At 43.5% G+C, this 117456-nt stretch overlaps 14 protein-coding genes across 19 annotated transcripts; 8 read left to right on the forward strand and 6 right to left on the reverse strand.

Moving 5' to 3' along the window:
* Positions 1-2061: 2061 nt before the first annotated feature.
* Positions 2062-28359, reverse strand: gabrb2a (gamma-aminobutyric acid type A receptor subunit beta2a). Of its 2 annotated transcripts, XM_040172698.2 has the most exons (10): positions 28096-28359; positions 27883-27983; positions 27392-27459; positions 16462-16682; positions 10722-10804; positions 7861-7998; positions 7447-7599; positions 5854-6098; positions 5255-5395; positions 2062-4119 (listed from the first exon to the last, which is right to left on the reverse strand). In XM_040172698.2, the coding sequence occupies exons 1-10, from the start codon at positions 28167-28169 to the stop codon at positions 3763-3765; spliced, it is 1581 nt and encodes a 526-aa protein (XP_040028632.2). In that variant the 5' UTR covers positions 28170-28359; the 3' UTR covers positions 2062-3762. The 2 variants fall into 2 exon arrangements, with proteins under 2 accessions (XP_040028632.2, XP_040028633.2); XM_040172699.2 differs by lacking the exon at positions 5255-5395 and having other exon boundaries at positions 28096-28257.
* A 634-nt stretch (positions 28360-28993) lies between these two features.
* gabra6a (gamma-aminobutyric acid type A receptor subunit alpha6a) lies at positions 28994-35795 on the reverse strand. Of its 2 annotated transcripts, none has more exons than XM_078102249.1 (10): positions 35613-35795; positions 35430-35536; positions 35232-35299; positions 34617-34837; positions 34432-34514; positions 34178-34321; positions 33287-33439; positions 32944-33191; positions 30734-30978; positions 28994-29419 (listed from the first exon to the last, which is right to left on the reverse strand). In XM_078102249.1, exons 1-10 carry the CDS (start codon positions 35669-35671, stop codon positions 29398-29400), a joined length of 1350 nt encoding a protein of 449 aa, XP_077958375.1. In that variant the 5' UTR covers positions 35672-35795; the 3' UTR covers positions 28994-29397. The 2 variants fall into 2 exon arrangements, with proteins under 2 accessions (XP_077958375.1, XP_077958374.1); XM_078102248.1 differs by having other exon boundaries at positions 30734-30981.
* A 272-nt stretch (positions 35796-36067) lies between these two features.
* nudcd2 (NudC domain containing 2) lies at positions 36068-38591 on the forward strand. The gene is made up of 4 exons (XM_040172705.2): positions 36068-36561; positions 37268-37316; positions 37406-37557; positions 38179-38591. Exons 1-4 carry the CDS (start codon positions 36373-36375, stop codon positions 38260-38262), a joined length of 474 nt encoding a protein of 157 aa, XP_040028639.1. The 5' UTR covers positions 36068-36372; the 3' UTR covers positions 38263-38591.
* Positions 38551-42520, reverse strand: ccng1 (cyclin G1). Its single transcript, XM_040172704.2, has 6 exons — positions 42116-42520; positions 40723-40986; positions 40369-40622; positions 39988-40066; positions 39739-39849; positions 38551-39615 (listed from the first exon to the last, which is right to left on the reverse strand). Exons 2-6 carry the CDS (start codon positions 40984-40986, stop codon positions 39424-39426), a joined length of 900 nt encoding a protein of 299 aa, XP_040028638.2. The 5' UTR covers positions 42116-42520; the 3' UTR covers positions 38551-39423.
* Positions 42521-42808: 288 nt separating this feature from the next.
* LOC120816989 (septin-8-A) lies at positions 42809-50257 on the reverse strand. Of its 3 annotated transcripts, XR_013467601.1 has the most exons (11): positions 49871-50257; positions 48265-48379; positions 47657-47852; positions 46914-47100; positions 46677-46838; positions 46411-46507; positions 46090-46258; positions 45509-45641; positions 45218-45408; positions 44401-44474; positions 42809-43513 (listed from the first exon to the last, which is right to left on the reverse strand). XR_013467601.1 is itself a non-coding variant. In XM_040172701.2 (10 exons), the coding sequence occupies exons 1-10, from the start codon at positions 49898-49900 to the stop codon at positions 43459-43461; spliced, it is 1335 nt and encodes a 444-aa protein (XP_040028635.1). In that variant the 5' UTR covers positions 49901-50255; the 3' UTR covers positions 42809-43458. The 3 variants fall into 3 exon arrangements, 2 of the variants coding, with proteins under 2 accessions (XP_040028635.1, XP_077958376.1); XM_040172701.2 differs by lacking the exon at positions 44401-44474 and having other exon boundaries at positions 49871-50255; XM_078102250.1 differs by having other exon boundaries at positions 42809-44474; positions 49871-50255.
* A 396-nt stretch (positions 50258-50653) lies between these two features.
* sowahab (sosondowah ankyrin repeat domain family member Ab) lies at positions 50654-52980 on the forward strand. Its single transcript, XM_040172709.2, has one exon. It carries the CDS (start codon positions 51231-51233, stop codon positions 52482-52484), a length of 1254 nt encoding a protein of 417 aa, XP_040028643.2. The 5' UTR covers positions 50654-51230; the 3' UTR covers positions 52485-52980.
* Positions 52981-55681: 2701 nt separating this feature from the next.
* On the forward strand, positions 55682-58388 carry gdf9 (growth differentiation factor 9). Its single transcript, XM_040172708.2, has 2 exons — positions 55682-56197; positions 56680-58388. The coding sequence occupies exons 1-2, from the start codon at positions 55822-55824 to the stop codon at positions 57609-57611; spliced, it is 1308 nt and encodes a 435-aa protein (XP_040028642.2). The 5' UTR covers positions 55682-55821; the 3' UTR covers positions 57612-58388.
* Positions 58389-58719: 331 nt separating this feature from the next.
* uqcrq (ubiquinol-cytochrome c reductase, complex III subunit VII) lies at positions 58720-60858 on the forward strand. Its single transcript, XM_040172714.2, has 3 exons — positions 58720-58814; positions 59628-59798; positions 60677-60858. Exons 2-3 carry the CDS (start codon positions 59645-59647, stop codon positions 60769-60771), a joined length of 249 nt encoding a protein of 82 aa, XP_040028648.1. The 5' UTR covers positions 58720-58814; positions 59628-59644; the 3' UTR covers positions 60772-60858.
* Positions 60859-61406: 548 nt separating this feature from the next.
* On the forward strand, positions 61407-67810 carry hspa4b (heat shock protein 4b). Its single transcript, XM_040172706.2, has 19 exons — positions 61407-61899; positions 62515-62572; positions 62774-62914; positions 63155-63277; positions 63479-63578; positions 63706-63839; positions 63932-64176; positions 64289-64365; positions 64478-64629; positions 64749-64855; positions 64968-65101; positions 65320-65504; positions 65609-65704; positions 65965-66120; positions 66229-66354; positions 66468-66575; positions 66669-66788; positions 66909-67070; positions 67280-67810. The coding sequence occupies exons 1-19, from the start codon at positions 61793-61795 to the stop codon at positions 67466-67468; spliced, it is 2520 nt and encodes an 839-aa protein (XP_040028640.2). The 5' UTR covers positions 61407-61792; the 3' UTR covers positions 67469-67810.
* A 163-nt stretch (positions 67811-67973) lies between these two features.
* On the forward strand, positions 67974-70532 carry gnpda1 (glucosamine-6-phosphate deaminase 1). 2 transcript variants are annotated; one of them, XM_040172710.2, is made up of 7 exons: positions 67974-68423; positions 68720-68847; positions 69206-69307; positions 69419-69601; positions 69741-69925; positions 70076-70250; positions 70371-70532. In XM_040172710.2, the coding sequence occupies exons 2-7, from the start codon at positions 68724-68726 to the stop codon at positions 70430-70432; spliced, it is 831 nt and encodes a 276-aa protein (XP_040028644.2). In that variant the 5' UTR covers positions 67974-68423; positions 68720-68723; the 3' UTR covers positions 70433-70532. The 2 variants fall into 2 exon arrangements, with proteins under 2 accessions (XP_040028644.2, XP_077958377.1); XM_078102251.1 differs by having other exon boundaries at positions 68376-68622.
* Positions 70533-71183: 651 nt separating this feature from the next.
* On the forward strand, positions 71184-76782 carry LOC120816998 (NEDD4 family-interacting protein 1-like). The gene is made up of 8 exons (XM_040172713.2): positions 71184-71477; positions 72244-72334; positions 73585-73724; positions 73833-73920; positions 74348-74472; positions 74635-74701; positions 74781-74889; positions 75196-76782. Exons 1-7 carry the CDS (start codon positions 71442-71444, stop codon positions 74885-74887), a joined length of 654 nt encoding a protein of 217 aa, XP_040028647.2. The 5' UTR covers positions 71184-71441; the 3' UTR covers positions 74888-74889; positions 75196-76782.
* On the reverse strand, positions 76752-79314 carry LOC120816997 (putative fibroblast growth factor 1). The gene is made up of 3 exons (XM_040172712.2): positions 78916-79314; positions 77898-78001; positions 76752-77697 (listed from the first exon to the last, which is right to left on the reverse strand). Exons 1-3 carry the CDS (start codon positions 79277-79279, stop codon positions 77497-77499), a joined length of 669 nt encoding a protein of 222 aa, XP_040028646.2. The 5' UTR covers positions 79280-79314; the 3' UTR covers positions 76752-77496.
* A 45-nt stretch (positions 79315-79359) lies between these two features.
* Positions 79360-98781, reverse strand: nr3c1 (nuclear receptor subfamily 3, group C, member 1 (glucocorticoid receptor)). The gene is made up of 9 exons (XM_040172707.2): positions 98357-98781; positions 96487-97691; positions 86107-86267; positions 85745-85861; positions 85362-85634; positions 84960-85104; positions 84139-84269; positions 83401-83558; positions 79360-83122 (listed from the first exon to the last, which is right to left on the reverse strand). Exons 2-9 carry the CDS (start codon positions 97689-97691, stop codon positions 82970-82972), a joined length of 2343 nt encoding a protein of 780 aa, XP_040028641.2. The 5' UTR covers positions 98357-98781; the 3' UTR covers positions 79360-82969.
* Positions 98782-101437: 2656 nt separating this feature from the next.
* Positions 101438-112759, forward strand: LOC120818199 (BTB/POZ domain-containing protein KCTD16). Its single transcript, XM_040175084.2, has 2 exons — positions 101438-103228; positions 111541-112759. The coding sequence occupies exons 1-2, from the start codon at positions 102406-102408 to the stop codon at positions 111990-111992; spliced, it is 1275 nt and encodes a 424-aa protein (XP_040031018.2). The 5' UTR covers positions 101438-102405; the 3' UTR covers positions 111993-112759.
* The last annotated feature ends 4697 nt before the right edge of the window (positions 112760-117456 follow it).

The raw sequence follows: 117456 nt of genomic DNA on the forward strand, positions 1-117456 counted from the left end.
TCGCGATGATCCAAGATGATGTATGTGAGCGAGACTCTCTCAAATGAATGACTAAGACAAAGTATGTTCCTGCACAGATGGCATGCATGTAGGATGCCTGCCACTTCCTCATGTTGACATATGTTGTCTTTTCCAGAGCACGCTCCAGAACCTCTTTAATCGGGCCAAATTTCCACTAGTTCACTCATCTATTGTACTCATTTCTAAAATCCAGACACAGTCAGTAGCGGTCACAATCAAAGTTGATGTAACCGGTTAATTATTTGATACACAGCATATCAAGACGGTATATAAAATTTGCCTCAAAATAGAGATAGTGATCTATTTATGTCATTTTTAACCGGTGCCATGTGGACCTTGCAGGTGATTTATTACCAATCAAAAAATGTAAATGGCTTCCGGTTTTGTCCTTGACCAACTGACACGCGCGGGTTCATCTCTGCTAGGCAGCTCAGCATGTTCTTCCATCCGTTTTTCCTTTCGATTCGTGCATAGCAGGGGGAGTGGCGTGACGCGAGTGTGCCAGACTCACCCTCTCACCCTAGTCAGCTCTGGCTGGGTACGGCTTGGCTGGCATGCCCTGTGCACAGTGGCACAGCTGTGAGTCCACACTGCACACACAGGAACAAAACCAACTCGCGGAAACAAAACACACACACACACACACACACACACACACACACACACACACACACACACACACACACACACAGACACACACAATTCCACAGAGCAGAGGTCTGTGCATTCCTAATTACTCCAGTGACATGGAAACACTACAAAGTAGAAAGCATCTGCCTTGTCCCCCCTTCTCTTACATGTCAACAGTAATGCCCTTTTTGAAAAGAGGAAAAGAGACAGAGAGAGAGAGAGAGAGAGAGAGAGAGAGAGAGAGAGAGAGAGAGGGCAAATTTAACACAAACCATCTGTCTGAGAATATACATCTGTTATAGGGAGGAGGAACAGTAAGGTAGAACATGGAAGAACCGGGAACAAGGTTACATGTCGCATTACATCGTTTTTTACACATTTTGTCTTTTTATGCAGTTTTATACACCCAGAAACATCACATACCCACATGCACACACACACACACACACACACACACACACACACACACACACACACACACACACACACACACACACACACACACACACACACACACACACACACACACACAGGGCTACAGGTGATTCCATTTGTGTCTCTTCTCTCATCTGCAAAACAAACTACAGCTATGAATTCCTCACACATGATTCTCTTTGTGTTAAAAGCTGGACTGAACCATTTAACAATCTCGAAATCCTCTTATGCTGCTTTTATCCTTAATTTGTATTCATAATGTCCATCAGACATTTCCTCAGTTAAACCTTCCTCCCTCTGTTTGTCTTTCATTGTGTTTCGTCCGTTCCTATTAGACTAAAAATCTAACATTAGCTTTACATTAGGCCGTGCGAGAACAAAATCTTTTTAAATATTAAATATTCAGGGTTTTGCTCCATCAAAAATGCAATAGCATCCATTTAAGGGCTGCAGCAGGGGTCAGGACAGGGAGAAAGTGCAGTGTGCAGTGGGTTTGCTGAATGAAGGGAGGACGGAGGGAGAAGTTGAGGCACGGATGGATGGACGGCTCTTCTTGCCCTTTCATTTTTCTTCTCTTCCTGTCTGCTCTGGTGCCTGCAGCCAGCGGGCAACAGTTGGGTCCAAAGAGTGCCTCCATATCCATGGCCCTCTGCGTTAATGGCCCCCGAGGCCGGCGCTCGGCCCTCGCTCGGACCCCAGCCGAGCCCATCTCAGCAAAGCGCACCACCGCGCCCTCTTGCTCCGACTCCTTTGCCTCATCCATCCATTATGCAGCCAACGGTCCCCAGCTGCGGCCCTCACATCTCTCTTTCCGTCCCTACATTTCTGCGCTGGCTTGCCCACTTAATCTGTGAAGCAGCAGCACTGTTCACTCGCTCATTCAGACACCCGATCAGCCGCGAGGCCCAACAGTCAGTCGGCAGGAGCCGCACATTCATCCAGGACACATAAAACCGCTACCCGTGCACTCAGTTATTGAAGTGATAGACTGAATTGAGTTTTAATTGAATTTAGATACATCTTCATAATTGCTGACAATCATTACACAAGATATTTACAGTCATTATGAAATATTACAATTGGAATTTACAGAAACTTTGTACAAAATACGCCTGACTTCAATGCCTGGATAGTGGGGTCCTTGTTTAGTCATCTCTGGAGAACAAAAAGATGACCCAAAAGTCACTGGTGTCTGGAAGTGCTTCAGTTTCAGCAAGTAGATGCTTTTAGAGTCCATTAAAAAGAAAGTAAAGAGAGAAAAGTCCAAAAAGTACAGAATCAGCAAAGTTTTGAATTGTGTTTTTCTTTCAGTTAAATTGATCTTTTCTTTTTTTTTTTGACTGAATGGAACATTTGATCTGTAATTCAACTGCAAAAACAACAACAGAGACCCATTTAAATAGAATAAATCCATAATATTTACACAATAATGTGAGTATTGATTTATAAAAATGAATCATCTCTTTTTCTTAAATATGATTTATGTTTATCTACAGTTTTTCAAAACAGAAATCTAACCACAATGAAACGCATCATACTTCTATCATTCAAATCTACTGATAATGATGATTGTGGATTGCCATATTTATGCAGCGACAATGGTTGCATTGAAGCTCATCTACTGGCAAAGTCCTTCCACCAGCTCAAGACGCGTTAAAGCCATTTGTCCGCCTCTGAAGCTCCTCACACAACGACAAGTAGCAGGAGTCAAATGTTCCCTTTAAAAAAAAACAACACGTAGTGAAAATGGACTTTCATTCTGTCAGCACGGCAACAGTAAAACAAAAACCCGGCCAGACAGGACCACGTCTTCCCCGAAGAACACGATACCTTCAACACAACCGAGGCCTCTTCTTCTGTTCCGGCATCGGCGCCATAAAAGCCCCGCCGGGTTGTCCGGCGGTACTGCAGCTGTTCACCTTGTTGTCATCCAGTGACGCTCAAACCAAACTAAGCCAAAGCTGCAAAATAGTAACTGACGGACTAAACCTCAACAAGTGAAACTAAAAAGCTTTGCGCTCCATGGCCATCATGACTGAGATGCAAATGAAATCAAACATAAGCATGCTTTTAAAAGGATGTTTTTGATATACAGTAATTATAGGAAAATAGACTATCAAGGATGACTCCTTTAAAATCATTTATAAAGCTTTCCTGGATGCAGACAGCTCGGCTACGAAGTAAATATATACTAAACAAAACAAATCCTTAAAGTATATGCAAACACAAGCATAAATATTTGATCCACAGAGAGTAAGCTACGAATGACAAATATTAGTGATATATCGAAATTCTGGAACAGGCACCATTTCTGGACTTTTTAAAATTCATTCTTCTTTTTTGAGTGTTTGTCAGTCGTTTAAAGGTGTTTCCCGAATCCTAAAAGAGTCACTGCTGACTGAAGTGTTGGGTGCTGCTGCAGTCCATCCAAAGGTCTTTGCTTTTTCTTCACTTTTTTCTCAAACGAACCAGCTAAAAAAAGTTGGTGCACTGTTTATCTTTCACTACCCCCCCCTCCTCACCTCCGCCACCCGCCCTCTCTCTCTCTCTCTCTCTCACCCTCTCATCCCCTCTCTCACTCTCTAGATTTCTTCCATCTACTCTATACCCCCACCACCATCCCCTCCCCACCCCACCCTCACCCCTTTGCGAGCCGGCCACCGGACACCGCCAGGTTTAATGGACGTAGTAGAGCCAGTAGACGACGTTGAAGAAGGAGAAGACGGTGGGGAAGATCATCCTGGACCACTTATCGATAGAGTTCACGTCGGACAGGTCTGGGATATTCACCTTGAGCTGGGAAGCCCGTCTCCGTAGGCGCGACTTCTTCTGGGCGTGGCGCTCCAAGGCGCTGTGGCCATAGTTCTGGCGAGCCATGGCCGCCCTGCGGTACTGCAGCGTCGAGCTGTCGTAGGCCAGCATGGTGTTGCGGGGGTCCCCCGGTGCCCCGAGGCCTCGCGACAGATCCCCGCCCCCACCCATCTCGTTCTTCATCTCCAGGGAGCTGAACAGGATGTTGTCGTCAGGAGTCATCTGCGTGAGGGTGTAAGAACAGGTGGAGCCATGAGAGGTTACTGCCTCGGGGAGATCTAAGCGGCTTCTGAAGCTTTCAGACTAAGGGGCGAGTAAAATGACGTACAGCTCCGATAATCATGATCAAGTCATTCTCTGTGTAGAAAATGCTGATGAGGTGCTAGAATGGGTTAATGTAAATGAGTAAAAAAAACTGTGTTACCTACAGTGAAGTCGCAGTGAATTTCAAGCACTTCAAACATTTTATTACTATTATTCATCATCTATCAATCAATATCTGAGTGATAATACAACCACAAGACTATGAGATAACATTCCTGGAAGAGCACAACGCACTCCACAAACTAATTATCATGAGGAAATCTTCATTGTCATCTCAGAATTTCAACCAAGGTGGTTAAAATTCTGTTGATTCACAAGACAAACTGAATAACAAAAGAGAAAGCAAAGGAAAAAAAATGTGAGAGGAGAAGGTTGAGATAAATATTAAGGACTTTGCAATGATGGAGGAGAGGCTGAAAAGGTTTGGGGGCAGGTCAAGAAAGACGTTGTGGGAAGTGATTTCAGATCAACATTTCTTCATCCATGGCCTGACTTTTGAGGAAAAACGCCCCTGTAATCCAATGCTGTCCCGCTGTAAATGGAGCTTGTTGAATTTTGTTGTTTTTGTGTAACTCACTTTGAAAGCGAAGCCACTTATCTGGCACTATTCATCAAACTGCAAATGATCTCCACCTCATGTACATCCAGGTTTTTCAATTGCTTCAATTAGCCTGAAGAGAGTTATCAATTTCCATTGAGATTGTACAGTGTTTGTATGATATTATCTAAAGAGAAGCTCCTGATTTTCTTCTCTCTCGCCATATTTGTCATTTCCCGTCAATTCAGATGTTACAGCCCAGGTTAAGATTAAACTAATGCCCGCAGAAATGAAACTGCTAAGCCATGTTTGTCAGGAAAATGCATGAAGAGCAAACCAAGAGAGGGAAAAAACACAATGGTGGGAGTGATGATCAAAGTTGCCTTAAAATCTATAGAAATCAAAGAAATGCACAAAAACTACAGGATTTTCCTCTGATCTAAATCGATTCAGATTGATGACATTGTTAGTTTTGACTTTCAAAACCTCCAGTACCTTATTTCTTTGCTCGCCTAGTCCTAATGCGGCATCGTCCACAAAGATGGGATCCCACATCGAGTCATATGCGTCAATTTCCCTCTGTTTCATTCTGGCATACAGAGCATCATCTCTCTGAACTACATTTCCCACCAGCCACTGCAAGCATACAAAATCAGCACTGTTACTTAGGGGAAATTGTAGCTTGCCACACTCAGAAGGAACGGGTGTTTTATTTTTTTAAGTTGATGTTGTTCCTGCAAACTTTAGCAGCTGAATAAATTCTAAAGAGAAGACTTTGGCACCGCCAGTGATTTTTTCCGAGGCGCCTTGCCCTTCGAAAGAGACACACACACATATGGAGATAAAGTATAGGCCAGCATTCTGCATCCATTCTTTCAGGGCCTAGTAATAAAATTGATACACAAAGGTAAACCAGTGAGAAATAGAGAGCTAGAGTAGGAGTAAAGAGTGCTGGTAAAGGACATCAACCATTGATCACAGCATCACATTAACCTTGAGGGGAGAAGAACTTATTTGTTCCCACAGAACCCAACACACACACAGATTAACCAACAGCACAGATCCCTCTAGAGCAGGTTTGGCTGCTCATGTACCTTGTTGGGGTCGGGTCTCATCTTTTCGTTATTGGCCGTGGCTGCTTTTTCAGCCGCCTTCTTCTGCCGCTGGGGGCCCTGGCCGAAGAAGATGTAGTTGACGAAGGCGTACTCCAGCAGGGCCAGGAACACAAACACAAAGCACCCCATCAGGTACATGTCAATAGCCTTCACGTAGGGGATCTTTGGGAGCGTCTCTCGCAAGTGGGTGTTGATGGTGGTCATGGTCAGCACCGTGGTGATCCCTGGATACCACAGGTCACACGGTTAGAAAGAAAGTGAAGTCTTTAGACGCTGAAAGACATTTGTTTACCATTATCTGTACAGTGAAAGAAAATAGGATTGTTCATTTGACTGAGGGTTATATTTTTTTTAACGTTTATTAGCTTCATGGCTATAGGAATGACAATGTATATACGTATAACACTTTGGTTCAGACTGACATATGTCATCAACTACAGGGTGATTAAGAGGACATTTCATACAGACATTTGTTTATGCCCTTACTTTAGGCCTTTATGTATAACAAACAGACAGCCCTGAAATAATGTGAACCCACATGGATGACAGATCGTTCGGAACCTCCTGAGGCTTACATTCTGTGTGTGTGTGTGTGTGTGTGTGTGTGTGTGTGTGTGTGTTTCACAAGGTGTAAATCTAATCATGTATTCAAATGGACAAATTGAACTGCAGGCTGTGTTAAAGCATGTTGTAAACATCTGCTATTAGTCACAGCACAATTCACCTGTTTTTTTTTTTTTCATACACACCCTGGGTTTGATCCATTAGTCATCTGCATGCACAATCTGCATTTGGTCAGATTCACACGTATTATAAATAACCCAGCAGTGTCGCTGTGGCATGGAGCCTCGTCTCTCATTGGCTGTGCTCACTCACTGCACCTTCTCTGGACGCTGAGTGGAGATAGATCTTTGAATCAAGTTCCCCTGTGAATGCACCGTCTGAGGCTTCAACCCACATGTGTCCCACTCCGGAAAACAAATAACAGCACGCATGAAGCTGAAAGCCATTCCCTCTGCTTCTCCGAATCTGTCATGCCCACATTCATCACTAAAAGGAGTTTTTCCTTTCAGGATCAGTGGCACTTTTTAAATAAAAACAGTCAAATTTGTGAGATAAATCTATGCAAACGTTGCCACCTTTTCGTTTGGTTGCAATTTAACTGGGTTCTGGCTCTGATTAGCTTGGATCTTCGACCAATCAGGGGCTCCGATAGACAGACAGGCGGAGAGAGAGAGAGAGAGAGAGAGAGAGACAGCACTCTTCAAGGTCGCGTTTCAGCGCATCTCGCTCTGCATGAGTCATGCATGTAGTCATCTCTGAACAACAGACATTTAGCCAGGCAGCCTATCACACACCGCTATCACTCAATTGCTTAGAGCTAAAAGAAAAAAAAGAAAATACTGGAAAAATAAAGAGTCAAAACCGAGATCGGACATACACAACAATGTACAGATCTCAGACAAGTCTGAATGGTTCAACGTGTGTTAAATGGCGCTATTTGTGCACGGTTATCATTTATCTTTGGGTTATTTCCCAGGGTCACTGTTGACGGTGGCGAGGCGATCCTACCGAGGGCCACTCTGGCAGCTGAGGCGTCGTAGTTGATCCAGAAGGAGACCCAGGAGAGGATGGTAATCAGGATGGAAGGCATGTATGTCTGCAGGATGAAGTAACCAATGTTCCTCTTCAGTTTGAAGCTGAGGGACAGGCGGGGGTAGGAACCTGAAGGAAGCACAGGGAGGAAGTGGGATAGAAATAGATTTTTCCTCAATGGAGCTCACTTAAAAACTATATTTTCTTTGACACCAGGGAGCCTGCTCTATCAATATGTTGTCTGCATGTGGATTTTATCGCTTGAAATACGGACTATGGAACATTTTCATTTACCTTAAATGTTGGTTTTCCCAATAATCTGTTCTCAGTACACAGAAAACCTGCAGCTTCAAAGACAAGTACCAAAGACAGAGTGCGGCTGAGATGTACCTGTAGAGAACACCACATTCGTAGAGATGAGTTTATAGTCAACAATAGAGAACTGTGGCAGCTCTATCCTGTCGACCCCTGACACGGCGCCGTCTCCACCTCGCCAGTAAAACTCAATATCATCAGTGGTGTAGCCATCTGCAGAGGACAAACCAAAGAGAAACATTAACGTCGCCCAGTAATGTTCTAGTAGTGCGGAAACGTCAAATGTCTTTTAGATTGCCACCATTTGTATGTAGTTCAGCACAGTCCTTTAGTGGTTCAGTGGTATATTAATATGTTTGCTGGAAGCTCCAGAAACATTACTTCCATCAACACAGCCATGTAATACAATATTGTGCAACAAAGACTGTTTGTTTTAGTTTCCTTGATCACACCAACCAAAAAGCCTTTCATCCTCCACAATGACGTCCATCTCCAGTAGGTGTGTTTTCATAAAGTAGAACTTGAAATAATTATTGTAACTACAACGTAGGTCATTGATTTTAGAAATACTTAGAAAATAGTCCTGAAAAACAAATTTTTTTAATTGATGTAAGGTGAGAAGCTTCGCAAACGTATACAATTCCGATGGAACTGTAGATCAACTAGATGTTTATTGTAGAGACTCCAATGCATATAAAATACTGAAGCGTAATGTTGAGAGCAGAACATCTGGCATTGGCAACTTATGTGCTATTTCAAACCTACATAACATAAAGAGATTTGCATTTGTTGCACGAGGATGTAAAGCATTGTCGTTGCATTTGGTGGAATTGAGTGTTGCAGACAGACAAATAAATTCCTGTTCAACTTTATCTGCCTCACACATAAAATACACGGAGGGACCTAATCAGATATGATGAATAATTTAATTGCAAGCCTTTGATTTAAGGAAATAAACAAACAATTATTGTTTCTGTTCAACATTCAACATAAGGACAATCACGATGGTGCTGTTATTGCTTGAAGATCAGCTGATTTCAACGTTAGGCTGCAGACATTTTGAATTATTAAAGTGGGCAAAGCACTGACACCAACAATATTGACATAACCGAACAACACCCTTCAACTGAAGACTGGGCGGCCAGTATTAAAGATTTACTTGCATTTTCTTCTCTGACACATCATGTCAACTAATCCAATGAAAAAGCCCAAACCTACTATGCGTTTTTCCTTCTTTTTTACAAACTCTGACTCAATTATCTTGTCTGGTAATGAAGGAACGGGTCACTTGTGTGGCTCAACAATGGAGGTCTATCTACACAGAAGCACAGAAAATAATAAATATACTGTGGTGCAGCTGTATGCATGAAGGAGTTGATGTTAAAACATCAGCAGTTTCCCTCCACACCTGCATTATCACCACCCAGCCTCGTGCAACGCCCACATCACCCCAATTAGAGCCAAGTCCACCATACTGCGGTTTTAATGTGCTGCTCAGCTCAGTTCGGATCAGCCGAGACCGGCTGTCCCCAGAAGTGTCTCGGGGAGTTTGGGAAAGGAAGGTTGCAGCGCGAGGAATGTGGTAAGGGAGTGTTTTATGGCTCGTACATAACTGGTCAGTCAGTTTGAAGCTCCATTAGTTCTGGGCCATTTTCTCCGTTGGGAAAGATGTATTCTTCCTGGGCTGTTATGTGAGGGAGTGTGTCCGGTGTGAGCTCCAAGATACGTATACATACGTGGGTGTGTGTTTGCATTTGCATGCACTGTATGCGTTACAATAGACCTTCACTGTTGCAGAGGTAGAAATCAATTATTGCTCAACATGTGAGAGCAATAGTCTGAGCCTCAGCAGTGAGCTGCTGATGTGTCACAGGATGTGGGATTTTAAGACTTGTGTCTGTTAAAAATGCATCAAGTTTATCAAGGGAGAGCGAGAGTTCTCTTGGCTCATTAGTCTGAATAAAATAGCATGCTCTGGCATCAAGCGATTCCAACGTTAAAACCATTGCCAGTTAATCCATATGAAAGCAGATACTGCCTGCTGATCAAACTGGAGCTGTGCATGTGTGTGTGTGCATGCGTGTGTGCATGCGTGTGTGCACGGGTGTGTGTGTGTGTCCATTTTGTGTTGGGCTGCCTGAGAGAGGAGAAGGAAGAGGAAGACAAAAAAAGAGAGAGCATGAGTGATGGAGAGAGAGAGAGAGAGAGAGAGAGAGATAAAAAGGCTGGGAGGAAGAAAAAAAGGCGAGGATGAGACTGTGCATAAAAGGAGATGAGAAACGGAAAGAGAGAGTGATGAAGAGAAAGATGGCGAGCATAATGGGAGAGAAGCAGCAAGAGGCGGTTCTGACCCGAGCTGTTTTTGTGCTGCTCAACGCTGCTGGCAATAGCGTGATCAAACCCGGGAAGACCGAGCCTTACACCGCATCCCAGCACCATAATCCTTTTCTCCGGGGACCCAGATAAAACACGCAGAGGACCTCGTCTCTCCCTCTCATGTTCCTCTACACTCCCTCCAGAACTCCTGATCACGTACAATTACAAACTCCATGTGAAATGAGCTCTTTGTACTGTACAAACATGGAGGCAGTTTCGGGAGGAAGCTACACATAACATCCATTATCAGCACACCCCTGAAACACTGGACCTAATCAGGCTCCTGCAAGCCTTAGGAAGCCACTGCAGATGGAGTTGAATTAATTAGGCTGGATGTTATCAGTCAGCGAGCCATTAGTGATGTTCCTCTTCTTGATGCGTATCTCTTGATATCTCATCAGCCTTTCTCAGCATTTTACATGCAGTCTTCCTTCTACCTGCTACCAAGCCCGACAGACTTTCAGACTTGGATTTCAGAGCTGCATGTGTACGTGGGATCTGTTGAATTCTATGCCTACGTGTGGGCGTGAGAGCTGGTTGTCAGGGGCAACGGTACTTACAGCTTTCAATCTCCAGGGTGCAGTTTTGCTCATCTAGAGGGTAGCGGCGCAGGTCCATCATACAGGCTGCGGTTGTGGTGATCCTACACACAGAGGGGGATAGAAATATATAGGATTTGTCAAAGAGCCGGCAGAGGCAGCGCAGCTAATTTAACTTGACCTTCAAAGCAGAAATCCTTATAACCGAGGAGCACCTGATGTACAAAAACAACAGGTTCCAATATAACATTTAATCAAATAGGTGAATCGAGATCAACTCAACACTCAACTCAAATGCTGCGTGGCAAGTGTGAGAAAGTCCTAACAGACATTTGTTGAAATAAAATATGCTAACACCGTTTTTATTTCTTTAACACTCGCTAATACTAAAATGTAATTATATATAGGTTTTGAAAATGCAATATTTTCATTGTGGAAATGTTTTACATATGGTACATCTACGTCCGTGTAGTATAATAACAAAATATGCTAAATACAAGTAGCATTGTATGTAGTACGGAATTAGAACGCAACTCTTTTTTGACTTTAAAACAAGTACAAGGTTCCACCTCTAGTCAGTCAATCGTGCAATAAACCCTTGCTGAGTGCCAGCCAGCTGCATGAGGCCGGTTCACTCAGAGCGACGCACTTCCGGTTTCACACACGACAAGTTGGCCAGACCTGAGACAGGCTGGCACTCGGCCGTGCCAAAACCCAGAGGCTGTCTGAGAGAGACTGGACACACAATTTAACTCTCAGGACTGAATCTAGCATCCTCGATAGCCAGGAGATTATATACTCTGTTTCCCTCTGTGCACCCATATGTCTGTCCACAATTAATCTCACATATGACTGGACACATAATATGTTTTGTTATATAAAGTATACAGTCAATTTTCTGGAAAACATCATTTTTTTTATGAATAAAACAGCAAAATATCTATTTTTAGAGTGAAATCTCTAAATATCTTTCCTAACTACAAACTTGAAGAGTGCTTTGTCTTTAATAATGAACAGCAGAAGTTTATTTAAAATATGTCCACATAATACTTGGAGCTCCCCTGGGCCCGGCCTGGCAAGTTTAGGATTTCATTTTTTGAGACGTAGAGACGCAGGGTCTTTCTCTCTCACACACTCAGGCTCTCTGTCTCGCTGTCTTTACTTCCTTTTACTTGCTCTCTGGGCTCTTATGTAAGCGCCAGTTAGCAGGACCATGGTGCACTGGGGGATTAACACAGGAGTCTTATATCTGTCCTAGTTTTACCCCTTTATAGGGGGACAACTTACTGGGATGCCGTGCTCACCAGCCAGCCATCACCACAACTAAACCGTGACGTAGGCAGAGGAGGCACGGGGGAAAAGCGGAAACGAGGGCAAAATGGCAGGGGTAAAAATAACAGACTATTTATAGCCCACCTACATCATCGGCAGAAGTCTCAAAGCTGTTTTTGTCTGAGACTCTGCATCCCTGATCAAGAGCAGCATCAGCAGCTCCTGTCCAAGCCAGCGTGGCCAACATCCATACGAACAATTCATAAACAGCCAATAACGAAGGGGGAGGAGGGACGGGGGAGGATTTCTCTGCCGGATTCCCTTCCTGTCTTCTCTTCTCCTCTCCCCTCCGCCTCCTCCTCCTCCTCCCCGTCATCGGCGCTCCAGCGCGAGTCTGCCCCGAACCTCTACAGCAGCAGAAGCAGCAGCAGCACTCATGAAGCACAGGCTTGTTTGCTCTTGATCAACATCAGGGCCGGTCCCTCCATCTCTCTCTCTCCCTCCCTCTCTCTCTCTCTCTCGTCCCAACCTGCCGGAGGAGAGGCCACGCTCCAACAGATCACGCAGATTCAAACACGCTACATTTGCACTGCGTCGGAGCTAATGGGACATGGAGCTCTAAAAAAAAAAAAGAAGAAGAAAAAGGCAGTTTTTTCTATCTGGGCATGTTTCGTCACAGTTCGGCCAGTGCGCGTGGACCCCCCTTAAGGCAACCTGTTCACCTTTATTCCAAATGACCTTGTTTACGCACATAACCCAACCACCACAAAACCCCAGACAGAATCGTTCAGAATCATTCCGAGGGAGCATCACAGCAGAGGCCGGATGCAGAGAGACATTCCCGAGCAGGTTGCAAACCTGCGTACGTGCAATTAAACTCACATACTAATACGTGGACATTGTAATCAAGTTAGAAGTTGAATTAAGATGGAGAAGCTTCCTCCATTTTGGATACAGCGCCTGTGCTGAGCTGAGAAAACATGGCATGCAGGATTGTCTCTCTCTGCTCAGGCACTGTTGCCAAATTTGAAAATAAAATGTCTGCAGTAGCACGAAAAGAGTCCAGCGAGTGGCAAAGCATATGAACACACGCATGCAAACCAACCAGTGGGATCAATAGTTTGACAGATGGATTATTTTTAAGGCAATGCTAATCCTATATTGATGGTGATGATGTTTTTTTTTTTTTTTAACGATTCTCTTTCAGCTTTCTCCTCCTGGCCATGCGATGTCATCTATCGAGCCGTACAGAGTGGAAGACTTCTCGCCCGGACAAAAGAGGTCTTCATGGCACAAGGACATGTCCTCTTACAAAAGGAGTTAAAATATTCACAGAGAAACAGAGAGAGAGAGAGAGAGAGAGAGAGAGAGGAGGACGGGGGGAAGACAGGGAGGGAGAATTCTAATAATTTCTCCATTTTGAATGAAGTCTGACCTTCAAGTCTCTTTCTTTCTCTTTGGATCTCCCCTATTTCCTCAATCCCTCTCAGTGCAGGAGTCGTGCACCGAATGCCTTTCCCTCCTTCCTGCATCAAATGAAAGGCTAAGTGGAGGTTTTGTGTTTTTCTTTTTCTCAGTGTGTGTGTGTGTTCTCGCAGCCTGGTTGGTATCTGTGTTATTTGGCTGAGCCTTTTTCGGGGCTGGGTAATTAGATCACAACTGAGCTCTAACGTGACAGTTGGGAGCACTGTTGTAATTTTCTGCTCCTCCTGGTAATTGAAGACCGGGATTTGGCAGGATTGGGAAGCATAGATCCAGGGAATAAGGAGTAAACAACACACTCACCCTTCCCTTCTCAGCATGCACCCCAACAATAACACTCGCACAAAGCCACACCACACACAATCATCTAATGCCTCCTGCAAACTGAACAACAATCTAATCTATTGGTATTGGTGTGTGTTCCCCAGGTGCGCTGCAAACTAATTTGAGTTGGATTAAATTCACCTTTGAAGTCGATAAAATGTTTACCCGTACCCGTTATTATGCAATGATTTATTGAGACAACGTTATGTCTTATAGAATGACATGTCTACTAGAGTTATTTAGAGATGTTTAAAAGAAAGCAAACAAGCAATAGAATTATTCTGTAGACTTGATCATTAACTTGTGTTTGTGTGTGATGTCAACTGCTTGAATGTTTTTAATAGACACCTTTGATAGACAGCTTGATTGGCGGGGTTTCGGGGTGATGATATTGTGCAAAACTCTTTTTTAGTCTTTCCGTACATTTCCCATGATGCAACCGGAGGTCATCTTTTCAGTAGATCATCCCTACTGGATAGAAACTCCATGTGACATCACTATGACATCATCAAGGGTTCCAAAAACTTTCAACAAAGTAAAAAGAAAGTGCAAAAGGGGATCTTTAAAGCATCTCAATGCATAAAAGTATATATCTGGGTAAATATATCATTTTAGAAATAAAATCAGTGGTGCAAACGTATGTACTTCTTTGCCAAGTACTTGTGCTACTTTTCACTCCACTACATGTTCGTTTGTTATATTGGGCTCCACTACATTTATTGGACAGCTCTATTCAATAGTCACAAACAAACAAACACATTATCTATTCAACGTGACGCAATTTTATAGATACAGTAACCAAACGTGGATTACTTAACTAAACACATCAATAAAAGACTGCAAACATGTGCAAGCATAAGTACTATCAATTCTATTACAGATTGTATTCTTTTTGAGGACATTTTACTGTTAAACCAATTCTAGGCCAGAGGATATTTACATTGTGGCATTGCTACTTTTACTTCACACTATTATCATATCGCATACAGTGGTATTAATAAATCAGCAAACAATTAACCAAACATGTGACGGTACGGAAAGGACGGGCTTTCACATGCAACCTGTTTCTCCCATGAAGGCCTGTGAGTCTCTCTCTCAGTTAGCGATCCCGTCCACGTCCACCGTGGAGCCCTGCTGCTGTAACCAGCCGGCCCGTCTCTGCAGGTATGTGTCAGCGTGCTCACAGCGCAGAGGCATCTGGCCGGGCTGACTCTGACAGAAGCTTGTGTCTGGACTCGCTAGCATCAAATAAAACCTGAACCAAACCCACGAACCAAAAGATGGAGAAGCCGGGAGGCCGCGGCACTGACAAGGACAACGTATGTGAGGTAACAACCACATCCCTCTGCCGCACGCACGCACACCCTCCAATACACAACCAGACGTTCCCAGCCTCCACTGCTTTGTTATGCAAAAACGTGCGTTTGGGCTTATATAATTGCGCCAGAGAGTTGTAAATGACATTTCTTTACTGTTGAAACAAAATGTAGCGATGAATAATCTGGTGCAGTGCAGATACTTTTTTTAAGCACAAGATGTGCATATCTGTCTTGAGAGAATGCTACAACATCTTGAATTAGCAACAATAATCTCACTTTTTAAACGCCAACACTAATCTGAGATCACACACACACACTTATACAAAAAAGAGGCGAGAGATCAGAGGAGCACACTGATGGACGGGCTCTGCCAGCTTGTGAAGTCAAATGCGCAGCATCAGTACAAATACAGATTCAGTGTTTGTATTGAACTGCTACATTATTGATTATGAGTTATCAATTATGTATGTGAGTCTCCTCACAGGCATCACAGTCCAATACCACAAAGAGACGTCTCGTAGATGGGTTGAACCCGCCTGCACAATCAGACCCAGTTCGGCTGTTTGCACCACCCTGCTTTATTATTGATCACAACTAATCAATTATTCATAAAGATGATCATCAGAGGATGTGGAAGGGAATGTGTCTTTTTATGTTGTTTATTACATTTGATACCTTTTCTTCATGTATTGTCCATGTGCTAGAACAATGAACAATAATTGCATTGCTGTACAAATGTGCAATACAAATATATTCGCCATGACTTGTTGTGTCTTCTCTCCAATCTCATTGATCATATCAGAATTAGCTCGCAACCCGTTGGGCCGTCCCGGCACCCAGGTTGAAAAATCACAGCGTTTATACCACTCTGTTTATAAAAAAACGTCATATTCCCCCTCATTGTGCAGGAAAATTGTGTGTCAACACAATTGCGTTATATATATTTGAACAGTTTGCTGGTAACTTAACTGTAATCATTTTGCTTCCCTGGTTAAGTGTTTAATCTGTATGTCATTTATCTTTTCATTTCACCAGTTAGTTGCCCATCTATTTCCAGCAGTGTTGCTGCGTTACCAGATCTCAGCTGTTAACTTGTTGTGTAGAATATTATAACGACCAAAACAAAACAAAGAAATACGGCACAAGTTGTAAAAACAAAATCATTTGACTGTATGTGACTGTTTGTTGTGTCACTCAACACAAAAAATTGAACTGCCACAATACTTTAAATTCAAAGTTAGAGTTCATTACAAAAAAGCTCATTCAGGCACAACGCATCACAATCACATTACTTCATTATGCATTCGGGATCAATCCAGTAATAGTCACGACACGAAAGGAGGGTGCAGATGTAAAAGGCTTACCTGAGTCCATAGAGCACCGTGCCGTCCGGGTGCAGACGAATCATCCTGTTCTTCACAGTGACGCCGTGAACGAAGGACTTCTTGTCGTTGAGGAAGTAGGTGTCGGGGACCCACAGCTGATCCGCCACTCGGTTATCCAGAGTCAGGTTGTACGCAATCTCAGAGTAGGACAGACGTTTGTCCCGCCACGCTTGCTGGAAGTACATGGTCAAGGTGTAGTCCTGGAGGACAGAGGGGAGAGTCCCTTTAATGAAGCCAGCGCAGCACTTCATAAGACAAGCTTATGCTGAGAGTCAATAACGCTGACGTTAATTCCGCCACCAAGCCAGAATACACTTCTGGATCCACTGAATGAATCCATCAGGTGACACGTGCGCGTGTTTCACTGAACATGACAAGCGGCAAAAGCTGATGTCACCCCACGCTGATATATGAATATGACTCCAAAGACACGTCACGGCCCGCAGTGTGGACTCTGCAGAGTGAGGAGGTCTCCCAAAAGGTCATTTTGGGATCCGAAAGGTTAAGGCCAGTATTAAGGCCATGGTGGCTGGGGGGTGGTGGGGGGAGGGGGGTATTCAACTATCCTCACTTCATTTTGGGACAAAACAAGAGGGAAACATTTCTCAGCTGGCCGACTTTTGTACCATCTGCTTTGAGCGAGGAATGGCCGCACTAACAGACAATATTACTACCACTCAGCCTCATGCAAATGGGTCTTCATCCTGGTCCCTTTTTCCTCTGTTTAGTTTTTAAAAAAAGACTTACACCCACTCAGCCTCAGGAAAACACAGCACTGCAGTTGGATTTTCTCTGTTCCAGTGTGGATGAGTAGGAAAACAAATAAAACAATACGACCCCGTGAAACGAGAGCAATGAGCTTTTTCCTCCCGGGCCGTCACCGTCACGACTTATCGTTGTGTTTCTATGTTCTATGCTTTTTTATATCATCACACATTAGTGTGGCACCGCAAAGCCAACTTTGCTCTTAAACTCTTATCACTCATAAGCAGTGTGAGCGACAAAAGCCCTGCGTAAAAAGGGCATCTAAAAATACACGCGTGACTCCCATGTTGATTTTTTCGGGAGTCAAAAGCCCAGCGTGGACGGCTGCATCCTTATCCTGTTTTACAAGAGTTCCCAGTGAACACATTCTCACACTCGCTTCCTGTCTGCCTCATTATCAGCCTGTCCATCGGATATCTCTATCACCTTTGGGATCGTTAGCTGCTGCCTGAAGTCTCAGTGAGGTAGCATCTCCTGCGCCACCCATTCTTCTCTACTAACCGTCCTTCACCATATTGACGGCGAAACACAGAAACGCAAGCAGCTAGAATCCTCTGAGGGAAGCCTGAACCTCTGTCTGACAAAAATAAAAAAGGGAAGCTAATAATATTAGCTGTGGTAACAACCAGAGCAACATAGGAAGATATAATTCGTTACTGACTTTTAGATATAAGCTTTCTGTATTGTTTTGCCCCACAGTTTTTGGGGGGGTAAATGTAATTTGACATGGAACAAGGAAGGGAAAGTGCGTCTGGTGTGTCAAACACTTGCATTTACACTCTAAAAAATGTCACCGTAAATTAACGGTATTTTACTGGCAGCAAGGACGCCATGAATTTACCGTTATTTTACGGTATAATACCATAAATGTTTTTTACACTATGTTGCCATAAAATGGATTACTGTATGTTACCGTAAACTTGAACTAATTTTACTGTGAATTAACTGCAATGTATTGGCAGTCGACGCTAGTAATTTACTGTTTTATTTACAGTGCTCTACCGTAATATACGGTATGTTGTTGTATATTGGATTACAGTTTGTTACCATACGATTAATGTTTTTGTGTTATAAATACCAGAATGTTACCGTTTACTTATTACCGTATATATTTAATTCTCCACAAATTAAAGAAAGACAACCAAACTCATTTCGGTCATAGTGGTTGGAGTTTATTAGATGCTTTTAAAACAAAAATGTTAGGCATTTGTAACAAGAAAAAAACATAAAATATGCCGCATGTATACAATAATTAAAAAATGAATCATAAAATCATTAGGAACAAGGTAAAGTAACTGCAACAATACGCTATGGAACACTTTCAATTGCCCGCAGCAAACGGCTGGCGTCCTTAATCCAGTGGCTACTGTAAAACAAACCAAAATAAAATGTTTAGAAACACTGTCATTGGTAAAATACTAAAATTACAAAGTTGAGGAAGACAACAAGATATAAGGAAGGAGAGTGTTAATCATGCTAGGCAAATAACACTTACCAACGTTACTTGGAGAGACGAGGCAATGAGAAACTCCTCCGATGTTGAACTGCACAGGTGTTCTGGATGAACTGAGATTACGCACTTGTATGTGTATTTCCACCAGTTCATAAAATATATGTAACATGTAGTTGAATTACGGTAGTCTGCTATTATTGTAAATTGACAGCTTTAACTGTTTATTCATGACATTGGTCGTTAATTTACTAGCAAGGGATGAAGATTTAACCGTATGTTACAGTTATTATGACATACTGTAAGATATCGTTAGAAATGCACCGTAGATTTACAGCAATTTTTTACAGTGTAGCTCTTAATTATTATATTATTACAGGATTTATTTATTATTATAATTTAGGGTGCAGCTAGCGAATACATTATCTTAAATCTTTCAGTCGTTAAGATCCCCCAATTTTGCCCAGGCAATAAATCAAAATCCCCAAATAATCCATAACAATATAAAAAATACTGTAGATAAATGGCAAACCCTCACATTTGAAAAGCTTAAAATAGAGTTGTTTCTGTTTGATAACTGCGTCCCACTAATATAAGATTACTTATATTTTGATTGACACAATTAACAAATGATCTCAGCAGGAAGTCAGGATTTCTGCTTATTGGTGTAAAAAAATGGTCTTAAAAGTATTTCCTCATTCACTGACTCAATAGTCAAGTTAATTATAAATGATATAGTTTAACATCCCAAATTGGCCTCAACAGGGATTCTCCAGTGGTGCAACTACCTCGATCAGATGAGAAAAAAACAGGGAAAACAGGGAAGAAAGTTCAGGAAAAGCAAAAGAGGAATTAACTCGCTCCAGAGACAGACATTAGATGTCATGTGCTGAATGAAAACCCTCACCACTGCCAATACTTAAATATTTTACACAATAGTTGTCAGCATAATTGTATTCATGACAGTTGTAATTTTTGCAACTATAAAATATGAATCATTGCTTTGCATTGTCGGGACACCATTTTTTTTCAACATAGTGAAAACAATTCCCATCCACAGCTACATCCGCCACATGTGTCTGCAATGAGCATCTGCAATATGATTTAATCAATTCAACCCGCAACGACTCACAAGTGTGGCGGCCATGCACTTGCCAATTGAAGATTGAGGAGCCAATCGGCAGTTGACTGCACCATGAAACGGGCAATAGGTGCAACAGGTCCATCAGCATGCAGCCACAACGGGCCACCCAAAATATCCTCCGCTTTACTGCAGCTCAATGCGGGATTAGTCTCGGACGGACACGGGGGTGCACGCTCACACACTCACTCACTCTCTCACAAAATGGATGACAGAGATAACGACTGACAGGGACACTTGCCGTAGTTAGTAATGCACCGGTGTTACTAATGACATCGACAATGTTGTCTTAAAGGAAGTCATGACTCGGCGCCGTCATGCACAATAACAGAACTGCTCTTATTTTTTCGCGTGTGTACCGTTGTGTACGTTTGAGGGGGGTTAAATGTATATGGATGCACAGCTACAGCACAGAGAACACCTGGGCCTCCTGGCTGCGCTGTAAAATGGCAGCATGATTACGACCTGACAGATGGTGCCGCTTTCCTTCGCTCGGACATCACATGAGCTCAAAAGGGCAACGCAAAATTCCGCTGCCTCCCGTCTTTCTTTGTGCAGGCAGAGTTATTGTTCACAGACTTTTCTCAGACGTAGGTTACTGTACTGCCGAGGTGTACATTTTGTTCCTTGACAAGCGAAAGGGTTGTACTATACTAGCGTTCTCTGGAAACCCAAAGCAAGAGATGTTTTTGTTTTTGTTCAGGCAAACAAAGCAAATCCTCTACCTCTACATTTCCATGTTCGTTTTCTTTTTTTTAATAAATCTGCACATAAAATATTCATGTCACACAACAGCATTATGCAAAACTCTGGGATACACACAGCCCTGAGCCTAAATATGGGAGTGAGTTAATCAAAGAATAGTTCAACGCAAGATATAAAGATCAAGATAGAAGCCATGCGAGTTGACGGGTGTTATTTCAATTAGCGTCGCCTATTGGAACAGCAATAATCCACACAACATCTGTGCTGTGAGCCTCCTCCCTCCACGCACAGAAGATGGGACGGGAAGATGTGGAGGACTTACTAGCATGCAGGTCCGTAACAAGCTGCAGACAAATGAGAGACGGGCCGTCCCGTGCCGGAGTGTCGGCCTCCCGAGCGACCTTCAGTCTCCTCGCCACAAGCACTCCTCAGATACTCCATTAACGTCACACAGACGGACCACTGAGCATCAGTGGGGAAGACATCTTGTGCAGAGCACCAACATTAGAAAAAAAAAAAAAACTGACAGCAGTGAACATATGAAGACGATGAAGATACAAACAAGGCTCGGCTGCCTTAAATACATCAAAGCTGGTTGCACAGTGACAGTGCCTCACTACGGATATGGTTCTATGCTCGAAATCTCCCATTAAGAACCTGACAGAATGACAAGGAGTGCATTTTTGTTTCCCTGATGAATCTGACAGGCGGACAGAACATTTGGATTTCAATTCGCACACTTTCTTCTTGTCTTCTCCGGCCCTCTTTAAAAAAACATACGTAACATTGTTTTAACATGGGGATACTTTATGGCTTAATGAAAATGTCCTGTACATTTTTTATGTGCTCTTTTTTATGTGGGATTGACAGTACTACTACTACAACTATGAAGGTTTTATGTACAGCAATTGTGGTTTTCAATGACCCCAAACATCATGGTAACAGCATTTGACTAAATAAATATTCAGAACATACGCGTCCAAAGCATTGCCAATCTAACTTTATTATATAACAGCTGTAATGCATAAATAATAATTATAAGAAGAAAAGTTATTTGTCTAAGAACATTGCTCATTTGATCATTGGTCGTTTCATTAAATAAGCTTTACGGTTTAGGTTTTCATTAAATAAGGTTGAAAAAAAACAAATAAAATGTCATTTGAAAAACAAAAATTGCAATATATTATAATTATAATTACTATTCTTCTTCTTATTGTTTTGTTACTGATACAATATGTGAAAGGGAATCCAATTTGAACAAACTAAAAGGTCGATAAACAAACTCCACCTATGAACTGATGACTCGGATCTGTGTATTTCTCTCTCTCTCTCCTCTGCAGATTTACAGGACCAGACAGACGTCCAACATATTGCCTGCTGCTGTCATCTGCTCTGTCCCTCTGCAGAGCGCTCCAGCAGAGGCAGAGGAGAGTTTGCTGATAAGGACGATGTCTACTGTGCACAGCTACAAGCACGTTTGGGCAATAAGAAGCTCGTCTGCGGACCTCTCAGCCTCTAGTCTGTTTGTTTTCCATCTACGAGCTGGAGGAGACGCCACAGCACATCGACTGGTCAGGCTGAAGTTTATTCATCCGTTGTGCTCTCTGTGTCCAGTTAAGAAAGGGCTTCAAATGAAATATTACGGGTCAAGTAGGGAGTTAGCGGATTCCGAAAGAGTCTCTCGCCGTTCGCCTCCTGAGGGAAGTGACATCACGGACGCCTTCATGACTCCCCGTCGAATGGGTCATTTTTTCAGCTACTTAGCTTCAGTGGAGAAAGTGCCTGAAAGAATCATTAAGGGAGCCATGAGCACAGTGAGGGCTTTTAATGGAGCAGGCTGACTTACTCGTGGTTTTAAGACACGTATCCTTTTTGTTACGCATTAAAGACGACCAATTTACACTCGTCTAACTTTGCTCTTGTAGTGGGACTCTGCAAGGGTTCGTTTTTGATAACAAAACCCGATGAAATGATGGACAGCATTTCTTTAACAGGTTTTACTTCTGATATAATGTAATTATATTTTCTTCCGCTCGTGGTCTCCACTGACATTTTTAAATGAAGCCAGTGCCAGTGGACCAAACATTAAACAGAGAACAGCTGCAGGATTTAGTGTTGTTCTTGTTCTCAGTGCTGTAATTATGCTGTTGACCATATTAATCTGTTACTATGTGCGTCCACTCAGCATAACTAATGACATTGTTCTGGACAACCTGCATTCTTGTCTTAATCTTTCTGGAACGCTTAGCAGAGCAAACAGAGCCGGCCAGATGAAGCTGCACAAGACGAACAAGGAGACAAAATTTGGGAGTTTATCTGTATAACGGTTAGCATGGATCGTATTCGATTTCTTTTAGATTTTTACAGCAACCTCAGAAAAGAGAAGAGATGAGAACGAGTGAAGGTATCTATGATATTTCCAATATAAGTCTGGTAATAAAGTAAGTGTTTAAGTCTTCTATAATGAAAAGGTCTCTGTTGTAAACTGAGTATAGTTCAGTTTAAGATGACTGCTGTTGGTTGCAGCCCTATGTAAGATACTACTACCGTTAATACTATGGGGAAATTGCTGTATCGTCAGCATTTACTGAAAAGGCAAAATATCAAAGAAAGAAAAAACAACAGAAATCTTCAAAAGCAGAGCGACCTTCACATGGATCACAAATGTGAAAAAAAAACCTTGAAAATGTCCCTAGAAAAGAGGCCTTATTAGGTCTCCGTTGACTTCCCTAGATTCACAAAAAAAGAAAAGAAAGGAGGCTGCGTTGTCATGGCAACACTGCGTAAAAATAACACAAGCTTATTTTCCACAAGCTGGAAATAAAATGGAACGGGATCAGTTTGGACAAACAAGATCAAAATGGTTGCTAATTCGGAGACACGAGAAGCGGCACCCTTCACACGGATGCAGCGCATCGACGGGGCCTACGTCAGGTTCCCTCTGGTCATCGGCTCCCCCGTTATCTGACGACCAGATCCCATTACTCATGTAAAGAAACCAGCGCTTGTCAGGATAATGATCGTGATAAAAGAAACGCTCACGCCCCACTAATTCCTCCATCCCAGAAGCCTCCGCAGCTGGTTTGTTTAAATCTCTTAATTCACAGCCAGCTAATTAACATTCAGAGAATGGTGTTATAGTACAGTCAGTGCCTCTTAACGACCATCAACCTCAGGTATTTTACATGTAATTAACCAACAGAATGGAGAAAAGACAAGGAGGGAAAATACTTATTTACCTCCCTCCTTATTCCCGCATTGGCGTGCATATCGTGGCTGTATACTCAACATATTGATGCCGTGCCGGGGAGCTTATTATGCACCGCCAATGCATTGCCGAGACAACAGACTCAACTTTTATTTAATCAGCTGCACTGTCTGTGTGCAGAACACTTTTTAATGCACCGTAACCAGGGTTGGGTTTCTGGATCTGTGATTTCAGCAAAAACAAACAGCCATATGCAAATGCAATTTCAGCTGTTAAATAAGGGAGATGCGTGATTGAGCGGGATGCCAGAGGCATACAGACAGACAGACAGACAGGCGGAGATAAACAGGGAGGGGGGGCGGGGGAGGGCAGGGTATTGGCCGTGATATCATAGCCGTGCCATATTTTTGCACTGACCCCGGCGTGTCGGCAGGGCCGAACCCGGAGAGGATGTGTGGTCGCACCTCGGACTCGGAGGACACTTCTCCCTCAAAATAGCCCATTTGTAATGTCATGCAGGCGAGGCCGCTACCACGACGCCGACTGACCCGCACATTTCTATCGCCCGACAACACCGCTGACCTTCGAGCCCCCGACGGGCCTTCGTTGAGGTTTACAAGAGAATGCACCCAAAAAGTGACTCCGCTCTGGCACGTACACGTGTGAACCAAGCTCCTACACGTGCACAAAGAAAGCAACAAATCCCATTGAGCACGGAAACACCGGCTCAACCAGCAGCCTGCCCTTCATGTCAGCTTAGAAAAAAAGAAATTACTTCAATCAGCCTCGACCAAAATGCAGAGTTCATTCTCCACCAGAGGCCTTTTTATCTTTAATTAGAAGTGAGCAGCTGTCTACAACCCCAACCTGCTCACAAACTCTCATTTCAAACCCAATCACATTCTTCCATACTGACAGAAAATGGCCCTTTCTTTAGGTTCATATATTGTCGAGATAAAACAGTGTTACTGTCGAGGTGAAGAGTATTAACATTTTGTATTTCGCTTCATCTTCTAGATTCCATAATCTTTTCAGCACTTTATTCTTCTTTCGACTCCTAGGTGGAGGTTATCCTAAAAAAAGAAATGGCAATAAATACCCAGCTATATTTTTCCAGTGTTTTCTTTGTTTGTTCTATGATAATAAAGGAGGATCGAGTGTTCTGGACAGCTGATTGGACACGACACTTGAAAACATGGGCTCCAGGAACTTATTGACATTTCTCAATTTTTGTGGATATTTTTGAGACAAAACGATTGATAAAGTGAATAATAATCACTTGCAGCCCTTTTATTCCCTCGATCCTCGAATATATTATTTTTAATGATTATGGCCTCCTGAAGCTTACTGAGATACCAAATATTTCAGGCTACGATTCGAGGGAAATTTATTTAAAACGATGCTCAAAAGATATAGAATATCCAATTAAGTAATTGGCCGTCATATATCTTAAATAGCGAGCTGAAACACGCTGTTGAAGAATCAATGTACGATAGAGTCAGCCAGTGTGGAATAAGATTTTTCAAACCCTAAAGCCACTTAAAACTGAGGGTATTGAGGGGTTAATGAGCCGCTGGCTGCAGCTCTCTTGTGGTAACACGGGGCTCGCTGTATATTTCTCCCGGGCCTCCACCAGGACGTAGCTATCATTAAAGGGGACGCCGCTCACAGTAACCTTCACCTCTCTCCCACCCTGCTCTCGGCCGCCTTCCCCCCGGTCTCATCCCAGACCCTCCCTGTTGCTTTCCCTCTCAGCACTTTAATCTTTTAAAGCGGCTACCCCCGATGAGGAAGATCAAAGCAGCCCAGTAGCGAGCACAGGTCGCCAGCTCCATCCTCGTGATCAGGGCGGAGGGTGATATCATTGATGTCTCTGAGATCAATGCCATCGGCTGCTGTTATCCCCTGTTTGTACCAAAGAGAGCTGGGCGAGGGGAAGGAAGGACCAGGAGAATCCTTGTTATGTAAGTGGCGGGCCGGATTTCTCACAAGGTGACAACGCGTGGAACACAAAACCCGCCGAGGCCTTGGAAGTTTTCCTATTGAACTTTTTGTCTAAATTTGTCTGTGGTGTCAGAGGGACGCCTGTGCAGATCTGGAGAGCTTTCCTGAGAAATGAGCGAGATGAACGCTCTCTCATAGCCACGGGGAGTTGCGTGACGTCGGCCGCCATTGGAGCCCAGTTTTGCGCCTTGCTACACACACACACACACACACACACGGCGATGTATGAAGCTGTGTTTTTTTTCCAGATGATTGCTCGCATAGATGCCTAGTTCTTAAGTAAGATAACCCTTTGGAGCAAGGCAGAGGTGGATTACATGGCTGCTGAGCCCGGAGTCACAGCCAGGGATCCCGTCAGAGTGGTGGGAGGGACGGATGGAGGCGGGAGAGGGAGAAAGAGTGAGGGGTTTCTATTTCAAATCTCCCCAGAACCCCAAGGCACTTCCGCTCTGGCTGCATCCTCCACCAAAATAAACCATTTCCATCAGAGGAAACTGACCATATTCAGTGCTTTTCGTCATCCGTGTGCTAAAAACCTGCAATGTCCTAAAAGACTCATTTGGAACAGTCCAAAATGGCCACACCGATTTGACAGGTGGCCAAATCAAACTTAGAGATGGCTCATTTTAGAATGGAGAACACATCTCTTCCAGTTCCTACTGGGAAACGTGTTTTTCTTGCTCTTATATAACGTCTCCATTATGTCGCTCCATGGAGAGGCCGCCTTATGAATGATCTTTTATTACACTCTGAATTATCTGCAAGGACTGCCCTCAATATTCATCTCAAAACCCACGAGCAAAACCAGCGGTTCTGAACCCAACGGAGAGACACTGGAGTTGTTCAAATTGACGTCAGTTTCCTGTGGGTTGCAGTTGATCTCTGTCTGTCTCACAGATCAATAGGTGCTCTTACAGGGACTGCTGAACTTTTCCCCTGTCCTCTCCAAGACTCACGTATCGTTCACCTTTGCACACAAAAACGCTTTAGCCAAAACGTGTGACCGGACATATTAACAAATTGCTTACGACATCTGATAAGTAAGGAGGGGTGGGGGGTCGTTTCACCTCGATGGTAAGGTAATTAAAATAATGAAGGGCCATCAAGACACCAAAAGGATGCCAGTTTGGAGAGGATTGTGTTTTTTTTCTCATTTATTTTATAGGTAACTGCATGGAGAGGGGAGGAGGGGAGTGGGTGTCAACAAAATTACACCACCAAGGCTTGACAACGTGAAGCAGTCAGCAACACACACACACACACACATACGCGCGCGCGCGCACTCGCGCACACACAACACACATGCAGCTCTCCCCGCGCGCAGCCGGGGCCGTGCGTCCGAGTGCGCCAGTGAGTGTGTGATTTGAATTCAAATGCAGCAACACACCAGAGCAGTAAATGCGGAGACATGGAGGAGGATGGCGATGATGTGTTTGGGAACAGAAGCGTTTTTCTTTTTTCTTTGCCCCCCCCCTAAAAAAAAAATGTATTCACAAGATGCCTCGTCTCCGCTCACATTATCGCGGCTTCTCTCACGCACCAGTATCCGCGATAAGTAGCCCACTTCAGGGGCAATCCAACCGCGCCGCGCAATTGGCAACATTAAGCGGGGTAATAATCATGAAGGTGCACCTACCATGTTGACTTCAGAGACCATGTCTATGCTGGATATGTCTATATTCATTCCCACGGCCACCGGCGCACCTGCGAAGGAACAGAGGCGTTAATAAAAGAAAAGACGTATGAATAATTCTCTCATCATGTAAATTTATCAAATTCGTGACGCGAGCTCGGGTTCCTCTCGGCTCTCCTCCACCTACAGGAGACTTGAGCATCATCGGCCTCAGCGGAGAAAAAACATGTTATGTTTAACACGCCGATGCGATTAAATGCGGTTAATTCAATCTGTTCAATGGGATAATCAAACATTCATGAGCGGGATCGATCACGCTAAAAAAAAAAAGCCCGTCTTATCTCTTCCATCAAATGAAAGATGCACATGCTTTCTCGTAGACTAATTGGAAAGGCCTATTTGTCTGTAAATTAAAAAATTTGCGATTTATTAAACATGTATCGCGCGTCAGGAGGGTGAGAAAACATGACATCCATTTTCAATTTGCTCGTTACCTCCGAAATCTGGCCTCAACCGAATGTCGTATCCTTTCATCAGCCTGTCCACGGTTTCCTTCACCAGAGGCATATTGCTCGGGTCTTTGAGATCCTTGGAGCTGTGAGAGAAAAGGGTGGTGTGATGCAAAACAGCTTATTAATATCGCGCGCCGGGCACGCTTTCACCGATGCTACATGGCATGCAAGACCGACGACAGAAAACGAGATTACCTTTGAGTCACGACAAATGTCATGAGTAAAGAAAAAGTAAAAATCCCAACGTGGTTTTTCCTGATCCTCCACATCGCGACAGTTTTTGAGGCGGTTTCGGGATGCGAGTGAGGAGAGCGCGCATCCAACTTACTCCAGACAGTGCAGAGGAGCCAATGAGAGGCGCATGCGTGCAGCCAGCCCAGATCAAAGAGTGGAGTCTGATGATGGTGGATGAGCAGTTTCCATTGCAGAGAAAAATATTAAAGGGACAAGTGGTTGTGCGTAATGAAGAAGCGAGCGTATGTGCCAGGTGTGAAATGAACGACAGCGGTATTGATTTCAGAATTTTTTTATTGTTACCACTTGGCAGTTGAGTTGGTGTATAGGACAAGGTCAAACGATCGGATGCACTGAAGGGTTCGAGTGGTCAAAACGTCAACTTAAGCTCAAGTTTATTCCCTCAGCTTTCATGTCAGTGTGCACGAGGAATGGATGAAAAGGAATGGAACACTGTTCGAGGTTTACACTTCATACAAACATCTGGGCCCCACAATCATGCAGCATTCAAAAATAGAAAATGAGTGTCATCAACACCCATGGGTGTTACATCCTAGTCCTCTCTGCAATGTTTCCAGAAGACCTGCAGCAGACCTGACAATGAAGGAGCACCAGAGCGCCCGAGCGGAAAGGTGGGATGGAAAACACAATCCCACAATTCATTTTCTCAGGTTTGAGTACATTTCTGAAGCCGCGGGGAGGGATGCGAGCCTCCTCTAAATTGCCTTTGATCTTGTTGTAGTGGGAGCCGTGCTTCTGTAGAGGGCAGGCTTCTGAAAGCATTGGTTCACTGTTGCATCACCGCCAGTTACAGCCATCACAGATTATATCATGCACTTCTTTTTGATGTGTTTCTAAGTGTGTGTGTGTGTGTGTGTGTGTGTGTGTGTGTGTGTGTGTGTGTGTGTGTGTGTGTGTGTGTGTGTGTGTGACCGTCATAGCGTGCCGTATGTTTGTGGCGCCTGTCTCTTTCTAAGGGGCCCGAGATGTTGTCGTGTGTACGTGGCAGGCTTTAAAGTGATTGCGGCCCGTGAAGGGCAGCTCTTCAGCTGCTGATCAGGACACAAGTGGGCAGTGGTCACAGCCTGTAAAATGAGTAGATGTGCGGCAGGAGAATAAATGATTTTCTGATTCATTTCCTCTGTCAGATGAGGGCTTGTTCACACACACACACACACACACAGAAAGAGAGCAGGGGTGAAGTCAGGCTGGCTGGATACTGAAGGTCTCTCTCCGGCGGCATGTGCCCTTTTCCAGGTCCTCTTAGTTGCTAAGAACCACGTCCCTGCAAGACCAAAATACGGGAGAGCATTGAATGAGTGAAGGAGAACCCTCTCTGCAGTGCACTGCACAGCCCAACCTGTGTGCTCCCTGTACTGTCGGAGCCTTCTTTAACAGCACCTAACGGGGACGTGTGGCAAAAATATGCAAAGGGAATAGATGTGATTCTGCTGTCTCATTATTCTTCAGAACACCATAAACAAAACAACCATAAAAAGATCGTACGTGAACATGAGATGCATGTTGAGCAGATTTGCACTCCATACTGTTGCATAACACATCTCTCCCTCTCTCTCTCTCTCTCTCTCTCTCTCTCTCTCTCTCTCTCTCTCTCTCTCTCTCTCTCTCTCTCTCTCTCTCTTTTTTGTATTCCTCTCTTTCTGTCTCGGACATGGAGCTTTGTGTTCAATAAGTGGCTCACTCGCGGGGAAGAGAATAGTCTCTTTTTCATGTTGTTAGTGTACAAAGCTTTGGTTTCCTTTTCCCTTTCCAGACCTCCACTGGGAGCACGGAGAAACAGTGTTGTCATTAAAACAGCTGGGGTTTCACCGGCCCTCAGGTGAACCTTATATAAAAGAGGAGAGAAATGTATGGATCTTTTTTCTTAAATTAACTAAGCCGGGCCTTTTTTGTATTTATAAAAGCCACATTGCTGGTGTAAATTCAGCAACAACAAGACCAAACATCATTCTCTTTCTTTTTCCATCCTTCAACTCCAGGGGGTTTCAGCATCAGAAATTATTGATGTCTTAACTGCCGGGATAAAAGTCTTTGACAAAAACTGTGGGTAGTTACTGTTCTACTGAAGCTATGAAACTTCAATCAGAGTGAGACGGATATCTGTGAGGTACAAAGTAATTATGGATAAGTACTATGATAAAATGTTGAAGGCTTTTGTCGAAGATTTGATCATGGGTAAAAACACTAGTAGTTCAAGTCCCCGGTTCAAAATGATGGGGTTAGGACACCATCCCCCCCCCCACCACCCAGCAAAGGGTCACAGCAATGAATCGTATGGTTCACAAAAAGTAAATGAAAATGTTTCTCTGTTTCTCTTTCCCAAAATAATGGTTCTTTTCTCAAATCTGAATTTCAAGATCGTTTTCCCCTCTTCAGTTCTTCAAGTGATACTCAAAATTCAACTTGCGTATGAGGTTCCTGGTATTGTGGAAAGCCCACATTGTTGAACTAGAACTTCTTTCAATCTGCATTATTGGTAAAATAATAAAAATAAAATAAAAAACACATTGATTGTTGTCGTAACCTTAGTACCAGGACGGATGTAACTGTTCCAAGCTGGTCCCATTGACTGATGTACCTGGCACTCTCCATGGTGTCCTTGGCCAAGTAGATGTACCAGTAGACCAGGTTGAAGAGGGCGAAGGCCAGGGGGAAGAGGATGCGGGCATACGCGTCGATGGGGCTGGTGCCGGCCAGCTGCGGGATTGGAGGAAATGCGGAGCCCTGCTGGAGGAAAATTGGCAGCGGCGGAGAATCTCCTGGATCACTGCGACACACTGAGTGGTTTCTCCTCTTTAGGCCTTCCTGAGGGCAGTTGTCCAGCTGCTGTGGGCAATGTGGAGACCGAGTTAGTGGGGGGTTCCTACTCGGTGAGAGAAGAGGGTTAGTGGTGTAAGGGAAACCAAACTAGCCAGCAAGTACACACATGTTAACATGCCATAAGTTATGTTGATTCCCACAGGAGATTTTTTTTCAATGGCATGCCAACATCTCCATAGAACGCAGCAGGTAGTTTGCTGGATGCCCATAGCGTGGTTAAGAGATTATGCAGGGAGGAGTGCTGGAGTTAGTCGGTGTTCTCACACTGAGGCTATTTTTAAAACATCTAACCATGAGCCCTGCACGTGAAACAGACCCCAGGAGGACGCAGTAGTGGCTTACTGTATTAGCATTCAGCATATAGCTCTAGATGAGAGCACTACAACAGCCCCTATTACTATTTAATGCGTGGTGTGCCCTGAATGAGGAGAATGGAACATGCTGGACGACTACATGGAAATGCATTGAAAAATACCTGATCTGGCAAAGTGATTTCCAAAACCTGTTTGTAAAAATGTATACGAAAATTTTGAACATACAAATTCGTAACAATACATACGAACTGGCGGTGGTTAACCACGCCCCTTGAGTGAACAACATGGCGGACCATGTCGGATTCTTGAGTGAACGTCTCTCCGCCATGTTGGGTTTTTTGAGGGGGTTAGGGTTTGTATTCTATTCTTACAAATTAACATTGATTTCTCGTTAAAAATGCAATCATAACACGGTTATTTTACATCGTTAGACTTCACAAAGTGTGTTTACGGGGTGCAGGTCCCCATTCACTTTGAATAGGGTGACGTCATCAGTTGCAGTCCGTATTTATTTCGTATGTATCGTAATAAGATTTTCGTATACATTTTTACAAACAGGTTTTGGAGATCAGGCTGGATCTGGGGCACAATTTCTTTCTCTCTACATGAGTGTGGAGCTGCCTGCTTCCTGCTCATAACGACCATCACGGCATCGTCAAACTCTGCACCAAGCAGGCTCTGCTCGACGTACCACTGACCATTATAAGCAATGTACAGGAGTTTGAGATAGATATTAATTCTTCAAATGATGTCATAAGATGATGTTGCTGAGCCGGTAGCTTTCATGCAAAACCTGGTGTACTTAAATCAATTCTTAAGCCAACTAGGTAGCAACAGATATTAATAGAACGGATAAAAGATTTTGTGAAAGACGCTTATTTGCTTTCTTAGCGAGCGTTTTGTGATCCGCTTGATTCAGTTGTGCTGTTTGTACGCGAAAGATGCCGCTGGAGCCAAAAGCAGGTGAACTTGGTTTAGCATTAAGACTGAAAGCCGTGCTCAGTGGTTACTTCATATTTAGCATACATACATCTGTAGATTAAAAAAAACTATTTAACTACATTCAGTATCTTTATTTTATCCAACGTCAAATATCATAGGAGGCCTGAAAAGCACCTTAAGCTCCTCTTAGCGTGCGTTAGCAGTGGCTAAGTGTTGAACCCCATCAGCCCACGGTAATGTTGCGCAACAAACACCAGATAAGGTCACATTAGACATGTTATGTCAGCAAGTTATTCACCATGCCTACCCACACGACGAGAGGAAGCTAGGCTAGACTACAGTCATTTGTACCCAAACGCAACAGAAAACGAACACCAAGCAATTAAACGAGCAAACAGCAGAGCTGAATGTGCACATGCACCTGGTGACTGTTGACTGAACTGTGGTGCTGCATTCATCCGTAGGATAACATCATGTTCCACTAGTCATCGCATCATGTTTTTCCACATTTTTACCTCTTTGGTGAGTGTTACATGTCTCATGTTAATGTTACAACCACACGCTTTTCTAAGCTTTTACATTGAATATGAATTGAAACAGCAAAGACAAACACGTGCATGCAGACTCAACCAATAAAACCAGTTGACTCGTGATTCGGGTTACACGGCCATTCCCCCACGTTTAAGACAGTCACGTGAAGTTCGATTCTCACCAAAGAGTTGTCGTCGTCGCTGCCGGTCGCCAGCACCTCAAGCTTGTCTTGTCTAACTTTCTGCTTCTTCAGGCGGTTGGCCTGCAGGGTGGCGAGGTAGTTCACTGCCGCAAACTCCACGAGAGCCGAGGCCACGAAGGCGAAACACACAGCGATGAACCAATCCATGGCCGTGGCATAGGCTACTTTGGGAAGTGACTCACGGGCGCTGATGCTCAAGGTGGTCATGGTCAACACTGTTGTGATCCCTGGAGGGAGACAAGCGTTGGTGAAATACACATGAAGAAGAATAACAATGTCAAACATGACCGGTAAACATCGAGTGGGGGCAAAGGCGCCGTACCAGCGACTGTGCGTGCGGGAACGGACTCTTTGTTGATCCAAAAAGACACTTGTGACAGAACGACCACCATTATGAGAGGGATGTACGTCTGGATGAGGTAGTAGCCCAGCTTCCTCTGCAGGTGGAAATGGACCACCTGCACAGAGTAGTGACCTGCAAGATCAAAAGCATGTGTGAAGAGAGCAGCCCCGGGGGGGGTGGGGGCGAGCCGGGTAGCACACAACGGATGCCCTTGCCTGCCCTTCAAACAGTAAAGCCGCCGAAGGAAACGTTTAGAGGCATTTCTGGTGTTACGGCTGGAATAACCCTCCAGCTGCAACAAAGCGTTTGAGAGGCAAGAGGAAGAAAGACAGGAAGGACCGAAAAGAAGGAGGGAGCACGGCGGACATTTATTTAGAAAAGAAGGAGCGAGTGAGGAGGGGGCAGAAGAGGAGCATGCAGTGTCATACGCGTAACTGCCCTGCCCTATCTGAACACACACACACATTTACTCTCTCTCCTTCTTTATTTTGGTTTTCCAAATGGGTATCATCCCTACATTCTTATGCCTGCCTCAACCTTTTCCTCTCTATTCCACGGATCTGCTGAGTTCACGGGAGGGGAGCACTTCTCCTACACACACACACACACACACTACCCCATCCTTCCTCCTCGTTCTATGTCGGTTCATTTGTTTGGTTTTCCATCCATCGTTCTGAAGGAAGTTGCTCTTATTTTGGCTCTACTCTGGGCGGGTAATGGACACCAGTGTTTGGAGCAGCTCAGCTGACCTCTTTTTGCTCTCAGATTCATCAGCTCGTGAGATAAAAAAAAGAAATATAAAAGTTTAAGTGGGGGAAGGCTACAGTCTCCTTATGAAAGAGTAACGTGATAGCGGACAGCGAGCGTTACCTGTGTTTGATTTGAATATCTCACTAGACAGCGTCTGTCCCACCAGGTCATACTGCAGAAGACTCATGGACTCAGCAGGACAATCAACCGATGCTATTGGTCCCTTCCGCCAAGTGAAAATAATTTCACTGCTTGTGTAGGCATCTACAAATGCAAAGGCAATTAGAAAAAGAAGAAACATTCTAAGGGTTGACACATTCTTGAATCTGGACATTGTCATTCCTTCTGTTCATGAACACATCTGTTGAACTTACAACTTCCAAACCTGAGAGGACACGCGTGGCCGTCCATGGGGAAGTCCATAAGCCTCATTGGACATTCTGAAGTGATTGTCAGTCTAACAGCAAGAGAACACACGGACACAAGTTATCTCTTCCTGTAGACTAGTGTCCACAAAAGATCCAATTAACTAAACAGTGGGTGTTCGACCCAGGATCACCTCATGGTGTAGAGGACGGTGCCGTTCTGCATGATTCGGAACAGTTTGTTCGGCGTGGTCATGTTATGAGAAATGGACTTCTTGGAGTTTCGGAAAAAAGTGTCCGGCGTCCAGATCTTGTCCACCATGCGGTTGTTCAGCCGCAGGATTTCAGAGGGTCCTTCAAACTTAAGCCGCTCGTCAACCCACATCTGACGGAAGAACATGTCCATGGTGTACTCCTAATGCATATACATTACATGTTAGTGGATGTCAAACAAACCACCCACAGCTTTACATTTCAATCTTCGTCCCAGACATTCACCAGTACGCGTAATACTGGGGAGACATTTCAACTGGCCGTAGAAGGTGCGGGGAGATGACGAGGCAATGATGGATGCCACTCATCACAGATAATCATTAATCAATCTATTCAGCCATTCCCTCTGTCTGACGTGTTGTCATATTGATTTAGAGGACATCAACAATGGAGTTATAGGGCTGGTCAAACAGATTAAAGCTGATTGGATGGTCTCGTGGCAGTTTGCCCATAAGGCAGAAATTCAGCGGTCACCAAAGCGCTTTCATCTCCATGAGTCAGCACTTACAAATCTTCTTACAACATTAGTATCTCACCATCTCAACATCTGATACTGGTCCAAAGCTGGTGACAAAGATGTCTGTTTTCACCTCTGTAAGACCACCTATAGAAGTAATAAACAACTGTATAATACACACAATATGCACAAAAATAGTCTACCACCAATGCTATAATTTATCAATGAATATATGTTTTTTCAGAGACCATGCTTTAGGATTCAATGTCAAAATTACCTCCAGATCCAGGTCGCAATCTGTTGTCATAACCATCCAAAAGTCGATCCAAAATGAGGGTGATATTGTCCGAGTAAATCTTCCCAGTTCCCTGTACATTACCAAGTCTGCAGAGGAAATAAAGGTTAAACTTGCAGACTCGTTGTACTCAAACCCTTGTTTAAGCAGAGAGGGAAGACTTACGTTATCCAGCAGATAAATGTAACACAAGTTAATGTCAGAAGGGCCATCCTGGGCAGCATTTATCCCAAAATATACGGTCAATTCTCAAAACAAATCATCCTTTGTAAAACAGCATTGAGGGCAGTTAAAACAGAGCTACCGTCCTTATTGGTGTTAAAGTGACTGGTAGGTATGCATAAGGACACCGGAGGCACTTAGTCAAGAACAGTAATCTAATTAACAGATTAGTAAATCCACTCCATTTTTAGACAAACACCACTTTATCTTGGTTTCATTTAAACCATCCCACAGTACATTGATGAAGAAAAAACAAACAGGAAAGACTTAAATAAATGTTAGTTCCTCACAATGAAACACTGACATAAAAGTCTGACGTGTGTCGCTCGTAAATTTATTTTTTTCGGCTGTAGTTCATTTTACTAGACAGCAGGTGGCGCTTTGGCCAGAAATACCGCACTGCAGCTGCAATCCTTACTGAGAGCAGAAGAAGAGTGAGAGGCACTCACACAGTTTTAGACATCACTACAGACTGACGCCGTACAACACAGGCTAACCATCGAATACTAAACATATTTAACTTGACATGTTCATAACAACAATTCCACAAAGCCCAGCAAGGAACGGCGAGGATCAACCGCGTGGCAAACTGTTAGCATAACTTCTCTGTTAGCCAGACGCCGTGTGACGTCAGTCTGCTAGCTGTGGTTAGCCGACGTTAGCTTTGCGCTAGCCGACCTGTCAGCCGGCGCGGAGCCGCAGCATGTCGGTGCACTTCGAGGAGCGCAGCGGCGTTGTCCCCTGCAAGACGCCGTGGGGCTCCTGGTACCAGACCATGGAGGAGGTTTTCATCGAAGTCAATGTGCCCAATGGGACGTCCGGTAAGGAAGTCAAGTGTCATTTGGGATCCAGGGACATCGAACTGCATGTCAAAGGGAAGGAAATTTTCAAGGTAAAAGTTAAACTCCTCGAAACATCATTTCAACTAAGAGCAAGAGTGCGTTTTCCGTTTGGGGGGATCTTTAAAGCTGCACACTGGACGTGTGGCTACTATGCTATGTTGATTTGAGCCTTTTAAGTCTCAGCGAAACAAAATGTATAAACGACACAAAACAAATGCGCCAAACTACAAAATAACGAGGCCATAAGATGAACTAGATCAACATAAACAAAGACATTAACACGATATAGACAGTTCGTTCATATAGACAATAATAATAAACACCTGCCTGGGTCAAGTGTAGAACAAGTACTCTGTAGGTTTACTTAAATAGCAAAACTACATTGACTTAAGAAGAAATTCAAGAAGGTAAAAATCTAGTATTGTCATTTGGTCCATTCTGCACATTTTATTAGATTCCATCACTTTTATGGTAAAGCTGGTAATAGTGGGGATCATCATTTATCTGTGCAACATGTACACTTGTGTTTCCGTTGATCATCTTTTAGTGTTTTTATTTTAAAGATTACATTTCACTTCATCTCGATCAGCTCTGTCTTTAGCAGGTTAATGCACAAAAATATTCCTTCAAGGGAGAAAAAAAGAGAAAGTTCTACTCATCTCGCTAATTCTTATTCAATCATACACTCATGACGTTTGACTCTAAAGTTGAACGCACATGTTCACAAAGTGTTCTTTTCTCTTTACATTCTGTCAGGGAAAGTTGTTTGACACAACCATGTCCGACGAGGCTACATGGACACTAGGTATGTGGGCGCCTTCACCTAAAATCAGTTAACTTTGACTTTAACGTACAAAAGTCACCCTTTTGTATCTCTCCTTTTGTCATTCTTAGAGGACAAGTGTCTTATCCGGATCATTCTGATGAAGACCAACAGAGAGGCAGGGAACTGCTGGTCCTCCCTGCTGGAGGGGGAGTACTGTGCCAATGCCTGGGTCCAGGACCAGATGCAGAGGAAGCTCACACTGGAGAGGTTCCAGCGGGAGGTTAGTTTAATGAAGTGCCACCTGAAAGGTGGTGGTGTCCGTCGCCAAGACGTTATTACAAGTTGTCAGAGGCACTCTTGTCTCAGTCGCGGCCACATGAGGGAGAGCTGTTTAGCCATGTAGATATCTCTATCTTAAATAGATGGGGACAACTAACTAATCCCCTCATGAGTTCTAGTTCTTAAATGGTCTGCCTTTTTTCCAGGCTGTTTAAATGCTGTTGGCTAGTTTCTGACTAGTGATCATTTTGATCTAGATAATACCCTCGATAAATGGATTTTTTTGATTTCTAACAAAACGTCTTTTAAATAATTAAATGCCAACATGGGTTTTGTTGATCCAATTGTCTTTTGCAGTTTTCCAAAAATAATTGTTCAACAGGAACAAGTCAGGGGAAGATTTCTCAAATTGGAAACCAAAACGTTGACTAACGAGTTCCTTATTCAATGAAGCAATCCGTAAAAGTATCTATTGACAATTAAAAACTTATTTTAAATGTTTGATACTGTAGCAAGAAATCCCATACGAATCCATACTCTGCATAATCTGGGTGGATTAGTAAAATTAAATGTTTGCATGCATGGTACGGTGATGTCTCCTGATCCTGATTTTTTTTGCTAGAATCCTGGATTTGACTTCAGCGGTGCAGAGATATCGGGAAATTTTGCTGGCGGTGGTCCAGACTTTTCCAGTTTACAGAAGTGAGCAGTCTGGTGAAGCCAAACACCTGCAACCTGCTGGATACGCTACCTTTGTCTAACAAACACAACTGAGGACCTCACAGCGCCATCACAAAGAGTCACAAGACAGCAGACCAGACAGTGTAACTAGACTTTAACGTTTAAAGATAACAGATTTCATCGGGGCAATTTGAGTTCTGTTTGGCAAGTCACAATGCTCATTACACAGGCAGAGCAATGGTTGATGGAAACAGTTGTAAAAAGCCTGTGTGTGACATGGTGGTTTTAAATAATGAGAAGAATGCAAAAGCAATAGCTTTTCAATAAAGTTTTATTGAAAGGTACAAGAACATAGATTAACGAGATGGTGTATTCAATCAGCCGATTTTAAATTTGGAAACACATTTTATTTTTGTCACTAAAAGAAACTTCTGCTAGACAGGGAATCCGACCAAAAAAAATGCAATACAAATTGCAATCCACATGTCCACTGCAACAAGCTATTTGTTTTTTTTCATATTTGCTTCCTAATTGACAACTGAAATCAATTAATACATTTCAAGAATTGGTGAAAACAACTCATCTGTAACCACTGGCATTTTGGCTCAAACTGTGTGGTCAGCCATAATTGACGGGATAGTCAATAGCCTCACTTCGCTGGAGTAAACCAGCGCTCCCTCTCCGTAACAAAATAAAAATAAAAAATTATCACCTTGGGTAGGAGTGTGCAATCAGGACAGTTTAGCAACCTAGGGTGGGAGTTAAGGATTTTGGGCCCGATTTCTTGGTTCCATTTTTTGCAATTCACAAAATCCTTCTCCCTCCTCTTCCACATAGTGGACTGAGGACCTAGGTGGTTATATACTTAATAGCTTAAAACCAGCAACCCGTTCCAGGAAATACCAAACACCGTGGTACGGATTTTAGCGCGATCATAGTGTACACTTGTGCAAGCCACATTTAACCAGGAAAGGACCACTTAGGATGGTGGTAGTTGGACCTCTCTGACGAAGCATTACTCCTCGTCGTTGGGGCAGAAGAGAGATAAATGTAAGATGGTAAACAAAGTTGAGTTAATCAGATTTTTTTTAAAGCTTTTCCTTAAAGAAATCCATCATCACCGATGAAAATCTGTAAGGAAAGTAACAGGAGCTACATGTAAGGCCCCCGTTCGCACCCCCGTGGGTTAACAAGCAGACTCGGGTATGGTGGGAAGATGAGTGATCTTGTAGTAGCTGTGCTTCAGCTGCCGCGCGGTCCTTCCCGAAATAGTCCAGCGAAGCCTCTGGCTGTTTGGCTTGGAGCACCTGGCGGTGGCATATTCAGCCAGGCATTTCCCAACCAGCTCCCGCACACAGACCAGGTCCCCGTCTCTGAACTGCAACACCATCGGGAGAAAAAGCAGGCGGGAGATTGAGCCCCTTCATTTCCGCTTGTCTCAACGTTGAGCTATCGTTGGGTTCTAACCAGCTAACGCGAGACAAAAAAGGTCGGCACTTACGTTCAGCTGCCGCTGCAGACCTTTCAGGGCCTCTGATATTTCGTCAACGTGCTCAGGGTCGTGTTGCTCCTGGGCCTCGTAACACAGCAGCGCCATTGCGAGCAGAGATGGCTGCAAAGGAACAGATTATAGGTCCTTCATTGCAATTACACTTTGAACAGTTAATAGATTTGTCTGCAGAAGACTGGCAGAGAAAACATTTTTAAAATGAATATTTACCAAACTGACAAATAACAGATTTTGCCCTACCTTTATTTTGGAAAAGACAAATGAGCAATGACACGCTTTCAGTTGAGCTTCCAGTCTTTCAAGGCTCAGTATCTTCTTGCTGTGAAACAGAAATGGCTTTTAGTGTCAAGACAACAATTTATGTGGGAGGTAGCGCTCACGAGATTAGACATCAATCTGTCTGGGAAAAGATTTTGCTAAATTTAAATATTAACAACATCTCACTGACAGTTGTTTACCAAAACTGTCCGTTTCACGTCTATAAATCCACATGATTTTAGTCGGACAATTTGGGTTTCTTTATTATTCTCCTTAAAGCCAAATATGAGCAGACACGTTTTAGTGGAGTAAATATAGTTGTGTTGAGTCACGGTTCGGCCCTGCAGGTCCGCCTGTCCTTACCTCTCAGCGTCCAGCTGCTTCTGGATGTGGCTGTGAAAGAGGCGGAGAAAGCGCAGGGCTGTGGGGGCCTTCACCTTCCAGTAGAGCTTCTCCATGATGATCTTCTCCATCCTCATCATGTCCGACACGGTAAAGCGATTCTGACTGATGCGGATGAGTTCGTTGGCTAGAGGCACGTTCTTCTCCTCCTCTGCAGACTTCACGGCAATGTAGAAGCAGCTTAGACCCACACAGGACAGGTGCTTCGGTTGAATCTGGGGAGGACAGGTAAAGGAATTTAGAATATAAAAACAACCTCTGCCATTTCTAAATGGCCAGCAAAATGTTCTTTTCGGGAATCAATGCTTTCCGAACCTTCATCAAGGAGAGGAATCGGTCCAACAGGCTGATGGCCAGTGAGAATGTCTCGGAGCTAAAACCAAAGAACCTGGTCAGAGAGAGCAGGTCCTTCACTTCCAGCTCCCTCAGTCTGGTGGTCATCCTGAGACCATTGTCCTGGGAGATCTCGATGAACCTCAAGCCGCTCAGCTTCGGTTGGTATCGGCCCTCCAGATCAGTCAGGGCCTTCAGCTGCACTGCGAAGGGCTGTGCTCCGGGTCCTGTCACTGCGTCGATCATCTGCGCAGAGGGGGAAGCAGAGCAGAGTCATTTGGACTGAATCAAACTAAAGCTCACAGTCTCAAAACTAGAGAAATGTGTGAAACCACAGGTAGTTATATCTTTAAGAGGCAATCTATGTATATGTAATATATGCAAATATAATATATCTAAATATAACAGACATACATACAGTCCCTGTTGAAGTAACAATATGCTGTGGATACCACAGCCAAGCACGTAGACAGACTGGTGTCACTCCGCTCCAACATTTAAATAACTCAATTTGCATTCATGAACAAAGTCCAAAGACCTCACACCAGACAGATTATCCAACCTTTTCTGATACCAACAAAGTGACAACTATTTCATGCAATTCATACGGCTTTACTTCAACCAGAAATGCAGAAACACACTTGTGTATTAAATACCAAACTAATACAAAATCTGCATTAGGGCCATGTGTTTGTGGAGGTCAACCCCTCAGAGTGTTGGAAGTGCGCGAGTTATCCAGTAACCATCCACGAGCAGCGATCCCCAAACTGGCCTGAACTGGAAGAGGCCTGGGCCGGCGGTGACGTAAGGCACGGACACCTCCGAGGACCAGCGCCGTGGCTGACAAAGTTTCCTCACGAGTCTGGTCATCAAGGGGGCAACGCAACTTTATGATGAGAATCGCTCGTGTCTGATAGTTGGGGCGCGTGATTTGGGCCTTAACGTCCACGGGACGGGGCCGCGCGCGTAACAAAGCAGGGTCGGCGACATGTCGGGACATGCCTCTGCCGCACACACTCACCGGCAGATAAGCTAACCCGATGACAACCGAAACCCCCCCAAGTGAGAGAACTTGGATTAAGCCAGTAAACTGTGTGTCTAACTTTAATACGCGTTGACTCAGTTTAACGTTGTTCTCCATGACGGCGAAGAGGAATCTACTAAATCATTCGACGTTAGCGGCGTGACGTTAACCGTTAGCTACGGCTAACGCTAACATGTTTTGTTTGGTCATAGCGTGAGTTTATATCTTTGAACTGCCATAATAAGGACGTATTTTAAGCATTGATGGACCCAATCCCACGTTACATATATACACACACACATTAGGTAACGTTAAGTAAACACAATATAGAAGGGAGGTTGGTTAACTTACCTTGGGTGAAGTTGCCTCTAATGTTACCAATATAATTCAGGGGTGGAAAAAAATGCCTCAACGAGATTTCAATGTGCGAGTGGAAAGAAATTTAAAACACAAAAAAGAGTGAGTATGAACTTTCACGAAAGAAAGTTTTAAGCAGACGTTATTTTCTGCCTATGCACACCCCCCTACCCTTGGAGTTAGGCGATGGTGAAAGGACAGTAGGCTATCAACGCAAGAATAAAGCCAGACCCACGATCCGACACGACGAGCATTCATTGGTCATCGACAGGTGACGTTCATGAGTTAAATTTCAATTGGATATATTTCCAGCCTAGCACAAATAAGCCCCGCCCTATACACGATTTTGGCCAATTGCAGATAAGAAGGCGGGACATGACCAAGAAACGCAAACAGTGTCTGATGATACACTATAACGGGAGAGGGGAATACGAGAAAACAGCAATATTTTGGGGGAATGTTTTGGGGAAACTAAGGAGGATTTCTTCAAAGTTCATGTATTGTTGTTTGTTATAAAAGCCAGGCATTATCACACCATACGGGCTTGCTGGAAGGTTTCCAAAGGGTGCTTGCTAGATAGTTTCTAGAACAGTCTGGAGGGACCGTGAACCTGCTGAGACGACACCTTACCTTCCAACAGCTGTGGACCCATTTGTATCTTACCGTACAGTTATGGAGAGAAGGAGGCACGTTTTCAAAGGTCTTTATTACACTAGGATGTACAAATCTGCAAGTGGTCCCACACAAACCCACCATATAGATCTAATGACAAAGACATTTAATCCTGAATATGTGAGGGAGATGGATGGAGATATATATATATATCTCCAACCAGGCTGAATAATATACTTGTACATAGATATTTCTGACAACATTAGGGTTGACATGTTTGCATGATAGGACACCATTTAGAATTATTAAATATGAAAGGTAATATTTGTACCATGACAGATTTAAAGTGCTTATAAATCATAATATATGTAATCCGTACAACATTTAACAGCAATATGTCATTTTGAATATTTATGTCACAGTGTAAATTGTCATCAGTCAAAAACTACAAGCATAATATGGCGGATAAATTAAGGGAGCACATTTAGTACAAAAACTGAGATTTTGGCAATGATTTTAAATACTTTTAGGGTTGAAGATAAGGAGTCATGCAGAGACTGTGCTACACTGCTAAGACGCTTGAAGGGGAGGTTAGTAGACATGGAAGTCTTCAGGCAAAATAACCTCCAGTGATGTTAAGTGCATTTCTATAAAATTGTTATTTCAAATTGTAAAAATAATACACTTGATGCTAATCTGGGATCTTTTGATGTTGTAGAAAGTCTTTAATTCATATTCCTTCCTGAGGTTAAGGAGCACGCAGATGGAAGACTAAAGAAGCTATGAAAAGGAAAGAAAAACCATGTTATATATCCAAACAAACAGCTCTATTCATTTAAAGGCATTAGACAAGATGAGAAATAATAAAGTTTAGTGAAAATGGTAATCGGTCTTGATGAGCATTTAGTTATTTGCTTGCATTGAGGGCAAATTACAACCGAAACGTGATTTAGATGGAGGCGCTGTTCTTGAAACACAACCAAATTTTACTATCTCATTACAAGTACTTGTGAAATATGAAAAAAAAAAACGTGATGGGGAGAGGTTAAGATGAACGGTTCAGCCAACAAACATGTGAACTGATGCGGTGTTTGGTTTCCCAGTGACATTATTGATTTGGATATAAATAATGGTAACTTATAAGCTCATTTTTACACTCACTGTAAAAAATAATTTCGTTATTTTCTTTATAACTTTGTAAAGTGTGGTGTTAGACAATTCACTCATCTTACCACTGCTTACTATCTCAAACTAACAATAAAATACTTTGAAAAAGTATCAATAATCATATGTTCATTAGTAGAAAATCTGAGCTAAAACCCCACTGGAGACCATTCAACTTGCAAATAATTGCACATGTAAAACATAACTCATCGTCATCTCTTTAAATCAGTCGCTAACTAAAAGTGTCTATAACAGGACATGGACACACATTCATGGCTAGGACATCAAACAACACAAGCTACATGTTATGAAAACAGTCCGTGGACTGTGTCTCCAGCAGGCTGCATAAGGGACTAACTAAAAACACGGAGTTGAGCTACCGTTTTGATCCATTAATAGACCGCGGCTTAAAGCCATCACATACTTCAGGCTGACATACGAGTAACTGTGAATGGTCCACACATACAGTGTGAATAAGTAATGTCAAAGATGACATTACTTACTCACAACTCTCTCTCTCTTCCAATGTGATGGCAGACACATTCCTGGTTCCCTGGGTGTTTGATCCATAAATCAACTGAAAGGGGAAAAGAAATAAGACAGAACATGGGAAAAAGAAACAAAATGAAGGATGAATGAACGAAAATAATAAAGAATGAAATGGGTATGCAACAGAATTTTGGTGGGAACTTTTTTTAACATTCACTTTTTTCCCCTATCGACATTTTAGGGCATGTTAAGAGGCCGGTCCAGTTTTTGACATATTACCATCAGATTCTCTCTAAAGGTCATATCCAACAAAACACAGGACATTGACCCAACTCTAGAGCTCTAACTCTAAACCTTTGAATAAACTATCCTCTCTTTTTTATTAATTTGTTTCTATCCTAATAATCATTAAGACAGCTTTGTGATTACGTATTTTGAGCACATGTAATTGACATATAACGTAACATCTGTGTGGGAGTCTAAGTATCCCCGGGGCTGCGCATGGTGTGAGCATCGTCCCATGTAAATAGCAGAGCTGCGCCTGAGCATCAGCCTGTGTATTGCGCGCTGTGAGCCTCTGCGCTATGTCTGGGCACACAGTGTCAGTCTGAATCTGTCCCTGTATCGGTTTCTGAGCCACTGTGGCTTCTGGGAAAACAACACTATCTCATTAATCGCATGGAACACCTCCCCCCTCTGTCCCATCTACTCTACACAGAATAAATGTCCGAGACTCGTCAATGTTTAGTGTTACTATTTTGGGGTTTTACCGCATGCTCTCACCACAATGGTGCAGCACGGAAAATCAAATGCACAGAAAATTTGACTTACTTCTTCTTGTCCTTGTCCTTCTTGAATGGTGTTTGTGAGCAGCCTTGAAGAGCCTGCCCCATCAGCGTCTCAGCTGCGACCCTTCTCCTATTGAAGGCGTTCATTTCCTCTTCCAGTTCTCGTCTCTTCTCCTCCAGATTCTTCTTTTCTTCCTGGTGCATCCGCTTGAGCTGCTCAAACCTCTCATGAAGCTAGAGGACATGATGATGATGGGATGAGACGGGGCACAATGTGAGACGGACCAAATGGGGTATACTTTGAATGAGTGGTTATTTTACGTTTATGTCAAACCTCTTTTTCCTTTTCTTTCAGCTCAGCCTCGGTCTCCTTCACTTTGCTGACAAACATTTGTCTCATTTCTTCCTCTTTGTGCTGCAGATCCACAAGGAACTCCTTCCTCTTGGCTTCGTATGTGTCCTGAAGGCTAAAGAATTAGAGTAAAAGCAATGTTAAGATCAGTTTAATTAGTTATTGGACAGGATTAGTCCACAAGCCGGTGGCTCCAGCCATATCTGGACAGTATGCTTATGTAATACCCACATTTCCAACTGAGTTTCAACTGGGTTTAAAAACTCCAGCTGAGGTAAAACTACTGATCAGATGACATTTCATGAACATAAGAACTTGCCTATATTTGGAAGATGAGAGGGGCTAATCTGCGGATGAATTCACAAAGGCACTTAAAAAAGTTCAGACGAGTAAAAAATATTACCAAATACAATCAATTATTCACTAATAGTTAAATAATTCAACTAGAGGCTAAATTGGCGCATAATGCTCCACACTTTTCCTTCAAGCTGAAACTGCTTGATAAAAATGCAAATGAGGTAAACTGTCCAGATGCATTACATCACTGCTGCCCCTAGTTTCACCTGAACGACTGGCTGTCTGGGTCCGTGTCCTTGAAGCCCATCTCTTCTAGCTTGCAGCGACGGTAGAGCTCATAGTGCCGAGCGTGCGTTTGCTCCCGGAGATCCTCCATGTTCACACGCAGTAGCATCTCCCTTAGCTTCACAAAGTCACAATGGCTTTCATTCTCCACTGGAAAAAAAAGAAAAAAAGAGGTAAGCTAATTTTGCACTCACTGAAAATTTGAAATTTAAACTCATAAAAGCTGAAAATCGTGATTATGTTTATTCCTCGATAATTCAGTTAACACCTTTATGCTTGTAGGATTAATTCAGCCCACTCACCCTGTACGGATCCCCAGGGATACAGCCTTGCTTTCACCATCTTATTTCCCACTTTAACCTCGTCCAAACTCCCAACCACAGCAAACGGAAGATGAGTCTGTAATGTAAAGTGACGACATTGTAACAAAACGTTTTAAATGGCCCTATTGTTGTTATGTCTGGGGTGTAATTCTGCTAAGAAGTGCTTCTAAATGGATTGAAATTGAAATTGTGGCTTACATTGTTACCACAAGATGGGTGTATGTGTTGGTGTTTCTAGGACTCACGTTCATGGAAGTGTTTATCTCTGCGACAGCTTCATCCTCTGTGGGGAACTGATAGATCTGTACTCCATTACTGACCAGCTCGCTCATAATCTTAATCTTCAATTTGTCCAGTTCGCTCTTGGAAACAGTGTCTGCCTTTGCAATAACTGGGATGATGTTCACCTGCGTAAAAAATCCTAGTGAGACCGAGGAACAAGTTGATTGCTGAAAAAGACGATAGACCGATTGTGCGTTCACCTTGCTGTCCAGTTTCTTCATCGTGACGAGGTCGAGAGACTTCAGGGAGTGTCCGGTGGGAGCGATGAAATACAGGCAGATGTGGATTCTTGTGTCATGGCAGTTAAATAATGAGCGTTTTATTCTTAGCTCCTCCTCAAGATAGCTCTCGAACTGGGCATCGATATACTCGAGAATGGGCTTATGGCTGCACAGAGAGACGGCACAAGACATAAAACATGAGCATCGTCATTTCATCCTTCTATGCATCTGCAACTCTATGTTGCTTTCAAGTTGTTTGAAGATATTTTAATATCTCTAAAAAAAACAACTCTAAAACTCTAGTCGAGAATGCCTGCTATTTCCACCCCCTGCTGTCGGAGCACTCAAATGTCTATTGAGATTGCATTAGTTCCAGCAGTCATTCCCACATTTCCTTTCTACGCACACAATTTTCATGCCAGAAACCGGCCGGATCTCTTTTACAAGTAGATACTGTAGAAGTGTGTTGGCTGCAGGACCAGGGCACGGGTGGAAAAAATGCTGGCTAGTGCTGAACTAACCAATAAAAATGTCTTAAGAATTTTTAAGATGAGTATGAAACAGCACTAAAATCACATGTAAACGGTTTCTATATCATTTGAACAACATTGTATATTCTTTCCCCCATTGTGCAGGACAGTTTGATACATTTTTCTAAATCAGTTTCTCTCTCCGGAAAGCATTCAGTCTAACGTCAAATTAGCATCTCCATGAAGCTGTACCTCTCTCCTTTGTTGATCTGGTCTCCAAACCCCACAGTGTGCACAATGGTCAGCTTGAGGTTGACGTTGCTCTCCTGTAGATCATAGGTCTGTGGGCGTAGCTGTACCTCACTCTGATAGTGGCTGGCTTCCTCATTTTCAAATGTTGTATTGAAAAGAGTGTTCATTAATGTTGACTTGCCGATCCCGGTCTCACCTTCCATAAAAAGAAAATGGCACACAAGGAACAGAGATGAGGGAAAGAGTAGGTGACACATTTCAGCTCCAATGTTACATCCATTCACTTTAGATCAGTGGTTCTCAACTGGTCTGGCTCCGGGACCCACCAGCACCCCTTAAGGACAAGTCGCGAAACAAATCGAGGAACATTCTCAACTTCTCAAATGTATTTAATGAAAATATGGTGCAGTTTGAACCTGAGATAGTATGGAGACAGAATACGTATGCCAACACAAAAAAACGTTTAATGAAAAAACAAAACAGCCAGCTGTTAATTCTAATTTTTATTTTCCCAGGCAAAGGCCCGCGACCCATTAAAAACGGGTCCGCGACACACCAGTTGAGAATCACTGCTTTAGATCATGGACTCCTCCTAGGTTCAGACATACCTACGCAGAGGATGTTGAAGCAGAATCCCCGTGCAACCGATTTACTGACCAACTGGTCCGGAAGACTGTCAAACCCCACATGACCTCCGAGCTCCAGGATTCGCTTTTCTTCATGCTGAGGTATTCCGAGAAACAGGAAGGTCATAGATTGAAAGGTGAGATAACATCACATTTAATTTTAAATTGATCATATTCACAACAATTTATCAAATAAAATAGCAAGGTTAGAGAGCTCCTCCTTAGATCCCATCCCTAAATTCTGCCTTCAAGCTTAAGAGCATTCTTTGCAAATGAGGTCATCTCTTCCTTCCCCTTTACACACGCAATAGTCTGCCTATAAAGGCCTCAATATCACCAACCAAATTCCTCTTTTGGAGACAGGCTAATCTGAAAACAAAGAGCAATGAGAATCATACGGGTTGTGCAGCACTGATGTCTTTCTTTACATTGTGCGCCTGTTTATGAAGCTTATATAAAGCGCTTAACAGAAGTTGAAAGCTGTCGACAGCAATGGTCTGTGATTACATTCATCGGTGAAACTTATTACAAATATTTGCATTATTCATTAGTTTGCTGATTAATAGAGATATAATAGATACATCGTAAAATAATAGCCCAAAAACGCTCCCAGAGCTCTGAGCTTCCTCTTAAAATGGTTTTGTTTATAGAATTGAATGAGAAAACGTGTCCTAACTTTTGACTGGTACTGTACATATATTTGAAAATTATTAAAGACTGAATGGATTAACAATTCACAGCAGCACTTTTGTATTATGTTTGAAGAATGGAATCAAGCTAATAAATGACTAAACTGCATACGTGTAACACTATAAATGCATCGAGGCATTTGAATCTGATCATGACAATAACAATACAAACTGCTGCCCCGGCCCTAAGCTGAGGGGTGTTTGATCTCTCTCATGCCAGATACATCCTGATTTACTGGCATCTTGCAAAAGGCTCAACATGAGGATCGGGATGTGTTCAGCACAACAATCATCCATTTCTGTCCCTCTTTCTTCACACACAGGCACGCACACACACATACACACACGCGCACAAACACACACATTCACTAATGCACAAAGAGCTCTTTATCTAGATGCTTGGGATTTGGAGAATATCCAAGCTGCTGGTACCCATAACTCCCCTTCACACACCACCTCAACTTCACAATGTCTTCATCATCATTTGCAACCTGTGCACGTGAAGCCCTGACGCAATGCACGTGTACTGTCAGATACGATGGCTTTTTAGCAAACACTGATGCATCATTTGGAGGACGTAGCTGCCCCTTCAGGTCGCTGACTACGCGTGTTCATCCTCTTAACTCGGCGCCTCGCTGCCTGCTGTCCCGCGTCTCGGCGAGCCGCCCGTTCAGCACCTGCGTGCACCTGTCACTGCGTTGCCGTGCTACAATGCGCGTCGTATTGCCGTAATGCCGCACAGTCGGACGCCGAAGTGCGCTTTTCTTTCGGCAAGACTGCGCGGCTCTCACGCATCTTCCGTACGGCATCGAACCGCAGCTGAACCCACCCGCCTTAACGCACGTCACGCCTTGGATGCTATGCGAGCCGCTGGCCCCGCCGCGGAGGATCGTACTCACCGCGAACACGTCTACATCGTCGGCCGCCATCGTGAGAAGGGGCTGCGTGCGGGACGGAGGAGCGATCGGCGGGACTCTGCTCTCCTCACCCAGCGCGCAGACTCGCTGCTGCTTCCAATATGGCCACTCGGAGGCAACACCCCCTCGCTGCTGGAGGGCGACGCCGCAGCGGCCAGAGCGGTCCGCCTTTATTCGGATTTACTGCGACGGATTAGAGCGAGGAGACGTTATCACCGACGTCGCATACTGGCCGATTATCTACATTATTAGTTCATTTCTATTGTGACTTTTCTCAGGTGGGAAGGTTAAATGACGAGCCACGTGTACACGCGTATTAGATAAATAGCAGCTCTCCATCCCGTGACGGGCTCGGACACCAGCCGTCTCCTGGCAACGTTAAGCCGATGATGTAGCTCCGGCTTCGCTGTGGTGGGAATTAACTCTACTCGTGATGTTGGGCTCTTACATCCCAGTGGAAGATAAACCCTGTTACACTACATGCATATGGAAATCACTAACGGCTTTTGAATAAAGCGATTGTACTACTTAACTTTAAATGTTCAGATGGACGGTGCGGTGTTGTTTGAATGATGATAAATACGCATGTATATAAAGCAACCTGTTACCATTCAATATCTATTTTAGCATATTTACTCCATTTAATAACTACTGTACTATTTTTATGGTTTCCAGAAACATTCTGATTACTTGTTTTTCATTGCCGTGTTAGCATATATATTTTCTTCTATCGCCTATTTATACTTAGAATTGGCTAAATGTTTTTTTTTTAATTTTGTGTTTCTTCGAGGGGTTTTTTAAGCTGTATCTGTATTACTGTGTAAGTAAATTGAAAGCATACAGTAAGTTTAACTGACATGTTGTATTCACCCAATGGAGCTGATTCTGGTTATTATCTAATGTAACAAGGAATTCAAAATGAATGCTTACTGTACACATTTATCTGTGTAAAATACAATAGAATAACGTGAAACACTACTCCTGAGGCTAAGTGACGAGATGAAAATAACGTGGTCATAAGTATAACAGAAAATGAAAAATGCTCAGTTAAAACTATAAACTACTGTACTATTTTTATCGTTTACATTCACTTTTACAATGGCCATATTGTAATCATGTAAATGCACGATACATATAAAAACAAATGAGTGTCTTCATATCGGCTATGATATTGATCCACTTTTCAAGCCGCTGAGCGTTTAAGGAGGAAAGACGTGCATTTTTTGTCGAGGAAGCGCCGGAAGCTGCAGGAGGACAACGGAAAGATCCCCCCCCCCCCTCCTCCCCCCCTCCCCTGTACCCCCCCACCCGGCATTATCCAAAACATCGGTTACACGGTCGCATGTCCGAACTCCTTTCCGGACATAAAAACAAAAAAGGAGAAGACAAAATGTCTTTGACCCAAGAATCTCTTTTGTCTTTTTTGCTGGAGCGCGAAGGCAAAGTGAGGAACTCGGAGCTTGTGAACCACTTCAGGAGACAAATCCACGGCGGCGATCCGGCGGAGAAGCAGCGCAATAGGGACCTCTTCAAGAAGTTGGTGAACAGCGTCGCGGTGGTGAAACAGATCGACGGGGTAAAGTTCGTGGTCGCGAAGAAGAGATACCAGGATTTTGTGAAGGAAGCGGCGCGGGATGGCGCGCAGGGAACGCGGGTGGACGACAGTCCCCCGACCGGTTCCCCGGTCCCTCGACCCGGACCGGATTCCACCCCCGTCAAAGTCACGAATATCCCCGCAGTTCAGACGATCAAAGCGAGGACATCCGGAGCCGTGTTCGCTGTGGTAGCGGTCAAATTCCCCGCGCGGGACGCTGCGCCAGGTCCGCAGATCGGGTCACGTCCCAGAGGGCGTCCGGATCTCTGGACAGGCGAACCAATCGCGTCGCTGACCGACGTTTCAACACCATCAGTGCAGACTCGCGACCCCGACCCCCCAGCGTGCAATAAGGGGTCCCTGAGTGACCCTCGGTGTTGGAAAAACCCAATGACAGACACGCAAACCCCAGGTTTCCCCCTGGTGAGGCCCCCAAACAGGAGAGAGGAGGCAAAGTACTCGGAGTCTGTGCCTCTGGAGCCATTAGCTCACGAGTGGTTGGTAAAGTGTGCTGCCGGACTGTGGGGGCAGATGTATGGTCTGCTGCTGCAGGACACTCGGTTGGCACAGAAGAAAGACTTCATGTCGGGCTTCACGGCGCTGCACTGGGCAGCAAAGAACGGCAACAGCGAGATGATCCACAGGCTGGTGGACACCCCGAGGAGAAGAGGCACTTATGTCGACATCAATAGCAAAGCACATGGAGGATACACACCGTTGCACATCGCGGCCATGCATGGGCACGGCGAGGTCGCGGCGCTGCTGGTGCAACGTTATGGGGCAAATGTGAATGAAAGAGATCATGACGGCAAGAAGGCCTCCCATTACCTCGGCGACGCTGTGTCAGCGGAGGTCAGAGCACTCATGGGAGGACTTCAGCCGAGCGAGTACAGGGAGAAGACGGAATACGATGAGCACACGAAGGGCTTCAACACAATTAGTAAACTGTTCCAGCCTCACAAGAAACAAAAAACAACAACAAAATGTGCTCATGACGGGTGAGAATTACGTCAACGACAAAAGAGGCTTTGATGTGGACAATATTAAAATGTGGGCAGACAAAACTGTCTTAGTTTGTGTATTTCAATAATATTAGAAAAAGGCAAACCATTGTTTATCTTTGCGCCTCTCTTCTACTGCTTCTTGTGCTATTGATGAATGTTGTTTGAAATCGAATTTCTTCTCTTTCGTTAGTTGTTTTATGCATTAACAATTAATGTTATTTTGAACTAATTTAATTTATTTTTCTGAGCAATAACAGTGTGATATTCACACATATCTTACCAGATGTGTAATAAATCTTAGACTTTACCTTTTGAAACTGAAGTGTGATAAAATATGAAAACAGACCCCCCATGTGCACAGCATATGATGCAAGTTCTTGGCAAAGATACAAAGTAAATATCAGATACTTTTGTAGAAAGAAAAAGTGGTAATATTTTGAAAAAGCAACAGTACCTCTAAACTTAAGTAAAAGCAAAGACCTTTGGCGACCAGTCTGGGTGGTGCAATGTCTCTTTTATCATCCTCTTTGAGAACTGAGGGCTGTAATGGACGGGAAAGGCCTCCCTTTGTAGGACAACGTGGGTTTCGCTCTACTGAATGACATGCTAATCGGGGAAAAAAAAAAAGGATCTAAATAGGTCATTATGAGCTATACCCTACATACCATTTTGTAATCAATCATTGAAGTAGATATGATTTCTTAGTTTGTTATATGATTGACCATGAACTGCAAAACAATTATAATTTAAAAAGATACAATTTTAGTTTTTTTTTTTTTAAGTTGGGAAAGAACCAAACTTTAAGGAGAAGACTATGAGCCCCTTTAAAAAAGATCTTAACCGGTCAAGCAGACATTGAGGAATGAATGGCCTTTTTTCAGATGAAAGAAAAAACGTCCTAGATGACATGAAAGCTGTTGAAGCTCAGACAATGAAGCCATAAGCAAAACGGTGCCAGAACAATGTCCTTTGTCTTGTTATGTGGACGCTGCTTGCATAATGATTCCCACAGAGGACAGTTGCACGCACACCGACAATTCAACAAAGTAGACTGCATTGTGTGCAATCCCAACACAAAAACTTTGCGATGTAACTAAAATATCATGTGTGGTTACAATCCTCCTTCACACAAAAAATTCCAGTTTTAAAAACTGTCCAACAATACAGTAAAGGGGGCCAGCTCTGTATCATTTCCTGTCAGTAAAAAATGGAAAACACCCTTTTTTAACAACCTTGCAAGAATTTTGGCCTAATAATTTAAACCTTCCATCCATCCATCCATTGTCAAACCGCTTATCCTGCACACAGGGTCGCAGGGGGGCTGGAGTCCATCCCAGCCAACTTCGGGCGAGAGACGGGATACACCCTGGACTGGTCGCCAGCCAATCACAGGGCTAACACAGAGACATACAACCATTCACACATCTACGGGCAATTTAAAGTCCCCAATTGACCTAATCCCTAGAGCATGTCTTTGGACTGTGGGAGGAGGCAGAGTACCCGGAGAGAATCCACGCAGACACAGGGAGAACATGCAGACATGCACCACACAGAAAGGCCACTGGGCAGAGCCGAACCCAGGACCTTCTTGCTGTGAGGCGACAGTGCTAACCACCACGCCACCGTGCCGCCCCTCTATCCCCTGTCCAAACCTATCGCAGCAAAAATGGTAGAAAAAACTTATGCTGATAGCATGATAATGGAACTTCACTGGTTTACAGCATTACATTTACATTACATTACATCTCATTTAGCGGACGCTTTTATCCAAAGCGACGTACAATAAGTGCATTCAACCATAGGGTACAAACTCAGGAGAACAAGAAACAAGAAAGTGCAATTTCCTCAAATAAGCCAGTTTACAATTTGCTATAGATGAGTGACGTTACAAGTACAATTTAAGTGCTACAGCAGCAGTCATTATAATAAACACTAACAATCTGTTTAAAAAAATGAGCACCAATTACAGCTTTTTCCAAAACATAAGATTCCTAAATGTATTCATAAAGTCTTTATTTTGATTTTAGACCTCCTAATACATTTCGTATAGTGTAGATGATTTTTTACAGACAGTACCGGACATGGCTTATTCATATTATGGAAACTGTATTTTCATAGAATTGAAACGACTTTGTGGGGTTGGAAAGATTGAAAAAGGGTGAGTGTAATGTCTGCCCTCTGGTGGTCAGCAACTTTACAGTAGTTAGGCTTCTGTCATTTTCAGGAATAAACATTGTTGAGTAGTTATTTTCTATAAAATGAGTTAATTATGTAACATTACCTGCAAAACTAAAAATAATATACCATTAGCGATGCAAAAGTCTATTCCTTAGACTGTAAGTTCACGTTAATAATTGGAAAATATCATTGTTACATACAAACGTTAAAACAACAGCAACATTAGTTGATAGCTTTGGCTAAAGCTAGTTAGTGTGAAATGTTAACATCAGGTTTTACAGGTTTTCATTTTCAAATGAGTTAACATGTAATAAATCCACAATAGCATATTATTCAGCTTCTCATGAAAGGGTTACAAATACTCAAATAATGCTAACGTATACATAGTTTATACTAAATAAATAAAATAGTAGAACTATAAAATGTAATAGCAAATTATAAAAAATAACTATATATCAGTAATGGTCAGTTTAGCTATTGATATAACATTGCGTTAGCTTTAACTGTAACTGAATTTGGATGCTAACTAGCGGTTAGCAACTAAGCCAGCTAGCTAACTAGCTTAGCTACTCTCAAAAATGTAACCCTCAAAAACTCACCAATTTTATTCTTCTGATACACCCAACGGTCAGTTGATATTTCAAAACGTTATCTCCAAAATCTATAAAGGTTTCCTTTTTTGGGGTTAAATATTAGGGGACAATAATACAACGCTAACTAAAGTAGACTTTAAGGTAGCTAAAATTGAGTTAGCCTACGATGAAAAAGCAGTGTTAGTATTAAAAATAACAGCGGACAATCGGTCTCTTAAGGGTCCTTTTTTGTGATCTTGTGTGTATCTATGCTTGGGAGAAAATATTTTTTTAAATAACTTTTTGTAGTTTTGCTTTCAAAATCTTAATTGTAATCATATTATTTTGAGTTTTGCACTAATGTAAAACTCGAAATAATAATCAAGGCACTACTTAACGCTTTTTAAAAAAAACTTGCTGAATGTAATATCCAGCCTGAATTTGAAGTTACAAAATCCGTGTCTTTACCTGAGAAAGTCGAGAGATAGCCTTGATTGCAAACAGCTGCGCAGCACCACGTGCCTCGGGTCCTGTTTACCTCGAGTTCTCAGAGGAGAGACTCTTTGCCTGGTGTCGTTATTTACCATGAAACAACCAATGAGAATGTCGGCGGTACTTCGTTTTTCTCGCACGATTTTCTTTCTGCTGCTGGTCACCTGCAGTTGCCCGCTGGCCAGAGCTTCTCTGGCTGCCTCTAATGCGCTGCGCCACCTGGGCGACTTCTCCTACCCGTACGGCAGCATCTTCTCCCCGCTGCTGAAGGCCCTGGCGGAGCACGGAGGGTCCAGGTGGAACCCCGAGTTGAAGAGAAGGATGAAACCCGAGCACAAGTACATGGAATATCTGACGGAGGTTTACAAGAAGTCCTCCAGGGTGCAGAGGAGTTTGGACGGGGATACAATCTACAACACCGTCCGGCTCATTAAGCCGCAAGATGAATGTCTGGCAGAAAGTGATAAAGGTGAGCAACTTGACCTCACACACTTTGTGATGCTACAGTGCCGAGGCCTGAGAGAGTTCTTTGTTTCATGGACTAATATTTTATTTGACTATTTTGTGCCATATGGACAAATATTTCTAATCTGTGTTTGTGAAGATTTAGTTAAGGTACTACTAGTGATGACTACTGTTAATAAAAAGTAAAACTTGATTAAAATATATGACCTAAGAAGAATCATTTGGTTTTACATTATCTATTTAATGCAGTTTTTCTCTGTCAATTATGCTTTTGAGAAATGTCTCCAAACAGACTTATCTGCCTTATTTTTCTTTTGGGTTTTTTTTTTTTTTACCTGTGGCGCTTCTTTTAAAACATTCATTGTGTTGTAAAGGCATCAGTACAAGCTGAGCATGTTTACTCTGGATTGAAATTGAATATAATCGTGGCCGTTTGTTTGACTGACATGGAATGGTGCCTTCATGGTTTCTCATTTGCTTCTTCAGGGAACTTTATGCAGGATCTTTCCTACAGCGTTGATCAAGTAAGAGGAAAGGAACAGCTTCTGAAGTCCGCCCTGCTGTACAATTTTGACCACGCTGCACCTGTCAACTCCGTATGCTACCTGAGTCTTGGGGAGCAGGAGCATTCAAACCAGTGTCCGCTGTGTCCTGAGGTCCATCACGCTGTGAACTTCACTGTCGGCACAGACTCAAACAGCAGGAGGAACTGGGTGGAGGTCGACGTCACCTTGTTTCTCCGGCCTCTCTTGAAGTTTCAGAAGAATTTGCGCCTGCTCATCAACGTCACCTGTCCAGGGGAACAAAGAGCCAGTGGTGATTGGCGCAAAGCCCCACTGAAGTTCACCCTGAGGTCCCCTCTCCTACTTCTTTACCTCCATGACACCAGCAGAATTGCTCACCAGCAGTTTCCAGTCGATGCCAAAGCGGGCCGAAGGCCAGATGCTGTGGCCAACGCATATAACGAGCAGATGGTCCTCAAACAAGAGCAGAGCGTGGGGCGAAAGCGGAGATGGAAGAGGGAATCCCATAAGAGCAAGCTGGGCGATAAAGGTCTGGACATCCAGCTGCCGGAGCTTCTACCGAGCTCTGAATTTCAGACAAGCGACTGTGCCTTGTATGATTTCAGGGTGCGATTCAGCCAGCTCAAACTGGATCACTGGATTGTTTTCCCACCAAAGTACAACCCGAGGTACTGCAGAGGCATCTGCCCGAGGACCATAGGCTTCTTCTACGGCTCACCTATGCACACCATGGTGCAAAACATCATCTATGAGAAACTGGACTCGTCTGTGCCCAGGCCCTCGTGCATTCCCTCCCATTACAGCCCCCTGAGTGTCATGATCTTTGAAGAGGACGGCTCCTATGTCTACAAGGAGTTTGAAGACATGGTGGCCACCAGATGCACATGTCGCTAAGCCAGCTACCGACAAGTCCGGGCTTTTCTTCCTTCCTTCCTTCCTTCCTTCCTTTTTTTTTTTTCTTTACAGGCTGAATAGAACATCACCACAAACCTCAACAGTCATCACAAGTTTTGAATAGTCTGAACAGGATCAGTGATTCCATGATTTTTATAAAATTGTTGTGGATGAAGTTCGATCTGGAGCAGGTGTGGTTAATCATGTTTGTTAACTTAAACAAAAAGTATTTTATCCTCGTGAAAATGTGTTTTTTTTCTGTTTTGTTAAGGTGTGAGAAAGAAAGGATGTGAACGCATCCTATTCTTTGACTTACTGCACATAATATTTAATATGACGCACTTGAAAAAAAATTAGTGTATGATTTTGTTTCTATTTATTTAAGTTCTATTTTTGTTAATTTTATGTTGCTGGTCATTCTTTAATTTATCACATTAACTAAGTTTTAGTAGCCCTGTTCTTGTCAAAAGATGGAAAAAAGCATTCACAAACCCTTATAAAACCTTTTACATATCATTTTATTCTCGGGGATTTAGAGACAACTGTCTAAATGGCAGCTGACTACATAATGTCCAGAATGACAGTTGTCAAGGGTTCCGTGTGTATTTATTACTTGTGGTCACTGCGTGACTCAATATGTATGAATTTAGCACATACCTATGAAATTGTACGGTTGAATGTGAAATGAATATCATGTATATTTATGCAAATTGAATGAATTCACTGGGGAAAAAAATACTCGTCTGAGAAGTTTGAAAATAAAATAACATGCATAAATGTTGTCTGCATACAGCTGTCTGTAAATATTTGTTGAAAATGGGGTAAATAATTATGCACTAAGTGAAAAGACAGATTTAGATTCTTGCAGAGGAGAGTAAAGTGGGACATTTATTGACTCTAAATTGTCCCGCAGATGAATATGTATTCTTCTATGCATCGTATCCATGTGAAGCCTCAACCCCCTCACGCTTTCACTTTTAACCCCGATATCAATCTCCGGTTGCGGAGATATTTAATGGTAGCCTATAATGACTGGCCAGGAACCAGAACCACTGCAGACCAAACTGGTTGATTGATGAAACGTAACGACGCTCCAGTGCACCAGGGGGCGATGACGTCCGCAGTGTAGCAACCAACCGGTGCCTGAATAAAAAGCGAAGGACACCGGAACTTCACCAGGAGATACTGTTTTGAAGCAGCACGGTAAGCTTAAATGTCACGGTGTCATTTGGCCTCTTTAAGCTTCTATTGCCATCTTTATGTGATATTTAGCTGGTTTATTGTAGTGGGAGTCCCCAAAGTTTCCTCTGTTCTTTCCGTGAAACTAATGCGTCAACGTGCCAATAAAGAAAACGTTTCAATGACCTTAGCAGCTAACGTTAGCTGGCGATGCTAGCCTTTAGCTATCACCCTTAGCAGTAGTTCATCTTGCGGTCTCTAAACCTAGTTTAACGTTTGATCAACTGTTTCTCAATCATATGGTCTTTCTTCCTTACGCTTGTAGTAATGTTACAAATTTACACCTATTTATGTGAACTGTCTGGAAGGTTACATAATTAACGTCACTGACCAATCAAAGCTGATATGGAGCAATCGCATACACCTATAATCATGTACTATTCAGCAAGTAATGTAAGGAGAAGCATAAAGATAATTGAAAAGTCAAAGATAATTTAACCCCGTGTTAAATAAATTCGCTCGTGTCGTTGTAGCTGATTTAGCTGAAAACAGACGGGCTATACAGTGAACCCAAGTTGTGTAGTCTGAAGTTGTTTATCGGGCCTATTTATAACCACAACAGGTTGAATGTTAAGACTAGAAATAATTGTTCCTCATCCCATTGAAAAAAAGTGATACGTTTTCAAACTGATTCTAGATAATTTGTGTGTTCGCGTTCTACTAATGTAAATTTAAAGCCCAAAAGACGTTGCCTGTAGGCTAAACATAATATAAGCACAGAATATTTCCATTAACTACAATGTTGAATTACCATGAGTAAATGTCTTCTCATTTCAGCTCACCTCTCTGTAAACATGGGCCGCCACTTCGGAGACTTGGCCAAGATCCGCCACATAATCACATACAGTCTGTCACCCTTTGAGCAGAGGGCTTTCCCCAACTACTTCTCCAAGGGAATCCCCAATGTGTGGAGACGGGTCACAGCCTCTTTCTTCAAAGTTGCCCCCCGTAAGTTTAAAAAAGAAATTTTATCCAGTATATTCGTATTTTACATTCAGAGCCAGTGGTCCTACACTTCAGATTAATTTATTGAGATATGGTGACAGAATCTAAATGTCAACAAGACAATAACCAAAAAAACTAAATGTTATAAAGAGCATGAGACTCTTGATAATAGTTGATGTTGATATTCAAATAAATGGCAAGAGAAAACCTTTTCGTTTTTGAACCATCTATAAAGTTATGATTACTACTAAACATGTCATACTGAAATGGGGTATAGATAGCAAAAGTAATTCTGGTTTTCAGATAGGAGTGGATGTTATGAATACAATCCGTTGCTACATCTATGCAAGAATCCTGAACGTCATTACAAGTGACTGGGATCTGGGCCGCGGCCAAGTCACATGACTGTTACCTGTGTTGACCCCAGATCCTGCTGTGTGTTCCGGATAAGTCGCTGATTGTAAAAAGAGCAGACTGCGACGAGACTTGCAAATGACAAGGGCATGCACATAGTTACAGGCAGCATCTGTCTTTGCTGTTACTATTATACGTTTAATTCCAATATTTAAAAAAAATAGTATTGTGTATATAATAAAAGTATTTTGTGTTTTGTATGAATCTGCTTGAAACTTGTTTTGTTGGTTGACTGACCATAGCAAAAATGGGTATTTGCAAAAAAAAGAATGCTGGTGTAGATAATGTGTAATGTCTGATTGAATTAGATTTGACAAATGTGGTTATTAATCATTGTTTTTTTCAGGATCTCTATTTGTTATGTTATATTTAACAGTCTGTATTAAGATTTCACTGACAGTTGTGACTAACTTCAATAAAAAGATGCTCCTGGTGCTAATTTGTTTTAAATGATTTTGCCATTGCAGCAATGACCCTCATGTACCTGACATACACCTGGGGCAACAGTGTCCACGAGCAAGGCAAAAAGAAGAATCTTGCTGACTTTGAGAATGACGAATGAACTCCTGCTGCCTTTATGAAAACAACCCTCTGTTATTAATTCCAGCTGTATGTTTCACCAATAAAGATCAAAAATATTTATGTGAAAGTAGTCTCAATTGCTTCACTTCATCCATCTTTGTTTGCCGCAATCAATTTGTATTGATTTAATCACATGAATGCATATTTCCTTTTACACAGAACTAATAAACCCACATTTTTTTCATTCAAACAAAAATGCTTGTGCACGTTAGTTTGCATGATTTGCCTTTTCTCTGTCAATGTTTTTATTGATGGATTTTTGGATAGTGTGTGGGGGGGAGGCCACCGTGGAATCAGAGTGATCAGAATGAGGTTTTCTGACATTTTAAAGAAAGTAACATGACAGGGAATTTAGCGATACGGTCCAACTAAAAAGCTTGAAATGTTTTATTGTTGAGTCCTTTATTTGTCCTGCAGCAGTCACATGTACATGATCGCAGCAGCAAAGGGGTAAAGTGCACATGAGATATACTAAAAACAATTACAAATAGCAGTAATAACAGACAAATGAAATATTCTATATACATAAGTATTGATTAATACAGACACTACATGTAGAGAATAACGCTTAGTCGCTGATGGCGCTGCAGAAAGTAGCCCGGCCGTCCTGCACGGGGGCGGAAGGTGTTGTCCATTGGCGATGACGGCTTCGCCATTATCTTCCTGTATCCACAGGACAACCCGGCACATTGATCTAAAGTCCACACTGATCCGAAGCTGCCATTGTAGTTCCTCGCCGCCAGGGGGCGCGTGACAGCGGTTTGTCGTGCTGCGCAGTCGCGTGCTATTGGTCGGTGGGACAGAGAAAATTCTTGAAGGCTCTCACCTCTCAGCCGGCGCACCGCATGCTGCTTGTCCAGCTTCATGGAACAAGAAAGAGGGTGCATCTCAGTCCGCTGACTCAAACCTACCGTAGCCTGCCGTCGTTTCTCAGCAGTGTCTTATATTTCCGGTCTTCCTTGTGCTTATTGTAGTCCGCGCGGTTCCGTTAGCTAGTGAAAATGTCGGTTGTCGGATTTGACGTCGGGTTCCTGAACTGCTATGTAGCGGTAGCCAGAGCCGGGGGGATTGAAACGGTCGCTAATGAATACAGCGACCGATGTACACCGTAAGTACAAGTCAATACGTTATTGTGTACGCTCTGTGTTGTATAACTGCCCCGAGACCGCAGGTACGGATGTGACATAATGCAATATTTTCTTTCATCATAATATGTCGTCTCGCTGCCTCCCTACGTAGGATGCTAGTTAGCTGGCTAACGGGTTTCGAAACAGGAAACGGCATGTGAGTGCTAAAGCTAATGCTAGCTTAAACGGCCCCTATTGTTGGTTTAAAGAAACCATCAGACCACATCAAACGATGTATTCTGTTCTAGTGGCGTTTTATCAAATGGCCTCGAGATAATCTACATAAGTAACCTGCTCGGTCAGGTGCTGGTTTTATTTTCACTGGAGGCATGAATGAGCGCATGACGGGAGGAGGCCGTATCGCGCCTGTCAAACGGATTTTTCAAGCCATTGCACCATCGTTTTCCCACCAATGACCCGAGGAAGGAGGCAATATAGATCTAGTTGCATTAATAATGTAAACCGTATTTATATTATTTCGTGTATTAGTCATTACAAGCAGGTGCCATTTTGTTCCGGGTTAAGCATACATAACGAAGCTGTATTGTTCTAAGAATATGATGTTGTTGAACAAGGATTGTGTTTTCTCTCTTTAGAGCATGCGTTTCCTTTGGACCCCGCAATCGAGCGATTGGTGCTGCGGCTAAAAGCCAGGTATGATTATATACAGCAGTAGATGTAACACTGGATATCTTATAATTAACCTGTGGAAGTAACCATAGCTTTGATAATGAGCATAAACAACTCCAGGCATGGATACTGCACACGTCCAAGTCAGCACCAGGAATGGATTCTATATTTTTAGGTGTGTATGTGTTTATTTGATCCAAAAGTTACTTTTCTGTTGTCCAACAGATCGTCACAAACTGCAAGAACACAGTGCAAGGGTTCAAGAGGCTTCATGGCAGGGCGTTTACGGATCCCTACGTGCAGCGCCTCAAAAACAGTTTGGTCTATGATATTGTACAAATGCCCACAGGAACAACTGGCATCAAGGTGAGGAGATTGATGGGCATTTACAGTTAAATTATGGGATTAGAAAAAACACACACGGTAAAGATAATACAACAAACACACACCGGATTATACAGTTGATTCATATTTACATTAGATGCTGTTTTTTACAGTGACCTACAATACTTTTTTTCCACAATCTTTTGGGTATGGAAGCTCTAAGTTATTAGTATGTTTTTTTTTTTTTTGTATGACTATAAAACTGAGTGATGGTTTTTAAAGGTGAACTACATGGAGGAGGAGAAGGTGTTCAGCGTTGAACAGGTCACCGCCATGCTGCTGACGAAGCTGAAGGAGACAGCGGAGCATGCGCTCAAGAAGCCTGTGGCAGACTGTGTTGTGTCTGTGAGTATTTCATATTAAGGCACCTATTTTGTATGCAGTTCTTTACCTTGATAAGTAGGGGGGGGGTAAGAAAAGATTAAACGTTCCACCCTCAAATGTTGTTTTAACTTGTTTCCTCGTCACATTTGTTGTCAGTCCTCTCCACATCTACATTTCTAGATCAGTCTAAATCAAATACTTGCTGTACTCCATTGTGACCAGGTTCCCTGCTACTACACGGATGCTGAGAGGAGATCAGTAGTAGACGCTGCTCAGATCGCCGGTCTCAACTGCCTGAGGCTGATGAATGAGACGACTGCAGGTCTGTACATGTCCTTTTTTGGGGGGGGGGGGCACGGGCAAGGTTGTGCATGTCAATGATTGTTAACATAATTGCCACATAATAATTGCAGCACATGTCATTAATAATTGAACAATTTTCATTTCAGTTGCACTGGCATATGGGATCTACAAACAGGATCTCCCGGCTCCGGAGGAGAAGCCCAGAAATGTAGTGTTTGTGGACCTGGGCCATTCTGGATACCAGACATCAGTGTGCGCCTTTAATAAGGGCAAAGTCAAGGTGTGCAGCTGAAGCCACATACCAATCATTCATTAACATCCAGAGGCTTTGTCTTATGCATTCTACTCCCTCTTCTCCTTTTTGCCTCCCAGGTCCTTTCTACAGCTTGTGACCCCGAGCTGGGAGGAAAGGATTTTGATGAGATGTTGGTGAGGTACTTCTGTGAGGATTTTAGCAAGAAGTACAAGATTGATGTCAAGTCCAGGCCCAGGGCTCTGATCAGGGTTTACCAGGAGTGTGAAAAACTGAAAAGAGTGATGAGTGCAAACTCCTCTGACCTGCCGTTTAACATCGAGTGCTTAATGAATGACATTGACGTCTCTGGAAAGATGAACAGGTAGACAAGCAAGAACACATTTCTAGCTTTTAGTATCCATGGCTCCTAACTACCGTGTCTTATGTGGAATATACATTTTTTAATTGCAAGTTTACCTGTTCTGTTTCACAAGGGGTCAGTTTGAAGAGATGTGTGCTGATATTCTCGCCCGAATTGAGGCTCCACTGCAGAATCTGCTGGAACACGCTAGTGAGTATAATTTCCCCCAGTTGTTGTGCTTTCTTATTCAATCAGTTTTATAACTTGAATCCATGCATGTCTTGATCTGTGTGCTGACAATACTACATTTGTGTTCCAATAGAACTGAAAAGGGAAGATATCTATGCAGTAGAGATTGTGGGAGGAGCTTCCAGGATCCCAGCAGTCAAAGAGAGGATTAGCAAATTCTTTGGGAAGGAGCTGAACACCACCCTGAATGCTGACGAAGCTGTGGCCAGAGGATGTGCCCTGCAGGTATGTGACAGCTCTCCGAATGCTCAACAGAAATTGTCACAACACCCCCCTGAATACGTAACTATATGCATGCAAGAGATGTATTTTTTGTGTTTATTGATCCTGTGGTGCTTCTCCAGTGTGCAATCCTGTCACCTGCATTCAAAGTGCGTGAGTTCTCGATCACAGATGTTGTCACCTATCCCATCTCCTTGAAATGGCCTTCAGCTGCAGAAGAAGGTCTGAGGTAAAAAAAACCATTTAATAAACATTTTAATATCAACCATTATTTTTCCCTATCTGTCCCTTGTCTTGATTATTTAATGCTTAGATCTTTATGAAATATTATTTTTTTTCAGCGATTGTGAGGTGTTTCCTATGAACCACGCAGCACCTTTCTCCAAGGTGCTGACCTTCTACAGGAAGGAGCCCTTTTCCCTGGAGGCCTACTACAACAAGCCCAGTGAGCTGTGCTACCCCGATCCTACTATTGGTAAGCGGCCAGACCTTCCTAAGTGATATATTTATCTATATTTAAAAAAAACTAGCCTCATCAGTCAGTAAGCAAGGATCCCTAATTGCCACTACTGTTTTTCTTTCAATGGCAGGCAATTTACAGACACTGACTTGGTGATGGACCGATCGGGCACATCTGCCTTAGATCCTTTCTACGTGGTAAATTTTCCGTAATACTTGTTAACTTTCCTACAGGTCAGTTCCTCATCCAGAAGGTTATCCCGCAGGCATCTGGTGAGAGCTCCAAGGTGAAAGTCAAGGTGCGGGTGAACATCCACGGTATCTTCAGTGTGTCCAGTGCCTCCCTGGTTGAAGTGCAGAAGTCTGATGAGACCGAGGAACCCATGGAAACGGAACACGCCAATGAGAAAGAGGGAGAGGTACCAATTCTTCTTTTACACCTAGCATCAGATTAGTATTTGAACTATTTGTTTTATTTTTGAGAAAAATCTCCCACATGACACGCTTTGAATGACTCCTGCAGAGCAAAATGCAGACCGATCAGGATGAGCAGCAGGGTCAGGCAGACGGTTCGAAAGAAGCAGAAGAAAAGACGCCCCGCGAGAATGAGGAGATGGATGTAAGATGCTCAGCTTTTGTCCTGTAAATGTTCTTTAGGAGAGGCAAGATATTCAACTTCTTATCCTCCTGAATGTTACTGGCATTAAGCATACTTAAAGCGATCGTATTACAATGCCTCTAATTAGATCTGCAAAAAAAAAGAATTGACACTGTAAAGAGTGGATTCTTGAAACTCTACAGATGTTCCAATAAACAGCTGGGTCTAGACATGTCATGACTCATTTTAAACAACTATGCCTATTCTTCTACTCTTTTTAGACCACCACAGAGGAGGGCAAAGGCGAGAAGAAGTCCGACCAGCCCCCACAAGCCAAAAAGCCCAAAGTCAAAACAAAGGTTGTTGAGCTTCCGATTGAAAACAGTCCACAGTGGCAGCTGGCTGATGACATGCTCAATCTGTTTGTTGAAAATGAGGTGACTAAATCTTTCAGTTATCATGCATTGCAAAATTCTGCCGTCTTTAATTACTCAATCCATCTAGAAGTGTTTTGTGGTTATATTTGCTGTTTGGAATCTCTTCAGGGTAAGATGATCATGCAGGACAAGCTGGAGAAGGAGAGAAACGACGCAAAGAACTATGTGGAGGAGTATGTGTACGAAATGAGGGACAAGCTGCACGGGGTCCTGGAGAAGTTTGTCAGTGAGTCTGTGAGTATAATTGTCGCTCATAAAGTGGATTAAAGGTAGCATCTATACAGTCACCGCCCGGCACGTTTTGCCTTCCACATTTACATGGTGTGAAATCCTTTTCATATTTTCAGGACCGAGATGCGCTGTCATTAAAGCTGGAGGATACCGAGAACTGGCTGTATGAAGATGGAGAGGACCAACCCAAACAGGTGTACATCGACAAACTGACAGAGTTGAAGGTAATTGTTTCTATAGTAACAACTTTTTGCACTCCGTTGTTGGGTTGAGATACCAACTTCTTTAACTGACATGCGTGTTTATGTTTGCAACAGAAACTTGGCCAGCCCATCAAGGAGAGGTATACCGAGGCCGAAATGAGACCAAAAGCATTTGAGGAGTTGGGAAAACAAATCCAGCAGTACATGAAATTTGTGGAAGCATTCAAAATGAAGGTACGTCTAAATGCTTTAGAAGAAGAAAAACTTAAAAGTAAGAATGCTGACCTTTTTGAATACAATAAAAGTAATAATGCTTACAACATAATATTGTGTTGTTTCTCCTATGATATCCAGGACGAGCAGTACGACCATTTAGATGAGGCCGATGTCAAGAAAGTGGACAAACTGACAAGTGATGCAATGATGTGGATGAACAGCTCCATGAACCAGCAAAGCAAACAGAACTTGACAGTGGATCCCTCCGTCAAAGTAAAAGACATTGAAGCAAAAACAAGGGTGAGTGTCTTCTCCATGAGAACAACATAAAACAAAGTACTAAAGAAAGTGACTCTCAAATAAAATCCCATACATGTAAAATATAGATGCAACTTGCTCAGGACGACTAGATCCTGTTGTAGATTTGACTTCCCACACAAATGTAGGATAGGACTTTTTCAATAAAACTATTATCAAATATTATTTACCTTTTTTGTGTCCTTGTCCAGGAGCTGTTCTCCGCTTGCAACTCCATTGTGACCAAGCCCAAACCCAAGGTGGAGCTTCCCAAGGAAGACAACCCTGCCGAGCAGAACGGGCCTGTGAACGGACAGGAGAAAGCGCCGGAAGAAGCTGCCAGCAAAGCAGCGACCGAGAACCCTGGCTCAGAAAACAAGCCTGACATGGACCTCGATTAAAGCCGCCCAACGGCCCGCTAAGCAAAGCTGAACGGGAGCTGGTTGTTTCAGATTGAGATGCAGCCTGGGTGTATATCAGAGCAGGTTAAATGTTTCAGGAAGTGCACTACACAGTCAAAAAGCAGGAAGGGTGATTAGCAAACGGAGATCAGCTCCTGGTGGTAACTCTGTCTGATGACCTAGCATGCCCTCTCCTTCTGGATAACATAAATCTAAAGCCAGCCGCAATAAGCCTGTTTGACGATGAGCGCTGTACACATAATGGTATTTATTTCTGTTGTGTGCCCTGTACGTGTTCTGGTCTGTGTCACAATATGGTTTTAATAAAGTTCCTTAAAACCACTTGTACCATGTTTCTTACTTTGTGCCAAATATTCCCGATGGCTCCACGAAGGCATTGCTTCCTCTCCACTGAGGCACAGCTCCTGTTTCTCTGGATTTGGGGGGGGGTAGATGGCAGCAGTTTACACCACGTGACTGACCCCACGTGCGGTTTACACCACGTGACCGATGTTTCTCTAAAATAGTTCTGCTTTCAGGCGAACATTGTTTGTTACAATAAAGTGCAGTAAATTATGTGACATTAACTTGCTAGCTCTTGAAATCACGTAAGGTTGCATCTTGGGAAAAATATGAAACGGAAAAGGCGAATAGTTGTGTAAGAATTTTAAAAAATGCACCGAGGAATTTGAATATAATACCGTAAATGTTCTGCCCGAGTCGAATACGTGCAATGTTTCCATCTGACTAGAGGAATAAAAACGAACACACATCCGCAGCTTTAATATTTCGTAATTCCCAATAAACATTAGCCAGCTGGGAAAAGGGAGCTTCAGCTCACGATGATCAGCTGACGTCCAATGAGCGTCACCTCCGCATCCTACAGCAGCAGTCACGTGACTCGCCCGGATTCCGTCTGCTGCAAGTAAAACGGACACGGATCACATCCTCCAAGGTATACGCTTATTTTACGTTTTCTTTAACAATGTCCATATGTTCATCGTGCGTCGGTGGGGCGCTGACTCTACGGTAACACGTTTTCGTCCCACTGGTGGTGGAACTTTTTGGCAGCTCGTTGAGCGACTCAATGCATTAAGCGACTTGATTAAAAGCGACTTGGTTTCCCACCGAGGGGTGTGATTGATGAGTCCAAGGTCTGATTTAAGGTGTGGGTTTGTCATCGTGTTACTTCGAGGTTGAACTCGTTCAGACAAACGGCCCGTTCCTCTTTTCTGGTGTTTTTCCCTCCAGGACGATGAAGTTGATCGTCCTCAATGACTACGAGCAGGCCAGCGAGTGGGCTGCAAAGTACATCAGAAACAAGATCCTATTGTTCCGACCTGGTCCGGACAGATTTTTTACCCTGGGGCTTCCCACAGGTGAGTAGGACCCGGAAGTTCATTTGTTTTAATAATGCACGGGGAAATTATTAAAAAAATAATATATACACGTATTAAAATAATCTTAAATAAAAAAACCACAACGTCGCATGGAACCTGTCTGAACAGTCATAATGTTTTAACTTGTCTTCTCCATGCGAATTTTGTTTTGCAAAGTTTAAAATATATAGTTGCCAGTAAACACTAAATATAGCAAAACACGCAATGCAATCCCATTCATTTGGGGAATAACACCATGGAAGTGACTGGAAAGGAAACGTAAAAGACACAACTACTGATGCGCATTTAATTGAAATACTATGTTACTTTTGCTACACAATCCTTTGCATGTTTTCAGGAAGCACCCCTATGGGTTGTTACAAGAAACTAATCGAGTACTACAAGATGGGCCAAATCTCATTTCAGTATGTAAAAACCTTCAACATGGATGAATACGTAGGTACGTCTTGTTGTTGTCGTTCTTTCTCAACACATATAATGCTTTGGCATTTAGGAATTATTTAAACCTGTGATCTGTCATTAAACAAAAACCCTTTGAAATCCTGTACAGGACTTCCCAGAGATCACCCTGAGAGCTACCACTCCTTCATGTGGAATCAATTCTTCAAGCACATAGACATAAAAGCAGAGAACACCCACATCCTTGATGGCAACGCCGCTGACCTACAAGCAGAGTGTGCAGCATTTGAGGAGAAGATAACAGCTGCCGGAGGGATCGAGCTCTTTGTCGGAGGTCAGGAGATCCCAGTGCTGATTGTGAATGTGTCATAATCAACTGCATCATTTCAGATTTCCCATTCTGGCATCAAGTAACTTTTCAGAAATGATTGACGTAGTGACGACACTTACAAAGGCTACTCCTGTTCTCTCAGGTATTGGACCAGATGGCCACATTGCCTTCAATGAGCCTGGTTCAAGCCTGGTTTCCAGGACTAGGGTGAAGACCCTGGCAAAGGACACTATCGTGGCCAATGCTCGATTCTTTGATGGAGATCTCTCAAAGGTGCCGACCATGGCACTGACGGTGGGAGTGGGCACAGTCATGGACGCAAAAGAGGTGAGAAGATTTGATGATTTAACAAACCATTTGGTACGAATGATCATATTCCTGTCAACGTTTTTGAGTTTGCAGAGCAGTGCATTGTTCAGTGAATCTTTCTGATGCGCTACGATGCGGCTGGGGGTCATATTTTCATCTCATTCTCAGGTCCTGATTCTCATCACTGGAGCACACAAGGCCTTTGCCTTATACAAAGCTATAGAGGAAGGTGTGAATCACATGTGGACAGTGTCCGCTTTCCAGCAGCACCCGCAGACAGTTTTTGTGTGTGATGAAGACGCCACATTGGAACTGCGGGTCAAAACTGTAAAGTACTTCAAAGGTGAGACTACATCAAAAAGCTGCAGTGCCATGACTCCTATATTTCACTTTTCATAGATTGCAACCCAGTGTGCATTAAACCTGAATATTTGCAATGCAAAAATTCTTGCTCCTTCTTCAGGGATGATGCACGTTCACAACAGGCTGGTGGAGACACTTCCCTCAGTGCCAAAGAAGAACTGAAGCTATCATGTCCTCGTAATTGTTGATCCATAAGGCATTTTTTCAAAACTTTAAAGAGAGTGATGACCCCCAAATAAAAAACAATCCTGTTGCACCTTGAGCTGTTCTATTCATCAATTGTTCCAATGTTAAACTGTTGACAGCAATCTACATTTTTGGATTAACTTCAGGTGACTGAGTAACTAATTATCATTCGTGGATTAAGATCATGCTGTTGAGGTTTTTTTTGGACCTTTGAGCACCACAAGGTGAGTGCCAAATAGTTGAAAAACAAGGAAACTCACACCTACTTATCACATAGAGATTGATCGGTAGGATTTATCTTTTATTATTGATTTCGGGATGTACTGTCCCTCAAATACCAATGATTCCTTTTTTTTTTTCTTCGAATGGAGTTGGTGAAAATCAAGCAGCGCTTGGAGTTCTTATTAAGGTTTTCATGTGATTATTCATACATCTTTGTCCTCATTTGTTCTTCTGAACAAAGTGCATTTCATTTGTAATCCATGTGATTGTGGATGGTGTGGTATTCAGTCAGTTAACCAATGTGGGCTTTGAATGCTACTTGAATTACACAATGACAAATATATCCTACACTTTTACGAGCTAGAGTAAGTTATTGTTCTTTACTTTTCATACTTGAAGTTCATTTAATTAATAATATAGTTTTGAATGCTCATCACAGAAAACCTGAGGAAGGCGTGTCCCGCTCTGCTCTGCCTCTGATTGGTCGACCCTGACATTCTTTCCCTGACCTTTACCAATCCCACTCACTGAACACAAACATAACGGAAGCAACGCAACATTATTATTATCCAATCAGAGGCCGAGTAGGGCGGGTCATCCCTTCACCGTCGTAGGGGCGTCCAGGCTTCACGATCGAAGGGCGATAAGGAAGGAGATGGCCGACTAGAATCAACACCGCAACTGAATTGACTATTTGTACCCAACACATCTTCAAAGTTGAAGCGGGAAGAGGACGTTTCATATATTTCGTCACTGTTTGGCAATGGCAGAACAAAACGGCAACGTTAGATACCAAGAGGTACGTAACAGGTTGCTGGCACATTGCAGTGTGGAAAGCTAACAGCTAGCGATAGATGCTGCCGTGTTAGCTAACGGCTAGCGTTAGCTAGTCAGCGTTAGCCTGTCGCTGAGAGGAAAACAACGCGTTTAACAGACGTTAGCGAAGGGGCGGGCCTGACTTACGGATAAATACCGTTACTTGAAGTAGTTGTGAAACCAAATTTAAACTGAAAACGGAAATAAACGCGGAAGTGATAAATATCTGCTCATGTAATTTAAAGCCTATGTGACCCAATTCCTTTTATTATTTTCCGTCACCTGACGGCGCTGCATTAGTGAGCGGTTCAGACCGTCAGATTACTGTGTTGTCAATGATGGACCACTGCAAACTATTCTAGTCTAGTAAATAATGACTATACGAATGTCTCCTATGACCACTTGTTAGACACTATATTACCCAATGTATCAATGAGACTGGCGACTTTGTCCCTCGTTGATGAGTTGGCACAGTTTTATGACGTTTCCTTAGTTCCTACGTCAGTCCTCCTCTGTTGTGCTCGCTCATGATCTGTTTTCAGCAGCAAACCAAGAGGTTCTGTGAGCCGAAGTGGGGCAATGTGTATAAAATCTTGTTAGATTGTTTTACAGGCAACTGGAATTTAAAATGTGACTGTTTACAGATTTGGTAACTGTCTGAGAAATGTCTTTTCCTCTCCTCATATCCAACAATAACAGTTTTCCTAGATGATGCGATTGAGGTCTGTCATTTATTAACATTTGTCCAGCTGGTGAATGAGGAGGAGCCCCAGCCATCCCAGGAGGGTCTTGCCCAGGATGCACCACCACCCTACAGCAGCATCGCTGCAGCAAATGCAGGTTAGCAAACCTCCACGTCTGCATTACGCTCACGGAGAGAACACATTTGGGAGTGGGAGTGGGGATTTAAATCTCTAAATACCATTGCCAACACGTACTGTTTTAAGTCTTGAATTAAAAACAAGTGAATCGGAGTGTAGAAGCACCAGCAGTGAGTGACGTTTGTCTTGTTAACAGTTTTATCCTCAGTCAAATTATTTTCATAGCATGCAAAATATGTTTTCCGTTAAAATCTACCAAATGAATTACGGCAACGATACTCCACAACGTGCGTTGTTTCTGCTGTAGCTTGTCCAGCCTCGGAATGAATAATGTACGAGGTGAAAGCTTTTGTGCGAGGCCTTTTTTAGAAAAGGCCTAATGTTTGTAATCTCCCTTCTTAAAGAGGCAACAGGTCAACAGATTGCATTAGTGGGTGTAGCTTTGAGCTCGAATATATTGATTTAGTCCGATTCTGTATGTGTTTGAACGACCCCACGGAGAATTCTGGAGATCTACCAAATCACCCAGAGAACAGTCTTGGCTTGTATGGTATAGAGCATAAACAGTAATGGATAAAGATACGACGAATTAAGACGAATTACTTTCTTGCTGCTTTAACTCGTCCCTGTTCTGGTTTCTGAGTTCCATGCTGCTGCTTTTTCTTTTCGAAGGAAATTAAACTACATAATTGTCTGTAAGCAACTAAACCTTCGTAACAGCTGTAAAACGGTCGACATTGTATCATTTCACTTCTGCAGTTATCAGAATTTTTAGTTACAAATTTAATTCAACATCTGACTTTTTCATTATCTATGATTTGTCCGTCTGTTAGTACAGATAACTTAAACAAATTGGTCATCTACATGTTTTTCAATGACTGTGTGACAAACTACTAAAATGGGTATTTATTTTTGAATTGATGAATTATTTCTAAATCTACAGTGAGGGGACCCGATAGCGTTGGATGAAATACTAAAGTGACAACGATCTAAAAATTCTAAAATCGTGTTTTTGTGCTCAAACATTGCGGTTGATGGTGAAATTGCTACCTAACTGCAATAAATATTATTAGTATTCATGTCACCTTACCAATGAGATGGATCTACAATGGTATTTAGTGTAAACAGTCAGGGATGTAGCTTGGATGAAAGCACAATCTACACACACGGAATCAACCGTAATAAACCGTTATTTATTTTTCTAAAGAAAACAATGTTGTTGTTTTTTACCAGTACCTGTATGACCTCTTGTTTTCTTGTCACCTCCAGCCTTCTTTGAATACAAGGAAGATGGAGGGCGGTTTCCAAACCCTCCGTCCTACAGTGTTGCCACCACTTTGCCCTCCTATGACGAAGCCGAGAGGAGCAAAGAGGAGGTTGCCATCCCCCTGGTCGCTGGGAGAGTCACGGTAGACTGATATCATTTTCAAACATTCCACCGGTTCACTTGCCAATGCAAGCAACAGAAACACGGGACGCATTCCAACACATGGACTCGTTTGTTGCTGCTTGTGCAGGAGGACGACTTTGTGGCCCGGGACGACTTCGAAGACGCCGACCAGCTGCGAATAGGAAATGACGGCATCTTCATGCTCACTTTCTTCAGTAAGAATTGTTTGGCGTTTCAACAGTTGAGCTGTGTACTGTCTTCTGTCTGCGAGAGTAAGCTAACCTTCATTGTCATGGAGCCGTAAAAGGACCAGTTATTTATACATTTTTCAATATGGTCAGTGACCATGAAAAAGATGCCCGCCCCCCTTCGTTTTACATTTGTTTCGTAGCTGCTCTTGAATAAAGGCCTTGAATGTGCCGTGTTTACAGAGGCGGTCACATGATTTGCTTGGTGCAGATTCCACTACTCCCACTGCACCAGTTTGTTTTCTAGAGTATGTGTGAAGGAGGAGGGGAAATGTGCCGGCCAGTTGGTGACTTAAAAAAAACAACAACAACGCAGGATTTATTGGATTAATAATCTCCCACATTGTATCGACTGTGCTTTGGAATTTACTGATTTATTCTATTCTTTTCCCAGTGGCGTTCCTCTTCAACTGGATCGGGTTCTTCTTGTCGTTCTGTTTGACAACATCGGCTGCCGGCCGATACGGCGCCATCTCTGGCTTCGGTCTGTCCCTCGTCAAATGGGTTCTCATCGTCCGGGTAAGAGCGGTCCAGTGGAATAGATCAGATGTTTTGACGCTGCAGGATAACCTGTTTTTTGCTGTATTGCTGTGCTCAAAGATTCTGACAACGCTCTCAGACGACCTTCCAGGATCTCGTCTTAAAGCTTCTAACAGGTTCTTCTTCTCTCATGTCTTCAAGTTTTCTACCTACTTCCCCGGTTACTTTGATGGACAGTACTGGTTGTGGTGGGTGTTCCTGGCTCTGGGTAAGTGAGAAACATTCCATTCCGTTTGCTTCCCACGGTTACATTTAGGTAATGGTCTCTTTTCTTTCTTTCCCTGCAGGCTTCATGCTGTTCATCAGAGGCTTTGTGAACTACTCTAGAGTGCGTAAACTGGCTGATCCCAGCTATGCCACTCTGCCCCGAACGAGGGTGCTCTTCATCTATTAGAGGTAATTAAGCCTTTCTTTAGTAAATAATCCAGTTTCAGCATAAGTCACCCAAATCTCAAAAACGTGTTCAGTTGCATTGTGGGTAGCAAAGTGACATGGTTTTGACGTCATGATAAAAACTTAAATTGCACTAAATTAAAGGTATTGTCTCGATCGTGTCAGTGCGAGTTAATGACGTGCATGTAGACGCAGCTACTGACCAAACGCACGCAACACGCCTCACGTCCTTTAAAAGGTTCACGCAGTTCCACCCAGAAGTCAATTTCTAGACTTGATTTGTTCCTTTTCCCCTTCACCTGAATCCAGGCTATCGGATGGCCGAGCTGGACATGGCGGACGCGAGCAGTAACCAGAAGTCAGCCAGACGAGTCATAGATGAAGTCGACTCTCAATAAGATTTTCAGGAATTGTATCACTTGTTTTATTTTCTTTTGCGACTTTATTAATGGAAAACGGTTAACAGTAATATTCCCTCGATGTACGCATTAGTGGCCAATGTTACGTGCTATTTACATCCGTCTATATTGTGCAAGTGATGCCTTTATATGATTTTATGGCGGCGTACGAGCATGCATCTGCCCTTAAGGTCGATACAAAGGGAGCGTCTGATGTTGGTGACACTTGAAGCCAGCAGGTATGAGTCAACTCGGCAGGTAGGTTTGTCACAGCATGCTTTGTAATCTGCACTAATCCTAGTTTTATTGTGACTACTATAGGCTTTACCTAAATGCCACATACACTTATAAAGGTGGATCCCATCGGGCTGTAAGTGCAGTTGTACCACAGACGCACACATCACCAACCTGTCGGCTTTAAGTTGCGCTCGATTAACCAAGAGGGGGCAGTGTTGTTTGCTGCTTTTAGCTTATGAGAAATTGTTTATTATTGGTGTGCTCATATTAAAAAATACATGCTTGTGATTCAAACACCTTGTCAGTAGAGCACATTCAAATTACATCCATGTACCACGAGTTATGATTTTCCCAGTTAGATATATTGTTGTACATTAAATCAGGTAAACCACCAACCCGGGAAATGTAATTTAGGTCACAAATCGGATTTTAGATGATCCAGTCTGCGCTTTTCATCACAAACCCAGATGAACGGTAAAGGGCCGAACGCCGCCGCATCGAGGGCTGACAGGGAGACGATGCAGAGGGGTTTTCTTTTCTTTTTTTCGACAGCGGAAGCAACAGGGAGGATTTTTCTTTTTCTTTATGGGCGTGTGAGCACATTTTGTGGTTCACGTCCTCAGAAAGCCGGTGCAGACGTAACGGCCCGACCTTTGCGCCTCCCCTTCATCGTCAGTGTCATTGTCACCTTCTGCTGGTGGAGATCTCACTCTTACGTTTGGATCAAATTATCTTTAAAACGTACATTTCAATTTTAGTTTTTTTCTCTTCCTTTTTTGCCATGAGATCTAATTGACCGTAAAGGGAAATCTGTTTATGGTTTTCTTTTTTTGAAAATGATTAATGCGGTGTGAGTTGCTTGCTATCTTGTAGGTGTTAAAAATATATCAACGAATGTTGTATGCAGGTGCACTTTTAGAAACATAGTCAATAAAAGCCAGAGGACCGTCCCATCACTTTTCTCAGTCACAGAATTATAACACCAGTAAAAACGGCTGGCGCAGTGGTTTCTGTCTCATCCTCCGGAGGACACGGTGTGTCGGGACGACACCGCTTTTCGTGAGCTGACCACTGCCATCGATGGAAGGAGTCGGTGTGGATTTTAGTCTTTTGCCTAATCAGTTAAGTTTGTTCTGCCGCGGCTTTGATGACTACCCATTATGCTTCTTTCTATGTGAACTAGAGCTACGACCTCGAGGTTTTGTTGTTATGAAACTGTACAGAAAAAAATGAGTGTTAAATAAATGTCACTTTTAATGCATCAGTTTTCTAGATTGTTACATACAAGATTATATTATTTACAGGTCAGTATTCTGGACCTGGGTCCTATTACACACCTGGTAAAAGCAAAAGGTTACTGCTGCTGAAAATATGGAATTATTATTTTTTTTGTCACCCTCACCTGTGGCGACCGAGTAGCTCGGGAGGCGCAGGTGATGATCGATCTCTTTTCTAATCTGCTGAGACGAAGCTTTGGCTGCACAAAAGTGGAACGAGAGAAACTGCAGCACGCAACTTCCAACAAGTCAACCACATCCTTCCAGCCGATGGTTACAATGTTGTTTCCCACAGAGTCGAGTGCAATTTATGAGAAAATTAAAAATGCTTATCTAGACAAGGGTTATTCGCTCCTGCCTGTGGGTTAAATAAAAAGATGATTACAATATAAGTGTGTATATATAGATATTACCTAATGCATTATATCTATTTTAACTTATCTGTAAGAAGCAGAGTTCCCCTCAGTGTGGGAACCATTACTTCACCTTGATTGACTTAATTCATTTTTTTCCTCTGCAGCAAAAAGGCCCGTTTCCAACTAAAACGGCATGCTGTTATTGGACCGAAAAACATTTTTGTTATAACAACACAAGCAGGACCTCGTCCTAATAACTATGCATCGGATTTACATCTCAAATACTTTGCCGCTCCTCTGCTACCATTTTCACACAATTTCTCCGTGTCCCGTTGTTCGTTTTCACTCTGCGGAGTCTTCGAGCCGTCGGGGCAGGAAGAAGATGGCCTTCTGTCCGATGTGAGTTCTTGGGCCCAGTTTAGGTCTTCCGTTCTTCTTCAGGGCAACATACCAGTTCCTCTCCTGATATTTCTGACTTGCATATGTGTTGTAGTGGTTCTCCTCCAGCTTCTCCAGGAAGTAACATTCATCAGTCACGGTGGGCTGAGACGTAAACACACACACAAAACAGAAGAGCTGATTGCATGTCAGGCCCTTTGGGATTAAAAGTTTAAGAAATAGTCACCAGTAATCATTCAAAACACACACATCTACATCACAGACCATTCATCTACATTTGCTTGCTTCATTAAGTGTAACGGGACGATTAACTTTATAACATCAGGTGCGCTGCAGATACTCACTGAGCTGTACAATCGGCCCTCGTCGCTCATGGCCAAATATCGCCCGGCTCGCGTTCCCTGGACAACGACTACGCCTTTATCCACCGCTGTGAGCTTCAACACAGCTGAAAGTTTAAGATAGCTCAGCATTGTCCATACATTATGGACGACGTGTCACAGGAGGGAAACAGCGGGTGGATTATGGTTTATGTGTCATTGACGTTCCAGCCTGGATGCACAGTACCACAGTACCTAACACTGTTCTAGTTCATGAAGTCGAGGACACGCTGTGAAGGCCCATTACACCGGCCTTCATAGAGTCCTGAAACACTGAATGTATGCAGCATTTCCAGTTCCTTCACATTAAGTCAATGTTCTTTTGGTTAGACACCTGAAATACTCCTTTATCTGAAGTATTATCTTTTCTGTGATGCAAGAAGCAACAAAAGTACGTTTCTTATTTTCTCAGGCCTCCTGATCGTCCCCACAGGGAAAGAGAAATCAGCCTTTTCCTCCTGTCCACACTTCTTATGAAACAACCCCCCATGGACGCTCTGCTTCTACTTTAGACGTTTATCTGAAGACTCCATTTTAAGCTTTGAATGGGTCACAAAGTCATTTTCCTCTCCTACACATTTTTCGATGGACTCTGCATACCTAAAGAAACCTTTCAAGTACAAACTATTTTCTCTTTCAGCTTTTAAAGATTTTTGTATGTTTACACGTTTTGACTTTCTTACAACTGCGATCACCTCTTTTCTCTGGACTACTCAACCATCAAGAGCAGACAGATTCCTAGAAAATACTTCCCACTAATAATGGGAAAAGGCCTCTGCATTAAAGAGCATCGTGTGTCCTACTTCTGTATGTAATGTGCGCTATTTGCAATGATAGTTTTACATTCGTCACTACAAATAAGTGTTTTCATCTTATTCTTCTTGCTGAACGGAGCTGGGATGTTTCCTCATATAGACCCCCCACATACACATATACACACAGCCCCCCCGCAGTGGCCTAGAGGAAGTGAGCGCAGTCTTACTATGCACGTCCCCCTCGTCCCTCTGTCCCCGCACCGTCCCATCGGCCACGATCTGCAGGTGGTGTCCGCCATTCCTGCAGTAGAGACGCGTCAGCTGGCGGAAGTCCCCCAGCGGGCCGCCGTCCACCGTTTGGTCCCCTGACACCGACATCTCCTCCGCCATCCCGCTCGGAGGACTCGCACAGCTGCGCGAACCGTCGGGAAGGTTTCCGGAGGAATGTCTGCGGGGTGGGTCTGTTTTCCCCCCCGGAGCGGTCAGGTGTTTACATCCTCGTGAACGAGCGCGGGGGATCAGAGGCAGCTGGTTTGCGCGTCCCCGACTCCGGGCACGTAACGACGTGTGATCGATGACCACGACGCACATCGACCGCAGCTCCTTCACACGGGAATAATGGCGTATTCTTTTTTGTTTTAGGCGATGCAAACCAACCTCTACGATCTTGATAGGATTAAGTAGTTTTATTTGAAAATACAGGCTTTCTATGGTGCTTGACAGTCTTTATACAACTTCATTTATTAAAAAAAAAAAAAAGAACAATTGAGACGGAGAAGTTTAGGTCATAAACCTCTCGGTGATGCTACTGGAGGGGACAGATGTTTGCATGAATGCAATGAGAATTTCAATAAAACTCCAACTCTTCAACGACCCATGATGCTGAGCTCATGTATTCAATGACTGGATTGGTGCTGGATAAAAAAGTTTCATACAAGTCGCGTACCGCTTCAATCATGGCAAACATCTGCATGCGGTTCCTTGTTTGGAGAAGCACCACACAAAGACATACAGTTTGACCTTTAATCAACAGAAATCACACTACAGATGAGAAATAATAGAGGGCTAGGTATCGAAAAACGTATTATTTGGAGACAAATACACTTCTTTACAATGGATTATATACACACACACATCATTTTTTTATTATGCAAACGTTTTTTTTTTTTAAGAGAAAGCATATACCAGTAAAACATGATCTGCCCTTGATAATTCTGAAAAGTTTATGTCTGCATACGCTTTATACAAAATAGCTTTTCAAACAATATTTAGATAGTGCAAACCTTTCCTTGTGTAGATTCAAGCTGGTCGATTACTTTCACAAACAGTCTGTGTGTGAAAAAGACTGACTCCTATTCACAGTATTAAACAATTTGACCAAGTTGGCATAAAAAAAAGAAAATTAAAAAAAATCAAAACAAAGAACTGTACATTTGTCTTCCAGGAGCTACTTTGTTTACACACCGACACGTTAAATTTGTCTGTGCTTGCTTTGGTCACCTTGTAGTCGAACATAAAATAGGCTTTTTGTGTGCAGTCGGTCGAGACTGACTACTGACTAAGTATACCTGAAATTCTGGCCTGCAGAGATATGTTAAATGTGAATCTCCTGAAGGAAAATAGCTTATACTGGAAAAAGAGTGGATAAAAGAAGCGACCACCTCTGGTTATGTGAAGGTTACAGATAATCTGTCGTTTCTATTGCATATTCTGTTGTCCTCCTCAAAAATAGTAAGTAAGCACAGATACATTTTGAGTAAGAAGAGGCAAGTGCGCAAGTTTGTGTGTGTGTGTATAAACACACCTGTTTAAATAAACAGCAGCAGAGATTGGTATACACTGAATGTGAAAGTAACCCATGGCAACCGCTATGCAGTTAATGAGGATGGTTTTCAATTTTGAATGAACATCGGCAAAAAAATAAACAGAATAAAATCCTTTTTCTGAGCCTGGGTAACTATGAAAGACGACGGCGGCAGCACGTTAATAGAAATGTCCTAATCATGACGGAGAAACACACCATAAGTCACAGAAGCAGACACATTGCGGGGATCCAAACTGACCCGACATTAAATGACTTTACAAGCACGTACTGCAGGAATCAGACATTCAATGACTCCATTTTAATGACCTAAACATGGGAAGCGCTACAAGATGTATAACAACTGCTTTTGTATTTGAAGTTGGGATACTTTACCAAGAGCAAAACAATGACATTTTATTTTAAATGAGTGCTTTGTTATCGCTCACTTTACATGTTTATCCAATTATCTTAAACTGGCAGTTCATTCGCTTTCATCTGCTTGAATCTGTCAAAAGCATTTTTATTGAATTAGTTCCTCTAAGCTTAACATTCAGATCAAACCTGGATTATATTGTGCGTTAGACACATGCATCATGACAAACTGAGCTGACGACTGATGAAAATGTTGCAGCACATTTCAAATCCACACACACACAGAAGGGATGCTGGCGGGCCGACGCGATGCCGTGTGAGCACACAACCCATCTGTTACAAACAGCGCTCAGCTATCACTCATTAACAAGGACTTCTATCCAGCGGACAGCAGCTCCGATCATTTGACAAATTCATGAGTTTCAATACGTGAACTAGTTTCCCCTCTACTGATGCAATCGCTGATCAGACTTTCAGCATCACTGGAAACAGACAAAACTGGAGTTTGGCACAGAAACAGTTCTCAGAGAATACAAGGGTCCACTTGGCCTGCCTCCCTAGTCCGTGACATCATGAGGAGGCCGATGAGTTCTTTCCAACATTGGGGCTCGACTAGCTAACAGACAGGCATGTAAATGTATTAAAGACAAGGTGCCTACTGGGCGTTCCAAGAGCAGAAGGCTTAAACGGGAGGGGTCAAAGGTTATCAGCAGCTGTGGGAGGTTTACTGGGTAATGAATCTGCCCGATCTAAAAAGTCGTATACACGAGCGGTCTTTCATCTACGTCGTTCATATTGAAACGGATCGTTGACAGTTAGGAAAACGTCTCATTAGTGTACGCTTAATAGGAAGCTGGAGCCAGGAGCCAGTTAGCTTAGCTTAGCATAGAGTGTGAAACAAGAGGAAACGACCGAGCAAATAAACGCACATTGCAGAATGTAGCAGAACATACTGTAAAAGGATTATCGGTGCCAGAATCCCAATGGCATGTTGGTCAGTTTAACAAAAGAACGGTTATTTGAGCAATGCTAAAAAACAGAAATGAGTCTCCCAGATGAATCAAACATGACATAACTTTGCAAACAACAAAACATGCCCTCTCTTCTGATTGGTAGACGCAGGTATCTAACATATTGTTCTGTCATTCCATTATTGGGCTATTTTTGGGCAGTCTTTCTTCACAGTCCTTTAAAGCCGTTTGTTGGGTACAAAGTGCTCTAATCGCCCTTAAGGAGTTGAGTGTGTGGATATCGCATGCACATCGAGGTTGGGCCGAGCTGCTGCTTCTACTGATAAACACGGCCATTGGACAAAAGAAAAAGAGGGGAAAAACTTGTAACTTGCATGTAACATAAAAAGTACAATCAACATACGATGAAGGGATATCGTGGCGGGTTTAAGAGAGCACGCCTTGAACAGGAAGCAAGAGATGGCTTTGATGAGATGTGACGCAAAAAAAGGCACATTCTTTTCCCTTTTCTGACCGACTCGGGTAAAACCTGCAAGAGGGAAGCTTGTGTGAGGAATCGTCCTTTAACGATGCATGACCAACAGTAAATCAACAATACTGTTTAGATTTACAGAAGACCCCCCCCCCCCCCCCCTCTACTATATTAGAGATAAAACATTGTTAAAATCTGCTATAAAAACTAAATGAGCAACGTACAGTCTAAAAGCCTACTTAAGAGCGCCTCATATCAAGTAAGCTTCGTTAGCGTCCCGGGTGACAACCTGGACATTTATATAAACCGTTACAATTTGAAAATGTAGAAAATGCTATCAGAACCTGTACATAGATATCTGTTTATCTACCTTAGATATTGTTCTGGATTTGAAGGTAAGAAACCTGAGACCACGTGGATGTTGGCCTATATCTCTCTGTGATTATCGTTAATCTCACAAACACTTCCTACTTGTTACAAACATCTCTAGACTCCCTCCGGACCCGACGGCCATGACACACGCTCGCGCTCACACACGTCATTCACCCCTCGCCGCGGATCCTGCTTCCTTTCATCGTCGAGGAGAAGAGGGGGTTTGGGGCCGGGGGGGATTGGTGAGGTGGGTGGATTTTAAGGCATCGTGTCTGTTTTACGGGTCACAATCATCTCTGGTGGAAGAGCAGAGGCTTGACGCTCCCGGCCTTGAATTTTGGTAACTGGTTGCTGATGATCTCGGCGAGCATCTCTGGGAACTCCACGCTCAGGGACTTGTTCACGAAGGTGTAGAAGCAGAAGCTGAGCAGTCCGCCGACCATCTGGGGACGCACAGGGGGGTGGGGGAGGGAGAAGACAATGTGTTAGGGGAGGAATGTGACAAACACACATGTGGCATTTGGCTGTTTCGAGACAAAAAAGATGCATCTCTAGATATTGGGATACAAATGGCTTGGAGGGAGGTGTTCATTGAAACATAACGGACGGTCTGATTTCACAAAATAAGCACGAGGCGGACCGGGTACAATCATGTTGTAACCTTCTAGGAAGTCCTAGGAATAAAAGTAAGGCCAAAGGGGGAAACGAACGACCTCTGCACCTCATGCATGGAGTCCAGCAGCTTGGTCAGCTGATAGAAACGCTGCCAGTTCTGGCTGGAGTTCTCCTCGCGCTTCACGATGGCTTTTCCCAGCTCCTTGATGTACGACATCCGAATATCGTCGAACACCGTCTGGCTCTTCAGGCCGTCCTTTGGCACTGCGGGAGAAACCAAAGGTCAACTTCTGCGATGGAGATAATGATAATGTAATGTACACCACAAAGGAGGAGGGACACCCTTTACATTTTAAATGTTCATGTCCAGGCAGTGAAGGGCGCTTAAGGGCAACGGATTAATATACATCAAGTCATTTTCAGGGTGAACTCTCGGCAATACTTTGCAGCATGGAGCAATTACGTGTGCAAGAACAAAGCTAAGCGCCCTGAGGGCCGATGTGTGAACTGTAACTTGTATATCTTTTAAATTGTTTTTTTAATTGTTTTAATTATAAAGGTCTTTGCTTACGTCTTCAATTCTCCTGCATCCCATTACCTCGGACATAGCACAAAGTGGAGATATGTGCTTGCGGTGTACTTTTCTGTATCAAACCAGGCAGCCCTGTTAAGACGTATTTACCATAACTGCCTGTCAGTTAAGTGAGCTGGTAAAGTTCTGTCCTGCATAAGTAAATATTATCTGATAATATCTGATCGGAGGAATAGCTCATGCAATGATGCACAAACGCGACCGCGCCTTCAACATGTGACAGTTCAGCTGCTCTAAAGTGAAAAGTCTGACCTGTGCTGAGCAGCAGCAGGACCTTCATGCACAAATACTCGTCGTGGGAAACCTGGAGCCGGACGAATTCGCTGGAAATCTTCAGCATCTGCTCGCACTGGTCGGCCATGTAGGGCAGCTTCATCCGCTCGCTGGTGGAATCAGACAGTACGGGTTAAATAGTGGGACTCCTGCCGTCACACAGGATTTATAAGGGTGGTTTGTGTGACCTCATTCAGGGAGATGAAGCAGCGCACCGTAATATCGCTGCTGATTAAATGTTCAAGGTCTTGCTACGAGCCAATTGGTGGATCTCATTTTCTTCCAGAAGGTTGACAATGTATTTTTCATTTTTTCATGACAGAGTGTGAACTTATTATTGTGGGTGAAAGTAAAAGCGGGGACAAACATCTTGAAATGTATGATTGAGGTTGCTTGTTCATTCCATCCAATCCAATCCAAAGAAGAAATTGCCAAAAGGCTTTAACCAAATTAAGAAAGATTGTTTCACGCCTGTCACAATCTAATTCAAATAAAACAATCTGAAAAAGGCTGTAGCTGAATTTTGTCTTGAGGCGGGCGAATGGAGAGCAAAACATAATCAGATATTAATTATGATCCTATTAACTTTCAGTTTGTGATCATGGAGAAAAAAAAACGGAAAAACAAATCAAAAAGGCCCATTACAGCCCGGAGCACCAGACTCACTACACTCAGAGCCCTGCTTACGATCGGAGTCATCAAGTCTACGAGGATGAAGCACTGATTACTGACGGCAGTCACGGTTTGGTTCTCTGGAGATGACACACACACAAACACACACAAAATGGGGCAGCACATACTCGTTGATGACGAGGTCTGGTGCGAAGCAGAGCATGTGGCCGTTGCACTGCTGGTAAGATCTCCATCCCAGGCCGAAGGACATGAGGAAGAGCCAGGAGCACTGCAGCAGAGTCATCTGGTCGTCCAGGTGCAGGTTCCTAAAACCTGCGGGGAAGGACGTGGCAATACTTCAGCCGGCTGCCAACGCGGTCGCAACGTGACACTGAGAGCCACCAAATACACATACGTGTTTTCATCTGAAACCCTTTTCTCAATGTGTCCCATCTTTGTCTTCTCTCATATCTACCAATAGCAGCTACTTTTGAATACATCCACACGGTGGACACCTACTGCAATGGACACGCGCCCCACCCCCCCCTCCGTCCCCCCTACTACTACTACTGACACAGTCAGCCACTAACCTGGCAGAGCCTTGGCCCACTTGACCGCAGAGATGACCTGCCGGCCGCCCAGCCTGTTGAGCGTGGTCATGAGGCGGGTGGAGGTGTCGGGCAGGGTGCTGTCGTAGCCGGCGTAGATGGTGTCCGGCTCGATGGCCTTCAGCAGGGACAGCATGGTGGGAATGAGCTGAGGCATGCACTTGGGTAGGAGGGAGCGTGCCTCGACCGGCGGAGCGGGAGTGAGCTCGGGCGGGTTGTTCGGCTTTAAGCGGTTCAGCTTCTTGGTTTTGCGCGCTGCAGAGGAGCAATTAGGGAAAGAATTAAAAGAAAAGCCGAAAGAGGAGACAGGAGCGACCTGAACGACGGCCCGCGTTTGGCCGCCATCGGCGGGCTTCACGACATACCTTCCAGGTTCATGCCTGCCATCTGACACTTGCGGAAGCGGCAGGCCGGGCAGTTCTTCCTCCTGATCTTGTCTATTATGCAGTCGTTCCTCCCAGCACACAGGTAATTATGCTGCCCTGAGCCACACAGAGGAGGAAGATTAAAAATGGTCATTAACTATCGCTGTCGTCCCACACTCCGGGGGGGGGGGATAAACTATTTCGCTGTATCCCCGGCCTTTTACCTCCCAGTGATTAGGCCTCCGCCTTAATAGCCAAAATGACTCCAGCATTTAAGACAGGTCAGTGACCACTGAGTTTATCACAGGGGATGAACACAAGATGAATCGGTCAGGGAGGAGAAAACGGGGGCTTCCGGATACCTTCCACTGCTCTCTTGAAGAACACCTTGCAGCTGCCGCAGGTGAGAACGCCGTAGTGGCAGCCTGAAGCCTCGTCAGAGCACACCAGGCAGATTTTACGAGACCCGCTCTTCCCCGGGGTTGAGGCGGTGGCAGTGACCACTTCCTGTCTGGAGGCGGAACTGGAGAGGGGGGAGAGAGGAGACAGAAGAAAAGGGTATTCAGTCACTCTGAAAAGTTCTGTGTCGGGTTTCTGAACTCTCTGAAAGGTTTTTCTAGTAATCGATACCCACTTTAATTGCCTCGTGCACAACAATCTACAGGTGGAGGCAATGCCAGTAAGGAAAGAATGTGCCGGTAAGCGCAGGAATCCCCACCCCTCCTAGTAATTCTGGATTAAAACCATACAGCTTTTAAACTTTAAAGGAAAACACAACTGTTTTAAAGGGATGGACACGTTGGACCACAAGGATACACTGGAAAGAGTGTTGGTGAGTTTTACCCCAAAACAATGACTACAATCTTAACTTTGTGTTTGAGAAAGTGTGAAACAATCTTAAGTATCACAAAATAGTTGCAGATGTTCCAAGTCCAATCCAGAGAGAAACACATTTGATCCAAACTGCAATTGTGTTCAGTCTTCAGTAAACATCTGGTTAAAATGCACTTTTTCAAATCCACCACTAGAGGACGTCAGGACTTTGCAGCATCCATGCTGAGATCGGTCCACGCCCCCCCTTCCTGAAGCTGGTGTGGCCACAACAAACAGAGCGCTCTGTCCACGGCGAGAGGTTAGTTAACTGTGTCGGCCTGTGACCCCGTTGGCGACAAAGCCTTTTTTAATTTTGATAAGGGCTGCTCTGATCCGTCCCTCCACACCCACACGTTGATCCAGGGGAAGGGGGGGGGGGGGGGGGGGGGGGGCGCGTCAGTTATACAACCCTACACGAAACAATGTAATAAAACTTAATTTCAATGTGCCCGTGTGTTGATGTTTAGTGAGCGGCGTCCCGAGGCTCTACCTCCTACCCATAGTATACCTCATAGGGGTTTTTAGTGACTTAGGAAGCCATTGTTTGTGAACAGGTTTAGCCGTCAGTAGAAAGCTATTTAGGTCAACATAGCTAAACTAGGGATTAGGGACTTTTCAAAGTTTCACCTTTCTCAAGAAGCTGAGTAAATGATGACGTGTGCCGATGAATAGCACGGCTAGTTAATTACAGACTGTGGTGAAAGCAATGCTACCTTTTATAATCAAAACAGTATGTAACTCGAACAGGCAAGAAGTTGGGAGTTTAGTTTAACACCACTAAATCACCTTAAAACAGTACATCATAATTTTTATTGAAATTTTAGCTAAAATCTGCCCAAACTAGGAAACAGTGCCGTCAAAGCTCTTTTGGCTCTGTTTGTCTAATGGAGCGCGGGGATTTGGGGGGGGGGATTCACTGGCAAAGCTCTGTGTAAACTCGCCGCCACGTTACCCTCTACTCCGCTAGAGCGCTCAAACAAAATGCCCTTTGAAGTGGCAAGAAGACAACGAGGGTAACCGGCAAAACCAACATCCCAAAAACTACAGAGAATAGTTCAATATGTCGAGCATATGTGAACTTACATACTCCACTTTCACCGCACAACCCAATCACTGACATGACTCGCTGATGGCCAATCGAGTCTCACAGGTACTGAGTCAGATACAAATCAAACCTTTCTAAACAACAGGGTGAAAGTGTATGAAATAATACGCTATTTAATACACGTCGGTCAATACAGAGGACTTGTGCTTGCTATCAAAGTCCCCTCAATACACCACTCTATGCATTGTACAGAAGGTAAGAAGTAGGCTGTGTGCTACACTGGTGTCAGATTTCCTCACGGTATCAGTTCTTCAGTCATACCGTGCGTTGCCGTAACAGCTGATGTTGCTCTTCAGCAGGCAGCAGTTTATTTTTACAGGCGTGCAGCAGTCAGAGCTACTTGTTTTACATGTATAGAGAATGAGTCATGGTTTTAACATTTTACAGCAATTAATAACGTACAACAAACAAATATTTGAGTTTAAGCAGCTCAGTGAGCCCCCAAAGTGGGGGCTCACTGAGCTCTCGACCCGGTGGTGAGGGAGAAGGCAGATTTAATTAAAACCAGTGACACATTAAAACCAAAAGATCAAGCTATTCAAGAGTGCCCGCGCTTAGAATAATAATCAAATTCTATTAAGGACACTAGACAGAAACCCTATAAATCATTCTTTGGTGAAGAGGCGGGAAGATGAAACGCAACACAATCAGATATCGGAATCCAAAACTATGAACATGCTCTTACAAGTTGCTTTGTCATGATCGGAATATCAAGTGTACCAACATGACGTTATCTTTGGTTCTACAAACGCCTTTTAAAAAAGGAATATACCCAGTGAATAACAACATTAAGAACACTGTTGGCTGTGGACAGCATCCTCTTAGCGTGTGAGCAACGACGTTGGATGAAACTGGGACTGTGATAAAGGAATCACAATATTCTCATTATAGAAACATTTATTTTCTCTTGATTTCATGCAGTCAGTTTTCATCAAATTAATATTTTCCAGTTGGCAATATGCCGCCTTGTTGACAGTATCGCCTTGTCTTGTTATTTGAATTCTTTGTAAACACACGGCCGAGACGAGTGTGAATTCCTGCCGTTGGGAGAACAGCCAACTATCCTGCAGAAAACACTGGCCGGGCCGAAGGGTCCCACGACATGTATACAGCTCGTACCAAAGCTGTGCCGCTGCAATGAAGTGAACCGCATGCCATCTGTCTCACGCGGGTTTATGTGGGGTTTCCCCAACCGACTTCGATGAGACAAAACACGGACGCGCTCGCACGCCCTTCAAGCCGCAAAATAATGCCGTTTTAACAACCAGGTTGTTTGGAAGAGGCTAATGAGTTCAAAGTGATGATGTCAGAGGTGGGTGAACCAGTTCATCCTTCATCATCTCCCCCCCCCTGGCAGCGAGACATCAGGGCAGCTTTACCAGAAGGCCGGGTGCTGCTGGTTCAAATCCTATTACAGCGGCGTCGATACGTTTACAACGAAAAAGAAAGCTTAAGACGTCGTCACAGATTTGCATTGTTTTCTCTAAACTCTCCCTGGAATCAGTCAACTAGGCAAACAAATCAGACAAATCAGTTGTTTGTGGCTGGTCACGAACAAAACGATGGAAACTGCAAAACGGGTAAACCGCGTTTCCCCTTTCTGAAAACCATCTGTTGAAGTTAGTGCATGCCATCGACAGGAAGTCCTCGCATTCCCTCGGAGTTTACTATCGGCCAGAGCTACAGCTCGGAGGCAGAGACACCCGGACACGGGCCTCGACCTCGACGGGCGCGGCGTGGAGAAAGTTAACCGCTCACGCCTGTGATCAATCAGAGCCGGGTTTAAATGAGCCGAGCCACTTAATGCCTGTGGCCCAGTGCCCTGCTTAACTGATCGTAATCTCCTTTTCGCTGGGAGTGTCACGAGCAGCGCAGCAGGTAGGTCACGTGTCGTTCGACCTATATCATCGCAAAACCCTGATAGCTCTTTTTTGGACAATGCGTTTGTGCATTAACTATGAATCAACTTTCTGCAGCGGCAGCCACCTTTAAAAAGACGTATTTCACAGAATGATTCGAACAGTCATTCCTTTCAACCGGTTGTCCTAAAATAATTTGATTGTTGATGATTTGCACAAACACCTGGCTGAGTGGCAGCACGCGCCGAACTGCAGTTGTGATGTACTGTGGAGATCGCTGCTACCGATAGAAATGTTAGCGCAATGGTCAACCCTAACGGTAACTAACTGAGCACAAAGGGAGCAGAAGGAAGTGCTCCCTCCCCGAGGTGAGGGCCATCGAAATAGAATGGGAACTGGTCACTACGCTCTGAATCACAGTCGGGGAGCCTGCGTCTGTCTGGTCATAAGACCAGACTTCTCTCAAAAATCGCTGCACGCTTTGACAACAGACAGCGTGTCTCCATGAGTGCTAAAGTATTCACTGCGCCATGAAGGTCATCGGGCGTGTTTACGGCCCATTGCTTTAGTTCACGAAACCAGCTATTAAGAGAGATGGTCTTACACGTGATACCCCCCCCACCCCCCCCTCCCCGGAGTCACTGCCCCCCTATTGATAAACCCTTCAATAACAGCTGCATTCTTCCGAGTGCAGCACACAGGTTGGCTTCAATCTGGCTGAGTACAAGAAAAACAAGGCCTAAGGAAGAGCGTTTCCATCATTTTAGCTGTAGGCGACTGCATGTGTAGGTGCGAGGTGGCGTCGCAGCCCGCTGCTGCCGTTTGCCCAACAACAATACCTTCAGCTGGATGTGGGTGGCACCCGCTCTCAATTTTTTGGCATTGCTGACTCAACTGCACACAAAAGTAAGAAGGGGGGGGGCACAGCTCACAGACTTAGCCGCATCCTCTTACCCTCAATGAAGGGACTTTCTATAAGCCTATTCAGTGTCAAAACACAACACAAACTAAATAGAGAAAAATGGCGGTAACAGGACAGCGCGTTAATATCGGTAAAGTGAGGAGTTGATCTGGTGCGCTAACTCGGCGCCAGCTGTGGTCAGGATGGAGGGAAAGTAGGTCAGGAGAGTGAGAGCGTCACGGCAGCCCGGTATGATCCGCCCGCCTGCCACAGCGCTCGTGACGACACACGCACGCACACATCCATGCGAGCACACATCCACACACGCACGCACGCACACACGCACACACGCACACACAGGCTAAGATATAAAACGTGATTCGCAGTGGCTGAAAATCTTCTGCTGACAGTCAACGTCCCTGCCCTTGGTTGCAGGAAGCAAAGACAGGGGGGCGGAGAGAGAGAGAGAAAGTGAGGGAGGGGGAGGCAGACAGACTGGCGAGTGAGGGAGAGAACTGAGGGGTGTGTGCCAGATCGCAGTGCATTAAATAACACCTCCGACCACAGCTTGCTCTCAAAACAGCACAGACTGAAGAAAGACTTCACACTTCTCGCGCGAGACGGGCTTTTTTTTTTTAAATTCCGATTATTAACTTTTCTGAATCGAGACCGAATCGTTCTCGAGAGAATCGAGAGAAATCGAAAAATTTCCCCCACCCCTACTTACGTAACCACATTATTTAAGTTTTTCATCTTGACCCCCTTACCCCTTAAAATATTTCTGTTTATCTGTTTGCTGCTGCCTTCAATTGACCGTCTTGTAAATGTCTCAGTCGGAATTCTTAGACATTCTTAAATTATATTACATACAATTTTATTCTATTTCAAATCTTAACTTTTTTTTAAATCCTTTTAATGACTGTTTATTTTATATTTCAATGGATCAATGTTCTTAACCGAATATAAACCTCCTTGCTTTATATTTGGATGTTTGTTGGTTTTTAATGGTTTTATGTGAAGCACTTTGAATTTCCTTTTTGAAATCTGCTATACAAATAAAATGGCCTTGCCTTGTTCAAATTATAGGTCACATTAATGGTGCACAAAATTCTGACATGATTTACCTTTGTCTGATTTTTCTACTACACCATATACACTTTATATTACTATATAAAGAAAATAATAATAAAGTAATAAATACTAATAAAGATTACTATAAAAAAAAATTACACCCCCCCCCCCCACTGGTGCGTCACACAGCTGATCCGTCACAATGGTCACACAGGTTGAGGAGGTTCTATATTCTCAGAGCTGTCCTCGTGAGCCCATTACAGCTCACCAAAAAGCACACATTCAACAGGTTGCTCCCGAGGCCCTGCAGTCACAGCTCAAACAAAGCAACAACGGAACGATTCATATAAACACACACCCCGGACAAAACCTGTTTGTGCCCCTTCCATCTGGCAGGAGGCTGAGGTCCATCAGGACTAAGACCTCCCGCCACACGAACAGTTTCTTCCTGTCGGCAGTCGGGCTCATCAACAGAGCCCGGTCCCCCACTGACTGACTAACATTCCACCGGTCACTCCCCTTCATACTGCACGTCACTTTAACTGCAATTTTTCACTTTGTCGTCACTTTGTCACTTGTTCGCTAGCGCTCTTTATGATTAATATATATATATATTTTTTTAACTTTATGCTTTTGTTTTATACTAACCCATAGCATTATTCTACTAACCCATTACATTAGCATTTCATTTTGCTTTATTTTATTACTTGTGCACTGCTGTCTTGTCTATTGTTACACTGTCTACTGTCACGCACCAACCGCCAAGACCAATTCCTTGTATGTTTGACATATTTTGGCAATAAATGTTTCATGATTCCTGATCCTGACACACACCAATCATCAGCATCATCAAACAATAGTGCAACTCTTCAACTCTTCACTTTTAACTCTCCTTCGTTCATTGTTCTCTCAAGAGTCTACAAATAAAATTGCCAAATTTGTCAGAAGGATTGCAAGCGGATATGAAAATAAAACGAGTGGAAGCAGCCATAATGAAAACGGCCTGCAGATAAATTCCAGCACAGTACGAAAATGTTTCCATAGGAAGCTGTGGAGCTTTGCATTTCAAGTATTTTTTTTTAAATTCTCATTCAGGATGCAAGGAAACCAGCTGGGGTAAAGTGTAAAACTGTTTTCTGTGATAAAGAAGAAGCGTCAACAGATTTCAGGTGATTTTCTGACTGAATATTCAGCAGACTGAGTCACTGACCTCGGCATATTAATTATTATCCGTCAGTTAATATTAGGACCGTAACTAACAGGATATCCTTATGTCTTTTTTGTTTTCTAAAATAATTTATATATGGTACAGTAAAATGCCTTTCACAACACTAAAGCCCTAGATGAGAGCTTTAAATTGCAAACTTAGCATTTTCGCTTTGAAAAAGGGAAAAAAACATTTGTGGATTCATTTTCTGTGTATTGATAACTAACCTAAATGTTTTATGTGTCTAGGTAATATTCAGCAGACAGAAACGAGAAAATGAAAACGTGAACTTAACGTACAAATCTATCTCCACGCAGTACATCAGTGAAAGCTTGAATGAATGACCTTTCATTTGAACAAAAAAAAACACTGCACACACGTGGAAGCTACACAACGCGGCTCTGTCTCAACGCACGACGTGAACCCTACGCAGTCAGCCTCATGCAAACAACTTCCTCAGGTATGCAACATCAAGTCAGACGTCTCTACTAATTCCAGGAAACTACATTATAATTGCATTATAATTAACATGACCTCAGGAGCGTAATTAATGGCTATGTCATTACAAAAGAATTAGGTCTATGGGCTGGGCCAATCAAAGGCGTAACAAGAAATAAAACCAAAATTAGATGAGTGGTCATTACAATTGTTTTTCACAAGAATGCGTTGTCTTTGAGTGCAGCCATCCACGGATCAGGTCATGCCACATTTGAATCAATTATCATATGATAAGGGTGTGTGTTGTTCCAAATTAGAAAGAAAACTTGGCATTACTCAAGGTGACGCATTCTTCGTTGTGTGAGAACCAGTTGTTTGTGAGTCCCACTTAGTCAGGCCGTAAAACTGCGAGGCCAAAAATGAACTGCCTGGGCATGGGAGACGTTAACCCCGGCGACCTTGCGACGTGACGCATACCAAGATTACGAGCGGCTGCTGGCGTGCCGCGGTGCAGAGCGGCGAGCCGCGGCAGGTCGGCTGCGCGGTGCCAGGATGGAGCACCGTTGTTGCGTGAGAAGCTCGGCGAGACGGCGACCCGATGCCAACTGGCCAACCACGCAGTGCCCGAAACAGCACGGCTGGTATCGAGCTACGAAATGTCACGCAGCCCGGGCCTACGGGGCGCAGCACAAAAACCAACTCACACGCTCTGGAGAGACGTGCACATGCTAAGCTCTCACACTGATAAGCCAATACACATCGGACACCCGCACACCTACACAAACACAATTATCCGGGCTCACACTTGAACGCACAAGCATAATACAAACATCTGTGCAGAACAGAGAGACTGGAAAATCAAAGCCATGTGCGAAAAAAAGACTGGGTGTATATTTTGTGTCTCTCCCATCTGGTTATGGTCATAATTATCACAAATGAAAGGACCAACAACCACATCTCGGATGCGTTGAAGAAACGCCCTTCCGTGTGCCAATCTTTAAGCTGATCACTCCTCGTTAAACACGCTGAATCAGGCGGCGTGAATGTATGACAGACAAAAGATGAGCATGTAAAAAAACATGGCTGACACACCTCTGGGCGAAGAATTTCTATCCAGCCGCATTACGACTGGATCTCAAAAAAGGGCACATTCACAGACAAACACATCCAATACTACAGGGCAAGAGAGGAGGAACCGTACAGAAGACCCTTTGTTGGGCTGCGTGGAGACAAAGACATCTAAACGAGAACGTACAGGAAGTAAATAAAGATCAAGCAAAATTCCATGAGTGAGTCAGCAGAACGGGGCGAGGTTTTTCTTTTCGCTCTGCTACAGAGCTTCCTTCTTCCTCTACGGGCCTGACGACTCTGACGGCCACAAGTCATTCGTCCCCCCAGTCAAACTGTTAGCTACGTTTCTAGGGGACACACCTGCTCCAAGGGAAGACGGCGCACATCGTAGGTTTAATTTGGTCTTAATGCAACTGAAGGATGAAGAGATATGCCTGCAACATCCTCATGACCCCCCCCACCGCTGAGAGGATGAATAGCTCTGCAAAAGGCCGAGCAAAGCCAACCAGCTGATCAAGCAAGAAACGTAACAGAAAAGCTCGTAGTTCAGTTAAGATTTGCCATAAACACAAATTGACGAAAGAAAAATATGACAGCGGCACATCGTTTTGGACTCTTGGTGCTTATTGCTGCAGGAGGCCGCCCTAGCATGATGAGTTGTTTGAATAAGTAACTTAAAAAGATGAACACAGGCATTGTTGTTTAAGAACAAACACTTGTTTTTTAAACAAGCTCCATGTGCTTGCTATGGCAACCAACACTGCAAACTAAACCTGTTAGATGCGTTTTTGGTTAAATCAAAATGTGAAAAATGTCCACCTCCTCATCAATCATCCGACGGGGAAAAATAAGAGTCTGGCAGTTTGTTTCACTGTGGCTATAAAACGGGATTTGGAAGGATGCTTCTACCAGCAACCAATTATCTTTGCGGTTATTGTTACATATCAATTGTGTTGAAAAAAAAACTGTAAAATATGCTTTGCAACTCATGCGCACATGTGACACCTTGACGTAATCTTTCACTTAACTTTAAGGGAGATGACACCATCCAAGAAATATTTTCCAAAGTGCCCTCCACTGTGCACTAATCATCCTTTTAATTAGCTCAAATGTTGCACTAAAGTTAGGTAACACATAATGTAACACCCTTATTTTGTTTAAGCCTCTATATTTACTAGGCCTGTTGCAAAAGTCAATATATTGACTCATTGCACGGTATATGGAAATGCGTGCGGCCATTTTTGGTGCTAGATATATTATATTCATTTTACAGTGTCACAAACATTTTAGTCAATGGCGCTGCCTGTCGTCCGCTTTCTTTGTCGAAAGCGTGTCTTAAGCAGCGCGCGCACACACACGCAGATATGTCAACTTGGTTTAAAAACAGCGAGAGCGCCGCCCCAATAAAGTCTGGATTTTGTTTATTACGCCAACATGCGAGCATAGAGACACGTGCCCGTGTCTGAATCCCACATTTTTCATTGGGAAATTAGATAGATAAAGTGAGCCTGCTCAAGTTACACCACAAGTAGAGCATGAAATCTGCACCGATTAATACCCAATTTAAATGTCAAAACTAATTATGACGCTAATAGTGGTAATAATTGAATAGGTGTGGTGGAGGTTTAGGGTGTATGATGTCTGTCTGATCCTATGTTTACTGGTTCAATTCATTCGTTTCATGCGTTCATTCATGCGTTTTCATTTAATCAATTTGAAACTATTTCCAAATACACATTATGAAACATGTAATCCACAAAACAGCACCGATTAACAATAATTCGGCTGATGTCATTAAAAGTCAGCGAGTACTTGACGCCGACATTTCTCGGGTGAAAAACGTGAGGAAAGTGGCTCAGAAACCGAATGTGAACCACCGCATTGTGTTCACGCTGAAAAGAAAAGAAAGGCAGTCCAAAGGTGCTGGCAGTACAGGACAATGAAAGACACTCAACACAAGAGGACTCGATGCAAGACACAATAAGAAACCAGGACAGCTATGGTGCGAGTGCTGTGCAGCTGCATCTCATTTGGATTGTCTTTACTTAATCACATATGAGGAGAAGTAACCCAGCAACCATTTTGTCAGAAAATCCAGATTAACAATCTGTTGCCTCCATCTACATGAAAATAGAATAGTGATGCAGGGTGGGAAATAAATAAATTATAACTGTGGTGACCGATCAGAAACGGTCGGGTTGGACCTGCATTTCTTACCTAGCACAGCTGGTGGGATAAGACTGAGAGCATGAGAAAGCCTCATTGGCCCGGAGCATTGCCGAGTTGTTCCCGACGCCTTGGTTTCTGTTCCAGGCCCTGCCGATTGTAGTCACCGGGAGATACAGGCTGGACAGCGGCCTGTGTTCCGTCTGCTGCGGAGCTTCGCTGCTGATGCTGCTCGGGTTGAAGTGGTAGCTCTGTCCCCCGGAAGTGCTGACCCCACAGATGGAGATGGGGCTGGAGCCGGGCATGTCTGTAGCGGAGGTGCCGCTCAATTGACAATAACTCTGGCCTGCAGACGTCTTCTCCTGTTTGATCACGCCTTGGGTGCACAGCTGAACGAAGCAGACATCTTTTTCTTTCTTCACCAGAGCAGACGGAGCAGTGGTTGTAGGGATCAGGGAGGCAGATGTGCATCGGCTAGCACCGGACTGTTCTGGACTCGACACACTGCTGCCGTTGAGAGACACGGCGCTGTTGATGCTCTCGACCACGACGGGCTTCATGTCCCTCTCTGAGCCCACGTCCCCGAGCAGGGAATCATCTGCCAGAGTTGACAGGAAGGCATCATCCCCTACATAAAAGTCCGAGGGGGACCCAGTGAGCTCAAAGTCTTGGAGCAGGTCCAAAGTGTTGTCAGTGAAAAATTTCTGGTTCACGTCCACATCTTTCCCAATGTGATCGAAGGCATTGTCAAGGTCAATGGGGTCTTGCTCACCCAAATCCATGGAGAAATCCTCCGTTTTCGTGTGGAAGAAATTGGGATCAGATCCCCCAATAAGTGAATCCATGCAGGACTGTGAGATGTCTGCTACGCTCGCCTCCAACTGGGGGAAATTTTCCCTCAAAGTTTGGCGGCCGAAGGAGGTGGAGGTTTGCGTCTGGAGTAACTGCTGCTGCTGATGAAGCTTCTGGTCCCTGCTCAGACACCTCGACTCTTGGTCTTCCAACAAGGGGCCTACGGTGGCAGTGGCGGAGGTGAGCTCCTCTGGGAGGGGGCTGTTGCTGAGGCCGTAAGGCACCTGTCCCGGCTGCATCAAAGGGCTGGATGGAAGGAGGAGAGACGTGGCAGAGGAGATGGACATGGCACTGTGAGGAGCCACTTTCAACAGACCTCCGTTCTCAGGGCTTTCAGTATAGACCAATTTGCTCAGATGATCATCTCGTCTATACGTTATCTTCTTCACTCCACCATTGTCCATCTTGTTGTTGTTGTTTTGTTAGGAGGGGGAGGGGCACAACAGACAGAGCGTTAAAAAGACAGGGCCAAGTACAGCGCATAGCAACTTACGTTAAAATGTTAATAGCAAACGCGCACTATGCCACTAAACTGTGATGTCATTTAAAATGGTAGCTCGTCAAGAACATGCAGAGAAAGCAACAAATGTTGCGTCCGAGTAAGACTGGAGAAAGTTGTCAGCATGCCCCCCCTCCCCACGCGCCCTTGATAGCTTATAACAAAGCTAAAGAGGGCTAACTGTATTAGCAAAATGTCAACATGAGCGCAGAGACAGCATTGTCCCGTCTTATATCCACCATAATGTTGCTTACGTTTAACACACACAAACACGCGTTCGACCGCACAGCACACGCAGGAAGCTGTGGAGTTGACCGAAGTCAAAAACCCGCCAGCGTTCGCTGACAGGCTAACTGCTGGAATGCTAGGTAGCAACGCGGCTAACGGCGAAAAGGGGCTGCGAGGAGTCGTTTTTGCACGAGCGCCGTTGACAGCGACGTTAGCCCGACGTCCAACGCAGCCCCGATAACGGCACGTTCCGCGATAACGTTCAACGTTTCCGCATTCGTCTTAATGCAACACACGACAACTCAAAACGGAATAAAATAAAAAAAAGAAACTCGTATTTACCGTTCAAATGACCGATTGCTGGTACGTGTCCACAGGTCGTCTGTCAACATTGTTTTGGTCGAAAGCGGCAGTCCTAAACACGCAGCACCGACTCGAGGTTTGGTGGCTTTAGGCGCTTCCTGCCGCTGCGTGACCTGGTGAAACGAGTCGACACGTCACGCCGGCTGTGTTTTCTTACGCGAGCTTTCGATCCTCCAGTTCGATCTCGCCGTTAACTGTCACGCGAACTGCGTTGCACTGAGTGAGCCGCGGAGAGTCGCAGCTAGCCATTAAAAAGTGGGCGCTGACCTCCCAAGAAAAACAGACAAAATGGAGATCTGAGCGACTCAACCCGACGACCTGTTCGCGCGACGCGCAGCGCCACCTGCGGCTCGCGCGGGGTGACTGCAGCTTGTTGTTTGCGGAACCTCGACCTCAACTTCCTCAAACGGTTTGAGATACGAATGATGATACACACGTGGGCGCCAGCACCCGAGCAGCAAAGTAGTCTGCGCAACAGGTGCACAGGCAACCTAGACACCTCATCTCTGTGAAACTATTAGAAGTTCGGTTCCGGTTGTTCACATATGTGCATGGAAAACCAATTTAACATGTGCTTGTATCTAGTGTTTATTTGTATATTAGTTATTTCACCCGAGAGTAAACTACAGCATCTCGTGCAACTGGCCCCTAGACTTCCGTAACGGTCAGGTTCCACAATGGTGGTTAGTGTACTAATGTGAATAATATGATATTTGCATTGTCATTTTGACTGCAGTGTATATGACATAAACAGCTTGTATTATGGGACAATAGTCTGCCTGTTGGTCTTCATATTGTACTGTCTCCAGAGGCTCACAAAGACATGTCACTGAAGTTGCTGTATCAGCAAACCCCTAATGGATAATTAACAAAACAAAAAAAATGCAGTACTTGTGTTACCTCAAGACAGCCAGTTCACACGTACACCTCTTTTATCTTTGTCACAGCAGCCAGGGTGGCGTGGCAGGAAGTAGGGCTCAAACTCAGACTTTTGACAAAAAACGATACTTTTAATAAATTCAAAAGTCAAAAGGCCAAGGGGAAAAACAAGGACACAAAAAGGCAGACATGGACCAGGACTCACAGGCAATTCAGGGAACGACATTCAAGGCTTACATTCAATGACATGACAAGAGACACACATGGCTTAAATACACTGGGAAGGTGCAGGTGATTGGACACAGGTGGAAACAATCATGGACCCGGCAGACAATCACAGGGGATGACAGGACAAGGCAGGAAGTTAACCCAGGGACACCAGAGGCATGAAACTACAAAATAAAATGAGACGTGAACCCAAACCGTGACAATCTGAGGTTGAAAAGTGCCCGCGAGGACAGGAAGTAGGGTAAGGCAGGCTATTGCAGTGTGCAAAGGGACAATAACTCTGCAGAGTGCTTCGGGTCTAGTTGTTGCTTTCAAGGCAACTCAACAATTCATTGAATGTATTCTGAGACAACAAATTCTCTGGCTTGTTTGCAAAATGACACATCCCAGGAACCATATCTGGATACTAGATGGTACCAATAAACATTTCCCCATAAATCATGTAATTTGTCAAGAGAAGAGAAATGACTAAAATGTTTCAATTTCCCAGACCAATATGTAGATGCAAGAGCTTGCAAAATCCAGAATTTATCAATCTAATGTTACACTCAGCTAGGACCCATATAGTCTTATTGTTTATGCAACTTTTGCATGAAATTTCACCCTTTAGAATATAACAAGGAAGAAGTGCACGGACAGGAAATAAAGTGAGGAAAAGAGGCTTTCAAATGGGCTATAATGGGAAGATGAGTGAGATGAATAGGTAACAGGGTTTAAAGCACATCCCCAAGCAAAGACCAGGGAATCACTCAAATATATTTTAATGTATATTTAATATAGCAGATGCATCCTCATAAAACTGGCCAAATTTACCAAATTGCCATCTAACAGTATAAAATATCTACCCACACTCCCATGATAAGTACACAATATCCACACAACTTTACTATTTCATGCATAATATCAGTATGAAAACATATCATATTACAGAAACAGAAGACGAGTGCTTTAGCTCCCAAATCCCCACTGTTTGAATCCCACTCAGTCCCCTGTGGCTGCTTAGCAACCCCTCTCCAGCACAATATACTCTGAATTAACAGGGTAAAGCGTGACCACTGCCTCCTCAGAACCACGAGTCAAGGGTGCGCTCCCATCATTCTCTCAGCACTGCAGCATAGATGTGTTACAGCATGGCTTCAAAAAATACAACGTACAATCCGAAAAGCAAACATGAGTTGCTGATCAGTGTGAATGCTGCTATGTAGCTGCTCGACACGAGGGCCCTTTTACTCCATAAATAAAACAAACAGGACCATAAGTTGTCCACATGCAGCTCCTGAAATGCTTTTGAATGCATGTTTTGAGCTGGACATGCACACATATGCTCATTTAAATACCTTATATGCAACACTTGTTGTACATGTCATGTCATGTCATATGATGACATGCTTCGTCAAGCCTTCAGTTATTTCTCATCAACTCTCTGCCTAATGGCTTCAGTAAACTGATGGCTCTAGGACAAGTTCACCCTGAACCTCAACAAGAACACATATCACAATCCCCATGTCCTCCTTCTATAATGAAGAAACGATGACTCAGTAATGAGGGTTCATATTTCTGAGTTTCTTTACACTGAGAAAACCGCAAGGAACGTGCACTTTATGGTCGGAAACCGACCTCACATTGATGCGTAACGATCACTTTCAAAACCCATACTTGCGTAAAATTACGAGATAGCAATCAATGTATTGACGTGTACTCTTGAATCACTATTTGGGGAGTATTTTAAAGCCCGAGAGCGGGCTGAGATCTGTCCGTGGTCCTGAAATAGGAAGGGATCCGTTTTCGTATTCAGCCACATTGTTCTGGCTGTTGGAAGTGATACTGCTTGAATGGTTCTGATGCAAAAGAGTGCCACGACTATTGAGATAATTTTAATATTTGAACCGTTGTCTGCGATTAAGGAGTAAATGAGTATCCTGCAGTTCACCAGCTGACTATAGCTGTCACTGCCGAATCTCTGAGCAAGATGGGACCTAACCCATCACCCATCTCTGTGGATAACGCGTCAGCTAAAAGCATTAAATGTAAATGCGAAAGCCTCTTTGAAGACTCAGAAGAAGGGATTAAATCCGCAAAATCTGCATTAGACCCGAATCCTCTCCGCCAGCTGCACGCCGCCCGCAGCTCGACCGCGATTTCACGAATTGGTCCGTTTTATGCCGATCCTCTGTAAATGTCATTTTCCTTTAAGATGATGTAAGACATTACTTCATGGGACGATTTACCCCCCCCCCCCCCCCTCTCCCAGTCTCTCTCTCTCTCTCTTGTTTTTGCTTTTTCTCTGTCGCGCACAGCTTGGAGCAACATCAGGTTTTCTTTACGCTTCTACGCGGAACAAACGTTTCCGCACTCAGCAGTTCGGAGAGATGGCGGGTGTGCACAGGAGTCGCACCTTCACCCTCCTCTCTTTAAGCAACCCACGAGCACGCTTCAGCATCCAGGAGCGACGTTTAGTAGCAGAATGACGGGATGCACGCAACCTCTTCAAATGCCTTTGGACTGATTAAAGCAGACGCCAGACGCAAGACGGTCAACCTTTCGGCAGAACACTTTAGATAAAAGAAGAAGAAAATGTTTCTTTTTTTTACTTTTGGGAAATTTCAGAGAGTGAATTCCATCGCTTTAAAATCCCAGTAATGACCCAACGCAGTGGATGCGTGTAACATGATGCGCTCGCTGCTTACATTCTGTTCAAAAAGGCTACACCGTGTGCAGGCACACTTACGCATGGGGTTAAAGGATATGCTGTGAGCACACCTTGTGATTATTTGTAATGGGACACTGGATACAAGGACTGCAGCTTGATTCAAGAGCTTTGGGTCTGAGGGCGTCAACACCATGCAGATAGACCCCACACTCTGAACTTCTGGGACGTTTGCGCCTCCTTGAGCCTCGGATTTCGTACAATATCTGGGAAAATGGCACTGAGCGAAAACTGCAAAACGCAACCTCCAAAAGAGCAGGTGTCCGTGCAAAATACTCCATCGGATGTCATTGAGCTAAACGTGGGTGGGCAGGTATATTACACTCGCCATGCCACGTTGTCAAGCTTTCCAAATTCGTTACTTGGCAAGCTGTTCTCTAACAAGAAGGGGTCTTCAAATGACCTGTCCCGGGATTTTAGAGGACGTTATTTCATCGACCGAGACGGCTTTCTGTTTCGCTATGTATTAGATTATCTTAGAGATAAGCAAGTTGTCCTCCCAGACCACTTCCCCGAGAGAGGAAGATTGAAAAGAGAGGCGGAATACTTTCAGCTGCCAGATTTGACCAAACTTTTGTCGTCCGAGGATTCCAAACTATTACCAGACGACTTGTACAACAGCGATTTGGATGATGCGTCGCAGGGAAGCGACCAGAGATTTTACCCCTCTTACTCCTCGGACCGCAGGTACGGCTACATCACGGTCGCGTTCAAAGGTGCGTGCGCTGGTGGAGGCAGAGAAAGTCAAATTGATGTCAAGGCGAAAAAGTTGTCGAGGATTTTCATCAGCAGTAGGATTGGATTGGCAAAAGAGGTATTTGGAGACGCCCTGAATGAGAACAGGGACTTGGACAGACCACCGGACCGTTACACCTGCAGGTTTTACCTCAAGTTCAGGCACCTGGAGAGAGCTTTTGACATGCTGTCAGAGAGCGGCTTTCACATTGCGGCCTGCAATTCGTCCCTGACTGCGTCCTCCATCGGTCATTACGCAGATGACAGGGTCTGGTCCAATTACGCACAGTACATCTTCTACCGTGAGTGGAGATTTATTCATTCTTCTTGCTTTCAGGGGTGATGGGAGATAAGCTGGCGGCTTTGACCTCCAGAAATAATTAACATGCAAACAACCAAGTTAAACACACACAAAAAATCCCAAGTGACCCTTTCTCACATAAGCGCAGGCCGTAATAATGGTGTTTCATGCTGACCGGAAAGGGCTCCTAATTCCTATAAATAACCACACATATTTTCACATGCGAGAAAAACACAATTTCTAATGGTTTGGAATTTTAAATGATTTGCAGGTACCTGTTAGCTCACACCAGTCCGGTTCCAGCACATCCTTCTAAAAATTCTTGCATCCTGTTATGGGGCCTGAGATAAGAGGCTAACTTGCCTCGGGCCCTCAGGGGTTTTGAGTCACATTGCTGCTAGATTAAGAAGTACACATGCGTCATGCTTAAACATTATAACTGCTGATGGGTTATGAATAATATAGCACCGGTGGGCTGCAAACAATTCACATGAATGCTGCTCCATTCTCTTGAATCAGCATGGCTTTTCACTTGAAGAAAACTGTTTATTGGTGAATGCCTTAATTAGCTACAAATATGGTTCATTCCACTCTCTGTAGAGAAAGGAGTTGGACCATATGGCTAAAAAGCACTTTGTTCATTATCCTGAAATGCTCCCTATGGAAGATCCCCGTTGGTGGGTCAAGGTTGGAGGCACAGGAGGGTTGGGCTGTTGAAGACGTGACATATGGTTTGCTAATGGTTTACCAATAGTGTTGTTAATACGGGCTAATTATGAAAGAGGGGGCTGCCTGGTCTTGCACATCCAGCCAGGTTGGATTGTCATTGCACTTTCTGGAGCACGGCATATGGTGTGTTCATCCCTATCCCCGAAGAGACACTGCCCTAGGACAAAGACAGTGGAAGGAGGATAGGAAGAAAGCTGTGGGACGGGGGAGAAGCAGCAAGGAAGGACAGAATATTTAAGAAAAAGCACAAAAAACACAAGTTTAAATTTAAGGAAGCAAGCTGAAGGAGAGTGAAGAAGGGAGAGCCAGGCAGGAAAGAGCGGCGGAGAGACGACGGAGTAAAAGTTGCATGAGACCAGGTCATGGGAAGAAAGAACTGAGGCAGAAAGAAGAGAGAGGGAGCAGGGCGCAAAAATAGATTAAAGTAAGTATCAGACAGAAAAGTTCATCTGGTCTGAGGGGGCGGAGAGGGAAGAAAACGGTTTGGTGGTGAGACACGGAAAACGAGGGAGAGATAGGGGGCTTCCATTAAAAGAGAGAAGACAAGGTGAGGGTGAGAGGAAACACACATATAGATAGCGGGCGTTGGGAGACAAAGGCGCAGTCGGGATGATGGATAGACACATCGGGAGCAGACATGCGTGAAAGCCCTGCCTTCACAGCAGCACAGCGGCTCGCATCCACTTTCAAGACAAATACTGTAACCTGATTCTGAATGTGGGACACTGGCTGGCCTAGGGCAGGTAGTCCAAATGCATGTACAAATGCACCTGTGAGGTTGGCACTAAACAGATGTGCACTGTTGTTTTCAGCAGAAGATTTCACTACTGATTGGTGGCAATCTCCACCAATCTAATCCCGGAGAAAGTAAGAAAGTTCAGAGCAGTAAATAAATTGATAGACTTTCTTCCAGCCCGTCAGTTCCTTGGGGTCACCAATGTTGCTCTTCTTGTTAAACGCGTCAGTTGTTTTCAGGCTCCACTTCAATAGTATGGACTCCAGTCAAAGTGCCACAGTAGATATTCCTTACTGTGTGATCGGATGGATTCATCCCATTAAGTTTCTTCTCAGGCTAAAACAAATGGTTCTTACAGGAAAAGGGCACTCTCTGCACGCAAGAGGTGCCCAAGCAGGATTTTCAGTTTTAGCAAACTAAAGTCAACATAAAAAGTAATGATCAATTGTGACGTTATTGAAGTTAGTTATAAAGATGAAAAGGTATTCATAAGGTAAGGTAATTATGACGTACAGCAAGTTAAATTTTAACTTATGCGCATTCTCATGCCATTATGTATTAACAATGATTGATGTGGGTTGCCATGATGATCTTTTTTGGGGTTATTTGTCGAGCAGCCACGCAGTTCGATTGCCATTATAGAGAGATTTAGTTGTTTTCTTATGCAGTGACAAGAAGATTTCTGTAATGATTTACAACTCTAACCACTGAGTTGGCGTCTAGGACTAGTTTTCTCATTGCTTATCCTCTCTGGGGGGAAAGAGGAGCTTGTTGGCCAATTAAAAAGCAATCTGTGATCCCAAAATATGTCCAATGTCATGTGGGATAGAGATGCAATTAGGAAGATAAATGCTTACCTACTTTCAAGGCAAACTTAAGTCCTATTTCAACATATAGATGGAAATTGTTCGTCGTCAGGGACACAACCTCATCATAGCCTGCTTTGACGTTACCTCGTCCACATCACAGAGGCAGAGCAAATCATCAGTGAACACTGGTACCATCGACGGCATCGAGGAGGATGGTCAGAAGAAAGAAATGCTTGTACCATTATTTCTCACAATGTTTGCAGCACCTTGTGCACTTCATCAGTTCATGTAGACAAACTGGATCACATTGGGAGCACATTTGAGCTTGAACTGCAGATGCAAAGGAAAAAACATCTTTTAGAAATGTCCTGAATTTTAAGATGTCATGGTAATTTTCCAAATAGTCCCTAGCAACTTCATTATTAAGTGATGATAATGCAATTTTGACAAACAAAAAGACTAAACAAGAATTGATGGATTACCCACATTAAGCAAATTGCAGTTCCAATATTGAAAAGCAAAGTTAAGCCATCAATCCCGACATAAAATTCACACAGCCTCCAGTGTGTCCCTTTAAAATAACAAATACAGTTAGAGCAGAGTTCATTTACATTTTTCTAACAGGATTTCAATATTGTCTTCTTCTTTCGCCGGCTCTGCCACTTCTGTGCGCTATAGCTGTAGAGAGCGGGTATAACGGCTCTTACCATTTGATATCCAACACCTTAACGATCTCCCCTCCAGAGACCGTTAATGGCTACTTAGATGGTGCAGCTCACATTGTGGGTATAGGGCCGAGTGTTTCCCAAAGAGTTCCTGTGTGTTAGCATGCGGGAGATCATGAGGTAGTGATGGTGATGGTGCAGGGCTGTACATTATGATAGTAAGTATGTCCCAAGGAATGTGATATATTTTGAATCAATGATGCAGAAATAAAACAGGGATCAGATGCTTAAACATGGAGTTCTCTTTCCTCAGACGTCGCTCTTGAATATCATCTTGACAGGGTGAGGGTCAGGTACGGCCCCTCATCTTTCCTGCAGCCTCTTGAGACTGCATTTAGGGGATGCCAAGAGCTCGGCGTATACTCAGGACACCTCCTTCGCTTTCCCCCCGTCTTGCTTCATCAGTGATTTGGCCTTGAAGGGGTGTGACTCTGGGCCAAGGAAAAAGGCCCGTAGGCAGAGGCTGTTATAGACATTTCAATCCGTCTAAATTGCTTGTTCATCCCCCTGAGGGGGACCTGCTCTGCGGGGCAGCCGCCCTGTGACTCTGCGAGGGGACAGCACCCTCTTGTCATTAACAATTAGCCACTAAAGCTTTCACTCTCGTCACAGAGAGCAGGTCACTCTTTGTGGGAGTGAGAGTGTCCTTGAGTTATCATGTAAAACTTGTTGGGTCACGCAGTCTATTTCTTGCCAGCTCTCTCTCATCACTGCCGGAAGAGGTAATTAATATTGACAAATCCAATTGTATGCAAATATTACAGATATTATTATGCCATGCAAGATGATGGCTGTAGCCAAACTGCTGAAGTGATACTTTTGTAGCAAATAGGACTTGGTGAAATGGATTTCCATCACCCTGTGAGGACTGTCACTGCTTTTTCAAGACAAGTCTTTCTCACTGCTGTAAGGACACGCTGCCCTAATTTGTGAGCTAACAAGCATGTAAACTACACTCCTCCTGAGGCGGATGCAAAATAAAAAATGTTTGTGGGAGCTGGAGAATACAACAGTGTGTCTAACATCAGAGTTTCTCCTTCTCCTGCTGCTTTTACTCCATGATTTAAACTGCCAGAGAATACTAACCCCTAAAAAAGTACTTTTCCAAGACCCTAAATTCCATCAGAATCTAGGCCAGAGAACATTACAGCGGACCGCTGTGCGAGCTGGACGAATTGGTCTTATTGTGCAGACAAAGTAAGTCTCCTTATTGGTAAAATGATGGTAAATTAGGGTTGTAGCTGGTTGTCGACATCACTATGGTTACAGAGAGGTGGTGTATGTGTTTTAACGTTTTATCTCATAATTTCTTCTTTCTGTCCCTTCATTTATTTATAGTGTGGAAATAGGCTTCCATAGTTCTGTGCATGTGTAACCAAAGGGTGGATCCTCAGTGAGGTGGTGTGTATGCGCCACAGTAGTTGACAACTGAAATTAATTTAAAATACAATTTATTCCACTCTGAATTGCAAACTACGTTTAAAAACAGAGTGGCGCACCTGCCGTCAATTCCGGGATGCACCCGTTGACCCTAATGAGATGCACCATTAGACACTCACTTATAAATAAAACCACATCTGCAATACTACATTAACCACCACTACACAAATAATCAAAACATGGAAACAATAAAAAGGAATAATAAAAATGGAAGTAAAAGCATGCAGATGCAAAAATCTAAAAATGACTGTATAATTAAAACAAAGTGGTGTCTAACGGTTACACGTGCACCACTGTCAAAAGCAGCAGCTACCATGGTGACTGGCCCGGCCCGCTTATTGTCAAAAAGAAAAACTGCGAGCGAGCGAGCAATCAACTCGCAAGCAAGCAGGTTCAAGTTTCAAGAGCGAGCAAATTAAAAATTTTAAAATCTTTTGCCGGCGACTGTTTGATTTGCATGCACGCAAGGATCTCATCACGCTCTCGGATTTTGACACTGATTTGCCTTCATAAGTTTTGTGTTGAAGTTATTTTCTTTGATTTAGATTGAGGCCACAGTTGACATCAAAAGCAAACAGCTTTGGGTCACTCAAGTGCAAATCTGAAATAAATCGCGTTATGGCTCCTGGGTATGTGCAATAACAAAATGAAATTTCTGAGTGATGAGCGTTTCTCCTCCCTATATTTCTTTTTTGCCTCTCTGGAATACATGACTGAAGCACAGAGCTGCTCAACCGTGAGAAAAATAATTCTCACACATCCTTAATCAGGGATGGACAAAAATACATAAAAATGTATTGTGATACAAAATACCCCTCAAAAATCAAATACAAAATACTGGTGCCAGAACATGTAACAAAATACAAAAATGTATTTTAAATTTATTTAGCTTTTCTGTTTTCTCACAATTTGGTATAGCAGAGCATTCCGGTTTTCTTCACTGACAGGAGGACTCAAAGGATTAAAATACAGGTTGCAGTTAAACAAAATAAGCTTTATTTTAACTAAACTCTCAAATAGTGGAAAACAGGGACAAAGGTAAACCAACTTTCATAATGTGCCTTAAATGAAATGCATTGAATATTTAATGTTTTTGTCATAGTCTGGGTGCATAGCCTAAACTCTGAACTATATTATCTGCCAGTAATTGATATATATGACATTCACATTATTATGACATTCACATTGAGAAGATACAGAATAACTTGTAATACAAGATTAGATGGTCAGACGTCTCTTGGTAAGGTTATCATGATTATACAAGCTCACAATCTCCCCCAACCTATAGCTAGATAGTCGAAAGTTAACTCGTTACTGTGGGGCGACTGTGGCGCGTGGAGTAGCTGACAGCAGCAGGGTTAGTGGTTCAAACCTCAGTAGCTGCGTGCCTCATGTCAAAGTGTCCCTTGGCAAGACTCCTAACCCCTAACTGCTGGTCTCCTGTACAGCAGCACACTGCTCCCACGGTGTGAGATTGGTTAAATGCAGAGAAAATTAATCATAATCAAGGATACTTTCTTCTTCTTCTAAACACAGGCCTAGCCTAGACAGCGTGCTAGCGCCATTAGCATGTTAGCGCTGATCGCTAGCTTGATATTCTAACCATCACCATGTATATAGATTAGGATATGTAGTCAGACCCAGACATAAGTTATACATCAATTAGTTGACATCTTGATAGACAATCTGCTGAACTTGAATATCTGAATACTGAACTTGTGAACTGTTTCTTAATTTGTGGAGAAAGTATTTTGAGTATTTTAAATAAAAGATTACTCCACTCCAAAGTATTTTGTTAAAAATGACATTATATTTTTTATTGGCTCTATTAAATACAAATGACTAAATACTTTGAAATCCATATTTCAAATACAAGTAATAGAAATACTGTCCATCTCTGCCCTTGATGAATCTGTTTAGAGGCACAGAAATAAAACCTCACTATGTCTAGCAGGAAAGCCACTGACATTTAAATCTGTTTGTTAGAGCCCTGTGCCTTCAACCCCTATCATGTCCTACTTTCTGCCATTTAAAACCTCTCAGCACATAACAATGTTTAATTTTAATCCAATATCCGATCTGACCTCTCACAGGCACGAAACAAACATCATTAGAGATGGAGAGGGGTTTAAGGATACCCCTCGTAACATGCCAGCATACCTCTGAACTCCACTCCCTCTCTCTGGGTTATTTATGAGAAGTGCAGTCTGGTCTAAGGACCAGCCCCAGTCTTTTAATGTAGTTGGAATATGATCCACGAGACAGGCTGTAGATACCTGAAAAAAACACAATGCAATCAATGGCTTCCCTGAAAAGATACCAAAGGGTATTGCACACACCCACTTGTTTAAACGTGCCAGAGAAGGACTGCATTTCCTGACAAGGCTCTTAGTCGTTTCCTGTCTTGGCTCGGAAGGGGACATCAAAGCCTGACACCAAACCACTTTTGTCCAAAACACAGTTTGCGGTCTTGTTCCGACACACAGAGATTTCTTTACAAGCTATATACCGGTCTGTGCACGTTTTACAAATGATTGCATAAAACAGAATACAAGCCCGGGTCCTTCTCAGCCTCATCAGAGGCTTTAATGCAGAGGCCCTGCATTGCCTAAACATTTGATGACGCTATTATTGGGTGTTGGCTAGTTTCCTAAACGGGATGCCCCTCTGGTCTACAGCAACCATCCATTTAGAAACAATGCTCTGCCTGATCTTCCGCACTAAAGCGCCTGCATCCATTTGCCTGGTGCTTGTCGTCGCCTGGATTCAGCTTGATTCCTTTTCTGAGGGAGGAAACTGGTGCACTGATTGGCCCCTTTCCTCATGGATTAGCCATTAAAAAGCTGTTAGTGACTCTCTTACTATCAGCTTAACACAATCATCGCGTTAGAGATAAGGTCATTATTACAGTGGGTGCAGAGAGGTTAAAAACCCCCTTCAACTCTGTTTAGCCTAAATTGATGCAAGCACTGGGAGGAGGTAATGGACAAATGTATTATTCGCTTTGAGATATGTTTTCCTTTGAGTCTCTATCGTCACATTGAGGCATTAAGATGTATTAGCGGCCTGTCTGCAACAGAATATTTATCATATTCTGTTGTTTGTATTACAGTGAGGACAGCAGATTTTCAATGCCGGCCGGCATCATAGCTCAGTATTTTTGGTTCAAAATAAGCAATGTGGTAGAATGTGAGACAATCCAAGAATTAGGTTGGAGAGGCAGAATGTAGGCTACTGAAAATCTTCTTTTACTTGGTTGAGTGACTGTGTAGACTTCCAGACGGTAGGTCAGGACACCAGCGGGTACATCTGTTTAACTGACCCAGTTCTGTTACCAAACCGGGAAGAATTATACTTTGTCAACTCGCCTTTTCTACTTTGCTGCCTCACTAAAGATACAACAGTTATAATGAGAAACTGCGACGGCTAAGCAAATAGTTTTGGCTCTGAGGCAAGCTTTGCTTGGGGAAATGAGAAAGGGAGTCGTACTGAACTGCACTGAGCTCTGGCCTCTCGTTATCGGAAAAAGCAATATGCACAGCCCACAAGCCTCCTTGAAATTTAGCAATTAAATGTCAAAGCCAATAACATTCATGTTGTTACGTTTGTACTCCCCTAAATAACTCCACCACACACATTCATTTGATGATTGTTTAGATATATTTGTATGGAACTGCCGTGTGGGCGTTTGTCAGCATTTCCTTGATCAGTGCAACTATTTCTTTTGATCACAGCTTGAACCTGTCACCATACAGACAGCTGGCACATTAGTTTACAGTGCATTACTCCATAACAGAGCGTCTTACTGCAAAGGAATATGTACTGCGTGTGTTCAAAACAAGGGACAAATGTGTCTCTGTCTTCTGTTTCCTAGGTGGGCCCTCAAGGTGGTCGTCCTCCCACTGTGAATGCTGCTGCAAGAGCCACAAAAGCGAGCGTGAAGGAGAGAGCGGCACTTCCTTCAACGAGCTCTCCACTTCCTGTTCTGAGACCCAGTCGGAGGCCAGTTCCCCGCAAGGGACCGTAATCTGTGGCCCCGTCAGCCGGCGCTCCAATATCCAGACGCTGGACCGCCCCATGCCCAAAGGATCAGCTCACATGCTGCATCAGGCGGAGATGCGCCGCAAGACTGACATGCTCCGAGTCAGAACCTTCGGGGTCCGAGATCGAGAGGCAGCGAAGAGGAAAGCTCACAAGCAGAAGATGACTCCAGCGCAGGAGCTGGAGAAATGCATCCAGGACTTCCGGCGCATCAGGATTCCTGATCGCTTTCCAGAGAGGAAGTACATGTGGCAATCCGAGCTCCTGAGAAAGTACCGTCTCTGAATGGGTGTTAAAAAGAAGGTGATAGTTGTCATCGTGTCACCATCGATGGAGTGCATTAACTGCATAGGCAATAGACTGCACCTTCTAATGCACATACTGTATTTGAAAAAAAACAAAAAGGACCCTTTCCCGCCAGCATGATTAGCCGAGCACACACAGCACAGAGCCGTGGGACACATTGATTTTCTAAGTAGGCACATTGTTGTGTGTAATAAGCACATGTGTAAATCAGGTGACTCCTGTTGGGGATTACATCACTAACCCTGTTCTCTCTTCAGAGAATACACAACTATATCACTATTCAAGCAACAAAGCAACCTCAGGGGCAACATTGTTTCAATTCATCAACCTGTCTCACACTCTATGTGCAAATGTCCACACTAGCTGGTTTTCAAAAATGGATGTACCAAAATGGTGCTGTGAGTTGGCGAATATGGAATATCACTGTAGTCCACCAATAACACACACTGCATACTCATAGTAGGCTTTGATATTTGATATTGGCACTGCATGTCATCTCACCCTTAGCATAATTATGCACTATGAAACAAACTTAAAATTCACTGTTTTGTGTGATGAGTAAAAATATTCCAACTGGGGCTAACTTAAAGGAAAGCACTGCCTAGATCTTCTTGCCATTGTAAAATTGTGTCCATTGTTGTCATTGTGTGTTGAATAGATGATGTTCTGTAGGTAGAGTGTATGCTTATGGCTATTTGACGTGATTGTACGTGTGCAAAAAAGCTAATAAATGGGTTCAAATTGTATTTATTCTTAGTAGGTCTGCAGCCGTGGTCAACCTTGTAATCTTCAGTAGGCTACAATTAGAATGAACATGGAAATTACAGTTTCTTTTCAATCTTATTCTTATAATTGGCCTGTCAACCAACCTCACCCAGCAATAGTCCAATGACAGACGTATCTGCCATATCAAAAAGGCCTGACAAGCTTTAACCATGGCTTTCTTGAACCTACATTTACAAGTGATCTTCATAGAGCTATAATTAGAGCAATACTCCAAAGAGAGAAGAAAAGATCAAGACAGCAAGGAACGGATTATATTGTGTATGTGTGTTCACTATATTCATCTGCTCAAGCTGTCTGAGGTAACACAGTGTTAGGCACCATATTTTTACATGTTACAGAAAGAAAAAAGCAGGCATAAATAATAAAATCAATATTTCTCTGGTCTGAGGGGACAGGGGTCGTCATGTTAGCACAATCATTTGGATTAATACCATTCATACTTTCCACACTGTGCTGAAAAGAAAAGTGTCTTGCTTCGTAGTGGACCCACCATCAGCATCATCAGCCTGCCAACCCCACACAAAACTGGCCTCATTGAAGAAGTGAAATAGATCCCTCCTTGTTGACATTTCAATGTGTGTCTCATCCTCTTGGAAATATTTCAAAGAAACAGGAAGAGAACCATAACTGTGCATCACAAGCCCCATTTTTGGAGAGCACTATTTTTAGCCAACGGATTTCTGCAGTGTGGTCACGTCGCTTCCATAAGGAGCGAGAGCTTGGGGACCATTTTCCTGCAACGCACCAAAACAGCTCTGTGATGGTAGATAAAGAGCTGCTTCTCGCTTGAGACAGAAACAAGTCATCGCCACGAGTTCAAAGGAAACAGCTTTGATATGGATTTGTGATACATTTTGCTCCATGTGCAGAAATGCATATGACAGTAAAAAGATTGTGCGAAATATAAACCCTGCTACTTTTGCCACTGACGGCATGAATGGAAACTCAAACCTATAAACCTGGTAAGAAATTTCAGCAACCTATATGTTACAAAAAAAAGCCACAAACAAAACTCCTGGGGTGTTTATATGTCTCTATTTAGCTGTTATTGACAAAGAAGAAATATGGGTTAGGATGTGAATGGTCTTCAATATAGTCATAAAAACAGCATTGGATTCTTAGTACAGCAGCAGAGAAAAGGCAAAATCTGGAAGGGGAAGGTGACATAGTGAATTAGTCAGGGATATAGTCGCCTTTCCTTCACTCTGCACCCAAAACCCATATCTCTTTCTCTCAGCCTCCATTGAATAGGAACACAGCATGAAATCTCTCAGTTGGAAATCCAATGCCCCTTTCCTCGTCTTTGAAAAACAGATCCGCTTCGGAGTACCGTTTCGCCTCGCACTCGGCACGTTGTGAATTCTAATACCCAGATGAGAAATCAATGAACCGGTTTTTGCACATCAAATATACGCCAACGTCAAGGCGTGGCCTGACCTGGCCGCGCCCAGGTGACCTTGCTGGCCTATCCCACAGAATCACCTGAAAGCAGCCGTCGCCACTCTGCTTTTCTTACAGATCGATAGCCTCTGATCTTGCCCTGGTCTTACAGTCTTTACCGACGGTCGATAAGAAGCATCCTCCTCCAGGATGCAAAGTAACATTAAATCTTCAATCAAAAAAACATTCGTGCCACCGCTAAACCGCCCTCAATTATCCAGCAAGGTTGCCTGCAGGCCTTGCATTTCCCACAACAGCTTTGTTTGGCACGAGACAGGTCTGACAGCGTGATTACAGACCCTGTGGTAGGAAATTACTGCAAAGCTTGAGAGTGGGAGAATTATCCTGCTTATCAGATATTAGGCAACCAGAGAAGAGTGGTATTCACACATGGAATAATAGAGGCGTGATGTAAAACCGAGCAAACGGGATTTCATTTACTATACGTTGAATATAAGGATTAGGCTCTGTATTATGCAAGATTTAGAAGACTGTACTTCACTTTTGTTTTAACATTATACATTTGAGTGCTATTGTTTCAATGTGGCCGATGTCTGGAAGTACACATCAAGGCAGCACAGGATACTTTCAGCTAGCTCTACATCTGGAATCGAAACCATGCAATTGTTCTTTTTACTATAAATAACTCTTACAGCTCTTACACAGGTTTTGTTTCCTACAGTACGTCTGCATAAATATCCAAGACCCACATGTTTTTCTGCCCACTCATCTAATTTTTGCGTTTCAATACTGCAATTTTCACAAAAAAAGTGCACATAATGATCATGTGCACATGTTTTTGGCTCACTGACAATCTCACGGTGGCTCAAACTGTTTTTGCTAGACGATGGTTGTTGAAATCATTTTTAGGGAAGACAGCAAAATATTGATGTACTTTTCCCATTTGTGTCATATAAATTAATTATTTATTAAAAACATATTGAAAAGACGCTTATGACTGTTAACAGGGTCAATCTCTTATTTTTAAGCCACATTGTGCTCAAAGCTGTGGGTTTTACTAAACCGACTTTGTGCTCTTTCATGAAGTGCCTGCAGGGATCGTAGTTAGAGAAATGGGAGCCAATTTACAGCCCTAGAGAACGTTTGGGGTCTTACTCTGGCCTGATTCTGCCAAGTCCAATGTGTGGAAATACCGATGGAACATATTACAAATGAGTCCAGGGGAATAAATGACAAATCACAGTGAATGTCATCACCGTCACGCCCTGCAGAGAATTGGGAGCAATATCCTGCGTGGTGGGAATACACACACACACACACACATACGCACATATACATACAGATAGAGACACACAGACATATATGGACACAGCACAGGCTCACAGGGAGTTACAAACATGCACATTAAGTCTCTGGACACCACTTCCTTTCATCTCATTCACCTCAATCCAAGTTCAGGCTGTTTGAAAAAACATTATTGTCATTATTTGAGCCATTATTACCAAATTGTTCTCAACTTTAAACCCAGAAAAAGTACACAAAATGTACAGGATGGTTCACCAAAACCACAAGCAAAGAACTTTTTTTTTACATCTAGTGTTATCAAGTCATGTATGAGTTGTCCAAATTTTGAGTCATGTGTCTCTAAGATTTCTGCTGCCAACCCAGTATCACAGAGGCAAATACGTTCGTCAAAGCACTGAAATAATGTATTGAAAAATGCAAAAAAATATCTCTTAAGTTCCCCAGTTGAGCTGGAAAATATTTTTCTGGCTTCTTTAGCTAAAAAACAGTTTAAGGGTGGATTTTTAGATTGATAAGACGGGACGGACTCCTGTAGTGACAGGTGTCAGTCAATAGTGCTGACTTCAGCAGTCATTGAGTCCAGTGAGTCTACCTTTGCACTCCTTTGGCGCCCTATCTCAGCTATCAGCTCACTGCTCCGGCGCCGGCACTGAGGCACAACCATGAGCACACAATCGTTCATCCCCGTAGACATCCGCTGTCAGCATTCCCGCTACTTATATGTCTTATCCATGCGGCTCTCCGCATTCCTCTGGGATCCATCCAGCGTTGCTGTGAGGAGAGGGAGTAATGTGAGGGAGCAACGAGAGGCCAGGCCACTGCCTTGTCATGAGGTCACTCAAGTGAACTTGAAGCTCCAAAGCATTTGTGCGCAAGTGTGGTTAATGTTTTTTTTTTTAAGTGCGTTTCCTCTTGTCAGCTGTAAGGAGGCTGATTTACGGCCAAAGTGTCTGCCGCTTGTCATTTTCCCCCTCATTAACCCATCCTTTTCTCAAGGACTGCTCCGGAGAATATACAGGCTCAATTAAGCTGTTCTGACCGGAAATCTCATAAATCACCTCCAAGGGCTACTGATCAGCACTGCTGGAACCACAGCATAAAGCAGCTCACAGCGGTGTGTGCTTCTCAGCGGGGCAGCGCCTATTATAAATCAAAGGAATAGGACAGAGTGTATTGCAACGGATAAAATATTGTACAACATTGTGTCGTAAATCTGTAAGACAATCACTGATAGTCAGTGAACTGCGGCATCAGACAATGAATACAGCGGGACAGGTAAACAGTTATGATGTTATGCGACAATGGACAAGGGCTTACACTCACCTTTTTATGTCCATTAAGGGCCAGACATTATGGGCAAGGGTGTGGGTATGAGTTTGTTACACATTTCACATTTTCTATTGAGCCAGATTTTGTACAGTCCAAATGTGCTGCGATCAGCTAATGTGTCGGCCTATTAAATAATCAGTAGTGGAACATTGTCTTAATTCCTCCCAACATTTTCCAAGCACTGCACAATTAGAATTTCATGCCCGATACCCGAAACCATACCTTGCGGTGTCGTTGCTTTATAAAACATCCTCAAATAGCTTAAGAGCACCAACCCCTTTTACCGTGTAAGCGAGATAAAGACTTAATTAATTTCATGCCTTTTAACGAGGAACGGAGGACAAACCCTGTGCTGTGTGCATTACAGAGCTATTACTGCACAAGCAAATCATCTCAGTATTTGAGAATTCAATTAGGCTGCAAGGCGAAAGAGGGGCTTCAGGTTTAATAAAACAAATCAGAGCGTAAAATAACCTTAAAGAAAAATGATCTTTGTTGGAGATTTTTCCGTAATTGAAATGTCTTTCATATTGGAGCTTCAGCCGTCAGCCAGCTCGCATGCAAGGAGGATTCTCTCTCACTGTCACAATTCTTTATGTGTAATCCAATCTATTTTCAGTGG

This window comes from Gasterosteus aculeatus, chromosome 4 (genome assembly GCF_964276395.1).
Source record: "Gasterosteus aculeatus chromosome 4, fGasAcu3.hap1.1, whole genome shotgun sequence".
Taxonomy (NCBI): Eukaryota; Metazoa; Chordata; class Actinopteri; order Perciformes; family Gasterosteidae; genus Gasterosteus; species Gasterosteus aculeatus.

Coding starts and splice junctions, on each gene's coding strand:
- gabrb2a (XM_040172698.2), bottom strand. CDS start 28,169: ATGTGGAGGATCAGGAAAAACCACGTTGGGATTTTTACTTTTTCTTTA. Junction 7,999..10,721: donor CACCCTGGAGATTGAAAGCT/GTAAGTACCGTT, acceptor TGTCCTCTGCAG/ATGGCTACACCACTGATGAT. Junction 7,600..7,860: donor GAATGTGGTGTTCTCTACAG/GTACATCTCAGC, acceptor TGCTTCCTTCAG/GTTCCTACCCCCGCCTGTCC.
- gabra6a (XM_078102248.1), bottom strand. CDS start 35,671: ATGCTGCCCAGGATGGCCCTTCTGACATTAACTTGTGTTACATTTATC. Junction 34,515..34,616: donor ACCGTCCTCTACACCATGAG/GTGATCCTGGGT, acceptor TCTTGCTGTTAG/ACTGACAATCACTTCAGAAT. Junction 29,420..30,733: donor GACACCATGGAGAGTGCCAG/GTACATCAGTCA, acceptor TTGGTCTTGCAG/GGACGTGGTTCTTAGCAACT.
- nudcd2 (XM_040172705.2), top strand. CDS start 36,373: ATGTCGGTGCACTTCGAGGAGCGCAGCGGCGTTGTCCCCTGCAAGACG. Junction 37,317..37,405: donor CGAGGCTACATGGACACTAG/GTATGTGGGCGC, acceptor TGTCATTCTTAG/AGGACAAGTGTCTTATCCGG. Junction 37,558..38,178: donor TGGAGAGGTTCCAGCGGGAG/GTTAGTTTAATG, acceptor TTTTTTTGCTAG/AATCCTGGATTTGACTTCAG.
- ccng1 (XM_040172704.2), bottom strand. CDS start 40,986: ATGATCGACGCAGTGACAGGACCCGGAGCACAGCCCTTCGCAGTGCAG. Junction 39,850..39,987: donor TTGTCTTTTCCAAAATAAAG/GTAGGGCAAAAT, acceptor GTTCCTTTGCAG/CCATCTCTGCTCGCAATGGC. Junction 39,616..39,738: donor GTCTGCAGCGGCAGCTGAAC/GTAAGTGCCGAC, acceptor ATGGTGTTGCAG/TTCAGAGACGGGGACCTGGT.
- LOC120816989 (XM_040172701.2), bottom strand. CDS start 49,900: ATGGCGGCCGACGATGTAGACGTGTTCGCG. Junction 48,380..49,870: donor ACGATGTAGACGTGTTCGCG/GTGAGTACGATC, acceptor GGAATACCTCAG/CATGAAGAAAAGCGAATCCT. Junction 47,853..48,264: donor CTTCAACATCCTCTGCGTAG/GTATGTCTGAAC, acceptor TTTTTATGGAAG/GTGAGACCGGGATCGGCAAG.
- sowahab (XM_040172709.2), top strand. CDS start 51,231: ATGTCCGAACTCCTTTCCGGACATAAAAACAAAAAAGGAGAAGACAAA.
- gdf9 (XM_040172708.2), top strand. CDS start 55,822: ATGAAACAACCAATGAGAATGTCGGCGGTACTTCGTTTTTCTCGCACG. Junction 56,198..56,679: donor TCTGGCAGAAAGTGATAAAG/GTGAGCAACTTG, acceptor TTGCTTCTTCAG/GGAACTTTATGCAGGATCTT.
- uqcrq (XM_040172714.2), top strand. CDS start 59,645: ATGGGCCGCCACTTCGGAGACTTGGCCAAGATCCGCCACATAATCACA. Junction 59,799..60,676: donor TTTCTTCAAAGTTGCCCCCC/GTAAGTTTAAAA, acceptor TTGCCATTGCAG/CAATGACCCTCATGTACCTG.
- hspa4b (XM_040172706.2), top strand. CDS start 61,793: ATGTCGGTTGTCGGATTTGACGTCGGGTTCCTGAACTGCTATGTAGCG. Junction 62,915..63,154: donor CAGGAACAACTGGCATCAAG/GTGAGGAGATTG, acceptor TGGTTTTTAAAG/GTGAACTACATGGAGGAGGA. Junction 66,121..66,228: donor ATCTGTTTGTTGAAAATGAG/GTGACTAAATCT, acceptor GAATCTCTTCAG/GGTAAGATGATCATGCAGGA.
- gnpda1 (XM_078102251.1), top strand. Junction 69,926..70,075: donor CAGTCATGGACGCAAAAGAG/GTGAGAAGATTT, acceptor TCTCATTCTCAG/GTCCTGATTCTCATCACTGG. Junction 70,251..70,370: donor AACTGTAAAGTACTTCAAAG/GTGAGACTACAT, acceptor CTCCTTCTTCAG/GGATGATGCACGTTCACAAC.
- LOC120816998 (XM_040172713.2), top strand. CDS start 71,442: ATGGCAGAACAAAACGGCAACGTTAGATACCAAGAG. Junction 73,921..74,347: donor CTTCATGCTCACTTTCTTCA/GTAAGAATTGTT, acceptor TTCTTTTCCCAG/TGGCGTTCCTCTTCAACTGG. Junction 74,702..74,780: donor GTGGGTGTTCCTGGCTCTGG/GTAAGTGAGAAA, acceptor CTTTCCCTGCAG/GCTTCATGCTGTTCATCAGA.
- LOC120816997 (XM_040172712.2), bottom strand. CDS start 79,279: ATGTGCGTCGTGGTCATCGATCACACGTCGTTACGTGCCCGGAGTCGG. Junction 78,002..78,915: donor GGACGAGGGGGACGTGCATA/GTAAGACTGCGC, acceptor TTAAACTTTCAG/CTGTGTTGAAGCTCACAGCG. Junction 77,698..77,897: donor AGGGCCGATTGTACAGCTCA/GTGAGTATCTGC, acceptor TTTACGTCTCAG/CCCACCGTGACTGATGAATG.
- nr3c1 (XM_040172707.2), bottom strand. CDS start 97,691: ATGGACAATGGTGGAGTGAAGAAGATAACGTATAGACGAGATGATCAT. Junction 84,270..84,959: donor CCAGACCTCGTCATCAACGA/GTATGTGCTGCC, acceptor TGATTCCACCAG/CGAGCGGATGAAGCTGCCCT. Junction 83,123..83,400: donor TGCTGGACTCCATGCATGAG/GTGCAGAGGTCG, acceptor GTGCGTCCCCAG/ATGGTCGGCGGACTGCTCAG.
- LOC120818199 (XM_040175084.2), top strand. CDS start 102,406: ATGGCACTGAGCGAAAACTGCAAAACGCAACCTCCAAAAGAGCAGGTG. Junction 103,229..111,540: donor CGCACAGTACATCTTCTACC/GTGAGTGGAGAT, acceptor TCTGTTTCCTAG/GTGGGCCCTCAAGGTGGTCG.